The 144,179-nt window shown below is 24.6% G+C and overlaps 2 protein-coding genes across 2 annotated transcripts; one reads left to right on the forward strand and one right to left on the reverse strand.

The window, feature by feature from the left end:
• The first annotated feature begins 4,291 nt into the window (after positions 1 to 4,291).
• Positions 4,292 to 7,927, forward strand: LOC129607567 (uncharacterized). Its single transcript, XM_055518635.1, has 12 exons — positions 4,292 to 4,336; positions 4,440 to 4,616; positions 4,676 to 4,829; positions 4,895 to 4,914; positions 5,203 to 5,335; positions 5,414 to 5,566; positions 5,647 to 5,674; positions 5,840 to 6,097; positions 6,146 to 6,509; positions 6,571 to 6,702; positions 6,771 to 6,953; positions 7,889 to 7,927. The coding sequence occupies exons 1-12, from the start codon at positions 4,292 to 4,294 to the stop codon at positions 7,925 to 7,927; spliced, it is 1,686 nt and encodes a 561-aa protein (XP_055374610.1).
• An 840-nt stretch (positions 7,928 to 8,767) lies between these two features.
• Positions 8,768 to 107,324, reverse strand: LOC129607572 (uncharacterized). The gene is made up of 14 exons (XM_055518650.1): positions 107,297 to 107,324; positions 92,782 to 92,929; positions 88,286 to 88,515; positions 75,410 to 75,523; positions 73,546 to 73,683; positions 72,108 to 72,245; positions 70,501 to 70,601; positions 68,891 to 69,018; positions 42,566 to 42,685; positions 38,694 to 38,839; positions 21,425 to 21,710; positions 14,800 to 15,848; positions 11,229 to 11,429; positions 8,768 to 10,076 (listed from the first exon to the last, which is right to left on the reverse strand). Exons 1-14 carry the CDS (start codon positions 107,322 to 107,324, stop codon positions 9,964 to 9,966), a joined length of 2,940 nt encoding a protein of 979 aa, XP_055374625.1. The 3' UTR covers positions 8,768 to 9,963.
• Between the last annotated feature and the right edge of the window lie 36,855 nt (positions 107,325 to 144,179).

Here is a 144,179-nt window from a genome sequence, read left to right on the forward strand (position 1 = left end):
GAAAACCCAGTCAATCAAAATTAAAAGAAAGTTTTTTTTACCAGTTTTAAAGGGTTATTCGGTGTGATTATTCAATTTTGGAGCAGGGTGCTGATAATTTGAAGTACTGATTAGGGGCATATTTTCAAAATTGACTCAGCTTTTGTACAACATCTTTTCGAGTATAGCATTTTACTTTCAAATTTAGAATCACTTTAGCAAATCCTTATTAAATATGATTAAAATGTTTTACTTTTTCTTTTACTGGAAGTGCCTAATATAATTTCAAAAATATACATATATAAAAAAATTAATTGTAAATAGTTAAAAAATATTATTAAAGTTGTGTAAAAAATTTAAAACTATTTTAAACTGAAAAAAAAAATAAAAAATTTAACTAAAAGTATCAAATTTACTGTGTCAAATTTAAAACTACTATATTAAAAATATAAATATAAATTAAGAGATCGAATAAAGGAATTTAGTTAATTATTATTTTACTTTAAATTAAATATTTAAATATATAGAAAATCAAACTATTGAGATTTATATTTTACTAACAAACTCACAAATTTCCTTTATTAAATGAAATCATGAAAAAAAATAAAAACTAAATGATCAAAATAGCCCAATTTTACAAGAAAAAAAAGTGGTTAATTTTTTTTAAATCTTAATAAACAAAAATAATAATAACAATATAAAATTGAATTTGTTTTAATTATATTATGCGGTTCTAATTTTCAATTTAAATACTGCATTTACAAAAGTTAACACTAAAAGTTAAAACGAAATCGAACAATATTATAGTTTGTAATCTCTTAAGGCGGTTTTCGTTTATCTAGTTCTAGAATTGTTCTAGCTTGTAGTACGTTCGAAAATTCACGCTACATACACTGAAAATATAGACCGTTCGTCTATATTCCGTCCGTTGTTCGGAACTTCAATCTGCAACAAAAAAATGCTAGAAATGTAGTGCAGACATGAAATTTCTGCTTCTTTTTAAATTTAATGAAATTTCTCTTTCTTTTTAAATTTAAAATTCAAAATAAATTTTAAATTTCAAAATGGCAGATTGGGATACAATTTTATAAAGAATGTCATTTCTGTTATTTTCGAACGATTGATTATTTAGAAGTTCTAGAATTTGTAGACTGCGGAAACCAAAAAAAACTTAGCTAAAGTTATTGCATACTGTTTAACGCTGCGACTTAGAAATTTTAGTTTTAATGTAGAACTTTTAGCGCAGCGTGCATAAACGAAAACCCCCTAAGTTTAACAAATACTAAATCAATTTTGAAATGTAACTACCGCAAAGCAAATCTTTATAACAGAAATTTTGGTAAATGGAAAAACAGATAACGTGACAAGGGAGTTGTAGTAAAAGCAAGAATTTCGTCAAAAAGTGTTCTGATATCTCTCGAACGGAAGGATAACGGGACATTGTGCCATTGTCGAATTGGCGAGGTCGCCTTGGAAGAGTCCCGTCTACCTAAACTAAGCTAATATAAAAATTAATTAAATACTGAAAGAAATCAAATTGTGTTGGAAAGAATTTAATATAACTCTGTTATTTTGCAATAATTGTCTTCGAATCTAGGGTTTTTATTGTGTATAATTTATGGCGTCAAGGCTATTAAATCTATATTTAAAGAAATTATGTAATATTAATATATGTACGTGTAAACAGATTAAATATAATTACATCAGAAAATGTTATAGCCACTATCTTAATTTTCGGAATGAGTTTTTGTTTATAAGCCAAATAATTTAAATTAATAATCTAAAAATAACGCATGTTCTTTAATTATTCATTAAATTATTTTCTTAAAAACCTCAATATTTGAAATTAAAAATTATACAATCACGCAAATATCGACAGTAGGACAATAAGAATGAAAAAGCCACTACCCATTCATACATATTATGATTTGATATGATATTATGATTTGAAATTCAACAGTTTAACAATATAGTTGGTTTATAATATTTTTATTGATTTTAAAATAAATATTTGCTCTTCAATTTAAATTCATTTTACAAAAATATGAAATCAAACAAAAAAATCTGATGTGGTCAGCACATAACCGACCGCATTGTGTATTGTCTAGTTAAATGAAAGTGTTACAGAATATTATAAAAATGTCTGTTAAATACTTCTTTCCAATTTTTAGGACATTAGTAAGCTTATAGTTAACATACTTAGAAAAATGTAAATTTGGCTCTTAGTAGAGTTTCGCTTTGTGCTACCCGGATTCCCTGAAATGCTCGCCAGTTAGTTTCGGTTACAACCAGAACTCAAATATCAAATTTCAAGAAATTCCATCAATTCGTTCCGTAGATATGGTGTAAAATGTAAAATCGACACGCAGATCAGTTCTAGAGCCCTGATCTTTCCAAAAAATTTATATGTTCATTGTTTTAATACGAGGAATTCATATATTAAATTTCAATGAAATCGGTTGATTATTTCTCTTTATATACACAAAAATGTATATTTCGCCCGTAGTAAACGCCCAGTTGCTGATGCCTGATTTCTTCCAAAAGTTAGGAATTTTTGCGTATGATCGAGCAAAGCTTATATATGAAATTTCAAGTAAATCGGTTGAATACTTTCTTCAAAATGGTGAAAAATGTAAAATCGGCCCGCAAATCCGTTTTCGAGTCCTGATCTTTGCAAAAAATTTATATGTTCATTGTTTTAATAGGAGGAATTCATATATTAAATTTCAATGAAATCGGTTGATTATTTCTCTTTATATACACAAAAATGTATATTTGGCCCGTAGTAAACGTACGAATTTTTGCGGACGGTCGAGCTGAGCTTATATATAAAATTTCAAGTAAATCGGTTGAATATTTTCTTCAAAATGTTCAAAAATGTAAAACAGGCCCGCTAAAAAGTGCAGTTACCGAGGCCTGATATATACCAAAAGTTGATCGATCCGTGCCATGGTGGAAACAAACTTACATATAAAATTTCATCACAATCGGTTCAGCCGAACTTGAGATACACGCGTGCACACACAGACCGACAGACCGACAGACGGACAAACCGACAGACCGACAGACCGACAGGTTGCTAAAAATAGTTTATTTACACTTCCGTACTATGGAGAAGTACGTTCCCACCGAAAACTCGATATGCAAAATTTGTTGCCATCACATAACCTACCTATTGTTTACACAATACGGTCGGTAAAAATAATTAACCGAAAGCAATGAATGCATAATATTATCATTTCAACAAGCATAATGTACGAGTAGGTATTTGAAAATTTTGTGAAAGACTTCTTTATGTAGCATACTGTATATATATATAAGTGTTGTGAAATACGTAACATTTAGCTAAAGTTAGAACGTAGAACTAATAATATGAAAAATTTGATAGCAGCAGCACATAATCGTCTTAAAAGTAGACCTATTGTGTACCTATTTCTTTATTGACATTTAGAAATTCCAATAAATTTATTTTATTACTCGTAGTTTTAGAAAATTCTTATTAGTTTATCGAAAAACTGGTAATCTTAAAATTACTTCCTAAATTATGAACTTAATTCTTAGTTTTGGTTCGCTTTCTGAAATTCTATGTTTTAATTCTTTTGTTTCAATTATTGTCAAACAGAACTCAATATATTTGAAAAATTATTTAATTAATAAAAAATTGTTAATTATAGTGTCTTAGGTATCTATTTTCAAATATTTGAAATTGAATATTTAATATAACAAGACTTACACATGTATACACAAAAATTAAAAAAAAACGATGAAAAATGTAAAATCATCTGAAATTTGTTCGCTCAAAATTTAAGAGAGTCTGGCATTTCAATTAAAAATAATTTATGTTTTTCTAAGACAGAGCAAATATTTTTCTATTAAAAATTTGACATTCGTGAAATTTGGTGTGAGCACAATACCGCAATTGTAAGTTTACAAAAGGAAGTTCAATGAAAAAATGAAAAAGAAACAGAAATATTTCTTTGGTCAGCGAAGACAGTTTCTTGGTCTTTTTCAAAGACATTTTTTATTTCGAGCATATTAGTGCTAAGAAACTTCAATTGCTAAATAAATAAACGCAAAAAAATAGGAAAAAATTAGACCGCAGAGCAAGGAATTGATTTTCAGTGAAAATTTACAAAAATTGCGTGAAGAAAAATAATTCAATGTAATTTTAAGAATATTTACAAAATAAATATTTGCAATTTAAAATTTATTAGTCAATAATTGAAATCGTTTTGTAGAAATTCAAATTAAATTGAAAACATATAAATAAAATGGTTAAAGTTTTTAAAAAACATTTGAAATATCTAATAAAATGCTGTTGAGATCACATTTCAACGCAATTGCTGCTAAGTGGCTTGTAAAATATTTAAGTACATTATTTAACAATTGAAATTTTAATACAGCTTTTAATTTTTATTCTTATAATTATTCTAGTTCAAATTTACTTTCTAAACCTAAAGAGTACAATTATTTTGTATGATTCACAAAATCCCAATGAATTACAAAGCGATTATCTGGAAGGAATCAGTGAATTTCAACGGGAAACTGGAATTGTAACACAAGTTATAGACGCAAAGGGAATGAATCAATCCATATTAAATGAAAAATTGCTGGCGTATGTGGAACTTGCGGCTGATGTATTGTTTTTTTTTTTTATATTACTAAAAAGTGATTTTAAATAAAAAAAATTTTAAAGGGATTTATTAGCATTCTACCAGAACCAAGTAGGTTTCTGGCAGCCCGCACATATGCAGCACAAAAATCAATTCAAAGAATCAAAGACAAATATCATTTGTATCTTCAAGATGAAGCAAATGTAGAAGATTTCTTTGAATCTGAAGATTTAGATTGTAAGTTTCTTTTTTACTTTGTGTTATCAAACTTATTTCATAAATTTTTAATTCAATTTCGGAAGTGTTTCCGTGGCATATTATGGTCTGTTACAAAAATAATACTTTTGTATTATGGACTCAAAAATTTGTTGGGCCACACAATTATAGAAAACCTTTGCTATTAGAAAAATTTCTGGCAGATAAAATAATATTTGAAAATAATATAACCAATTTCTACGAGGATAAAATGAAAAATATGATGGGAAGACCAGTAAAATTGGGATCGCACAATTATAAACCTTATTCTATTTTTTCACATTCTGTAGGACTTCAACAAAAATAATGGCAATCAGTGTAATTCATACATCTATTTATGATTAAATTTTTTTAGGAGCCAGGAAAGGGAAATACTGACTCTTTAAATACAGTTTTATTTAAGAAAGATCTTAATTTTTTTGGAAGTGAAGCAAATATATGTATAGAACTTTGTTTGATATGGAATTGTACTTTAAAAGTCAAAAATTGTAAGTTATAATGCATTTTCTACTTTTTAGAAAAATTTATGTCGTTTAATATAAAAATAAAAACAAGCATAAATTTAGATGGGCAAGACGCTTGGGGTGAATTATATGAAAACGGAACGTCATCCGGTATTGTTGGAGGTGTTTGGAAAAAAGAAGTTGAATTTGGAATTGGAAGCATTTATAATTGGTATAATTACGAGTTTGAAGTTGCAAATGGAATAGCAAAATCAGGTTTTCAAATTACTAATAACAATTGGAATTATTTTATAATTTTATAATTTAACATTATTATTAATTAAAAATTTAAGCAGCAGTTCATATTATGGGACCTGCACCCAAGTAAGTGATTTGTATTTTATTTAAGATTCGGAAATGAAAACGTGTGAACTTTACGTCATTCTATTTAAATCACTTGATTTTCAATTTATTTAATTACCAGATGTTTTAAATTGCTTTGTAAAAAGTAATTATTTTTTTATTTCTCTTCATTCACGAAAATTTTAGACGACTTCCACAATACTTAACACCAATATTACCATTATCTTTCATTTCCTGGATTATTCTGATTATAACAATTGGAATTTGCTCAATTACTTTAAACAATCTTAGATATTCAGCAATGCGTTTGAAAAATCCCAAACAATCTTCATATAAAGTTGAAGTTTTACTATTATCATTTTTGGATATTTTTGCAATGTTTGTACAACAAAGTTATTCTAAAGTTAAGTATGGAATTGTTATTACATTAATATTTATAGTAATATTAATTTAATCTATTATAACAATGAACTGAACAATTAGTTCAAACAGTTTTGGTGCTCGGCTCCTGATTGGTGCTACATTATTTACGGCACTTACGATGGAAAATATTTACAGTGGTCAATTGAAATCGTTACTAACAATTCCCTTATTTGAAAATCCAATTGATACAACAGAAAAATTTGCAAAAATGAATTGGAAATGGGGTGCTCCAGCTGTTGCTTGGGAGGATACAATTGAAGAATCGGAAATACCAAAAGAAAAAATTTTGGCAAAAAATTTTGAAGTTCATAGCGTTGATGAACTAAAAAAATTAACATACACAGGTGTTTGGGGATTCGCAGTTGAAAAATTACACAGCGGTGGCTACACTTTTAATGATTATATTGTAGTTGATGATAAAGTTAATTTGATAGTAAAAAATTTTGTAATTATATTGTTTTTGAATATATTTTACTGACGTGCATTATTTTTAGCTAGTGCAAGATTACGTCTTCTACGAATTTACTCGATTTATTGCAATAAGAGGTTGGCCTTTAAAAGAACGTTTGAATTTTTTAGTTCTTTGGGTTTTTGAATCTGGCATATACATACATTGGGAGACATCGGTAAATCTCTTTTATTCGATTTTGACAATTCTTTTTAAAAGTAAATATAAAAACTTATTTTATTTTAGTACACACGAAAATATATTGATCCGGATGTTTTACATTACATGGTCCAATTAGAACATAAGTTTGTACCAAAACCAGAACAAGAACCATTAAATATTTCACATGTATCGGGACCAATATTTGCTTTAATTCTCGGTTACATTTTATCCGTATTAGTATTTGTATGCGAAATACTGGCAGTGAAAGTGAATCGCATTAAAGTTTTAATTTAAAAACCTCTTTTTCCATTGTAAAGTAATTTTTTCAAAATTTATGTTTGTCAAATTAGAATTTGCTTATATATAGAAGATATGATATTGCTTTTCTTCGGGATTATGCATATATGTAGTTTATAATTGTGTGAATCATTTCAGTGCAGCAAGATGTTGTAACAACCAATTTAATATATGAAAATTAACAATTTAGTATATAAATATGTTGAAAAAGTTGTTACTAATTGTAAATTTACTTTTAAATTAATTTGTTAATGAATATTAATAGAAATTATAATCCTAAATTTATATCAAGTTCTTTCACTTTTCATTATTCAGAATTAGCTCTTAAAACGATATTTAGTGTAATTTACAGCCATTTTTTGTTGAGTTAGTTTCTATGAACATTTCTATTAGTACATGCTCCTTTGAAAATAGTATACATTATAGTATCAACATTTGCTTATTACTAACTACAACTTTTATTTTCTAATTTTGAACTATAATAATTACTTGTAAACAACATATTAGAACATAGTTTTGTGTTCCTTTTACTATAAATGATTTTTTAATTTATTTTAATTTATGGGTCGTTATAGTTAGTTTAAGGGGACCCTGAAACAAGTTAATAAAAGAGAACAGCTAAGAGTACAGTTCTTACTTTTATAAAGTAAAGTGATCAACAAAAGACAAATTTAATACAATTTATAACATAATTAGTTAATTAAAACAGAACACGTCGTAAGTGTTATTTGTGTTTTTACTTGCATTCATTTTATCATAAAATAAATTTAATCGAATTATATTATATTTTTTAAGTAACTTTTAATAAGAAACAGTTTTATTCCAGCAATCGGGTTTTACTTCATGTTGTCAGCAAGTTTTTTATGAATAAATGTTTGATATAAATCGATACTTTGTATCTTTAGGTGTACTCAAGTGGTTTATCTATTAGTATGCTCAGCTAATTGAAATGGCGAAAAAATTTTGGATTTTAATAAGAAGTAAAAGCGTTTCTTATTAAAAATTATTTAAAAATTATATTATATGTGCAAGAAAACATAGTGAAAACAAAATTTTACGACGGTTATGTTAAGTACTTAAATCTAAAAATACTAACTTGTTTTAAGCATTAACAAGCAATTTGTATGCAACTAAGTGATAGTTCTTTCTTCTTCCTAAAAAATTTACACTTTGTACTGAATTACTAATATAACGTGTAGTTGTTTAATTAATAAGTATTGTGCTTATTACACTAATAATATTAACTCAATGGAAATTTCTTCGTACAATTGCTGAACAGATGGAACAGGTCACTGGTTCGGGTCCAATTCGAAGAGAAAAGTTTTTTAATTTTTCTGTCTATAACTCGTTCCTTCGATTACGCCATCCATCTGCAGTTGTATGAATAAATTTCCATTGAGTTTATATTACATTTTGTACTTGTATCGTATTTCTTTCAACAACCACCAGAGAGATGTTGAATAAACGAGACTCAAAGAAATTTTTATTTTACAATAACTGTAGATATTTGAGAGAAAATACGAAGTGATACGAGTAAGGTGGACACATCAGTCTAACAAATTTGCAAAAGTTAAGTTAGAAAGAAAGTTACAAATTTCAACATTTTCAGTAGCTAGCTGAGCATTTCAATTTATGAAATTTAAAAAAACAAAATAACATTAGTTATGAGTTTTTTTCTTCCAAACTTTTTATTTTAAATGTTTAAAAATTAATCAAAAGAAAATATACATATATATATATATATATCCATATATATACATCCATATTTTTTGATATATGCATACATATATTAAATATTATTTATAGTCTAAACTTACATAATAATAAGTATAATTTATATAAGTATTAAAAAAATATTTAAAAAATTTAAATTATGTTTTTTAAATTAATTTAAATATATTAAAAATAACATACAAAATCGAAAAAAAAATTTTTTTAGTTTTATTAAAACTTTCATTTTTAATTTTTTTCTTTTTATACAAAACAAAAAAAATATTTGACTTAGAGTCCATTTATTGGTATAACCGAAAGTGTATATAAAATGTTATTTTTGCATATACAAAATGACAAAAACCAAAAATGCATTATGATTTTTTGTTTAACGCCTTACGTTAACATTTTTCCCCGCCCTTAAAACTGAATAGAAATTATTTATAACTTGTGTTTTTTTTTAATTTTTTTTTTTTTGTCAATGTTTTTTAAATTATTATCGCCTTCATTCTTATTTGATTTATAATTATTTTTTTATACCTAATCTCGTTTCATCTTTTACACAATTAATTTAAATTCTATTTACAATTTTTTCAATTAAAACATTTTGTTTTTCTTTTTTGTATTTAAAAAAATATTTTCTTATAATCTTTTGTTTTGTTTTTTGTTTCTAATTTTTTTATAGATTTCATCTTATATTTTCATCAATATTAAATTTATAATTTTTGTATGGGTGTTATGAACTTAAAAACTAAAATTTTTCACAATTCGTTTTCCATTTATTACATGATAATTTTATAATTTTTCTTTAGTTATAATTAATAAAATATTTACAAATAATTAATAATTCTTTTTTTTTAATGTTTAATTAATTAACTGTTTTTCCCTTTTTTATTTTAATTTGCTTATTTGTTTTTTTTTACAATGATTGCATATTTTACAGCGGTAGGTTTTGTTTCCTTCTTTTCAAAATTACTTTTAAAAGCTTTAAATTTTTTTGTGTACGGGTATAATAATTTAATTTTTATTATTTATACGCTAATAATTTACATAATATTACATAATAATCCACATATACATTATATTTATATATATATAAACATAATTTTTTTAACTAAATTGTTATTGTAAGTTTTGTTTATTTAAATTTTTTATAATTAAATTTATAAGAGAAATTTAAACAAAATAAAATTAATTATAGGGTTATTTTTCTTAGATGGGGGTTTTTAACTTTGGTTGGATTTTAAATAATGTATTATATCAGTAAAAATCATCTAATGTTATGTAATAAATGTATTGATATAATTAATATTATTGGTAAAAAGTAATTCATAATTGGTTGAATTTTAAATTTGTCAGCAGTACTTGAATCACCACATTGACCTAAAAGTATGCAATATTTTAAAAAAGATATATAAATTATATTTTATTTTTATTAATTTTTTATAGCTATTATATAAATTGTTTTAAAAAATTTTCAGCTTTTATTCATTTAATCCCTTACCATGATCGGCGAAGCGAATAAAATTTTTGGCGAATATAAATTTGTGGTATTATGATTATAGCGAATCTTTCTAAATTTTAGGTGAATATTCAATCTGTTTGTGTGATGAGCTTGGCGAATGAAAACAAAAATCAATATAATACATAAGTGTTTTTTTTTATTTGATATGATACAGTGATAAAATGGAAGAACCTAAACTATCTGGAAAGTAAGTTCATAAAACTCTACAAATTATTGTAAAAAATATTGATTCTCTAATATTAATTTAAGCGTGAAAAAAACGAATCAAAAACAATTCGAGCATTAATTAAATTAATGAAGACCAAGCCCGACATTGTTAAAGGGATAGGAAAATTAATTTTTTAGGAAAATTTTGCAAAAAAAAAACAAAAATTATATACATATGTGTGGTGTTAACCTCATTATTCGATTCGCCTAGTCCATTTGACTCACCTAACCATTCGCTTTGCGTATCAAAATAAGAGTATTAATAAAAAAGATACTTGGAATAATATTGTAATAATACCTACTCTAATTAGCAGACTGTTATTTGCTGTACACAATAATTATAATTTGATTAAAACCATAATCATTTTTTTGATTTCACTGGCTTTTTAAATGATTAAACGCGGAAAACGATACGTGACACAAAAATTATATCAAACAATTTGTGTTCTTTTTCAACTAGAAATTTTGAATAAAAAGTTTATAAAATTTTATATATATCATTACAATTTCGAAATTCTTGGTAATTCGGAACAATTTGTCAAAATATAATAAATGATTTTGAGTTATTTTGAATTTTTGAATTTTTTAATCCAGAAATAGATGAAACAGTCAATAAAATAAATTTTAATTTAACTGTGACGACAAAAACATTTTTCTAAAATTTTATTACATGTCTAGAAATTACAGTACCTAATTTTTTAAAACAATTATTCTTATTTATAAAATAAAAGCACTACAGATGAATAAAGTATGTAAAAGAAGAATAATTAGTGTGAATTTAACCGAAATTTATTGATTCTTACCAAATTTCGTAATATTTGTTGCTATCAAATGATCAGATTGTTTTTCATGAGAATGATGATAGCATTCATCACCTATAACTAGTTTCGCTTCATTTCCTATAAATGGAATGTAAGTTAAACATACAAGATGTTGTGTAGCAAGATTCCTCGCTATGATATATATGTTCATATTTTCTGTCCATGATCCATAGCAAATATAAACTAAAAATATTAAAAGAAAAAATTATATTTAGTATTCATAAGTATATTAAAGCATCTAAGTACATACATACTTATTTTATTTTAATTTGTTGTTATAATAAAAAAAAATTTTTGTTTAAATTTAAAAAGAGAAGTAAGAGAAATCGACAATCATCACCTCGTTAAGGTGACATATCTAGGTGCTATATATCTTTTGGATAGTTCTTAAAAATTTATTTATCTTAATTTAATTGTTGTAGTTTATCTAACAATAACTCAAAAGCGCATTAAAATTTTACATGTAGTTTGCGACAGCAAATTCTAAGAACTTTATTGAATTTCACTGACCTAATTAAATGCGATCAAGACAATTGTTATACCAATGTGATACAAATCTTTAACAAAAATCTTGTATTAACATATAAATAAAATATAGACTTTTTTCACATTTTCATAATCTTTTGATTATCTTTAAATTGCTCCGTAATTAAATACAACAAATTTAAAATTTTAGTTTGAGACCCATGCTTCAGAAGAATCTAAGATAATTACTTATTGAATAAAGTATTTTTAATGTCTTTGGTAGAATGTAATGTAATTTAGTAATTGCTCATAATTTTCATTTAAAACTTTCGCAAACATCTCAAATAATTCCTCGTCTTGAATAATTGTGTTTTCGCTCATTTATCCATCTATAAGCGCCAGACATCCATCCATTAAATCCATTTACCTTTAAGCGCTTGAATAATTAAATATTGGCTTTTACGTGTCATTTTTCAAAATATAAGGAAAATTACTTTTCAACAGCATTGCGTTTAAACACACTACGCCTTAAATCTTTTAATTTAAAAATCAATGGTCTCATCAAAATTTAGTGCAAAAAAAATTAGAAATTTTAATTTCGTTTCCTATTATTTTTAGTTGTCATTTTATATCTAAATTTGACAAATCACAATTCAACATTAAATTAATAATTGAAAAAAAAAACTTTTTCTCTCTAAAATTTATCATTTCAACTTTTACAAATCATCTTCATTATAATTTCACTATAAATAATATTTTTTGGAAAAAAAAACAAATTATGTAGAATAATTGAAAATTGGAAACTACTCGAAAGCGCCCATTAACGAGATAATCAAAATTTTTCAAATTATTTTATCATAATTACGAAATGAAATCTGAAAATATGTAATTAAAATCTTCGAGACCCAATAAATCAAATTTTGCATAATTGAAAGCAAAAAAAAAAAAAACATCAAATTTCTAAACTATTTTTTGAATTATATTTAAAAAAAAAGTGCGAGTACCGGGTGAAACATAAAAATTTGAAATTTCAGTAATTTTTGCCAATAATTTACGGAATAATCTGGAATAACTTAATCAGTTTTACTCTAATGTATAATGATAACGTACAAGCAAGAAAGACTAACAGAAATTAATTTGTTAAATATTTATTTCTTAATTTTATTCTTCCGAAAATAAACTAATTAATAACTAGTTTATTTTCGGAATTATTCACATTAAAATTTTTTTTTCCTTTTTAGAATTGAATCAAATAATTAATATCATTTTGCTTTAAATTGAATTCCCTATACCATACAATTTGTCATTTCAAATTCGAAATAAAAATTTTGTTTAAAAAAAACTCTCTATTAATCCCTTGCGCTACAATGACGAGTTGAAATCGTCATAAATTTTTAATGTCTATCTGCCCAGTGACAAGCTGTACTCGTCATGAAAATAAAAATATATATAAAATAAAAAATATATTCCTTATAATTAATGATAGCAGTGATTGGAGTAATAATGAAAAATCCGACAAAGAGGACATAAGTGTATCTGATAATGATAACGGAATAAATAGTGACTGTAGTGAATTTACTCAAAGATATCCAAAACGCGTAAGACGTCTCATAAGTGACTATTGCAAAATTTTTTCCAATTAAATCGAAGCTCAAGGGCTTAAATTATAAAAACAACAAACACACTGTGCAAAAAAATATTGAGTGCATTTCGTTTATTTCTCATTTTCCCCATAATGATTTTGGTTTGGTCAATTTAAGCCAATTCCGATGTTCTTTTTGTTTTACTATAAACTTTTTTAATTAAATTAAAATTATAATCTTTCAATCAAGTTAATGGTAATCTCTTGTTATCCTTTTACAAATAGATTCAAAATAAAATTGGTGTTATGAAGAAGAAAAAAAAATGATTTGACTATATGAGTAATTTCTGAATTGCACAACGTTATTGTTGTGGAATAATTCGTAGGACGTTTTGAAAATTTAATTAATAGAAAATAGTTTCCCGCAATCAAAATTATTAATAAATAAAATTTTTCTTAAAATTTTTTGCACATCCAAATGCAACATAAATTCTTTGGTAAAGAAAATTCAAGTATTAATAGGTTTTTTAACAAAACTACCATTTGTTTTTCAGTAAAAAATTGAGTGTATCATTCTATTATTTATGGACTTATTGTTGTGCTTTTCGTTGTAGTTTATGAAAAATTTGTCATTCTACTTGGCAATTTTAAAATCTAGTAAGGAGATGTTTTTTTACAAATTTTGTATTTAAACTTCCAGAATACCTTACATTTTTTATAAATTAATGTGCTTTGCAACCAGGTATTTAGTAATGCCATCAATCTTATACTGAAAACAGAATAATTAATTTGATTAATTTCGGAACTATTTCAAATTTATTTTAATAGAAATCTGTCATAAATATTTTCTAATTTCAATTTCAGTATTTTTTTCTTTGAATTAATTAAATAGGTTCCACCATAGTTTATGCAATATAAAACCTTTGCAGCATTTTTCATTCCAATTCAGAATACTAAAATCGGAAACTCAGATTATAATGGAGAAATATTCAGGTTTAATCTCAAGTTTAAAATCTACTTAAAAATTAAATTTCTTTATGATAAGAAACTTAAAGACCTTTAAGAATTCCAAACACACTTTGAATTCAACATCTGTTCGTTAGTAAAAATCTTAATTTTTTTCTGATCGTAAAAGAAGGTATCGTAAAAGCGATCTTCAATAAGATTAAGTTTCTCGTTCTCTTATTTAATACTGTTTAAATTGTATATGTTCGTGAGCTTGGGAATAAATTCTAAAAACGTAGTTCACGTTTAGTCATGCAAGCAACTTTGGCTGTGAAGCAAAAAAAAAGTAGTTTCCTCTCTTAATTTTCTTTCAATATTAAATTTTTATAAAGAATCCTATGTAAGAAAAATATGTACGAGTACCTATATTTAAAAAAAAAAACCAACAAAATAAAAAATTCAAATTAGGTGCACATAGTAAATGTCTAAGAGCACATTATTACATATATAACCCAAGTTGAATAATAAAAATAAATGAGTAAAAAGAAATTTCTTAAATACCTTCACTTTCATCGTTACATTGTGGTCTAACATCAATTTGATTTAAATCAGTACAACCAATTCGAAGTTGCCTTTGGGTTTTATAATTGACAGTGCAGCCAGGTGCATCACGACGATTACGTTGTGGTTTTTGTTTTTTCTCTTGTTTTTCATTATAAATTTCAATTGATTTTCTTTCATTCACTGACTGTTGATAATTTGAATCTCCATAATGAGTGTACAAATGCTCTTCAACATCACTACTTTTCTCAATGTGTGGATGATGATGATGATGATGATGATTTTGTTTATATTGATTATAATTTTTTTGATGTTTCAATTCACGATTATGATGGTGATTATTATGTTGCTTATGATGATGATGATGATGATTATGATGATGATGTTGCGAAGGAGAATGTTGGTGATGATATTGACTACGAATATCGTGATTTTCGTATTGTTCCCCTTTTTGCATATCAATAGAATCTTCCGTTTTCATTAGGTTATTTGATGTACTCAATTCAGTAAAAAATACAATATCGTTATTAAATCCATGAGAAGTATTACTGTTACTTTTTATAAAATTTCCATTTGGTAACGATACCGAATTCAATGTCATTTGATTTCTAATTTTAATGAAACCATGTATTGAAGTAGGTGAATCGTTAATGTTGGTATCATAATTAGAACTATAAGAATTTTCTTTTAATCGTTGTAATTCATTATTGTTTGTTGTAGTTTTTTCATTGTACAGAGTTTTGTCATCATTAAAATTGTTATTAGGTAAACTTGATTTAACATTGTCAATATTATCCTTAATGTTACTGTTATTATTACTGCCACCGATGTCATCAATATTAGGGGTAGAATTGTGGAGTGGTAAGTTGTTATTTGAAATATGTGTTGAATTATTTCGAATTATATAACGACGATTACGTATTGCAGTATTAAAGGTATGCTTGGATTCTGTGATTGTTGATTCTTCTTTCAAGTGATTTCCAATTTCACTTATGTTGTCCGTAATAATATTAGCAGAATCATTAACTTGTTCATTATTTATATCATGCCTAGAAAATAAAAATACAATGTGTTTATATAGCATTTTATGATATGTTGCTAAGGTATTTTTTTTATTAAGAATTTTTGTTGTACTTATAGGATTTTTTCAGGTTTATTTAAATTTTGTGTTTGCTAATAGATTTTTGAGAGAAATGACAAAGGAAAAATAGTTAAGAATTTGACACACAGTTAAATAGATTCAGAAAGCATTCCAGAATAAAAAATATTATGTTGATGTCGCTAGAGTCATCTTTTTAGATCACTGAAATCTTTCGATTAACTGTACGCATATTCAATCATACGAGATTATAGATTAAAATTAATTTCCTATTCCCTTCCCTCTACCAGTAAAATAGCTGTATGCGCTGTGCTAAATTCATATAGAATACTGCATTTTATATTCAGTTTTGTTGAAAGAATCAGATTTATGGTTTATTTTCGGCACATTATAAAATATTTTGAAAATAATTTTTGGCACCATTGAATATCTTTATTCACATTTTGAAGTATACTACATATATGCCCCAAATTATATAATATGCGGATAACTATATTGCTAGTGTCTAATTATTAGTCTAATTACATAACAATATTAAACGATGTTCAATTATAAATTATTGTTTTGCAGCTTTATCATAGTATAAGTGAATGACAGAACAAATTGATATTATAATATTAACATTAAGGATGTTGTTAGGTTACAATGCATTAAACATTGTGATAACACATAATATTATTGTTGAAGAATGTAAATATTAACGTTAAACATAGTATGTTGTCTAGTACATGCACCATTGAATTAAAAACAGTGAAATGAGAGCAAAAAAACATGCATTCTAACAATAATTTGTAAGTTATTTTGGGAAATATTTAGAATTTAGAAGCACACATGTACTTGTAGCACACCAATATTTTAATAAAGAAACTTTATGCACAGGATTTTTTCAACAATAAATTAATTACGAACTATCTATGTATTGAAAAAATGTGATAGGACTATGGTGATTATTATGAAATTTGGATAAAGTTTCGTTAAATCAGAGTTGGACAATATTGTTGTTAATACTAATAAGAAGGTATCGTGAAGCCGCTAGTAAAAACCATTGATAATAATTCATTCTAAAATTTTATTGTTAAATAAAATTCCTAAAGTACTCGTATAGAATTTCAAAATTACTTACATACATACATACATGCACATAATATTAGTAAGAGAAAAATTTATAAAATTAATTCTGAATGTTTTGAAAAAAGTTTCAAAATTCGTCTTATGGATTATTGCTATGCAATAAAAAATATTTTCGAAAGTCTAAATGCGTAATAATACCATTTAGGTAACTACATCTACAGGCTGATTCAGAAAGTTATACAACAACATATAGCATTGGTTAGAAGATCGAAAATGGGTAAAACTTTTGTTCCAGACTGGGTGCCAAATCTCAAAGGTTTCCGAGTTTCAGATATTTTAACGAATTTTCACGAAATTTTTACTTATCTAAATTTTTTTGATTATAACTTCGGTGCTGAAGAAGATAGGAACTTCAAACAAACAGTTTCTCAAAGGCCTAGTATAAAGGACTTAAAATAGACTGGCTGCTTGATTCTGCATTTGAAGTACCTTCGGAATACCAAGCATTCACACTTTGAGGAAAATCAAATTTCGTTGTTTTTATTAAAATGTTTTAGTTTCGTAAGAATAAAATTTCGTAAGAAATTTTTCGAAACCTTGAAATTCTTTTTTATAGAATTTTTCCCAACTGCTTAAACTTTAATTTAAGACCTCAAACATTTAAAAAAATTTTATGGTACAGAAGATACAGACACAAAAACCACAAATTTTTTGAAATAAAAAATTTAATTAAAATCAAACCAAATTAAATTCAATTAAAAAATTCAATCAAATTAAATTCAAACCAAATTAAATTAAAACTAAAATTAAATTCAATTTACTGTTCCTTAATCCAAAAATTTTACAAATTTCTCAAAACAAACACGAAATTCTTCTGTGAAATTTAGCTAGTTCGGAAAAAATTTATGTTTTTCTTCTTTCAAATCTAAGTATTTCTATTCAATTGCATATTTTAAATCAATTGCTTCACTAGAACACCTCTTCAGTTGCATTAATCGTATAACAATTTCGTTTTTGTAGAAATATCTTTGAAATTTAATAATCCCATTAAATTATTTATTAATTATTTATTAGCTTCATAATGTTAATACCATATCATTTACAAACTCCATTTTGTTCAAAAAAATTAAATTTTCCTATTAAAAATTTTTTTTTTCTAATAAAATAAACGCCAAAATTTATATGGCATGTCTTTAAAAATTCGCTCCAGGTGGATAATTTTAATAATCTCAGATGCCAAATAGTGTCTAGATTCCGAAAATATTTTTGTCAAATTTTTAAATTGCACCCAATCTGAGAAAAATGCATTTAAAAATTTCAAACCATATAGGTACCATTTCTTACAAAAACTGGCAAAATAAAAAACCTATCAATTTTCGAAAAAAAATTTTTGATTACTAGATTTTTTTTTTAGTTTTTCCAAAATGAAAATTTTTAGTTTTTCTTTTCAAAAATTTCAAATTTTTTAAATTCAATTTTTTTTCTTTCAATTAAAAAGTTTGTATAAAATTTCGTTTCAATTTTATTCTTATTTGCTACATTTCAATAAAAACATTAAAATTTGGATTTTTTATCAAAATAACGGCTCTTCAAAATGTCAACTGTTTTTCGACTGACTATTGTCACCAAAAATTAATGACACTTGATAATTACAACGCTTAAAATCCTTGTCTTTAAGGGTCTTTAAATTATGTGACAAAGCATGTACAGTAGAACCTGAATTTGACGTATCTGGGTAATAGGAAAACCTCTTTAAATGAAATTAGTTATCCAGTCCCTTTAGTTTTTTCATGTACTAATTCAGTACATTTCTACATCCAGAGGAGGAATACTTTTTGTGATTACCTCAATAAGGTAAATTTTTGTTTTTATTTTAGTTTATTATACTGTTTGGTTAAAAATTTCTTTTAGAAAATGTTCGTGAGTATTCGTGTGAGTTTTATTTTTTTCAGCAAATTTCAAACAAAATTAGCTGACTAAAGAATAATTTTGTTATAAATAATTTATCTTAATAATTAAAGCACAGAAAATGATACAAAAATCGTACATTAAAAAATTTATAATTAAAATGTAAGTTATAAAATTTTGAAAAACCTGGATAAATGGAAAACTTGTTAAGCGAGAAACGTCTATAAGTGGAACAAAATGTTCAACCTCTAGAAACTTCCCCTATCAGGTTCAATTGTAGCAATGTTCCGATGGAGTGTGTTGATATAATATGATTCAGTATAAGATTCTTACATTTTTGCACAAAATATTGGTTATTTTTATTATGACTCAACATTTAAATAATTGAAACATTTTGAAAATGTCAAATATCGTTACCTAATCTTCATAATCATATATACAAGCATTATCTAATACCTATTTTAACTGTATCAACAACGTATTTGCCAAAAATTTAACAATATTAAAAAAGTTCACGGTCTAGTTCTTTAAAATTAACCTTGTTATAATTCCACAATAAAAAACAAAATTAAAAATTTTAAATTAATTTATTTAATATTAATTAATTTGTAAATTTGAAAATTTTTGCCGAAAATTTAATAAAAATTTTAATAGAATTAAATTTAATTAGAATTTCTTCAAAAGAAAGGTCTTTCAACTTAATCCTTTTTTGGAAAATTTTCACCTATTATTTTCTTCTTTTTTCCTCATTTTCTTTATGATCATTACATTTGTGCATTATTATTCGTCCCAGACGCCCATCATCATTACCTTAATATAAAATTAACGTTTACAGTCTGTATATTTGTTTTTTCTCAATTTCTTATATAGAAAGTATACAAGTTTTTATTACAATTTCATCAAAATCCTTGTTGTGCATTCTATTATTACGGAATGGACAATAATAGAATTAAGACGAAAATGAGAATTTTTTATTTTTTCTTTTTTTTCTCTAATTCATGTTGATTTAAATTCTTTTTTCCGTCCATTTTGTAAATCTCATATATACGAGTAGCTATATACAAATGAAAAGATTTGTTTTCTTTTTATAAAAGAAAGGAATTTCGTGTACACAATTGAAAGTTTCAGAAAAATAAGAACCTAGACTAATTTGGATGTAGTTATGGTTGTACCTTTAATGTTCATAAAATTTCAATTAACAAAATAATTTTGTACACATAACGTAATAATTGAAAGCTACATATAGACAATAAATTTGCAAGTAAAATAATTTTCATGTATGTACACATGTATGTATATTTATTTTAAAGCAATGTCCCAACAGAATACTAATATAATAAAATATTATGCTTTTAGAAGGGGTGTCATCAGATTTAAGTTTTGGTAACCTTTTTAAATTTCAATGATAAGTCGGAAAATCGAATTTGGTAGGGAAGTCAAATTGTATTTTACTATACTTTATATGCATTCTAGTATAACAGTTATTAAAATCACATTAAATTTTTAGTATTCTGAAATTACACATAATTCCTTTATTTATAAGTTTTGTTATTAAAATTTTGTTGCGATTCTTTAAGAAGGAGACAGGGCGATCCTTCAAAAAGGAAAAAAAATTATATAAAGCTAATTTTTATTACTATGTCAGAAGATTGATGATAAAATACTATTTATCATATTTTCAAGGATATATATCTATAGATTACACATAAATATGTTGAATTTGTCACGATGCAACGTAATACAAAAATCAATTCTTAGTCAATTCTTAGTCAATTCTTAATAAACACTTAGACTGATGTCGAGCTTATTTGAGAACGCAAACAGCTAAACAATGGTCATGCGGCATATCATTGGTATGGTATCAGAAATCTTTTTACTTTTTATTTTAGTATCATTATTTCTTTTATAATCAGTTTATATCTCGCCTTTCTTAAGTTTAAAATAAAGATTTTATTAAACTTAAGAAAGGCGAGTATTTAATTCTGATAAGACCAAAATGAAGTTTTTCAATAGAGATTACATGTTCGAAAAAAGTGCTTATGCTAGGCTAATTTTCTAACAATGTGTTTCTTTGCTGAAATTTGGTTCTTTTCTCAAAAAACGATTTTCTGTACGGCTGCTCTACGGATATGAGCAAAAGAACTATGAATTTTACAATTTCAACGCATCCTGAAGAAATTTGAACCACAAATTTTTTTTGTATGCTTTATTCTAATAGACTTTGAGAATTTCAAAAATCTGTGCTATAAACTGAAATTGTATGTGTTTTCATGTGTCAAATCTTCAACAAAATTATATTATTCTTTCATACATTCAACACATACATATATGTATGTACATAATAATATTGTACAATCTACCTACATTTTGCAATATATAAATTATAATTGTGTTCATAGATGACATTTCTCCTAATATAAAAATATATGTACATACTCGTATAATGCATGTGTTTGTATTTTACATAAATATTTTATGTTCGAAAGAAAATTCGTATACTTACACATATATTATACATACATACGTATGTTTACAATTTTTAGTTACCTTTTATGTCCTTTCAGCTTCTGATTATTATGATAATAATAATGTTGATGTTGATGATGATGTTGTTGATTCTGATGATGGTTATAATGATGATGATGGCCATGTTGTTGTTGTTGGTGCTCCTTACCATTGTGACCATAATTTTTGTTATATACATCATTCGAGTAATGATTATTATTGTTATTATGATTACGTTTATGTCTTGATACGACATTAGGTGGACCAATTGCTCCAAGTAAATGATATAAACCATCTGTCGGGCATTTACTCGATTCTGAATTACTTGCTATAAATTATTTAATAAGAAAAAAGAAAAAGAAATATAGAAAAAATTAAAATTAAATAATAAAAGGATAATATAATATATGTCCTTTTTCCTATGTACACTTAAATATAAAAAGTGAAAATAATAAAACAAAAAACAAAACACAAAAAGAAGAAATCATTTTAACTTTGTAAGCATTTTGATTAATGCGTGGCAATATTGAAAGAATAAGACATTATGTTTTTTTTAAATAAAAGAGCAGGAAGAAAATTATTATAGGAAACGTGGAAAATAATGTTTTCTTAAGGAACTGAAGGCCATTTATTTCATTCCTCTTACTCAAGAATAATGACTGCTTTTATTCTTATTTTCCATTTTTATTTTTCTTTCTTTTACAATTGCTACCATTTAATGTAATATTAAGAAAAAAGAAAAAGGAAAATTGAAAATTTAAGATTTAAAATAAAATTTATGACTGCAATTGAATAACAACAGTGACCTTATAATTTTCATACAGAACACTAACATCTTCAATAGTGAGTCTAAAAGCACAGCTATTTATTGGAGTTTAATGTTATTAACAAAATTTATGCTCAAACTTTCAAAATTTACAAACAGATTTGAAAGGGTAGTCACGGGAGCAAACTTCGGTCATAAAATGCTGTACAAATCAATTGCAATATTTTTTCTTATGGCCAAGTTGGCACACCAAAAATAGTATTTGCATTTTAACAACTAAAAAGTTTTCCTTCAACAAGAGAAAGCACTCGTACTTTTTTTAACGATATTCGTTACAATACGATATTACATAATATTACGAAAATATTTCTTATTTCTTTTGTAAAGCGAATTACAACGTTAAATAAATATTTTTTGCATAGTTTTAGGATAAGAACAAAAATTTAAAAAATATTAACATAGTAACGGTCTAAATTGTCGGTTAATTTATTGATCAAAGCCTAAGATTACATTCCTTGATGAGAAGACGAAAGATAGAGTTCAGCTCTAATTTAAAATATGTATACTTTCAAGTGTAAGTAACTACATTAGGAAGTAGACAAATCTAAATTTTTAAAATTAATTAATTTGAGTGAGTGTAGAAAATCTTCAAAAATTTTGGTTTTTTATGAAATTCTTATGACCAAAAAAAGGTTTCAGTGACTTATTACATATCGTACTAACGTACAATGTTCGAAGGGTATACTAAATTTGCCTTACTGTTTCTAACACTAAGAAATAATGGTCTGAGATATAAAATTCTTTTTTGATTTCTGAGATATAGATTCAGAAACCTATATATCAGAGGTTTTTGATCAGCGTCAAATTCTAAGTCAATTTAGTTTTGTCTGTCCGTCCGTCCTAACTATAACTCAAAAATCAATTGACCTAAGTTCACCAAATTTTCACAAAGGATTTATTATAGTAAATGCCACAACCCTATTTAAATTGCTTATGATTGTGGTGCTGGTTCGGGTACCTGCCATTCATCTTCCAAATTTATTTGGCTTGACCTCAGAAACTATAAAAGTTATAATATTGAAATTTCACGCAAATGAGTATATTACTAAAGCCAGTGAGTTTGATAAAATTCGTTGAAATTACTTAGCTTTTTCTGGTAGCTACCATACAACTTCAATAGTAATGTAGCCTTATCTTAGAAAATATTGAAAGATACTGAAATTTTGCATACAAAAAGTGCCCAGTACTGAAATTTTGCATAAATTAATATGGTAATATGGCAACCTAAAGTCATAGTCAGTCTCATAGTCGACTATGAGATATTCATAACTCGCATATAGGATAACAAATTCGTACGGATATCACAGAGTTAACACGATCGATTCTATTTTTTCTCATTGTTTTAAAAATTTGTTTTATGTTTCAAAATTTTTCCGATGGTTTGTTGAACGATTGCATTTTAATCCATCGTAATATTTTTATTCAATTGATTATTTAAATTTTAATAAACTTGATATTTGTATAAAATTTACACTTAGCTTGTTTGAATTAATATTTTTGCAATAAAATTTAATTACAAAGTATTTTAAAACTTTTCAAAGTTTTAAATTATAGTTTAACTTTAACGTGAAAAAAAAAAAACAAAATTATGAAATGCAAGAGAAAACTTAAGCTTTTTCGCTTTTTATTTTTTTTGAAATAAAAAATTTAAATTTTTTTTTAAAAAAAACGTGACTAAATTACTGAAAACTGAACTCTTTTTCAATTAAATTTCAGTCAAGAGTAGAGAAATAATTGCAGTGTGCATTTTCATTTAGAACTTTAAAGGTTTTTTGTTAAGTATAGTTTTCTTTCCAATTTGCCTCTATAAATTTTACAAAAATTTATTAAAATTTGTCGCAAATTTAATTACTATAGTGACAAAAAAAGAAAAAAATTAAATAAAATTATATTTTTGTTTTAAAAAACGACAAACAAAAAGAAAACAATTTATATATAATTTAAATTTAAGCAGATTCCAAAGATTTAATATTCTTTCTATATAGTGCATAGGTACACAAATGAACAAAAGGATCCAAAATTTTAATTTCAATTCACGTTGTTCTTAGAAAGAAACACAGTTTTTTATTTGGATTTTGTATACATTGCGCACTTGAAATTACAAAATTCCTAGAGAAGTCTTTGTTGTTCCATACAGGAACAAAAAAAAAAAAGAAAAAAATTCTTAAAGCACAAAAAGGATTTTTATAGTGTTAAAACAAATTGCATTTGTAAAATATAAAATTAAATATTTTTCTTTAATTATAAATTCTTAATTTAAAATAAACAGTAAATGCAATTAAAAATATAAAAAATGATTCTAGAAAATTCTTTGTACTGACTCTAATTCTGAAAAAATTTAATAATCTTCATATTGTTATAGAAATTTCAACTTGAAAAATTTGAAGTGTTAAATAGTAAGTCACAATAATATGAAGATGAAAAATACAATGCATGAATGTAATGCTATAAGCAAAGGACCCATGACCTTTTCAAAAATTCAACCACAATTCAATAAAACTTACGTTTTTTTCTTTAAAATTTGAATTGCTTTTTTAGTTAGCAATTATTAGCAAGTACCTTTCATATATTATTTTGCAAAAAACATATCAATAACAAGAGAAAAGTGAAAAGTAAATTTAAAAAAAAAAAAATTGGTCACTTGCAGCTGTTTATTAAAATATGAACTCAAAATATTATCTGTTTAGAAAAAATGTTACTCTTTGATTTTAGTTCTTATTAATGTTAATACCAATTTAATGTTATTAATTAATGTTATTAAATTGGTATTAATTATGATAATATGGTATTCTGTATTTGCTGCCGCATGTCTTAGAAAATCATCTATGAAATGTTGAAAATTATCCACAAAATGCAATTGAAAATGCTATACGAATATGCTTAATTTGGATATCATTCTATTTCGGTAACTTTGTAGACTTTTTCATAAAATTTACAATAAGAACATTGTTTTCTATTAATATTGCATAATTTAAATTTTATCCTTTATTATTAATCCTGTTTGTATAACCATATTTGGTAATATTTTCTTTCTGTGACTTTTATTTTATTTAAAAATATCAATAGTATCTAAGTTTAATAAATTGATTGATTCACAAATATTAAATATAAAATTTGTATTTTAGATGAAATCAAATTCGTTACAAGTTGATTACGTACCAAACCCATGTAGAAATAAAAATTAATTTTCGCGGCTCTCAAAGTACTCTTTTTTATCAATGTGCAAATAATTATATTTTTAGCTTTAACAAATTATTAAATTACTGAAATATTACAATCATTGCATAAAACAACTATACCTAGAACACCTAGAAATTGTACCATCTAGATTATATGTTGAAGTGATCTTACATCATATAGGTGAAATCTTTTTATTCATTATCCTTTTATGTAAGTTAATTGTAACAAAAATTAAAAGTAAATAACAAAAAAAACATGAAATAAAATAAAATACAAGACATTTTATGAAAAATTATAGAGCACATAGAAATGAAAAATAAGTGGAGAATAGAAAATATAACACATTAAAAATAAGGGGGGACTTTTTTTATTTTATTTATAATAACCTTCACTATACTTGAATTAAAAGATCACGTAAAACCCGTGTCTTAAAAATTTTTTTTCTCGTGTATTTCATCACAAAAAATTTATATAATATGTAAATTCGGAATTTTTTCAAAAATTTAATTAACATTACTTTTCATTTGTGGCTGTCTGTCCAATAAATGTTCTCATAAAAAATCTAATTTAAAAATTAGAATTTTCTTTAAGTGTTCCAGGAAAATATGTATCTGCTGAATTTGCACAAAATAAAAATAATGAAAAATTTTCAGAATTACGAGTAACCTATTTTTATACACAAAACAAAGTGTTATCGAATTCAAAACTCTTCTTCCTCACTAATAACCACGAATAACACAATAAAAACTGTGATTTCTATGAAATTGAAATGAAAATCACAATTTAATTTTATTTTAAAGAGACATCATATTGGAATAGCTGCTTTTGTAAGAAAAATGGAAATTCTGAAAGTTACTCTACTCATAAGTGGTAGTATCTCTTAAAACATTGATGTTTCTAAGTTGAATTAAAGGTGATAATTAAAAGTTTATGTTTCAAATGAATTTTAAAATATTATTTAACGTGACATCATGCTTGAAATCACTTGCATTATTTTTGAATATTTAATTTGCGTAATAGTGCTAATTTTTTTAAAAAAAATTGTCATCAAGTTGCTCTTATTTATAGGATTACGTAATTTCACATTTTCATATAATTCTTATAATATATATCTTAATTTCTCACGGTTTCAATTACATAGGAATTTTTTTATTTCACTAGAAATAGAAAAAATTTTTGACAAAAATATCAAACTTTCCTTTAAAAATTAGAAGCTCCCCTTTTTAATGGGATCAGAAATCTTAATACGATAATAAAAAAAAATTTGTGTTTTACTCTTTTCAGCCTTAATCGTAAAAATTTAAATATCGTTTCACAATTTTTTTTGGGAATTTCAAGAATTATATTCGTTAACTAGTTACACATCTGTTGGTAATTATAACTGTAAAAAATTTGGTTGAATTTAATTTTAGAATATTTATATTGCATGAATTTAGGCGCAAATTTTTGTAAAACACTTTTTTCTCTAAAATGTAAAAAAAGGCAATAAAATTCAATATAAAGCTACTAAATTTACGATAAAACAACTGTACCCATTTTAAAATTTTCTTTTTTTTTCTATTTTCTTTAATGTCTTGTGTTATTTTCTTGAATAACATAACAGAATGTGTAAATAGGAAAAACATAGAATATTATTGTTTCCTACCATATAAAATAGATCGCAAATGACAGTAAAGAAATATGACAGCTACACAACATTAAAACATGAAAAAATATTATTTATGTTTTCTTGCTTTTTCGTTTTTTGCCCTTCTAACATTATTAAATCATACGATACATACAATTGTATACAATATCCTTCTTCATTTTCATTACATGTAAACCAAAATACATTTGATTATACATACATATATAGAATATACACAACGTCGTGGTACCATACCTACATCTACACATTTAACAAATATTTTTATGTTAAGAAAAAAATTATGTTGTGTTGTGACACAGTTTTTTTTCAGTTCTTTTTAAAATTCAAAGGGCAATTAAAAATGATAATTATTTTAAGGCAAAATTAAGGAGCTGAACGCATACTTGAATATATATTACATTATTTAGCATAATCATATACCCACGTAAGTATATATGTACATACATATGTATTTATAGAATTATAATAATAATTGTATGCAGGTATAACATTAGATACATAAATGATAAGGATGTAAAATTATATGAAAAAAAAAACCAAAAAAAAAAAATTCATTTAATAATAGAATGTCATTGTCTTATCATTAATAATTTTATTTTATTAGAATTAATTAAATTAAATATGAAATTTAATTAAAAATAGATAATTTAAGATATAAAAGCAAAAAAATTCATATTCTCCTTCTTCAATATGCCCAATATAATAAAAGGATGTCATTAGACATAATTTTTTTTTTCGTTTTAGCAATATTTTTTTAAAGGAAAAACTTTAATAATGGAAATGGTTAAATAATTTATTCATTCTTATTAAAGTATCAGCTTTCAAAATGTGTTATACACAATTAAGATTTAATTATCGGTTTGTTTTATAAGGTTCTTAAAACATAATTTTTACTAAAATTAAAACATGATATTTAAGTATATTTCTTCTTTTAAATTATCAAATCGGATAGTGAAGTATGTATTGGAATCTAATGTATTAAATGGATTGTATATTTACACGTATATTTTACGACTGTTATATAGGGTGTTCGCATAAGGTAGCAAATAATTTCACAATAATTCTTTGATTAATTTCCAGAAAAAGCTGTTTGAGGGGGGGGGGGGGGGGGTTGGTGCAGATATACTGTTTTCGAGTTTTTTTTTTGAAAGTTTTTTTAAAAAACTCGAACTTTCTCAAAAAATTTATTTTATTTTTTCTTGTTGATGATTTTTTCAATAATGAGATCTAACAGTTAACCCAAGTAAAATGTCTTAAATATTTTTAAAAAACATGCATAAAATGCATATATTTCATACACATAAACTGGATGAAACTCTCATGTTGCATTTTATTTTTCTTACTTCTTATTATATTTTCTACTCTCGTCACCATTACATTTCTCTATAATATTAAAACATGATTAATATTTTATTAAAAATTTGCCTGTACTTAATATAATTACATTAATTATATAATGTTAAATCAAATTGGAAATGACCTTCTCCTTTTTAGAATTAAACTGCTTATAGTGAGCATAGATTACCATCAAGTACATAGTGTTTGACGTATGTTCAAGCAGTCGAAAAATGAGGCACAAATATGACATTTCGAATTATAATACAATATAAAATCAATATTTTTTTTTCTTTATTTATTTTTCGACAATTTTTCCTAACACGTTTCAAGAATTTTTGAAAAATCATTGAAAAATCAAATTCAATTTTTTTGTTTTTCGCGACTGTTTCGAAAAATGTTCGTTGAAAACCAACCTTTAATCATTTTCAACTGAACTTTAATTTCGAACGAAGTTCCCATATAAAATATAATTGATATTGTATGCATTTTGAGGTAATTAAATTAGACAGAATGTGATTAAAACAAAAATAACGTATATTGCATTACTAATAATTTTATAACATCTACCTTTAAATTTTCCACATTATATCACCTTACTCTATAGAAATATTTTTTAGAGACTTATGAATAAATTAATAAATTCTTTATTAATTTCTCCAAAATAAAAAGGAAAACCATTTTATTTTTGGCTCCTAAGTGGCTCTTTTCAAGAATCAAAAATATAAAGGAAAATCAAAGACCATTCAAATATTATTAGAAATACCTATATACCGAATATCAAATAATACTCACTAAAAATTCATAAATTAAACTCGATTAATAAATTATTTATGCTTTCTCGTACAAAAAAAAAAAAACATAAAACTAAAAATTATTTATAAACCATTCTGAAATTATATTTTCCATAACATAATGTCAGTCAAAAAAAACAGCCCTTTAAAAAGAAAAAATCCACAACTTTATTGAAAACCAATACCGTTTCCAAAGCATATAACATTTATTATATCCTAACATAATATTTTTGTTTATCTAAAATAGTTTTCATGTAATTAACAAATTAATTTACAAGATTATAATAAAATTATCTATCTTTATATACTTCTATATTCACATTCATATTTACAAACATATATACATAAACAATGAGAAGAAAATGAAAAGCACACAAAAATTAATTTTATACACTAATAATTTCCTTTTATTCAATTTATTTTAATTTTTATTTGTTTCTATTCTTCTCCTTTTATTTTTCTGTATGTTTTAACTTATAGAGATAAGTAAAATGTGCGTACGTTTTAATTTACAATCCCTAGTCGGCAGCATACACTTATGAATCCTTTAACAACATCATCAGAAAAAAAAATTCAAGAAACAAAAAAAAATAAAATCAAAAAAGTTAAAATTCGTTTTGTTTTGTGTTCCCCAACAAAACAAATAAAAAAAAAGAAAAAAAAAAGAATATTTTAACCAAAAATTTCCCATTTTGGTTATACCAAAATATACCCACCCATATAACAAGGGATTAGAAAATTATACCCTATGAATAATCCTTCGAAAAAGATGGGCAATACAAAAACAAAAATGTCCGTATATCTTTATGTTTACATTATTCTGTTATCACCATGAAATAATGAAAAACAGAAAAAAAAGAGTGAAAAGAAAATGAGAACGAGAGCAGAAGGAGGATTGAAAATGTTATCAGAAAAATGAAAATACAACAAGAGATCATATCTTTGCGTATATCCGTTTACAAATCTTATTTAAAGCTAATTTTAACTATATACTACAAACAAAAATACAAAATATTTATTTAATGATTGTGTTATGAATTTGTATTAGAGTTGCCGTTTAAACAAAAAATATGTTTAGTAACTATATATTAGTATGTACAAGATCAAATAAATTTATATTTATAAATAATATCTCCTATCAAAATTTCTAAAATAAATAATCATAATTTTCAATTTAAAATGCCATGTTTTATTCCCGTAAATTTCAAATTTGACCAAAACCATTTCATTTAGGCAATAGATTTAAGCAGCATGTAAAATGCGTTTATAATAATGACCTCAAATTAATTATAAGGTAGAAGAATATTGTTCCTCTGCAAAAAACCTTCATATATTTCATAGTTTTAGTTCACAATTTTGAAATATTAAAACCGTAAAATTGTAATTAAGTTCGCAGCAATATCAGTTTACTAGTTGAAAACACTCGTGAACTGAAAAGTGACAAAAACTCAAGTTAATTTAAGAAGTTCAATATATTTCAGAATTTTCTCTTACTCATGTATTCAAATAAATTCCACATACAATCTTATGATTGATGATGATTCTTAGCAAGTTTACTTTTTAAATGGAAACGGCATCACTATCGTAAATATAATTTATTTCGAACATTAACACACGCACTTATAGTTATATGTGCTGTATGTATATATGTATGTAATATTTATTCACACACATTCATGCCATTCTATATAAACAACATATTTAATGTTTTATTGTGGTTTATTTATTTTTTCTCTTTTAATTCTCGTGTATTTCTTTTTCTATTTACACTGTTTGTTATTAAAATTATTCTCGATACGCTTTCCCGAATTTCATTTGTTTCATTTACTGTTACTTTAGATTTTCTTTTTCCTGTTTGCTCCAATTTCAGCTGTATACAATGAATTTTTTTTTGTTTTTAGATTTTGTTGTTTTACTTGTGTTTTATATTACTAATTTTTTCTCGTGATCAAACTTCTATATGCTTTTTAATAGAAGTTTTAATCTCTTTAGGATTTCGTCCTTTTTTTTTTGCTTTTCTCCTCGTAATGTTTGTTTTGTTTTCTGCCTTTTGTTTCTAATACTTTTATAAAATGTTACCAGAAATAATATGGAGGATCACATCAAAGTTTTTATCATGATATGGTCATCATAAAACAAGCCACAATTTGTTTTTATGTCTTCTTTTCACTGTTTTTGAATTGTTTTCATTTTGTTCCTTCTCTTTTAGTTTTCTGTTTATTTTATGTGATTTCCGAGGATAACAACGAAAATACAAAGAAATATCTATACACACATATATATACATATAAATATAATTTCTCATTGTATACACAGTGGATAGTCTGAATTCACTGAGAAAGAATTAAAACAACGAAAAACCATTATGAGAAATCTTTAAGTCATTTAAAATAAAAACAAAATTATGCCTAAAGAGTGAGAAATTAATGAATATATTGGGAAGGGGATGAGAAAAGGAAACCCTTCCTGATATTATTAAAATTTTGCTTGGATATTGTTATACGTGCGATTGTATGTATGTAAATCTAGAAATAATTTTTTTTATTCTGATTTAACATTAAAAGAATTTTAAATTTTTTCTATATCCTTACATCGAACGCATTGCATACAGCCAAGGAGGTTATGTTATGGCACCAAATTCCGCCAGTGAAATTTTCGGCTCAATTTCCCTTCTTCGACAAATTACAGATAAACTGGATTTGGAAACTGAACTTTGACCAGGAACCGATTTTAAAGCAATATAGTATATCTAAGGAAACAATTGACCGAATTTTTTGAAATTTTCACGTTGACAGCGAAACTACAAAATTTTTCTTAGGAAAAACCGATCTTACAAAAAAAAACTCTGGAAACAAATTAATATTTTTGGAATTTTATTAACTAAAGTGTGCTTTTTCATATCCATATGCAATTCTTTCGTCCAACTTAATAAGAATTAATTAGAAGAGATTTTCCAAAATTATTCAGAAATAACAAATTACAGTCGATTATGTACTGTACACCTCACTTTTTTTTTGAGGTAATACTTGTTTGGCTTTTCTATATGGAGCCATCTTTTTTATGGAATATTTAACACAGGCAATAGAATCTGAGAGAAATAAAGAAAATGCTTTAATTGCTAAAAAAAAAAATTATTCTTGTTGTTTAACGCTTTTATTGGATAAATTTTATTTTTTGGAAGTCCATAGATAACTGTAAATTTTTTTTTGTAAAAACAAAAGGCGAAAAAAAGGAAAGATTTAAATAAAAATTTAAGTTTATATGGTCGCTAACACAATGATATTTTTGACGGATTTGGGAATGAGAATTTAATGTGACTAAAGTAATATTTTTGGCACAAGACGGCAATCTAAGAAAATGAATTGCAATAAAATGAAAAATATAAATAAATATATAGAAAAGTATGGAATAATGCTTTAGATGATGAAGACAATTGAAGTAAGAAACAAACTTGATTTTCTAAGGAAGTACTTAATGGAAGAAGGATGGTCCTTTATAAGTCAAACATGTGTTACGACCCAGCTTTGAATCCACTTTTTTCAAACCAGTTTGTTTATGACTTGAAGTAGTTTCGTAAACCTAATATTTCAGAAATATAGAATTCAAATTTTTACACGTACATTAAATTAAAAATGCACATTTTATGAGTAAGTTTGTATATAGCCAGAAGTCCAGAATCAAAATTAAGCTCATTTCTGAATTTAATACTGCAGCCTTGGTATATCCGTAATCATAAAATTTGAGGATTGAAAATATTGTACCAAAACATCCTTGAAACTCAATAATTAAACTGGAAAATAATTTTTAAATTTAATTACATTTTTTTTTTATATGCTTTAAACAAAGATGGTATTTTTGCGTTCAATACACACACACAATTTAATGCGGTTTTCCCTAAAACGCAGAGAGCAAAAAAAGCACTTTTGCTCCAGAATAGAAAATAATTTTTTTTTGATTCTGGTACTTTTTTTCTACCATTTTTAATGGTTTTTATGGTTTATCTTAATCATTAAAATGGTTTCTTTTATATTTTCCTATATACCCATGATTTAATAGCGAACATGTTGATTTTTCTTTTTATTGCTTTGAGATTAATTTAAACGATTGCGAATTATAATATTAAAACATAATGTTTATGCAGAAAAAAAAATTAATAGAGAAAAAAAGGACATCCGGAGTCTAGATTCAATTTTTTTTTTGCCTCATAATTAAAAGCAGGATTTTAAGCTTCACTTAATTAAAACGAATTTTGATTACTTAAAATTTTTCTATGTACAAAAATTTGTTGGAAAAAAATTTTTGCTTTTTAAAAATTTAGATAAAAAAAATTGTGTACATTTTTATTTTGTAATTTTTTTCATAATTTTGTAGTATGAGTAAAAAAGCCAGAAAATTGTTGAAAGGATTAAATAATAAGTGTTCTACCAGTTCAAATTCAGTTCTTTAATAAACTACCGGTCGTCTAAAAATTGTCAATGGTGAAATAACGCAACGCTCAATAAGTTCTTATGATGACATATAGATGGCGATACAAATACCGAATCCGTATGGTTTTTAGAAAATACCAAACTTCAAACGACATCTGTCAAAGTTTCATGACATTTGGATCATTATTTACCAAGTTAGTGTTTGAATGATTGAATCAACTTTTGTGAATTGAAAAAAATGGAAAAATCAGAATTTCGTGTACTCATTAAGCATCGCTTTTTGATGAGAAAAAACACGGTGCAGTCCAAGCAATGGCTTGATAAGTGTTATTCGGACTCCGCTCCATCGAGGAAAATTATTGAAAATTGGTTTGCTGACTTTAAACGTGGTTGTACAAATACTGATGATGCCGCACGCACCGGTAGCAGTAATTCGGCAGTTACTGAAGAAAACATCAAAAAAATTCATAAAATCGTCTTATTCGTCCGCAAATTGAAATTGAAGGAGATTGTCGAGGTCGTTAAGATATCAGAAGATAGTGTGTTTACTATATTACACAAACATTTGGGTATGATAAAGCTTTGTTCGAAATGGGTGCCGCGTTTGCTAACTCCGGACCAAAAACAATAACGAATTGATGATTCTGAGGCATGTCTGCCTCTTTTCACAATCGATGAAGCATGGATCCACCATTTCACTCCTAAGTCAAATCTACAGTCGGTTGAGTGGACACCAGCGGGTGAAAGCCGCCTAAAGCGATCAACAGCGAAAATTACATGGAGTTATTGGAATGATTGAAGGCTGTAATCTACGAAAAGCGTGCGCACATGAAGAAGAAATTGTATTTGAACTACTGAATAAGTAACAGGTGAAATATTCAGAATTTTTGACATTGGAAGTATGTAATTAAAAAAAAAATAAATTTTGATAAATAATGGAATTTGATGTATTCACCATTACGGCCTTTTTATTTGAACGTAATTTCTTAATTAATATTTAAAACAACTTTGCTTTTTTATTTAGAAATTCCATTCCACTTAATATTATAAATAAGTATAAGATTAAGTACTGCCAAGAATAATGAAAGTGAAAAAAAAAGTATAGGGTATATTGAGTGTATCTATAAAACTTAAGGAAATCAAATAAAAGAAAACTTTAAAATTTTCCGTAAAACTTAAGAATGTTGAACTTAACTGGTCTGTAATAGAAGAGAATGGTTTTTAAAATTCGAATCCTCTTCTTACAGTTAAATAAATGTCAGAAGTATATGCTACTTTAATCAACGTTCCTTCCTCATTAAAAAATTAACTTTCTTATATGCAGGAAATTATACAATATTGCATAATTCAATAACATATAAGAAGAGGTCAAAATTTTAATCTAGAAAAAAATTTGAGGCTTTTCATATTATCAGTTCAAAAATTACAACATCACTCTTATAAAATGTGCGATTATAGAAAATTTTCCATTTTGATTTACAAGTGATTTTGTGTCATTATTTTTTACGATATTTGAAATTTATATAAAATTTTGTAATTTGTTTTCGTATTGCGATTACTAAAATAACTTTTAAAATAGCCTTTACAGCTTACGATATTTAAAAAAAAGAAAAAAAAAACCAAAAGAAAATTTCCATTTCTAAATTTAAACATTTTCCTTAATTCCCTATTGAAAAATTTTTTGTTTTTTTTTTTTCTTTGTTGGAAATAGAATTTTTTACACAAAAATTAAAAAAGGCGTCATTATCTGAATTTCTTATGACCACCATTTGATAATTTTTGTTTATTTCAATTTTTTTTTTTGTTTTATTTTTGTTTTCATGGGTACATGCTCTCTCTCTGTATATAAGGGGGACTTGCTCCTCATACTGTCAAACTTATTTATTTCTTTTATTTATTTCGACATTAATTTGTTATTGTTGTTTTAAGATTCTTAACATTCCCTTCACACATTTCAGCATGATTGCTTTCAAAATATTTTTCAATTCGAATTTCCTCAATTTCTGAACAAAACAAATATTATGCTGGGGTAAGAAATATAAAAAAAAATGAAAAAAAAAAAACAGAAATTAAATTTATTGTCCTTATTAATGATCTTCTAAGGTGACAATGGTATTCTTAAGAAAAAATAAAATTAAGGAATAAGAAAAACAAATAAAAAAAAAGAACAGAAATAATCCTTGGAAATTTTAAAGTGTAACACTTTGTTCCTTCGTTTCGGCTTTCTCTTCTTTCACTGTTTTTTATCATTTTAGAAGTATATAACAGTTCTTTAAAGCTTTAAAAATACTTTAAAATTAATTTTGTCTTTATTTCGTAAAAATTCGATCATAATTAAAATTGCCAATAATCTATTTTAACACGATACGTAAACCATTGACTAATTGTTTAAATTTTTCATAATCAAATACATCTAAGTTTGAATTGAACGTAGTAAATTAAATCATATAATGCAGCAATTGACTATATGGCAGTCTCCTATAAATGCTTTTAAAAATAATTGAGAATAATAGAAAAAAAAATTCAGATTGTTGGTTTCTTAGAAATTGATACAAAAAAAAAAAAGGAATTGTTGCCCTTCTGTTAAGCAATTGATTTTTTGTGTATAGTATAAGTTTCGATGAAATATTGTTACTACGCTTAATGATTGTAATGGTCTGTTTTAAATTATTTGGTAGAATTAAGTAGAATACGATAAATGTACCTGGAGACAGGATTCACTTTATGTTAAGAAAATGGAACTCTTACATATCATAATTAATTCCAACGCATCAATCAATTTCTTAATGTATTTGAAAAATTTGAATAGTATAATATACAAGTTTTAAATTGACAAAATTAAAATATTATTGAAAAATTTAAAAATGCAAAATTTCAGGTTTGTTACGAGTATATGGAACTGTTCTAATTTCAACTAGTATTACTTATATTAAAACTTTGGTAACATCTTCCTTTACCTTTGCATCGACTCTATTTTTTATTAACAGTGTTTTATAACCCCTTAGGTATTCTTAATTAGACCAAATAAAATCAATACTCTATTATTCTCTTCTATATACTTAACTATGTACACTTTATCATTCTGTGTCTCAAGTAGTTAAACTTTAAAAGAAGAACTTAGTTTTTCCTTTTTCTTAAAATAATTTTTGACATTATTGTTGAAATTTTCTGTTAGTTATTAAACTTTATTTAAAATTAAATTTTACTAGACGAAAAATATCAAAATTTTAACTTTAGTTTATTTCAACAAGTTTAAATAAAAATTAAAAAACACAATAAGAAAAAAAAAATAAACAAGAAAAACTTTAAGAAGAAATTTTAAAAATTCTTTTTCGAACCGATCCTGTTTTCTGACCAAATTGAATAAAAGAAGTCGAAAAGTAATAAAAATTCTTTTTTAAAATGTTAAAATAATACAAAAGAATAACAACAACAAAAAAAAAATAAAATCAAAGCAAAATTTATTTGGAAAGGAAAAAAAATCATGTAAATTGTTAAGAAAAATAAAATGAAAAAAAAAAACAACAAGGAAGGAGAAAACTTTTTTGTCCTTTTACATTAACAACAACAACAACAAATAACGATAAACTCAATAAGAAAATACACAAGTTATAACTCAAAGGACAAACAATTTTGGAAAAGCCAAAAAACTGAAACCAAAAAAAAAAAATAAAAATTCTTAAAAGTAATTTAAAGCTTTTTATTATCCTTATGAAGAATGAATAAATGTACGGTTTGGGGGAAGAACGATCCCCTATTCGACTATAAATTCTTTAGTTTCGAAATTTTTGTTTGTTTTCTTCACAAAGTTGTTTTTGTTTTTTTCATTATTTTTATTTTATTTTCTGGGGGTTCTTTTTCTTTTTGTTTTTTAATGTTTTTTTTTATTATTTTTATTTATGAGATCCCAATGAATGTTCGAGGTAAATTTTTCAGTCATATTTTAATAAAAAATTAAGTGTATAAGAGCAAAATATCTAATCAATATGCATTAAAAAAAAAATAATGCAAATTTGAAATAAATTTTGGTTTGTTCCGCGGTCTATGAATCAAAATTAAGAAAAACAGCAAAAAGGTATTATGATTAATAAGGGATTAAGGGAATGGTTTCTTTATATAAACTCTTCCAAATACAACACGAACTTTGTATTTTATATATAATATTTATATTCGTAATTAAATATGTTAATTTTTGAGAATTAATTGAAATATTAATTATTGATAACCTAACAATAATAATTTATAGTATTATTTAAAACAAAAGTACAGGATTCGGTATATGCAAAGCCGAATGAATACTTTCTTACAAATAGTGCCACTTCAATATAGGCTTAGTAGATTAAATTGGAATTCATTCTAATTATATACAACAATGTGAATTCGTAAAAAAAAGAGAAATTTGACATATTTGAAACGTGACATATTTCGAGGTCACCAAATGATGACTGAAAAATATTTTTACCGACGTGTGAGCTTCAGTCAATGAAGTAGAACTTTTGATTAGATGAAAATGTAAAATATGTTCACTTATAACTCAAGTTCTGAGATGCAGATTATCAAGAAACTCCTTCATTTAGCTTTAAGTGTTTCAAAAAATTAGGATGCTAAACCCACAATTTCTCAAAAACCCAAATCTACCTTATTTTCTATCTGTGTATATCCCTAACATCTTAACAAATTCATAAAAATTTTAATTGCACCAAAATTTTGTTTCATAACAGCCTTACGCCAATATAAAGTATTATGATAAGTACAAATAAAACTATTAATAACAACGGATGGGAAATCTTACCATAACCACATACATATTAATTAATATTACAATATTTTTGTGAAAAAAATTTTAAGATCTACTTTAATCTTCTTTGGAATTCTTTAAAATTTGAAATTTTTTCTTTCTATGCCTCTTCTTTTTTGACTGACTAAAAGTCAAGTTTATTGCCATAAATTAACAAAAATAATAAATAATAAAAAAAGAAGAACAAAAATTCTGTAAATGTACATTTCCACCAAACTATTTCATCCAAAATAAAAAAAATTAAAGAGGAATTTAAAATAAACTCATATGATTCATATGATAAAGGATAATAAAGCAACTTACCTAACAGTGTTACATATAACATCTTAGTAACATCAAAATGGTCTGGCAAACATGCATCTTCTAGTCTAGACGCTGGTTGTCCCATCTGTATTTCAGCTATATGAATATCACGCCGATAGAATGACATACACATAAATCCTTTTTTGCTATATTGTAGAGGAGTATGAAAAAAGGATATTAAATGAAATGACAAGATTTTTTTTTGTTTTTTTTTTGTTTTCCAAAATATATTCTATTTTCTTTTTCAGTTTTGATTTTTCATGTTTATTTTCTGTGTTTTTTTTTAGTTACAAAAACTGAAAAACTTTTTATAGATAAAAAAAAAAAAATAATAATTTATAAATGTTTGTTTTATGTGTGTGTATATATATTTCACATTTTTTTGTAAATAATTTTTAGTAGGCAAAGTTATAATGGTAATTACTGTCATAATAGTCTATAATTATAATAATGTTAAAAGTTAATGAAATATGCTTTTAAAGAAAAATATCTTCAATAAAATATTATGTATGCACATGTGTATGTACTCGTATAAGGAAATATACCACTAAGCAAACTAACAAGAATAACAATGAATTGAACATGAACAAAATTCATTGATAAATTTTATACAATTTACATACAATGAGAACAAGAGGGAATTGGAGTAACGAAAGCAAAATATAATTTTAATGGTTCATTAGATTTTATCCATAAGGCAATAGTAAAAATCACGCAAAATATTGTCTAGTTGTACCTACATGAAAAATTACAATTAATGGAACGAAAGAGAAAGGCAATTGAATATACATACATAGTATGTATTTACTAAATAGAAAACAATTTCTCGAAAATTGGTAGATTAAGAAGGTTGCCCTATGTATATTGCTCAAATGCATCCCATGTTTTACAGTCATATGCATATTAAAAGAGCATAACGCAACATGATTATTTTCATAAATTTCATCTAAACCTGTTTTTAAATGAAGCAGTAGGCGCCCATCTATCAAATATTTTGATTTTTTTTTTAGTATCATTATAGAAGCTAGCAACATATTAAAACGAAAAAATAGGTAACATTTGATATTGTTCCGATTATCTGAAATCTGATATATTCTAAGTCATTTTCACTGAAATGTCGGAAAACAAGTTTTAAATAATTTAAAACCTTTTGAAAGGATATTTCTTTACTGCCTTGTTAATAAAGTGAATAAACTGTCGAAGAAAGGAATCATACCTTTTTTCAAAATAATTGCTCAAATTCATCAAATTCAAATATAAAAAATGAGACCAAAAGTATGTATTTTGTTATTCAACGCAATGAAAATTGCTATTACATATTTGTCTTTCTATTATTTTTAAAATAATATTGAAATTTTTTTTTTTATTATTATTATGTTTCATGAATTTATTTTTTTTATTACATTGTTGTTTAATTAGAGCGATCGAATTGCACCATTAAACATTAACTAAATTTTTGTGTTCTTCAAAAAAATTTTTGTGAAGAATTACTTACTAGTTTCATTCTGTTTGTCCGACCGTCCGTCCGTGGACATGTTTACAAAAATTTTACACCCTTTAAGATAGGAAGCTAAAATTCACTAGAATTCACTATATCATAGATCTTCACTAGAAACTAAATTTCGTAGAAGTAAATTTTCCCCCCTTTCTCCCTCCTCTGTAAATGTTATAGCCCATCAAAACCATAAAAATGCCATTTTTCGATTATTTATTGTAACGAAATCACAAACATTCCCTACATTCTTTAGATACCTACATTCAACATTGTTTTGTTGAGCTTTAAAAAACAAAATAGACGTTGATATTAATCGTTATCTTAAATCTATTTTTCATTAAAATTTTTGATACCGCTTGTTTTCTATACGATAACTAACCAAACTAAGAGTTTGAAATTTGAACAGCTTTTGTATTATTAATAGACATTTTATTTTAGTGGAAGAAAGATTTTTTTCTACCTCTTTCCTTTATTAATTTATTGCCTCTTCAAAGGAGTAGCTTTTGCAAATTTATATAGCTAAAGAATGGTAATGGTAAATGTCAAGAAAATATGAATATTTTAGTTAACTCACATGTCAAGTCGGTCAATTAAATCGTTATACTAATGCTTCGTTCCTAATTTTTTTTGCTCATCCTTAATGTATGCAATAGTTTTATATATATAGATATAATGAATGAAACTATTTACATACTCATTTAAATAGTGTAGATTGCTCTTCAAAGCAATACTTTCACTTACTTTGTTTCATGGAGGGAAAAGTGTTTCTTTACAAACCATTGGTTTAACCAACTTTATTTTGTTTCACTTGAAATTCTTTAAGTAATTATTTTTCTAGCATTTCATTTCTGGTCTATATTGCATAGCACTCAATTAGATTTCAATAACAATTATTGGAAAAAAGGGAAAGCAAGCATGAAAAAATAAAAGCAAAACTATTTTGGGAACAATAAAATTTTTTTTTATATTAAAATTCATGAATTTAAAATTGTTTTAATAAATTTTTTAATTGAAAATTATTATAATAATAATAAAATGTTAAATAAATTAAGCTTTCAGACACGTTAAGTGAAATATTACAAAAAAAACCAATAGGATAACAGAAGTTAATCAATCGAAAAACTTTTAAACTAAATAAGGTTTTAGGCCAATTCTAATGAATATTTTGTAATTTAAACTTCATAACTTAATTAACACTATTACAAAAATTTTTTTAAATTTCTTAACCCTTTCTTAACGTAACGGGGATTATAAAATTTTTGCTGTAAAATCTTGTTTAAAAGCAACCGATTCTAGCCCTTTAATATTTTAGATCACGTTTATTTATATTTTAATTGTTCAACTTAGGTTTCGTGCATGCTGGAATAAGATTTCAACAATGCATTAAAAACAATGTTTCATGTTGTATTAAATGCAACGAGTTTGAACGAAAATTTAAATTATAATGTTCGAAAAAAAATTTTGTTTTGTTTTAAAGCAATCTAATTTTTTTTAGAGACCTTGGAGAATAAAATTTATGCAACTAACTCTATACATATTTATACTTTGCGTATTTGAAAAAAAACAATTACTTTTTTTTCGAACAATACTTTTACTTTTATTGTAAACGTGTTCCGATACTAAAATCTTATGATTTAAAGAGGACTAAGATTCTGAAAATTTCTATTAAATGTTTTACTTTTACTTTTGAACTGGTAACTTTATATTTAAACAAGTAAATAGTTTAATTTTAAAAATAAAAATGAAACAAAGGGACGGTAGCCTTAAGTTAAACCCCATAATCGTTATCATCGGTACATTGGTATAACCATCGGTAGACTAAGATGAGGGAAGTCTTACCAATACATTTCAATTTTTGAGTAGAATTTGGCTAACCTTTCTCATAGAAATGCCACAATATAATTTAAAACAGACTGATAACGGAATACATAAAAAAATGTGAAATTTAATAGATTCTATACTTAATGAGAACAACAACTTATGTCAAGTGGAAAGTATTCAAATGTTAAAATTTTTGTGCGGTCACGATTGCTACTAAAATATTTAAAAAATTTATTTTTTTTATTTTAATTTAGACTTTTTTTTGTTGCATTTTGCATATTATATTGCCTAAAATGCATATAACCTCAATAAAAAAATTTTTTTATACACACATACATTTATACATACGTATTTAATAAAAATAAATAAATTTTTGTGTTTTTATAATTTTACAAGAATTAATTTAATTTGTTTTTATACATGCATTCATACTTATACATGTTGTGTGAACAAAACGTACATTGACATGCACTTGTACTCACAGATGTATTATATGTATGTATATATTTGCATATATGTATGTCTATAGATATGAATAATTAATTAAATTGCTTACCATCCTGATGTAAAGTGAACAACGGCTGTCATTTCATTTGATGTTTGTTTATTGATTTGTTCACAAAATGCTCTCGTATCGGTGTAACCATTCGGTCTGGTGATGTGCATTGATCCGTCACTATTTTTATGCAGTGGTAGCACAACATAGTCCAATAAAAATGTTTGTGTTTTGAAAATAAGAAAAGAGAAAACAAAATTGCTTTTTTTATTAAAAATATTTTTTTTTTGTTTTTTATTATATTTTCTCTCTATCTCTTTTTGCCTTTCATAAAGCGGCCTTTTTTAGTTTAAACACATATTTTTTTTTTGTTTCAATCCTGTAGTTGTCCTTCGGTATTTATAATAAAAAATGTACAATTATTTGCATATCTAGAATTTGTTTTTTTATTTTAAATATTGGAGTAAAAATGTCAGTTTTTTTTTTTGTTTTAATTTTTTTTTTTCTGAAAGGAAAAACTCATTTGTGTGGAAAAGTTTCCCAGAATACTGGAACATTAATTTAAACATATTTTCATTTCATTTAAAAACAACAAAAAAAAATTTTGTTTTTTTCATTTTTTTTAAATTCTCATTTAAATTCAAAATGCAATAATAATTTTTTTTGTTAATTTGTATTTTTTTTTTATTATTATTTGACCCAATAGCAGTTATGAGATGAAAATTACTAAAGCGTAATGAATCTAATAAAAAATAACCTAAAAGCATAATACCTACAAACCTTTTAGACTTTCACAACTTTTTATAAATATATTTTCATCACACGAAACTAAATCTCATGGTACATAAATGGACTAAATGGAAATGGTTTTGAAATTTTTATTATTTGAATTTTTTTTCTTTCGTTTTCGAAAATCACCCACAATCCTGAAATTTTATAATATTACATAAGGTTATATATAAAATTAAAGTTTTTAAAATATATTAAAGATGGGTACGCGAACATCGTATTTTAAGATATAATAGGCATTTATGAAATTAATTCTCAGATTATATTCTTACATTAACTACATTCAGGATTTTAGTTGAGAGTCTCTGAAAGGACATTTTACACTACACACTAATAAAATAATAACAGAATTTAAAACACATCAAGAATTTTAGTTAAAGGTCTTAAAATCAAGAACGTCTTAGTAAAATATTTGTTTTCCTATTTTTTTTAATTAAAAATAATTCTAATGGTAAAATTTTTTATTTAGAAATTTCAACTTATTGTTTAAAAATCTGAAATTCAAAGGTTTGTTTTAGAAGTACATTTTTCTGAATTCAGGCGTCCTTTGAATATGGTTTGTTTAAGTTTCATTTTTTTTTTATTAGTCCGTTTTCTGTAAACTAATTGAAATTTAGAGTAACGTATGTCGAGAGCATCAAATTATAATTGCTAAACCTGCTGTGTCCGAGTGGACTAGAAAGAAGTTTATTATTACCACTACTTTTCTTACACCAATACTCACAAATATTTTTTGTTAATTATTTTACTGTATATTAAAATACAAATGGAGACAATGAAATCAATTTGTACTATTCGAGCCTAAATCAATTAAAATGGAGAAAAATGGAATTGTTAAAAAAACCCAAAGAAACTCTTAAACACACAAAAAACATATTTTTATATTACACTCGCATATTGAATTAAGAGTGCCACAATACTTTACTTAAAAATCAAAATAACTTGGAATTTCCAAAGACATTTAAACCTTAATTTTAAGTTTTGCCTAAATTTATGCAATTTAATTCAACTCATACATATTTAAATTTTACATATTTAAAATGGGTTATGACATAATTTTCGAAAATATTAAAATATTCTTGCAAGAATACAAAAAAAAATTTAATATTTTTTTTTGTTGTTCATAAAACTTTAATATAACCTTAAAGATTATCCTTGCATAGTTAGATACCATTTTAAAAGAATTATTACTTCTTATCCTTAAAATACACTACTCTATTGAGTGTGACATTTGTAACCCCATTAAAAGGTTATTATTCTCCAATTTAAAAATGAAAAAGAAAATTGTATTTGCTTTTTCTATTGAGAATCCTTTTTTTTTTTTAAATACTTTAACATTGTTATTGAGTTGTGTTCTATTCAATTTAACTGTATCATAAATAAATAAAGTTTAACCATTTTAACAATAAATATACAATTGAAATATAAAATATTAAAAAGTATTGTAATGAAATAAAATAGAGAGAAAAATTGAATGGAAGCATCAACATGGAACTATTTTTTTTTTCCAGATAATCCATTGATAAAGCTGTTAAACTCACCATGAAATATATTAAGTACTTGAATACGTTTCATTCATATACAAACATATATATGTATATAGAACCAGTATATGTTCATACGTTCTGTATTCATATATATGTATACAGAATATGGTATAAAGTGTATGAATGGAAAGCTTCTTAAATAAATCACAGGAAAAAAATATACTTTATATAAATGCATAAATCTATATTCCTACATATGAATTTATATATTGGAATAAAGGATGAGTAGGTTAAATCTTAGGTTTAAGTTAAAAGTGAAAAAGGAAATGGAATGTATTATAACATTATCTGGGACGGAATTCATAAATATAAATCCATAAAATTTACTGCGTTTACTTTTCATTTTTGTATTTATGTAAATAGGGATATGCACAATGAAAATATAGTTATATAACACAAAGGATCTTAACTTATTATATATGGGACCGATAAAATAAAAATACGTATAAAATAATGTATATAAACATTACAAAAAAAATATTAATATATAAATATGAAGTTCATTGATTTTTCTTTCACACATTTGCGAAATTCTCATTTTATTTTCAATTGGCTGGTAATGGTCAGTCGCCTTTTAGCCGTCATATTAAATTTTCTATTATTTCTTAAATTTATTTTATTTGAATATTTTTTTCTAATATTTCGAAGTATATTTCCAGTTAAATTGAAAGCCAAATTCTGCTTGCTGTATTATAGTTTTACTTTGATTGACCGTGTATGTATTTGTAAAATTTGTTTGCATCTTCAAAGATAAAAAACATTTAATTTAGAAATTCAATTTTTCTAGAACAAAATTTTTATTTAGTTTTTGTCCCTTTAACTACAAAATGTCTTAAATTTTAACTACTAAATGCTTTAAAGATTTGTTGTACATAATACATAACGACTTTTTAATTTCTTTAAAAACAAAACCTTAAAGCCAAACCTCCGATTGTAAAGAATTTGAAGGATATATTCCAACTGATTTGCTACAGTTTTTGCCTTAATATATTATTCAAGTTAAATATTCTACTTTACAAACCCATCCGGCTTGACGAAAATTTACTTTACACAACTAGATTTCCATATACTCACTTCAATTCCTTATGTGCATTCAACACATTAGGATTGATGACCTTCACGTAACAAAAAAAGATTAAGACATTTTTTTTTTATTACCCAGGATGTTTTTATATTATATAATTTGTTGAATTTTTCATCCCTTCTTGTTCATTTTACGAGTCAAAGTATTATAAAATTGAATTTTAATTTATCATTCTTAAAGAAAGTTGTCAAGAAAAAATGAAGTCCCAAAGTATACTGCAGCGGGATGATATGAAATAATAAAAATTTTTTATTCGAGATAAGTTTTCGAGTCACTCTTAAATTCCCTGGCAAATTCAACCTATAAAGCTTTTCATTTTATTATTAGTTTTAAATAGAAACTACCAAAAATGTAGAAAGGAAGTTTTACGTAGTTTTTTTTTTAACCTGACTTTGGAAAATTATGGGAAAACTCCCCATTGCAGTTGGAATTTTACACGTAAGCTATGTAAGTATTGTTTGGTATTAGTAACAGGTATAGTTTGGTATTTTGTTGTAAATAAGTTGCGTAAATACTATAAAGTTTATGCAATACCTTATTTAAAGAATTTTAATACAAATGTGAGAAAATATAAGAAATAAGACTTTTAACTCAATAATATTGGAACTCAATAAATCATAATAATAAATTCAAGAAAAAAATAGGTATATATATTATTCAAGCTGCTCGCGGATTCCAGAAGCGAAAAAAGCTGAACGAATTAAATATATGGAGTTTGCATGGCCAAAACGCTAGCCTCCAGAGAGAGTGGGTGAGAGGACAGCAGTGGGAATTTAAGCAGTCAAGGAATTTTCGGTTAGTTATTTTGCTAGCAGTCTCCCTGAAAAAGTTTATTTGTACAGAAAAGTTCCAAAAAAAAATCGAAAATAGGGATTTTTTTCCTAAAATTTATTGCATTTCACTAAAAATCCTAAATTCAATTTAAAAATTTGGTTTTTAAAAGTACCAACTGCTGAAGTGAATTGCGGACTGAAGAAATCCATTTATATAAATGGTAACTTCACGACTTACCAGAAAAAGAAAAAAATTTCCAATGGCATGAATTGTAGTGAGCACTCTAAAACGATGAAATGAGCAATCAAAAAGGAAAAATTTATAGAATTTTTCAAAATTTTTCAATGAGCTGTTAAAAGATTTGATAAAAAATAATGATACCCAATACAAAGTTTAATCTATAATTGACTTTGGAAATATTAACAGTATTTTGCAGGAACAACTAGCTCCTCCTCAAAAAAATTATTATAGTATTTCTCTTAAGAACTTATTTCAGTTCTTGACAAAGTTAAGATTAATTTAAAAAAATAACTGGTAATGAATTAAAAGAAATATTAAAAGACATCAATAACAAAAAGGATATAAAATTTGCAAATGTTAATATGATTAAAGATTCTTTTGACTGTATTGGAGAAAACTTAGTGTCAATAATAAATAGTTCAATGGAGACTGGCGTATTTCCTAAAATATGGAAAGAATCAGTTGTTGTGCCGATAGAAAAAGTTAAAAACACTAAGAAAGCTGGGGAATTTCGTCCGGTGAACATGATCTCGATTGAAGCCAAGATTTTTGAAAAAATTGTGCATAATCAATTAGGAAAATATCTGGAAAATAAAAACATAATTTCAAAGCATCAATCAGGTTTTCGCAAAAATCATGGCTGTGAATCCTTATTAAATTTGGTTATAACAAACTGGAAAATGGCGGTCCATGACAAGAAAGTAATTGTTGCAGTATTTATTGATCTACAAAGAGCATTTGAAACGGTTGATCAGGAAATTCTACAAAATAAACTTAATGCATATGGTATAAAAGGCACAGAACTTAAATGGTTTCAGTCATATCTTACTGGAAGAAAGCAAAGAACGAAAATAAATTCCAGTTTTTCTGATTTAATTAAGGTTCCACTAGGTGTTCCACAAGGAAGTATTCTAGGAGTTTTATTGTTTTTAATTTATATAAATGATATGGAATTAGTATTAAATTATTGCAACTTAGAGCTTTTCGCCGATGGTCTTATGTATTATATAGGGCTAAACTCTACTGAGTGATGCAGAAAAATTAATGAAGACTTACAAGAATTAACAAGATATTGTAGAATGAATAGATTAAAGTTGAATATTAAAAAAACTAAATGTATATTAATAAATGATGTTGTAGGAATAATTAGTATAAAAATTGAAAATGAAAGTATGGAATTTGTAAATGAAATTAAATGATAATGGTTTAAATTTTAGAAGTCACATTGATTTTATTTGTAAAAAAATTTCAAAAAAGCTACATTTTTTTTAAATATTAAGAAAAAATTTATCAGTTTTGACTGCTATAAAAATGTTTAACGTAATAATAAAACACATTTTGAATACTGTTCATCAATTCTCTTTATGAGCAGTACTGAAATGTTGAACAGACTTCAGAAACTAATGAATAGAGGTATGAGAATCATATTGAAATTTAACAGATATGGTTCAATAAAAATTATGTTGGATACCTTACAGTGGTTGAGTGTGCGACAGAGAGTAAACATGAATGTCCTTATAATGATTTTTAAAATAAAGCATGGAATGATGCCATCTTATCTGACCGAGCGATTGGTTTACTCTGGGGAGATTCATAGTTATTCTTTGCGCAACAACCAAGACTTTAGATTAAATTTTTTTTGTAATTCTAGAGTCCAAAATATGTTTTTATACAATGGGTTGAAATTATTTAATGAATTGCTTAACAATATTAAATGCGAAAATAATTTAAAGAAATTTAAAAGAAGCATAGTGCAATATGTAAAAAATAAATTTTAAAATGTATTTTAATTTGTACCTTAATATGAATTTTATTATGTAAAGGAAAAGAATATGTTGTAACTTAAATAGTAATTATGATACTAAATAAATATACAAACAAACAAAGTGCCAATAATAATTACGTAACTAAGTTGGAATGAATTTTTTGAAATCACTTATCTTGTTCACTGAAGATATTGATGCCCGCTCATAAGATATTGGAATACACATTTAATTATGTTTATTTGTCTATTATTATCATATAATTATGATGCCATACAAATAAATCCCGTAATTTCTAAACATACTATAATGTTAGGATTAAAAATCAACAATTTTCATACTAATTTAATTTTTGTAGCTTTTATACAGTCGAAAATATTTGTGAAATTTATTTAATATAAGAAAATATAAATAATAAAATATATTCTTCTAAATAATAGGAATTATTGAAATGAATCTTCAAAATTTAGAAGGAAACAAATTCTTGCTGAATGCTTTGTCCAGACCAGGATATGGAATTTAAATAAATCACATTGAATTTATAATTATAACTTAAGAAAATAAAATATACTCGAATTCAGAATAAAATCAGTCGTATAGATTAAATGCAATTATTATAATGTTACAATTGAACACATACCTTAATACATTAAAAATTTTAATTGTTAAAAATTTTTAAGTAGAATTTGAAAGTACAAGCAAAAATGTATGAGTGTATGCACAAATTCTACAAACAATAATTAATTTTAATTTGGAAAATAAAAGGTAAAAAGAAAAAATAGCTTTAAGTTAAAAAATAGCTTAGAATTAAAATTTTTATAAAATAATACACAACTAATTAAAAAAAAAAAAACCTTTTTGCTTAAATTCCTTGTATCCTTTCTCTCTGCAATACTAATTTACTATATTAATATATATATATATATATAGTAAATTAGTATTGCAATTTTTATGTATATATACATATATGTATACATAAAAATTTCGAATAAATTTCTCTTTATGTTTTTGAGTTTTAATTAACAGCGTTTTCTTTTGTTTTTTTGTTTTCCTTTTTAATTTTTTGCTTTTTAAATTTCTGTGTAGTGCAAGTAAATTTAAAAGCTCATGCTGTCTGTATGTGAATTTGTTTTTTCTTGTGTACATTTTTGTTCTTATACTACAAGAAATTCTTCTACCAATTTGGAAAATCTTCACTTTTAATCCCAATAAGGAAAATAACAACAAAAATATGCTTACTCTATCAGGTCTGTGTTTAACTTTCATAGAAAAATGTTCTCTGTTTTTTTTTTTGCTTCTACTTTCCTTCTTGTTTTTTTTTTACGTTCATTTAAACTTAACAAAATTAAAAACTTTTTGCATCCTGTTTACTTTTTGTTTTGTTTTCTTTCTTTCTCTTATATACAATCAACAGTAAATAAACGGAAATAATAGTGTATATACATTATAAGAGAAGACGAGTTATGGAATTCATTATAGGAAAAGAAAGAGTAAGAAAATGTTAAAGAATGAAAAAGGATAAGTTATAAGCAGGATGACCTTAACTCAGGGTAAGTATAAAATGTAGAAGTGAAAAACAAAAAAATATTCTTAAAATCCTTATAACGAAAAAAAAAATTAAACAAAATTGCAAACGAATATAAGAATGCATTCATATAATAATAAAGACCTTCGAGTATAAAATTAATGACTGGGCGAAGGGAAAAGTATTAAAGTCAAATTTACCGTTTCGTAAAATTTTTATTTTTTTTTATAAATACATTTTAACAAAAAAAAATTTTTTTATATCCGTAAACGAGAATGAAAAAAACTTTAAGCATGATACTCGTATTACGATATTGAATTTCACTTTAGAAGGCATGACAAAATCAACATCAAGGGTGTATTATAATTAAGTTAGTGTAAATTCATACTCCAATTTCAATTTTCAATCAAACTTGTTTTACTTGGCCTTAATTCTAAAATAGTAATATTATGTTAATTGCTAATCACAATTTTATTATTTACCATATTTCTTTAATTTGAATATTGTATAGGTAAATTGGGGTTCCGAGAGTTCGGACATACTATACATCAATTTTTTCTGATTAAATATAGAAGAAGAAAAAAATATAAAATAAATTTTCACTTAAGTTTTCATTTTATTTTTTTTTTATTTAATTTTTTTTTCTTGCACATTGCATTAAGAAAATTTCATAGAACATTCAATATTATTTTTTGCTCTTGATTAATAAATGCTTGTTTAAATGGAAATTTCCTTAAAATTAATTAAATAGTTTTGAATTAAAAAATAAACGTGAATATTATACTTTAAAAAGGGAAGTGTACGGAACTCGTTATTCTTTAAAACAAATTTGAAATGCTGCAGAATATTTATAAAAAAAGAAAAACAAAATATAATTGAAAATTTGAGTTTCTTAATAATTATTCAAAAAACTAAAACTTTTGAAGACTAATAGTTCATTTTGACTTCCAAGTTAATATTATTTACAGTTTCTTTTATTGACTAAATCTGATCAAAATTTATACTTAATTTAATTAACTTAATAAAAATTTTAATAATTAATGTATTTTGTTCTTCAATACATGTGTAACTCTTCTAGCAAACAAACTATTTAGTAACAAAGAAAAAGAAGAATAAAAATTTCACATAGATACTTGAGTATTAATATTTAATATTATCGTATGTAATAGAATTTTTGAATTTTCTAAAAGTCCTAGAATAATCTAATACAATTTTTATTTCGCCAAGATTAAATAATCTGCAATTACTTTATATTACAAAACAATTAATTTTTTATTTGTATGCCTTCTTATATGTACTTAATAAGTACGACGTGATATGACAAAAATACAATTTCGTAATCGTAAGATTTTTCTGAATAGTTTTATACACGGAATTTTAGCAGCTATCCCATGGAAAAATTTCGGAGCCGTCTTTCCAAAAATTTTTTCAAACAAAAATTTTAAGACCTTTTCAATTTAAATCTATGCCATATACGTGATCTAACTTCTAAAGTTTTCTTGGAATCTATAAACCCTTCTTGGGGTAATTTTATTAGGAAAAGTAACTTTTACACCACTTTTTTTTTTTTTGATTATTCTATATGTATTTATTTCAACTGTAACCAAAGTGGACAATGCGATCCGCAAACAAGAGAGCTTGTAGGTCTAACCAATAAATTTTGGAAAATATGTATTAGAAACTATAATATATTTTGAACGATTTATATTATTTTTCTCTAATTTTATTTTTTATAGCTACATGACAATGCAACTTTTACTAAATGTCTTTATTTTTAAGTGGAATGTGTATGCATACCCATTCATTGTTCTATAAAACATAAAACAAATGAAATTACAATGACTCTAGAAGTACTTTAATATTTGATTGGTTTATTGGTTCAAATTTGGTGTAAAAAAAAGAAAGGATAAAAAAGTGTGAAAAAGAGAGTAGAATATAAATTTCTCGATATACCTTCAAATTCATTATCAAACAGGAATTAACCTAAATAAGAAGAAATTCTTCAAGCTTATATACAAAACTGTGCAATACCTACACCTATTATTTTTCAACTTTTAATATTTCACATCGCATTCCACGATTCTTAAGATTCTGAAAACATTTTAAACCTGTTACATTTTTGAACGTGAACTTTTTTAATTATGCTGAATGCAATTTTTAGAATAAAATTTTTTCTAAAAGAACGGGACTCATTTATATTCTGAATCAAGTTAGTTGCATTATTTTTATTTTTTTTATATGTTTCTATTGTTAATGCTTAAAAATTTTTTCTTGAGTTTTTTACCTATTTAAAATTTCTTAAAGTTGTTTTTCCATTTACAATTACAAGTAAAGAATGAAAGGATATACTAGCTATGTATAGGGTATATACAAAAGCTATACTTGCACATAATATTTAAAATACACGCTTATTATATATATTGTTTATTATGAATATAAAATTAGAAAAATATGAAGTATGCGCGATATTTAGCCTTGAATATAAATAATACTTAAAAAATAAAAATTTTAAATGAATATTAACTTTCTTATTTAATTTTATGATAACATACATATATACAAAATCATTCATATACCTATGCAAGGAAATGTTAAAATAGAGAAAAGATGATTTTATTTAAATTTTTAAAAAGAAGATACAAAAGTACTTATTATACAATTATACTTGTGTGTATATGTATGTATACATGTTATTTTAGAAGTTTTTCTTATCTAATTTACATATGAGTGCTTTTATTAATTTTTCATAACAAATTTTCTACTAAATTTTTTTTTTACTATAAAACAGAATATATATCTACGTGTGCATATGTGTACCTGAATAAGATGAGAAACTGCCTTAATGTAAATAGCAATACTAATGATTTGATGAGGTTAAAATTATTGTCCTTGACTTCACATATAAAAATTTATGCAATATAATATTAAAGGTAAAATTTATAATATAGAGGAGAACGACTGATTATAAGAGAAAGAAAATCATATAGGAATATGAGATAGTAATTTTGTATGTATTTAGTTTACTCATGTATGAATCACTTTTAAAGGATGAAATTTGTGGAGCAAGCACACTTGAATATTGTATTGTAAAATTATTTGTTTAAGAAGCATTTTACATAAATGGGTATTTTATATTATATAAGTGTGTATTGTATTCTATAAAATAAGTAACCAATTGAAATTTTTAATATTCAATGAAAATAAAGAATCTTATTCAAATTGCAAAATAAAAAGTGATTTTTAATATTCTTCTTGCTAATGCTTTTAAATCTTATATACTATATGAATATATAGAAAAAATTTTGATTACTAGAGAGTTCATTTCAAACTTTTTTCGTATATGCACTCAAAAGAGATCTTGAATGCAAATAATGCTGTAATGTTTTACAAATTCTTCAGAATTTTCTATTAATAGAATAATTATATTAAATAAATTGTTGGGAGACAGAATTTGGCACTTAATTTTTAATAACACTCAAATAGAAAAAATTTTTTTTTCCTTTTTCAAATACATTATTTACTTAAGTGAATTTAATTAATTAATTCCGTTGAAATATAATTATGAATTGACAAAAATAAATTAGATTCACGATTATGTAACACTATATATAGCGCAAAAATACACATATATATGAAATATATTTATATTGTAAATTAAGAGCCTTATAATTATATATTAGGAACATGTAAATGTTTAATTTTATGTGGTCAGAATTTGAATTTACTTAAAGAAATAAAAAAAATTTATTTGTCCTTCTAAAATTTTACTTTTCAATTTTCCAGTCTAATAATTTTTTTTATATTTTGTACTTTTTATCTAATGGACTACTTTTACATTCATGTAACCTTAAATCTTAAAGCAATTAAGTTCAAACTTTTATAATTTTAATAACAAAATTAAAATGAGTATTTTTAATTTTGAAAATGAGGTCTTTAATAAAATAAAGTTGGGTCAAACCAATGGTTTGTATTGTAGCACTTTTCCCTTCAACAAGTGAAAATTCTGCTTTTAAATACAGTCTATGTATACCTATCACACTATTAAAATTATTTTCATTCATATACAAAACTCTTTCTAGGATTGCATATATTTAGGATGAACGATTTATGCAGTCTTTGAAATAAAGCAAAAATTAATATAAAAAGGGGTTAACATAATGCTCGATTTTAAGGGTTAATTGTGTGAGTTAAGGAAAATAATTATATTTTTTAATGTCATGGAATTTACCGTTAGCTTTTTGCGTTTATAGAAATTTGAAAAAACGTACGATTTCGGAAATATAAGGTGTCAAAAATTCAAATTTTACAAATTTCAAGGGGCGATAACTTGAAAGGGGGTGGAGATGGAAAAAAATTTTCTTCTAACGAAATAAACTATTTTTTAATGTTTATAAGCCACTAAAATTTCAAGCTTCTACAGGCTGGGGTCTAGAAGAAAAATGACATCAAAAATTTGGAAAAAAAGGACTTTAGATAACGGTAAATTTGAACGGCCATTTTGTTTTTCTAAATTTTGACTATAGCATACCGCGCTAGGGGAAGCAAGCCACTGCCTTTCTGCGTTTGCAAGATTTCAAAAATGCTTATGGTTTCATTGCAACAAAAAGTTAAAAAAGGCCATTTTTAAGGTTTTGGGGGGGTATAACTTCTAGAGGGGGGGAGATAGGTAAAAATTTTGTTCTACGGAAGTAAGTTTCTAGTAAAGATCTATGTACATATAAAATTTCAGCTTTCTATCTTCAAGGGTGTAGAAGTTTTGTAAACAAAAAAAGTGTCCACGGACGGACGGACGGACGGACGGACAGAGTGAAACTAATAAGCACTTTTTTCAAAATTTTTTTTGGAAAAGTGCTAAAAAGTAGCTATATTTATTTGATATAAAACGTTTAAATAAATTTGATATTTTAAATTAAAAGTAATTCTCTAGGCAAAATGCTGTAAGTCGCTTAACAATTAATTATTTAACTGTTATAAATATTATTCATGGGTAGTTCTGTGATAATTTATGGTAGCAATTTTAAAATAAAAATTTAATATTTTTACATTTTTAATTAAGCACAGCAATTCGAAAATGCTCAAATCAAAATTAGTGTTTTATTAAATTCGCAAAATTATTTTAAAGTTTTAGACTTTCATAGATTTTGAAAATTATACCTGCATTAATGAAAGGTATAATGCTCACCAACAAATCTGGGGTAAGTTTTTCTATAATGTTATAGAAATGCTCGAATTGGTCCAAAATTTTTTCGGAATCTGTAGTTGTCAAATATGTAGAATTTGTATACAATATACTTTTATTATATTTAGTATGCAAGAAATTTTTTCGCCTAAATAGAAAGAAATAAAGAAAACTTAAGTGGCAATATTAGTGTAAATACATGAAATATTCAACTATTACTGAAAAATATTGTCAACGGTATTTCAGTATGTGACAACTTAAATTCCTAAATTTTTTTCATATATGTATAGATTTGAAACCATTGGAAAATATATTTTCACAATAAGCAAGACCCGATAATATGAGAAACTAATTCCATACAATATTGTTGCCTACAAATTTATATTTTACAATATAAATATAATTTTCAAAAAATCTTCTCCATCTTCTCAATTTTGTCATTAAATGTAGACGAACACAGTAATTTAACAATTCAAACTGTGCACTTGTATAAGAGTTGTAGTCTCTGTTGACTCTTTTCTGTAAACTGATCCATAAAAATCATTATTAATTTAAAAGATAGACCAATATTTGAAACAAAATTATAAAAGTTTACTAAGATTAAACAAATTTAAAAGCACTTAAGTGATTTAGTGTTGCAATTTTTAAAAAAAAAAAAAAAATTTTTTTTAAAACATAAAGAGAAAATTATAAAAATTTATTAAAAATAAAATCATAATTTTTATTTTCTTATTATTTTTTATCGTTATAAATTTTACAAGTTTTGTATTTTATACTTGAGTTATTGTATTTAATGCTTCAACTATTTTATTAGGATGTATTTTATAACGAAGGAAATCAGGTCATATTAACCAGGAGTATTATCCTTATATAATATATAAATCTATTATATTTTAAAAAGTATAAGTAGTTAGTTATAGACGTTTTATATTATAAATATTTTTATATTTTAGTTTATTTTTTATTAAATAACCATTTTCGTATTCAATATGATTTAGTTTTATTTCCATTTAATGCATCAAATTGTTCAAGAACCATTTTATATTAAAATCTATGTGAAATTGTGTGATAGTTTATAACTATATTTTAGATTTAATTTGTTTTTTATTGTTTAATCTATATTTAATATAATTTTCTAATTTAAAAATTGGTTTAAAATCTTTTAGAGGAATTTCTGATTAATTTTTTGTGCGGGATTTTTTTTTAATCAATAATATAAATTTTTCGAACAATAACAAAATTTTTCTGAGCTGAGGAAATGGGTTTAAGTCCGACTAAAATTTTAAATTATTTTTAAATAAGCTTCAATAAAGTTGTATTAATTTATATAAATTAAATAAATTTCAGGATTATATTATAAAGAGTATTGCGAATACATACGAATTGTGCTTGAAGCTATACATGAATAAACAATGTTGTAATAGAAACTCCAATATAATATTGTATAATAACAAATTTTACTCTTCTTCAATATATATATTCCATAAAACCCTGACAATTATACTGAGTAGCTCGTAATTAAATGCTCAAGCATATACCAATGTATGCATTGTAGCTTAAGTTTATGAGAAGGTAAAATTTTAGGATGAAGAAACTGCTGACAGCACAACAGGTCACGAATTGCAGAAACTCAAAGTCAATCTTCAGTTCTTGCTGAAAATTGTAGATTTTTGTTCATTTGGACCACGTATAAGAATTTATTGTGCCGCCTTTCTCTATCCCCCCTTCTGAGCACGGGACATGCCCACCTTTCTAATGAACTTAAGCAGTGAGGGCCGGAAGATCGTAGCCCCACCGCTATGAGGGCAAAATACCCCAATATTTCCTTTCTCATAGTGGCGAGAATATCACTTCTCCTTCAATTTTGAATTTTCAAATTTTCATTTTTAAAAAGCGTTAATTTTTTGTGTGACGTAACTTTGTGTGCTAATTGAACTTTAATTTGAACTTATTTCCTACCCCTACAATACCTACCTGCCAAATTTCTACCTGTTATGATAAATAGAATGAACAACCTGTTATATAAATAGAATGAAGGCACCGCAAAGGTTTTTATACCAATTTTTTTCCTGCAAAACATTTATCGATAATTCAGCAAAAACGACAGTCCGAAATCAGTTTAAGTGTGAATCTTGTCTTCTTTTAAAAGTTTTTCCTAATCATGAGGGTGTTAGATGCCAGATATAAGTATTTAGTCTGTACACTTATCAAGATATAAGACACCCTATATATACGTTTAAATTATACATATTATAATAAAAATAACATTATATCCGTCGTTTTATTTTCAAAATGAAGGATCTCCAAAACTAATTGCTTTATGAACGGAAAATTTAATAATTGTAAGAATATGATCGCACGATAACACAAAAATGAACAATGCAATCCAACCAAACTTTCACTTTCTGTTTCTTTTCTGACTATTGTAATTGGACCTTGGCTTAGCACGAAACATGTGCCCAATTCAGGTTAGATAATATTCTTAAAGTTTTGGTGGAATTACTTGATAGGTTCGGTTAGCTGCTATAAAACTCCCTGCCATAGATTAGATTGCCAAACTTGGCAATCGTGTGTCCAATTATATGTCATCGAGTAATTACTGTACAATAATGAAAGCGCAATTCAATCTGTTTATACGAGTACCGACTGAAACGTTTCTACTTGTTTATTTTATTTTAGTTCAACGGATAAATAAAAATGGATAAGAAAATTGGAAATAAATTGGGGTTAAAAGAGTTTATTAGTGAATAGTTGAAAATCAAAAATAATTAGAATAATAATATTATAGGCTTTCCAATTAGTTCAATATTATTTCTAGCCAAATTATAAAAAGTTGTAATTATAAGCTGGCACAGCTGACTAGTTGCTTAATATTTCATAATTCAAATAATTATATTAATGATTTTAGAAAAGTCTTGGTATTTCAGAGCAGTACTACCTAAATTTTGATTTTCATCTTATTTTGCATAAATAAAATAAAAACTTCATTTCATAATTAATCCTATTGTTTTTTTTTTGGCAATCATAAGGATGAGTTTTGGAGATTCACTCAAAATTATCATTAAAATTTAAAAAAATTATTTTGCCCTTCTCTTCACTTTTATATTGGAAATGACCTTATTATAAGTTTTAGGGCCCTGTCCACCTTTCCTGAATTGCTGCACATAATTATGTATTAGCTTTATCAAGATAATAATGTACTTCATTAACTTTCTGTTAAAAAAATAAAAAACGTTCAACATATTTTTTTAATTCTTCAAGATAAAACCAAAATTTTTTTTTTAAATTCAACGATGAAAATTAACATGAGCATTAGTAGCAAAAATTCAAACCATTTATGTAAGTTAAAAAGCAAATTTTTTTTTTACTTTTAATGGGTCTACAATTTAAATGGCCCCATTGAAATGCGAGTTTTTAAATAATCTTCTTTTTTTCGCTATTCATACTTCTGTAACTTTCCTTAAGGGCTTAAGTTAAGTGGGTAAAAAAGAAAATAATTAAGAAAAAAAAAAAACAATTTTATTCGGGATCCTGGTGATTCTTTTTTCGACAAAGAAAAATAATATAAAAACAAAAGATTTAGATTGTCGAAAAAAGATAAGGTTTTTTCATATTTTAATGCAAGCGATTAAAATTTATTTTTTCATTCTTTTAAACAATAAATGTCATACATAAGCATTATATTGGGTTTTGTTTTTCTCTTTTACATTGCGTTTTTTTTTATTCCTCCAGAATTGCCAGGAAGCTAAATAATCTCAATCGTTTTTAAGGTATATGGTGTAATACGAGCACGAAAGCAACAATAACAAAAACGAAAGAAATTAAAAAACGAGACGAAGAATAAAAACAATAATTAATTATCAAAATTCTTAAATCTTCCCTCATTATGAATTAAGCGCCATCATCGTTTAAATTCTTTACAGTTAACTTTTAACTTTTTTGTTATTTTTTGGAAAATTCTTGGTGAATGCAAAAAAAAAACACAAAAAGAAGTAGAAGAAGAAGAAAAAATTTTCTTTTCTTTCGAATTTATAGAGGATTTTTAAAGATGGCATAAATTGCGTGCAAGTTGACACTTTTGATAAAATGAGATCAAGGTAAAGACTTTATGATTCGAATGGGAAAAAAATGAATAATGTGCAAGTAGCAAATGAAGAATTTCAAATAAAGTGAAAGAATTTTAACACTTTTGAAAATTATTTTTTTTTTCTCTTATTTTTTTTGAAGCCCTAATGATTAATGAACGAAAAAAATGAATTATTGTAAAAGTAATCAGTTTTAGATTTTAAGATTTAATTTGAAAATAAAAATAAAAATTTTTATTATAGCTAATGCTGTTCAATTGAAATTAAATGATAAAGTAGTACGTGAAAGTAAATGGTGCCTCAAAATTAACGCAAAAAGTAATTTTGATGGAAAATATAATTAAACTCCAGGTTTATAATTAAACATTGTAAATTTCTTATTGATTTATATAGTATAAAGTATAGGATTATGTATGGAATAAAATATCGGGCAAATAGTCTCCACGACTTTGATGACACATACGCACTCATTTGTTGAAATTTTCCATAATTGTTTTGCATAAATATGACTGAATTTCATTGATACAGCGCTGAAATTGCTCATTCAAGGCGTGGGCTTGTTGACATAAACATGAGACTTCAAAAAACCTCAAAGCAAAAAGTCCAACAGCGTCAATCCAATTCTGATCAACAAAACAGGAAATTACATGACCATGAAATGACTCATGCAGAAATTGAATTGTTTCTCAGGTTGTGTGACATGTGGCACCGTCTTGTTGAAATGCACATGCCGTTCCCATCCATATTTTTTTCCTTTGGCGTGAATTTTGGGACACCCTATATATTATACCAATTTTTTAAATATATAATGGAAGAGTGACATTCATGAGATTTTGTCATTGACTGAAGAGATTTTTTCCTAATGCCGCTTTTGACACTTTTCTACTTCAACAAAATGAATATTAAACTGGTAATGTTAAAAATTCGAAAATTTAGTCATTGGTTTTTAAAATGGAGCACTTTTAACAATTTAAGTCAGTAGCGTAGAGATGTGTATAGCTTTAGATTTGAATAATGAAAAATATGTTATGTTGTTGTTATGATATTTGAAATTTGTTCAATTTTTTCACAGGTTCGTCACCTACCTAGTAAACTCAATGATGCCTGAAACTGGTTCATGGTTATTTACAATAATCATGCACCAGACCTATGCCCCCGTTACAGCAAAGTAGAATAAAAAAAATGTTTTCTGATATTTTTTTTATAGTTTTTATGATAGAATTCAAACCCTTTTATGTTTACTGCAGAATTAAAAAAAAATACTTTTCGGTTTTAACATAGTATCCGTTGGAAACCTTTCATTTTCAATAAATAAACTTATATTGTAGATTTTACAAAATATTAGGTTGAAAGTTTACTTTATATAAATTTTTATGATTAATCTAGCATTCGGCGCACTTAGATTACAACAAAACAACTTGTTAAGAGCAAGTATAATTAGTATTACACGTCTATGTGGGATGACTTTATAACAAGACATGTCATTGTGTTTTTTTGTTACTTATGAGACGTCCTCTCCTAAAATAGCATGGGACGCCGAAACACCTTTATTCTGGTCTGATTATATTAAATTGAATTTGTAATGGAACATAAAATTTCAGTACTCATAGTAAAAGCAGCTCAAAATTATTTCTTTATAAGCCAGCCTCCACTATAATTATATGTTGTTCGTACTTTTCAATTCATATCGTTTGTATTACCTCCACTATAATTCATATGTTCTCTATGATTTTGGTTTGAAAGAAAATTGAGTATACTCAATTAATTTTTCATTAATTTTTTAGCAAAATTCTTTAATTTCCTTTTTGAATAATAAAAATTTTTAATTTCATTCATAAAATGTTGAGTTACTCCCATATTTTTAAAATTGCACGAATTTGAAAATTTCTAAAATTCCATTAAATTCCATCTTTCATTATATGAAGTTAATTTCGTTTTTTCATCTATATAAAATGCCCCATTTTATATTAGACTTTGCATGATAGTTTCAATAAAAAATAATAATAAGCATTTTATATTTTATTTTATTAAAATGTAAATTTCTAAAAGAAGAGTTCTTTCTTTTTAGATTCAAAATCTCCACAACAACAAAACAATTTGAAAAAAATCCTGATATTTCTTTCATTCAACTATCTAAAAATATCCATAAATCTAAAAAAAAAAGAAAAATGAAGTAAAATAAAAGGAATGGAAGTGAATGAGTTTTAACGGTATACCAGGTAAAAATAAAACGTTCATAGTGTATTTTTGTCCTTATGTATAAAATCTTTCCATAAGTAAAAAAAGAAAAACAGCAAGCACTTCATTATAATATTATATGAAAATAAAATGCTTAATAAAAAGAACCCCCACCAGGAGGTAAGATAAGGATCTCATATTATTTTTTTTATTTCTTATATTTTGAAAAGAGAAACATTTTGTCCTATATATTTGAAAACACGCTACAAGAGCTCTTTAACTTTAACATACACATTTTTATTTATTTATTTTTTTTTTGTATAAAGGGATGTAGAGCTTTTACGTTTTATGAGGCAAGAATATAAGGTTGGGGCAGTTTTGAAATCATAAAACGTTTTTAATACCAATTATGGTTACACTAATATTTTCATATTTTGAAATTTAAGCAAAATCTATTGCTGTTCAATATCAGTAATTTTAAAAGAACCTTGAATCCATATATCATTTACTATGTTAAAATTTTTACGATAAAAAAGGTTTTCTTTCTTATTTTAAAATTTGTAGGTACAGAGATTTCAATGCTATATTTTTGGATTGACACAAAATTTTTGAATAAAATCAATTTTTATACAAAATGTCTGTACTCTATCTTAAAAGGCGTAATAGTGGGACTTATTCTGAATGTCAACTCATTAAGTAATACTGTTAATTATCGTAAAATGTTTTATTATTATTATTGAACGCGCAAACCAATTCATACAAATGATTCGTGTCTAAAATAAAATTTTTACGAAACTTTTACGATATATATCACAATTATTTAACGATTCGATGCTCGGAGTAGGCCCCATTGTGTGCTTAAATAAATATACAAATACATGTTTTCATTTAATTGATGATGTACATTTAAATGCACTTTTATAATATTGAGCTCTACAAAGTACCAGAAAATTTAATTTGTAAACTTAATAAAATAAAAGTTAATGGTTTATTGCTGCAAAATATGTGACTTACTTTTGTCATGAACTTTTTTCAAAAATTTTTTTTTATATTTGCACTATTGAACTACGAACAAAATTTAATGGTTTTAAGAAGAAATTATGCGAAAACTGAATATTTCGAATTATCGAGAATTATAAGAAATCTGTTTAGCTTACCAATTCAAGCAAAAACATTTTGCTATTTTCAAAAGCCTTTATGCAATCGAAAAATATCCTATAGAGCTTCCTTTCAAAATTTCCCTCTTATTTTCTAATTTATTTTTATTTATTTATTTTTGCTTTTTTTTTTTGCAAACTGAGTCAAATCATAACGCATAATAAAATTGTTATCAAGATTTATAAAGAAAAAAATTATACATATATAAACGGGATGTAATACTCGTATATGCTATACTAAGTTATTTCTAAAAACAATGCCATATACAAAAGAAAATCATAAGGCAAAAGTAATAGAAAAATTGAAGAGAAGAACACAAGAAAAAAAAGAAACAAAATAGGGCGTGCAGATATACACGACATTTCATATTTTTGAAATACAAGTTTTCTTATATATTAAAAATTTAATGTATGAGTGTTAAAGGACATATAAGGACATGCCTCAACTTATATATTCATAATATTTTATTTTTTGTTATTTTTCACTTATATTTATAATAAAATATAATAAGTTAGAATTTTATTAAAAGTTGAATTGAAAACTTGTGAAAACAACTAGAATTTAATCTACATAGGTATGTTGTGTATATTCATCCTTGAATACATTATACAAAAAAAAACTGAAAAACCATATTTCAGGGTGAGTTCTTATGAATATAATATGAAAATTGGTAATAATATATTTAAAATATAAAACCATTAATTAAGCAAATAATAAGTATGAAGAAATTCAAATGAATCAACAGCAAATATAAAGCAAAAAAATTCCAATAGAATGAACACTAACAACTAAACTATAAAAGTATTTTCATTTTTATAAAAAAAAAAGTTCAATTATATTAAAAATGTAATCTAAGTTGAATGATCATAATTAAAAAAAAAATAAAGACTAAAGTATTTTAGGTTGACGACTATCCAAAATTAAATTTTAATAGGTTCTTACAGTTTATTGCAACTTACTAAAATTCAGAAATGATTAATTCACAATTGTATAAGAAATGCTTAATGAAATAATAGTGAATTCCTCTCTATAATGAGAATAAAAAAAGCGGCTTGGTTCAAATAAAATGGCTACGATGATAAAAAGTTCAGAAATTATCAGAGGCAATTTAAAAATCTTTGTTTAATAAAACAGAAAATTTAAAAAATAAATTTTTATTTCTAAAATTTTTATTTTAATGCATTTTTTATTCCCGTTCAAGTCTTATTTTGACAAAAACTTTTAGTTTGCACCCTTAAAAGTTGAGTCTTCTAAGTAAAATTAATCGCCGACATTAATTACTATTATGGTAACTTTAAAATTGCTTCGTTTTTGCGACAGTTTTTTTTTTTTGGTTATCCCGAATTCACAGATTTTGCAATATCTGCGACAGAAAATATGTCGGAGTATCAAGGCGTTTTTTTTAGGAAAGTGGTAACCCTAGTCGAAATTTACCATTATGTAATTTTCTTTTAATATAATGTGGAAACAATTTTATGAAATCCAATACTACGTGGAATTTATTAACCAATGTTGCAATATAATTAATTGTGCCGTCAATTCGAATTTTTACGAGTATTTTGTTCTGGGATATTTCAAAGGCAAAATGCTTTTCAGTTAGAAAAGATTCCAATGATATAAGGGGCAATTTTAAATGAAAATTCTAGAAAAATTATATTTGTAAGATGCACCATCTTAGATTGATTCAACAAATTCTAGTTATTTTATTTATATCATAAAGTTAATTCTTCTTGGGTATATTTTCAATACCCACCAAATTCACAAATTTCTGAGTAACATTTAATTCTAAAGACTTCTATGAAATTATTACACTGAGTACTTTTAATAAGAAAGTGGTAAACTACATACTGACATACATATATGAATATAGAAATTGATTTCTAAAATAAATCTTATAAAAATAGAAAATACAATTTCAGATTTAATTTAAAACGAGAAAAAAAATAGAGTTGACCTTGTCAACTCTGTGATACCCGTACGAATTTGTTATCCTATGTGCAAATAAAGATGCCATAACTGACTAAGGGACACATTAATTTATGCAAAATTTCAATACTGTCTGTTTTTCAAAATACTGTGTGTGCCAAACTACTATTTAAGTTGCATGGCAGCTACCAGAAAAAGCTAAGAAATTTTAACAAATTTTATCAAAAACATTGGCCCTAGTAATATATTCGCTTGTGTGAAATTTCAATACCACAGCTTTTACAGTTTCTGAGATATAGCCAAATAACTTTTGAAGTTGTATCGCAGGTACCAGAAGGAGCCAAGTAATTTCAACGGCTTTTATCATACACATTGGCCCTACTAATATATTCGTTTGTGTGAAATTTCAATACCACAACTTTTATAGTTTCTGAGATATAGCCAAATAAATTTTGAAGTTGTATGGCAGCTACCCGAACCGGTACCCCGATCATGTCCAATTTAAATAGGGTTCTGGCACTTAATACAATAAATCATTTGTGAAAATTTGGTGAACTTAGCTCAATTAGTTTTTGAGTTATCGTGGGGACGGACGGACGGACGGACGGACAGACAAAGCTAAATCAACTCAGAATTTGACGCTGATCAAAAACATACACTTGAGTCTATATCCAAGACCGTTATTTCTTAGCGTTACAAACGGTAAGGCAAATTTAGTATACCCTTCGAACATACGTTCGTACGGGTATAAATATAATGTTGCGTATATGAAAAATTAAATTGTTTTTAAAATTCAGAAATCATGTAGCAAAATTCTTGCATTATAACCAAAATAATATTAAATCTCATTGAAAATGCAATCGTATTTAGTTCAAGGCTATTATACGTGCACCATTATAATATTTTAATGATGCAATAAAAAATTATTTTCTATTTATTTTATAAATAAATATAAAAAAAAATTAATTTATGAATACAATTTTTTTTCTATATTTCAATGGATTCTAGTTAATACGAAATTAAAAATATCATATTTAACCTTGAATTTCATTTGACTAAAAAATATTTTATAAGTTTTTTGAATTCAATAAAAATTTTTTTTTTTTGCATTTTCTAAATACAGGATAATGTGGAAAACACTCACATATTTGCCTGTAATTTTAAAATTTTCACAATTATAAAATAATTTTATTGAATTTGTTCGATTGTTTTTTTGAAATCTAAATTTTAAATATTTTTTTATTATTTTATTAATTTTATAGAAATCTAAGTATTGTTTGCCAATTAATTTAGTTCACTAGATCCTACTTGTTTATCTACCACAAAAATGCAATAGGATTTGAAATTGAAAATTTATTGATTTTTTGTAAGTAAAAAGTTTTAAAAAAATTTTTAAACACTTTAAGTACAATCCGGTCTTCGGTTCGTTAAAATGTTAAAAAATATTAATTCTGACAATCATTCAGTTAATCTGTGTAATTACTAAAAATATAATCAAAAATTCCATGATACGTTTATATATATATATGAAAATACGTACTAAGTAACCATGTGTGTTAAGCTTGAGATCGATAAAAATTAAAACTTTTATAAATTTCTGACTACATTCTAGATTCCACAATCAAAAGACATGGATTCTATGCTCTTGCACTAAACTTATAACATAAATATTTAAAATGGATGGTTTTCACTAATGTATTGTTATAAAATGATTCAAAGACAAACCAATTTCATAAGTTAACCATAATTTAGCTCTTAAAAAGTTAAGGACATTTTGCATTTCTAGATGCTTACATCTAAGCACAAATTTATGACATTTAATCATTTACTGACAAAATGTCTTTACTTTTTTGTCAATAAGCCTATTAGCACAATTTGTCACTTTTCAATGTCGCTTTAATTCTTCAATTAAAAATTTTCAAAAAAAAATTTTACTACAATTTTATTCTTCTAAAATTAGTCAAATTTTTGAATTTTATACAAAATAATCAAAATTTATTTTGTGTATACAACAAAAAATCCTTACGTTACATTTTATATAGCTTTATTTTAATTAGATTAATAACATTTGAACAGTTTCGAAAGCCCTACTGTTATTCAGAAAAATGTGCCCGAAACTATTAGCAAAATTTCTCGTCTAAGAGAAATTTTGAGTCACATAGACTCAAAGTTGTTTTATGTAACAAAAATAACCAACGTCTTAACTCTTAAAAATTAATTTATTTTGTTTATTTTTGTATTTAATTTTTCGTCCCCTTTATTCATTTAAGCATAAATTATGACTCTTATCTACTTATCGCATAAATTTCAATCAATTGGCCTAGTTTTCCTTTAAAACAAAAGTAAAAATACATACATACATGACAATGAAAAACAAAATTGGGCAAAAATTGAAAAAATGTAAAAAAAAAATATTTTACTGATGTGTGACATACGCATATTCAGCATATATTCACATACATTATTATATTGTGACTATAAAAAGCAATCTACTGTGATTCGTATATGAAAATATTACATAGCCTGTTTTATATCCTTAAAATAAATTCCTTAGAGAGTAATTATTAGCACGCAAACAGTTTTTCTTTCATTTAATTTTTTATTTTCTCTTTTAATTTTCTTTTTTTATTTTGTATAAACAATTTAGCTTAAAAGAAAACTAGCCTTTAGAGGTTACAACCTTTTCTATATTATAAGTGACGTCTACTGGGACGAAATTATACAACATCAATATATGTGAAAATGAGGAAGTTCGTGAAAAAACAACGGATTTCAAAAAATCACATTTATTAACAACAATTCGCAACAAATCAGTATTTCGTTGAAATACTTTGAGTTGTTTTGTAAACATTTCTCAAAGTAGAGAAATTATGTTTAGTATAGGAAAAGATGCTTTTTACTGTTAAGATACTTTTTACGTTAAGTGCTGCTCATTTGACATTTATATATCTTGACATTTTAGTAAATTATGGGAGAAATAACTTTCTTTTTATCAACAAATGTTCTTAAATATGACAGACAAATGTTCTTAAACATGACAGACAAATGTCCTTAAATGACAGACAATAAAATGTTTTAAAACATGCGAAAAATTCATTTTTCGTACATTTTTTATACAAACAACATTCAGAAAATTTTTTTTTTTGGTTTAGTATGTATAATTTGGAATTTGTACGAAGTGTGTGGAATATGCACTTTTGGCAAGAATCATCCCTGAAAATATTTGCCACCTTATGAGATGCCTTACCCTGTATATGGTACAATATGTAAAATCGGCCCCAGTTTGATTTCCGAGCTCTGATGTTTCCAAAAAATTACAAGTTAAATTTTTTGGAATTCGGGGTGTTAGGATTTACATTTAACTTCCGAAAAACGTGAATTTTAACGCCCCGAATTTAATTATTAAATTTCAAAGAAATTGGTTGAATATTTATCTTTATACGAGTATGCTCAAAAATTTAACATCGGCTTGCAAAATGGTCCAGTTTTCGAGGTCTGATATATCCCAAATGTTGATCAATCCGTACCATGGCTAAAATATACTCACAATATACACGCGTTCACACACAAGTCGACAGATCGACACCTCTCTAAAAAGAGTTTATTTACGTTTATCTACAATGGAGAAAACTCAACATCCGAAATTTGGTGTCATCACATGATCTCCCCAATCGCATGCAATGCAGTTGATAATAAATGCTAGTGACAAATCACATCTGACATTAATATAATTACAATATTCATATTAAAATGTGTGGTACTGCATTGCAATCATTTTGTTTAAAAAAAATAAATAGTTTCGTTACTATTATTTGTCAAAATGTTGAAGTTCCATACAAATTTCTTCCCTTACATATTTTGAACACCTAGCATTTTTCTATAGGAGTGCAATAAATAAATTACTACAACTATTTCACTATAACATTTTATTAACCGAAAATTGAAATCGAAGAAACCAACAAATGTAAAAATATCTTTTTACGCCATTTCTTTCTTATTTTTTTAATAAAAATGAAAAATAAGTAAAAGGCAGAAGAAATAGAGAGAGAGAACAAAAAACTTTCCTACTCAAGTTCAATAAAAAGTAAATGAAAAAAAAAAAATTTTTAAAGAAAATTTTTTTTATATTAAACTCACCTTGAATGAAATTGGTAGGCAAAATTTCCTTTTAACGAATACCAATGTCGAGGACCCTTTAACCATACTGGGAAATCACATCTTTCAGCTGGTGGAGGCTTCCGAAGTGTCATTATACGTGATCCAACCTGGAAATTATTTCAGATTTTTTATTTGGATATTTTTTTGTTTTTGTTTTTTTTTAATTTATTTTTTACAAGTTTGATTGTGACGTCTTTTTTTGTTAATAATTTAGAGTGCGTATAAATATTTTAGGACCAAAATATTTTTACTTCAATTTAAAATTGAAAATAGGAACAAATATGTACACATGTATGTACCTACTATAAAAATTGAAAAGTTATGTTGGAAAATTTTTGGGATAAAAAGGAAAATTTTATAGGTTGTTCCATTTTCATTTCATATCAATGGGAACAACTAAATAGTACTCGTACATATAAAAATTAGTTGAGTTGTTTATGAGTTTTAATATATTATTTTACAAAATAAGATTAAATAATGAGAAATTTTAAGCCCGAAAGTAATTTGGTATTTGTTTTTCTTAATTAATAAAGTACCCGTTGATTATAAGACGGATTGCAAGTGAACCCGTTAATGATATATACACCGTTTTGATTGCAAATGGAATAATGATCACTAATAAAAATTATTGTCTTATATGAAAAATTTTTAATGCTTTTAATCTTCTTCACGTTCTGTAGCTCACAGGATTAAAATTTTAGCATAAACTCCACTTAATAATATAAATAAAATTTTTGAGGATCCAAGTTTTAAAGCGGTCTTCTAGGAAAACTTACTCTCAATATGTTTTACTAAAAATATAACAAAAAATTGAATGCAAATCCGTTAATTTCGAATAATTTTAGTGAATAGCATTTTTCATTATTCTGGTTTATTTTTACTATGCTCTGGAATCTGCTGTGCTATAAAAATCGAATGCATTACAATATTTTGAAACGTAACGCAAATTACGTAATTTACAATGAAATTTTTTACTTCAATTACAAAAGTTTTAAAATTTTTTTTTATCTTTTATTTTTGTTACGTAAATTAAAAGCTATTTTAAAAACCCACATTGAAAAAGCATTTTCAAGTCTTGTATGCTGCCCCTAAACAATTTTTAAATTACAGATTTTATTTTCGTTTGAAATTTTTTTCTCATGAAATCAACAATTGAATTATTTTAGGTAAAAAAAAAAATTCTTTCGGTTTTCTTTTTTTAGAATATTTTCTATTTTCATTTATAAATTAGTCCAGGGATTTAATAAAACAATAAAACTAAAACAAAAAAAAAACAAAAACTCCTTGTATAATGCAATTTGGTCGGTCATTCCCCAGCATCCATTTAGATTGAATAAAAGTGAATGGAATGAAAAATAAAATGAAAAAGGAGAAGAAATATTTAAGGAAAGGAAAACATTGCATAACTAATTTGCATTTACCATTTAATTTTAATGGCTTTTTCAAGTTTTCAGACAAAAATTGAATTTCTTTTAATTTATTTTTATCTTTTTCTTTGTTTTATTTTTAATTTTTAATTTATCTACAAGAATGAAAAAACGAAAGCTATAACAAAATGCATGCGATTAAAAAAAACATATAAAACTTACCTCAGCACTATCCAAACCATTACAAGTTGCATCACCAGATTGTGCCAATTTATATTCGGCATCTTTTAAATTGGGATTATTTAATTGACTCGAAAATGCACCTAAATGGGAGAAGCCCATAATATGAAAAGAAAAACAAAATTTTTTATTCAATATTTTAAGTTTCAAATGCATTTTTTTTCATTTCTGAATATTTTGATATTTAAGAGTTTTTTGAACATTTTGTACCTATTTAAAAAAAAACCATTCTCCTATAATCTTGAACATATTTTAATTTATAATTTGCTAACAAGATTGGTGTCGGAAGATAGGGTATGTAGGATACATTTGTGTTATTTATGCACAAATATTCTTACATAAAATTTATTGTGCTCTTTCAAATCGTTGATTTTGAAGTAGATATAAGAAGATCTACGACACTAACAATTTATTCGTATATTAAAATTAATTTGCTGAAATTAAATGTAAGACAAAATCTTGAACCAACTACGAAAAATTTAAGATTCATGAATTAAAAACTTTTTAAAATTGTTTTTACAATTAAGTTTTAAAATTAAGTAAAGATTTAGATGAGGAATATAACAGCTTGAGTACAATAAAAAAATTTCGAAGTTTCAAACTATAAATTCTGTAAATGTTAAAAACAATTCTCAGTTTCCGCGCAGGGAATTTTTGAATTTTATATTTAAATTTAAGATTTGTACTAGATAAATGGTTTACTTTTGAAAAAAGAATTGTCATTACAATTCATTATTATGAATAAATTCAAACCATAGTTTTTAAATTTGATGTAAAGGTTGAAGCTGCGAAATTCATCTCTCACTCACGACTTTTCATAATATTGAGTTGATTAAATTTCCGTGTATTTAAGTTTCTCGCGTATTAAATTTTATTATTGAGTGAAATATGTCAAATCAAATATATTTTAGAATATTTAAAATTTAGCGAATTCTCCAATGCCATAATATAATGCTCATTTAGCGCAACCGTCAACAAAGTGCGACCCATGGGCAACATGCGGTCCATTCAACTTCAAAATGTGGCCCATCATACTGCTCCCAAGAGAAGAATATATTCGATTGCGAATACTAAAATTTTTCAAAAAACAATTTTGAGATATCAATCATAGATTATAGGTGTAGGAACATAAAATTCTATACAAATTTATCATTAGTGTCAAAACAAAACCATCAATAAAGTCAGTTAAAAATGTCATTTTTCTTGTATGTAGATAATGTAAGAAACTCGAGTGGCACATACTCATGCTCACATATTTGCCCATAACCCACAAAAATTTGCCAGTTGCTGATTGTAGCATCGAATCGTCTAATTGGATTAAAAGTATATTTTCACATACTAAACAAAGACGTAACTAGACTCTAAAAGTAAATATATTAAATTAGTAAATAATTACTATACAAATTTTGCAAAATAGCTCAACTAAACATAGCATTTTAATTGACTACATAATTTTAATTCAAAAAAAATTTTCAAGGTTTAAGTAATTCGACATTAATTTACTTCTTTTTCAAAAATAAAAAAAAATAGAAAATATTTCAAATACCTATGAGTACAATAAAAAAATGAAATTTATTGTATAGACTTACCAACCATCGTTAAAATTTTCTCATATACAAAACATCTAAAACGATCTTCATTTGAAATGGCATGATGATGTGAAACAAGTCCAACTAAATAACGTGAATTTCCATCTTTCCATGTTGCTAAACAAGTCAGTTCTTCAACTATTTGAATTAGAGTTATTTTTAATAGTAAATTACTGCATCGTTTTTTCTTATTTTATAAAATTTTATATAAAGAATAAAAAGTCCATTTTTAAGTTCATTTTCAACGTATACGAAATAAAAGTATAACATAAATTCATTGGGGCATTACCATAGAGAAGAAAATGCAACGTGATCATAAAAATACAATGTAAAAGAATAAAATTATATAAAAAGTATAAAATTATAAAATAAATGGAAAACAAAGAGTAAACGTTTAGAGAAAAACATTAAAGAAAAAAGTATAAAGGAAGAATTTTTAAGAAGTTGTAACAACTTGTTAAAAGTTTTTCGTCAAAAAAAAAAAAAGTGAAAAAAACTTTTCTATTTTTAAACATCTACATTTTCTTTTTTCTTTAATTTTCATTAAACTACAGTAGAAAATTTTTTGTTTTTTAATTTTAAGATCAAAATCTGAAAACCTTGAAGTAATTACAATGTTGAACTAAACGTTAAACTAATATTTATTTAATAAATAAATATACCATTATAAAATTATTAAAATGAAATTACGATATGCGTGGTCTTAATTTCGGAACGCAATTTAGAAATGCGTGCTTCTGTTTGTCTTTTAGTTTTGAACTTCAAAACTGAAAATATTTTAAAATTAAAAATCCCGAACAAAATCTTAAAACTTTAGGAATTGTGTTTGCAATTTTAATATGATTTAAACAAAATTAATAATAATCTGAGGTCTAAATGTTTGTTATAATTATTGAATAGAAGCGATTGAATCAGCTCTATATTCATGAATATTCATTAAAAACTATATTCTGCCTTTGGAAAACACACGAAAGAGACAAAAGTCAGTAATATAACAAGTTCCAAAGCTTTTATTCGACAGCAAATATATTTCATTACAGGAGAATCTACTCCAATAGATTTCTTTAAGATAAATAAGAAAACAGCAGCCACTACTCATCCATGTAGTTACTATAATTTTAATCACATAGCTCTCATTAACAACCACGGTACAGGGAATTAAAGATATGTTAAAGATTAAACTTATGCATTTGCAACTCGTAAGACTTACTTTAGAACACAATTCCACAATGTAATAATTTAAAATTATAAAGTTATTATATACACATAAATTTAATATCAACATTAAAACTTCGTCCTTTTACCTTAACATTGAAAATACGCTCAAGTTAAAAAAGAAAAATAAAATAGTGAAAACTATAGCTTTTAGTATGAAAAAAGAAAATTCTATTCCTTTATAAATATCTTAATTTTTTATTTTTAGTATATTTGAACTTACCTGTACTTTCAGTTCCTTGAACATCTGGACATGCTTGAAAACTTAATAAAAGTCTGCTTTCTTCTGTACAACTATCAATATTTGATACAGGATTCCTACATTCACCATGTCCTCGATTATACGTGAATGTATATGGTCCTTTTTAATGAATGTATGTATATAGAGTAACAGTTATATGCATCCAGTTTTTATATATGAAATGTTGAAAATTTGATGTGAAAACAGATGAAAAAATTTGAAAAAGAAATGAAAAAAAAAAATATAAATAAATATTCTATAAGAGAGAGAAAGATCTAACAAATAAAATATTTTTATGGAAAGCAATCAAAAGATATGAAACTCTTTTCATTTCGTTTCTCTTTACTGATTTTTGATTTTAGATCTCGAATAGTAGTTGAGCTTTTCTTTTATTATAAATACCTAGCTATACATTCATTTTTCATTACAATAAAATAGAATTTTACTAACTTTATGTAACGATAAAAAATTGTAAAAGAAATATAAAAAAAAACTTATAATGTGCCTGTAAATGAAGATAGGAATGGTGAATGCTTGAGGGAAGAAAAATTATTTCAAAAAAAAATTATATTCGGTTAAATTTTTTATGACTTTGAATAAGTTTTTTTAAGGAAATAACTCTGTTGTGTAACATGGTTTGTAGTATGACCAAAATATTATTTAACATTTTAAGTTTTTGCCTTTAATATTTTGTAAGTTGTCACCAGTAATTATCAATTACTTTTAAATTATAGGTAAATATTTTGACCCATAATTGTTTTATAAATTCCTATTGCAAAAAATACTCAAAAATTACATAATTTAAAGTAATTGAAACAAATAAGGAGATTATTTAATTGATTTGCGAAGATATTGATTAAGTTTAAATAGTTAATTTCAACTAAACTGATCAGTAACTCAGACTAGCAAAAATTCACTTTACACTTATTGAAAATGAAAACGTAGCAAAAGTGTTGCAGCACCTTAAATACCATTGTATATATTTCTATATTATTATATTATTGGCTTTCCATACGTATAATACTAAGTGTAAGTGCCATTATAACTATGTATAGTAAAAAAAAGGAAATCATACAGAAAAAACTCGTCCGTTTCAAGTTCCCGCACATGTACCATATATGACAATAAAGAACGATTCGTTCACCTATCCTGGATAAGTACCACAGAGATCCTGATTTCCAATATAAGACAAGTTCGGATAGGTTTTTGGGCCTCTTCTCGAGCCACTGCGATTTGAACTATAATATGCACAAATTACGACTATCAGTAAACAAGCTTTGTTCAATTTTCGCAAGGCGGAGAATACGGCTGAATAAATCTTGTATAGGTGTAAAGCGTTGTTAAAGGAAAAAAAGCATTCACAGCGGGAGGTTAAACAACACTTGGACTCGTAAACATTATAGGATTCGTAAACATTATTGATCTTATGGAAGTTTTCTTATTCTAAGTGAGACGTCAAAATAAGACTTAATGCCTTCAGTGGTCTCGCCAACAGGATGTAACATTTGTACTTTTGTTACGTTTTCACAATAAATTGTGACCAATAGCTTTCCCTGTATTCCTGTGCCAAAAATAATAAAATGCATTGAGTGATAATAAAATTTTGGGCAAACTTAGCTGGTTTTGGTAATAAAATGAAGGTAAAATGAAATACTAGACCTAAACAATTTAATAATTGCAATATCACAGCTATATCATTACAAACAGAATAAAAAAAAATTTATTTCCCTTATAAAATAACGATAAAATTAATTTTTATTGCAACTATTTTTTCTTTATTTAAAAGGTTTTCATTTCATTAATATTTTCTTTCGTCTATACTTTCATAAAATTAAAAATTACTTACCTTTTAAAGGGCACTTAACAGGTTCCGCTTGCTCTCTAAATAAACTATATAGTAAAGCATCGCCAGGTATTTGATCACAAAGATTTTGTAAAATTTCTCGTCCTTTACAGTATGCTAAATTGAATATTTATAGTAAAATAAATAAAAAAAGTGAGACAAAAAATATAGAAAGAGTAGCACGTATATGTTATATATTTTTGTATATGTATGTGTTATAATTTTTTTATGGAACATATTCAATCAACAACTTCATTTTATCAATTAATAATTAAGTAATACGGGAAAAAAAAATATAAATCAATTTTTTTTTTTATTTTTAGTAATAACATTTTTTATTTTACAAATTTAAGGCTTCAATCAAGCATAAAAAAAAACGGAAGGAATTTAATTGATAAGTTGTTGAGATCCTTTTATTAATTTATGGTGTTTTTTTATAATTTTTTAGAAATTCTCATTATAATTTCTACATAATTTATTGGCTTGATAAGGATGTTAGTATTTAATTAAATTTATACATATAATATAAAAATTAAATTTAATAATTGCATTACAATTCTTTCGTAAAAAAAAAACATATTATTTATTTTAACTAATTATTTACAAAAGTAATTTAATCACTCATTTTAAAGCTGATCTTAATTTTAGTATGATGTAAATGAAATAGAAAATAATAAGCTATAGCACAATCCCTACATGTTACATAGTTATATAATAGTATGGAATATCGATATTTACATATGAACGATATGAGTATACATAATAGTATTCTTATAATGAGCGACTAAAATTTTACAAAATTTTTATTTATTAAATTAGATAAAAGTTTATAAAATTAAATATTGTTTATTAGAATTTTTCAAGAGTAATAATTGTTAATAAACATTACAATAATGATGATAAATGAGAGTATATTACGTATAATGATGATAAATTACTAAGTACTACTGACTACCGCATGGAAATGTGATCGAAAACAAGGTATAAGAAACTCAAAATTGCTATATCGATGGTAACATCTTTCAACTATTTCCTTACAAGTTTCATAATTTAAATATATTTTGAGTTTAGAATTTTTTAAATACGATAAGGTGCAACATTCATGGTTCAAATGCTTGATTATTGCGTGAATTCCATTATTTATTTTCTGATGGCAGATTGTTTTCTTTGATGGATTTCTTTGATTTTATGACTAAATATATTTAGTTTATGGTGCAGATTAGTTCTTGGCACCGAAAAAAAATTGCTGTTATTAAAAATATTGCCATCTTCTTGTATTTTTTCGCGAATAGCTTTGTAAATAATTGAAGAGGTAAGTGGACAAAGGGGACTAACATTTTGATGGCAAGTGGGCTAACATTTTGATGAAAATCGAGCTGCTTCGATAGAACATCATTAAATTTCATATATTTTCAACTGTGATTACTTTTATAGCTAGAAATTTAATAGAAAACGAGATTGACAGTGCACGTAGGAGATAAGTAACAAAAAAATTAATAGTTTTACAATTTGTTAATGAAAAAATTAGTCACGATGCAAATGTAAGTGAACCCCTTTGTCCACTTATCGCATCAATTATTATGTAAATATTCTGTATTTTGACAAACTAATAAATAATATGGAACTGTATGTACTTAAGTTAAATAATACACAAAAATGTGATTGAAAATAAATGATTGACATTTAGTTTTTAATTTAAATAAAGTTGGGTCAAACCAATGGTTTGTATTGTAGCACTTTTCCCTTCAACAAGTGAAAATTCTGCTTTTAAATACAGTCTATGTATACCTATCAAACTATTAAAATTATTTTCATTCATATACAAAACTATTTCTAGAATTGCATATATTTAGGATGACGCATATATGCAGTGTTTGAAATAAAGCAAAAATTAATATAAAAAGGGGTTAACATAATGCTCGATTTTAAGGGTTAATTGTGTGAGTTAAGAGAAATAATTATATTTTTTAATTTCATGGAATTTACCGTTAGCTTTTTGCGTTTATAAAAATTTGGAAAAGCTTGCGGTTTTGGAAATATAAGGTGTCAAAAATTCAAATTTTACAAATTTCAAGAGGTGATAACTTGAGATGGGGTGGAGATGGAAAAAAATTTTCTTCTAACGAAATGAACTATTTGTTAATGTCTAAAAGTTCCTAAAATTTCAAGCTTCTACAGGCTGGGGTCTAGAAGAAAAATGACATCAAAAATTTGGCAAAAAAGGACTTTAGATAACGGTAAATTTGAACGGCCATTTTGTTTTTCTAAAGTTTAACTATAGTATAACGCGATAGGGGAAGCAAGCCACTGCCTTTCTGCGTTTGCAAAATTTCAAAAATGCTTATGGTTTCATTGCAACAAATATTTAAAAAAGGCCATTTTTAGGGTTTTGGGGGGGTATAATTTCTAGAGGGGGGGAGATAGGTAAAAATTTTGTTCTACGGAAATAAGTTTCTAGTAAAGATCTATGTACGTATGAAATTTCAGCTTTCTATCTTAAAGGGTGTAGAAGTTTTGTAAACAAAAAAAGTGTCCACGGACGGACGGACAGACGGACAGAGTGAAACTAATAAGCACTTTTTTCAAAAAATTTTTTGGAAAAGTGCTAAAAACGAGAATTTTCATGTTAAATTTAAATTTCTACAAAGCTCATTTAACCCTTTGCGCTCCGTGCATTTTTTGCGCATGTTGGTAGTCAACTCCAAGGACTTTTAGGAAATATTTTGAAATCGCAATACTTTGAAAAAAATGCTGCAGTTTTTGGAAAAATTATTTTTTATTAACGATAATTAACTTAAGAATTTAACTTGAATGTATCTAAAAATGAATTCAAATTTAAAATATTTAATTTGGTTAACATTTTTTACAGACCGTATTGTGTAAACAATAGGTAGGCTATGTGATGGCAACAAATTTTGCATATCGAGTTTTGGGTGGGAACATACTTCTCCATAGTAGGGAAGTGTAAATAAACTATTTTTAGCACGCGTGTCTGTGTGTGCACGCGTGTATCTCAAGTTCGGCACAACCGATTTTGATGAAATTTTATATGTAAGTTTATTTCCACCATGGCACGGTTTGATCAACTTTTGGTATATATCAGGCCTCGGGAACTGCACTTTTTAGTGGGCCTGTTTTACATTTTTGAACATTTTAAAGAAAATATTCAACCGATTTACTTGAAATTTTATATATAAGCTTAGCTCGACCGTCCGCGAAAATTTCTATTGTTTGGAAGAAATCAGGCATCGGCAACTAGACGTTTACTACGGAACAAATATACATTTTTGTGTATATAAAGAGAAATAATCAACCGATTTCATTGAAATTTAATATTTGAATTCCTCGTATTAAAACAATGAACATATAAATTTTTTGGAAAGATCAGGGCTCGAAAACTGATCTGCGGGCCGATTTTACATTTTGCACCATATCTACGGAACGAATTGATGGAATTTCTTGAAATTTGATATTTGAGTTCTGGTTAAACTAACTGACGAGCATTTCAGGGAATTCGGGTAGCACAAAGCGAAACTCTACTAAGAGCCAAATTTACATTTTTCTAGATATGTTAGCTATAAGCTTACTAATGTCCTAAAAATTGGAAAGAAGTATTTAACAGTCATTTTTATAATATTCTGTAACACTTTCATTTAACTAGACAATACACAATGCGGTCGGTTATGTGCTGACCACATCAGATTTTTTATAATATAAACGGAAAAAAAAACATTTTGATGAAGTTTTTGTAGAAGCGTATTAAACATCTCTAAATTATTTAAATATTGATTAATAATATAAAAATTTATTTGTATACATATTACGGTAAATTAATTTAGCAAAATAAAAATTTATTTCTTATAAACTTTTCTAGTGTGATATTTCATGAAACAGTCGCGACATGTAGACCGGGTTTTCTTGTACATGTATCACAATGCATTCAACTAAACCCAAATTGTGAAATAATTAGCCGTTAAGATCGCAAATGCATACAAAACAGCAAAGAACAGAGAGAACAAACATGTCTCGTGTTAAAAAGTAACGGTATCAGCTTTAAACTTATGTTTTAGCTAGAAATAATTACTAAATAAAATGTTACCATTAGAACTGGTAGTTGGAGTAGATCGTCTTTACTGGTTATGCCAGCCAGACTGGTTTCGGCTTAATCAGAACAAATAAGATAATAGGTATAAAAATAAATATAAAAATCAAATTTTCCACCTACTTCCTAATAAATTTAATTATAAAAATCGTATTGGCTCTCAATACCGTCAATACCCTCAAATTATATTTTTGAAAAGTTCAAAGTTTTTATAACAAAAAAATAATTTTAAACTTTATCAAAGAAATTTAATCAATTCATTAAAATTATATTTAAATAATAAAGCATCAAAATTCAAAACAATTTTTCATAAAATGACTATTTCCTAAATAAAATTGTAATAATTAGAATAAAATAGTGTGGGATAAGGCAAATAACGTTTCGTAGAAAACATCATAGAAATGTGCATGTAGGAAGGACAAAATGTACAAAAGGAAGGTGAATAACAGACATTTCTTAATTTATACTTTTCGCTATTAAAGGGAGACACTGATCGCAAATACGTAAAAAATGGCAATGTTTTTATACCTTACTAGTTTGACGAAATTGTAACACAATATTGTGAAAATGTCCTTTAAACAAAAATTCAATTTAAACACAATTTTAAGAAAGCTAGTACAAAATTCCAGTTAATTCTACATAAATGTGAATTTAAATTTTACTAGACGTTCGCTTTCTAGCATATTTTTCATTCTTCGACTATTTTCTTAAATATGAATAAAAAAGAAAATTTGCTTCGTAGTAGAGGCCCAGTTCCTGGTGTGTAAAAATTACTGTCATTGACAATATATTAACTTATTCAATTGTTAGCAAGAGCTTATAAAATTTTAAGAAAATCTGTTAATTATTAAATTTTGTTAAAGTATATAAAGATATAAATTGGTCTCGGGGCAGTGGCTTTCAGTTGAAAAAAAGATAAACGCGTATACACAGACAATATCGCGTGACATAATCTGTTTACATTTCTCTACTACGAAGAAATGCATTTCCGTTGACAACTCGGGAATTTCAAAATAACATTTGGAGCTATTACAAATTTTGAGCTCATCACCACAATGCTCATTCAATTGTATACAATACAGAACTTTTGGATTCTCTAATTGAATAGTTTCAAAATTTTTTAATTTTGTTTAGAATTTACAACACAAATCAAAATTTGAAAAAATCAAGATTCTTCACTGAAAATTTCAAGAAGTTAATTAATTACATTGGAAATGTAGACGGTAAATTTATACAACTTCTGAATTATTCAAAAAGAGCAATTTCAGTAACGCATTCTGTCATTAAAATCACTTGTCAGACCTTAGTTTAATTGAGATCTTAATTTTGAAGAAATAACTAAATACACTAAAATAGAAGCAAGAGAAGCCTTAAGAAAGAAATTTAACTTCTTTATATATCAGTTTCGTCTAATCGTAAGATTTCCCAATATTATACAGATCTTAACACCACATACAGATTAATACAATACTTATTCTAAACTATTAGAGTAAAGGAAAACGTGAATGTTCTTTAAAAATTCCTATTTTATTAAATACAATACCAATTCTTCCTTTACCCTTACTAAATTTACGCGAAAATATAGTGAAAGCACAAGTGTTTAATATATGGATTCAATGTGTGTAGTTTGTTTCCTTTGCGACTGAGTATAAATTTAATATTGAAAAGGAATAATACGATTTAATGCAGTTATATGCTTGCATGTACTTATTTATAAGCACTGTAAAGCTAACCATATATAATACCACATTTTGTATACAGAGTGCTGCGATTTTGAATGAAATTATTTCGTCTAAGGAATTGGAAATTTCCTTTTTAATTTATATTTCTAGAATGTGTTCAATATCGCTATCTTGTTTAAAATCCAGTTTTAAGTCGATCTAAGCCAAGTTTGTGGCTTGATCCAGCCTTGCTTATATAGTTTTATAAGAACAAATCTAGCCTTTTGAAATTTTCAACTATATTTATGACATTTAGTAAAAACATTTATAATTCATTAATTTTAAAAATCAATATTCACCCTATACTTTGTAAATCTTCAGAGTATTTTAAAAAACTGATGACATTTTTACAAAATTAAAAAAATTACTATTAAAATAGCAAAGGAAAAAATATTTTCTTTCATTTTAATAAATTTTTCTACATTTTGTTTCTACTATATAACATTTTACCTGATATTCTTAATTTTTTTGTTTTGAGTAGAATATAAGGAAGGATATTTTTAAGGATACTTTTATGCAGAAACATTTACGTTTTGAGTAGCAAAAGAACAAGAGTATAATAGAAAATATGTATGTATATAAAATTTATGTGAAGCCTGAAAAACCACATTTTAAGAGGAAATAGTACTTAGAAATCCATATGTGCACTTATGTATAAGTAAATACATTTTCAACTTAGAGTAAGTGAAAATATGAAAGCTTTTTTATTTATTTCTTTCTCATATAATGTGCAATAAATTAATAGCAGAATTTTTTTATATAAAATCTGATTTGTGCAGTATAGCTTACAAATGGGTTTTCATTCTTATAGATTCACCTGAATTATGAGTGTTTTTCAATATCATGGTAAAATTACAGAAATACAATTGGTCTTTACAATTTTGTGATACGTTTTAGAAGAATTGTTTTGGGAGACATGTGAACGTTACTATACGGAAGTTTTCATCTCAAGAAACTTTGTTCGGAAAACTTGATTGCATATTCTTAAATTTATTCCAACGGAATTTCTATAAAATAGTTTGCGCTAAATGGTTTCGGAGATTGCAGTTTTTTTTTTTTTTTTTTTGAAAGTTTCACACAAAATTAATTCTACTCAAATTTCATTGAGTCAACAATGAAATTTGAGTAGAATTCAAAAATCAACAAAATTGATATTCAAATTTTATTACTATGACTGCATTATAAACGACATTGCAAATTTTTAGCATCCTTTGAACAAACCTATAAATATATTTTTATAAAATTCAATTTATTTTTAAAGTTTCTCTTTGAAGAAATCAAATACAAAATATGTTCAAATTATACTTTAAGGTTTCGAACATTTGTAATATCTTAAGATACAATCTTTGTAATACCTTACCTACAAGGCATGTCTATACATACAATTTTATAAAAAAATACAATATAGAACAGATAAAAATAAAATGTGTTTTTGATCGGCGTAGATATCGTAAGCATTTGATAAAAATTTGCTGCAAATTAAAAATGAAATCTATTAAACTTCTGAATGACAATAACAATTTATATTTCAATTTGGTTTTAAAATGCAAACCTTAGTGAACAAATTTCAATAGGTCGCGAATCTTTTACATTAATAATTTTCAAACACTAATCTAACAATAGTTTATTTACTTGAATTAATTTTGAGATGTAAATGAAGCATTTAAGGATTTTCGTTTCTAATTTCTAAGAAATCTTAATGCAGCGTAGAATTCGAGAAAAAATGGAAAAGAAAAATTTTATTACAAAAAATTATTTTCAATAATTAATGATAAGCAAGTTTTCAACAATAGCTATGTAAAATATATTGTTTTAAGAACTTTGTTTTCCAAACCTTGAATAAAATTATTATTAAAATAAATATTTTTTTCTTAATTTAAATATAATTTTATATCTTACAAACTAATTATTTTTAAAATTTGAATAAAAAAATAACAAACTACAAATTCTTAAAAATAAATTTTATAAAATATATTTATATTTATAAAATACAAGAAAAACATAATAAATAATTTTATATAAAACAACAAAAAAAATCTCTACACTAAAGGGTATGGACTAAAGGGCTAATTAATAAAATTTAAAATATTTTAAGACACACAATAAATTTTCTTTTTGTTTTTATCAAGCCAACAAACACAAACACGAAATGCAAATTATTCTTAATTAATTATAAACATTTTTATTTTAAACATTCTAAAATAATTTTATTTCATTAAAAAATTAATTAAAAAATATTTAAATATTTTATTTATTTTCAAAAGTTTACATGAATTTTTTATTAATTTAAATGTACAAGTACTGTTAAATTATATTCTACAGTGAAATAGTCATTAAAATTTCGCAGTTCTTTAGATTTCTCTTTAAAAAAGAAAGTATATAAATTGAAGGGCCTTAACTTAAATAGGAAATCTAATACTATTTGAATGAAAATGGAATTTTGAATTTGTGGATAATAAAGTTTGCTTACAACAAACTTAAAACCTAGTATACCGTAAGTATATTTACGATATATTCAAGGTTACTAAATAATTCAAGTATATTGAGTAAAAATTATAATTAGAACAAAGTTTTTTAAAAGATCGCTTGACTTAAATATAAATATCAGACAATTACAAAATTTAATTAAAAGCGATTTATGAGTCTGAATCAATCTTTTAGATCAGCCGTCGTCAAACTTTCATGGGTTATGGGCAAATGTGAGTATGTGAGTATGAGTACGGGCCACTCAAGTTATTTTGTTTTGACAAATAGTGAATTTGTATGAAATTTTATGTTCCTATATCTATGATTGAACTCTCAAAATTTTTTTGAAAAATTTTAATAATCGCACTCGAATTAATTTTTCTCTTGCAAGCAGTATGACGGATCACATTTTAAAGTTAAGTGAGCCCCAGTTTAAAATATTAAAAATGTAGAAATGAAATTATTCTTAAATATTTAATTATAGTTCGAAATTTAGTCAATGAGGCGAGAAATAATCGCTGAAATATTAAGTATCCACAATTAAATAATTTCATTTAACATATGTATAATATTTATCACATAAACTTGCATAAATTAATTAATTTATTGTGATGGTTTGATAAAATTATAGTGACTCGTGCACAGTTCTGAAATATTTCGAAATTATTTTTGCATAGCACTTTTTCGCATAAAACATCTATTGTTATATTGAATTTCAATTAAAATATAAAATAAAATTTTCAATTTTTAATACAAGAAGTAATATTTAAAAAAAAAAACATACATTTATACTGTTATAATTTAAATTTATATAATATATACACACATACTTATACATACATTTAGGATATTTATAAATATTTAAGGTAAAAAAAACAAAAAGAAATATAAATACGAGTATATTTAATTGTAATATATAGTTATTAAAAATTATGTATATTAACTATTATATAAACTATTATAATTATATATAATATAAATATAAATAGATTTAAATTTAATATTTAAAAAAGTTCTTAATATTAACAACAGCAATAGATTAAAAGAGCAGCCCTTCCCAAATCGTGTTTGAAAAAAAACACAAAATATATGATTTTTTTTTTGTTAATAAATTATTAATATTTTTTTTTCTTGTTGTTATATAATTATAATTAAATGATGAAATACAAACAAAATTTAAAACACATACAAAAATAACAAAACAAAATCAAAAATAAATTTAAGAACAAACAAAATTTAATTCAAAAAATGTTAAACATTATTATAAAATCAAATATTAAAAATCATACACAATTAGAAGAATGAATAAAGGAAATGAGAAAATATTATGATAAAATAATAATCAAAATTTAATAAAAATTTTGTTTTTTCTTAATGGTTTAAATTTATTAAACATTTAAGAATTGATATTTTACAAAAAAGTGTCAACAAGTTTTATATACAAAATTTTGCTTCCTAACAAAAAAAAAACTTAAAAATATTTTACTAGAACGTGGTTTAGTTCTTCACTAAAATTTTAAAAATTATGCTAGACGACGTGAAGAACTTCGAATCATAGTTTAAAGTTTTCAATTCATTTTTATGCAACTTTTCTTATTTTAAATTAATTATTTTTAATGAATGAATTATAAATTTTAAAAAAGATAACGAAGGAATTTTGTAACAGCTAAGTTTATGATATTTTTTAAACTAGTTTAGCCCTCTGAATATTTAGAATTTAGATAAATGCATCAAATTATTACGGGTCAATATGAAGTTTCCCTAACTTCCAATATGTGTATTAATAAACGACATTACTGTGTACTAAAAGTCAAGGTTTGGGTAAAGGTATCATAATTTTCAAATCAATAATTTTTATTTTCATTTGGAATTTTTTTTTCGAACATATAAAATTTATATACAACAAATACTTTCATGTCTCTCCTTTTGTGAATAATCATACAAATAATTACAAGTGTTTTTCTTGTATAATATAATTTTACAGTAGTGTTCAAAAGTATAGGACATAAAGATTTTTTTTCAAAACAAGGGGAATTTTGTTACTTAATACTTGTGGTCATAACAGATAGTTCTCTTGAAAATTCCGTCTGATTAAATTCCCAAGTTGAAATTTATAAATCAATACGAATGTACCATATGACAAAAACTGCTTTTGTTGGTTCTAACCTTTTTCAAATTTAAAAAAATTTTTCTCAATTCAATTCATTTAATGCATCCTATAATATTCTATTTTAAACGATTTCAAAGATCAAAAGTTACATAGTTACATAAACGAATATCTTGTCGTTTGTGTAATTGTTATGTAAATATTATTTACAGTTATTTTGGAATTATTTAAAATTATTTAATGGTAAAATTTCATTGCTGTCACAATTATTTTACTAGTTTTTTTTTCATTATTTTTTCGACAAACAACAAAAAAATAAATAAATTATGAATTTAATAATTAAATTGTGCATATATAATAATTTAATTTAAAATATAGACATTAATTAATAAACAAATAAAATATGTATTTTTTGTTTTTTAAATAATTATTATTATTATTAATAAATGTGTTTCTTTTTTTTTCGTATAATTTTATTTACAAAATATTTTAATGTTCAGCAAAATCAAGCTTCTCCTGGACTGATTATTATTATTATTTTTTAATTATTTAAATTTTGTATTATTTAAAAAAAAAAATAGAAAACTTATACATTTTGTATAATAAATTTTATTGTTGTATTTACATAAGCGTGCAACAGCAATAATTTACATGAATATTATTTACAGTAATAATAATTAAAAAAACATAAGAATTTAATAAAAATGAAATATAATTTTAAATATTTACAATATTTAAATAAAAATTATTTTTCATTTGAAATTTTATTGTTTTAATATTTACAAGAAATTCAATAAAATGGTATATGGATATTTACAGATGTTTTGTTATTTTATAATTAATGTATGGTACTTACAAATATTATTTTGTTTTATTTAAAAAAAAAAACAAAGTATATTAATGGATCATTTTGGTTTTAAGAATATTGTTGACTTAAATTAAACTATTTATAATAGTTGTAGACCATAATTAAAGAAGATAATTTAAAAATTTCTCATAATTCAAATAAATTTTCTATTTTCCCTTACAGCAAAGAATTCGTCATCGAAATTTTAAATCTCTAAATTTTTTTAGAATTATAATTATATTTTCAGTAAGAATATTAAGTGAAAAATTGTTATTCGATTCATTTTAAAAAGATGTCACAAAACTTATCAAGATTTTAAAAAAATTTTCAAATTGTCACCTCTATGCTAGTTTAAAAATTATGTTTAATACGAAAAATTAATTAAGAGATTTTATCAAAACTAACAGTTTACGAATTAATTCGGAATCAATTTGATAATATTTTCCTTATTTTTTAAATAAATGTTGACATTTAGAGCAATATTGGTTTAAGTAAATTGAGATAGAAAATTCTGTTTAAATTAAACAAATTAAACTAAAGGTGATTTAAAAAAAAATTAATTTTGAAATATTGAAATTTAATCAAAAAAAAATCTTCTTCCCTATTCAATTTAAAAATTAAATCCAGTCACCTTATTTTTATTATACAGGTACTTAATTAGACTTTTATATTAATTTAAATTTTCGGAAAAAAAAAGCTAAATGAAAAAATTGAGACAAATTGTCGTAAGACCATTATAAATATTAAAATATTTGGTTTCTTAACATTCTATTTGAAAAACAAATAAAATTATGCCCAAATTATTGAAATAATTTGAAAATAGAAGTTTAATGAGAAGGCGAGCCAGCCATACAAGTAGGGAAATTATAGCATAGAATTAATATTAACATTACGATAATGTAGTAAATGTTATTTGAAATTACAATTTCAAAATAATAATTAATATTCCAAATTATAGGATTTTCAAGCCGAAGCTATATCTATTCTTTTTGTTTTCGCAATTGATTCTATGTGAATTTCTAAAAAAAAAACTAATAATTTAAATTAAAAAATTTATGAGAATAAATAAAATAGAATGTAATTAATTTTCATCTCTTAATACTGATTAATTACACACTTTAAGCAATTTGAATTTCTCTTGTAAACACGAGAATGGTATTTCGACTTTATTTGAGCAAAAAAAAGTATAGAGAAAAATTCTAAATTCTGTGTTCCAAATACAAACGCAATAATTTTCTAACTTAATAAATAAAATGTTTCCATTAAAAGGAAATTTGTAGTAAAATATCAAAACTTTTATGTTTGTTTTTTCCTTCTTTTTTTTAGTTAATATCATTTAAAACTTATCAAACCAATATTTTTAATATATTAAAATAAATAAAAAAAACAAATTTCGTATATAAAAAAAATCTTAATAAACAACGTGTTTAATTAATAAATATAAATATATATATATATATATACAAATATATTTTATGTATATGGTTGTATGTATATAAGAAAACAAAATTAAAATATATGAATTGAAAATAATATTAAAAAAAAGAAATTTTAAATGAAAATATTAAAATTATATAGGAAAGAAAACAAACAAAACAAACAAACAAAAAATGAAAAGAAAATATAAAATGCTTACAAGGATCGTCATATGATCCCATACAAGGATCCAATGAAGAAAAACGTGAATTAGGATGAGCAGCTCCCCCAACTCTATCGCTATTTATAATACTACGTATTGGCATAGCAGCTGGATTATTAATACTAGATTGATCCATATATAAACTATCACCATCACACTCACTTTCTTTATATTGTAGAACATTTGTATGCTTTTCATATATAACTAGGCACCGATGACATCCTCTTCTAAATGATATTTTCAATTTAATTTTTTTTTAGTGTACGCATACGATCCAAATCATCAATATTAATCAATCATTATGGTATCCAAAGAGAGAAAATATTTGAAGGCATTAAAGAAATAAATAAAAAAGAAAAAAATTGTATAAAAATAAAATTTTTAAGAAGTGATTTTTTTTTTGTTTTGTTCATTTTATTGCATATTTGAAAAATTAATTGCCAAAAGAAAACCAAAAGTTAGAAAATAAAAAATTATGTAAAAAATTTTGTATTACTTTCTATCCTACATAATTAACAACAATAAATATACTAAACATGTATACATACACACATACTTTATTTATAAATTTTATATAAATTATAATTTATTATATAAATTTTTAATACAAAATTTTATAATTATTGATTTCAAAATTTAAAAAAATTGTGCAAATTGTTTATTCAAATGATTCCCATGTTATACTGTTCGAGAATCCTTTGCAAATTTTATTCAATGCAAATTTTTACTTACTCCATTTCAATTTTTATTCCAAGAATCTTAGTTTTTAAAATCTAATGCTTATTAAAGTTGCTAACTTTGTGATTAACACAAAAGTGGTTTCAGCTTATAATTTTAAATATTAATAATTAGCTACTGTAGCTGAATAAATTTTAAATTTGAAATTGCAATTACAGACTCTCTACGGAAATTCAAATACAAATTTGAATATACTTGGCCTTATTTACGTAAGATTTAAATAATATCTTGTAGATTTTTAAAGATTTGCTTTTATTTTTATTAAATTGAAATACTCGTATATTAAAATGATTTGTGAAATATTTTTCAAAATTTGAATTCTTAACATGTAAAATATCAACTATTTTAATTATCTTACATAATTATTATGTAAAGGTATACTTTCCGTTGGGTTATGAAAAACTTATGTGATAATGTATAATACGGGTTGTATCTCTGTTTTTGCTAAAACAAATTATAGTTGTCTAAGTGGATTGAACATCTAATCAAAAAATAATTAAACCAAATTTTCATTGCCAAAAATATATTTGAGTAAAAACAGATAAAACTACTTTATTTAGCCATTTGATATAAAATCAGTTAGCGTAAACTTTATATTTAATAAAACTTGAAGTAATTTTAAAACAATTCTACGGCTCCAGGGTAGAAGTATTTAAGTTATTTTTAGTAGTTTTTCAGGAAACAGGTTTTTCTTTATAATTTCCATATTATTGATTTTACACGGATATTTTCTTTTAGGATGTTGTTTTAAATATTACTTCAGTATATTAAAAAACAAAGAGTGCGAGGTCATTAATTATGATTTTAAGTTGAATTTAAGTCGATTTTTTTTTTTTTTTAACATTAAAACTTATGTCAATTGAGTTGTTTTTGCGCAAAGTCAAACATGTAAGTTTTAAGAAGTTTATATTGTTCACTTCCACTTACAAGGTATTTATCACAGGAACTGGCTAAAGTGACAATATAGGTTAACAGGGAATAAAAAACCAATGACATTGCTAAAAAAAACAAAAAATTTAATTTTTGACTTAAGTACCGGGAAAGAGCCCAGAAACCTTAGAATTTATAACTTAATTTTATAAAAATTGCAAAAACTAACTTGTATTAATAGGAATTGCTCAAAATTTTACGTAATTTAAATTAAAATAATGTTGAATATTATAGCTAAATTTGAATTTAAATTTAAAAATTTTCAATTTTATTCATAATATTAAAGATATTTTTATTTTTTAAATTTCCTATTTAAAATTACGTAACCTACATACAAAACCAAAAAAGACTACTTTTTCTTTTAAAATCCTTTTTTTTTGAACAATTTCAAGAATACTTTAACAAACAACCTTACAATCCCGTATACATACATATATACATACATTCTTATTTTCTGCTAAATAGACACACAATCACCTTTATTATTTGACCAAAATCACAATTTTAATACAAAAGAAGAAAAAACAAGTAGTATAAAATAAAAAAATAAAAAATTCTAATTAAAATTTCAAAAGCATTCAATTAACATGTAAACTAATATTTATACTTTACTTTAAAATTATTATATATATACATAAATGTGTATGTATATAAGTGAATTATACAAAAAATAAATGTATAAAGAATACATAATAGAAATTATATAACCTTTTTTAATTGAAATGCAAAATATACAATATAAAACAATAAAAAAATTAAAGAAAATAGAAAAAAAAAATAAAGCAAAATAAAATAATAAAGTAAATATCAAAGTAAATATTAAAAATACAATATTTTTGAAATAATTCCAAATAAAATATCAAAACTAATACTAAAAACAAAACTATATACTCATAGATATAAAGTATATGTATAGGAAAAGGAAAAAAGGATTCAAGGTTTTTAAATTTACTATTCTAAAAATATCGAATAATTTATTTAAAAATCAAATATCATGCCCAATTAAAAATTTCTAATATTCAAATAGAAAAATTAATGTTATTTTTGTTATTATTATTGTATACATATATTATATACATAAAAATATACATAAATTCAGATCCATGTAAAAGCACTTATTCATCTATACATTTAAAATATTTTAAAATATGTATATAATTTAATTTATACTCGTAATTTCATTTAAAAACAAAAAGCAAAAAATACTTGAAATTAGTATCACCAGTGCTCCTTTAACAATTCAAAAATCCCTTATGGTCATGTAAATTTAAAATTTTAAAATTTTTTTATAGCATAGGAAAATTGGATCCAAAATGTCTATACTAATGCAGCTATTTTGATTTACGTACTGACATTTTCTTATTAATATAAAATTTTGCATAAATTTAGGAGAAATCTTATGAAATAATTTTCATAAATATATATTAATATTAATGTTGTGTTGTTTTGATTATCAATTTATTTGCGGTATTAGGACCGACTTTAATAAAAGAATGTGTTTGGGCTGTTATACCTAATAACTCAGGGTGAACAGAAATTACAAAAAAAAATTTGTTCCAATAAAATTAATATTTTTACCAATATCTTATAAACTTATTTATTTTGATACCTACATTTATACGTTTAAGTATGAATTTTGTTCTATGTTTTTAAAATAATCTCGTACAAAAATTTCTTTTTTTTACCTTAATCGGATAAGCCGAAGAGAACGATTTTGGAAATGTTAATGAATTCGGGAGAATCGGAACAAATTTCAACTTAAATTTTTAAAATTAAAATTTTTTAGTTTTTTAATATATTTGATAAGGTAAAAGTTGACACTATAATCCGTTATGAAAATCCACTTCAGAAAAGTTTAAATAACTTTACTGAAGTTTTTCATATAAAGTGTTTTACTTGTTAACTTAATTTAAATATTTTTGAACCCTACGCTCACACAAAAACTATGTACACTAAAACTATGTGTACTTGTATATACGAGGGTTGTTTATTTTGACAGTTACCTAAATTTGCTAGTTCATTTGCAAATTCAAAACACTTTTGTATGCAAAGCATAATAATAATATCAGTAGTTGAAATTGAAACTTATAAAATATGTTATTGGAAAGCTAAATAATTATAATTAAAAAAAAAATAACCAGTTTACCAAATATTTTAGTTACTTTAAACTAAAAAGATACAATATTTAAATTTTAATTAAATTGGACTTAGGCCATTCTTAAAATAAAGCATATTCCTATGTCAATACTATTTATTCGTATAACAACTAAAATAAAATTAAATATTTAAAATATTAAATCTGTTATTGTTTAACATCATCACCACTTAAATTTTATACTGTATCCTTTAGCATTTGTACGTGTTTAGATATTCTGATAACGATTTCATATAAATTATTGCATATAATGTAAGTCGGTTATTCAACAAACAATTATACGATAAAAATATAGGTTAAGGTATAATATTTACCAATTTATTTAATTATAAATATTAAAACTACTGAATGTAATCGGGCTATTTTTAATAAATTTTAATTTATGAATTTGTAAAACATTATCGGTGTGGAGCACTGGATTTTTTTTTGTTTTTTAATTCCCAAATTATTTCAATAATATCTACAATTTACGTCAACAAACAATAAACTGATAACACACGCAGTATAACACTTTAAATAAATACTAGTTATACCATATGTACAATGTACATAAAATGTACATATAAAATTACATAAAAAAAATTTAAGAATATTATCTACTTTATATATAAAATTTTTTTTTGTTTTTTTTTTTTAATATTATTTTTCTTATATTTATTTTATTACTCACTCGTCAACAATTAAATATTTGTTACCATCCGCTGCTGTACATTTACCCCTATAACTAAATAGTGAACCCTTAATATGTATTGATTGCTGATATCCAGATAAAAACCATGATCCTTCCCATTTTTGCGGAAATGTACAATTTGTTGGAACTGAAAATGAAATCCAAAAAAAACAGAACAGAAAAAAAAAATTATTTCAGTAAAAAGATACAAAAATATAAATTAAAATTAACAGTTTTGTAAAGATTACATATACATACATATAAATATATACAAATATATAATAGATATTATAAAGTTGTATAACAATTTTTTTTTTATTTTATATACCAACGTTTTTTTCTCTGCTTTATTATCATTCAGGGAGTAATAATAATTACGGTTACGGCTATTATAAAAATTATAACAAAACTATTAAAAATACACGGGTCCTTTACTTATAACATGCTTTTTATATATTATTATGTACAGTAAATATATTGTACATTTTTATGGTTATTGGCACTTTATGTAAGTATATAAAACATATTTACATACTATATATTTTACAATATTTGTGAAGATTTGTTATATAGAATTGAAAAATGAACAAAAAAAAATTAAATGAAGAATTATGTATGTGTGTATGGAAGTGAATTGTGCGTACAAAAGCGAATTACAGATCTAGGTTAATATATACGAATACCTAATGTGTACATACATTTATATATATATATATAGACATATTTTATTAAAAGTTATCGTAATCAATAAAAAACTAACAACTAAATAAATTAACAAACACTTTTAAATATTAAGATACATAATCATTCTGTTATAATTTTTATCAACACGAACACGCTGCTCACAAATAAAAATGTCTGATGCGATCAGCACATAATCGACCGCAATGTGTATTGTCTAGTTAATTGAAATTGTTACAGAATATTATAAAAATATCGTTTAAACACTTCTCTCCAATTTTTAGGGCGCAAGTGGGCTTTTACTTAACATAACTAGAAAAATGTAAATTTGGTTTTTAGTAGAGTTTCGTTTTATGCTATCAAAATTTCCTTAAATACTCGCCAGTTAGTTTCTGTAACAACATAAACTGAAATGTAGAATTTCGAGAAATTCCATCAATTTGTTCCATAGATATGGTAAAAATTGTAAATTTGGCCCCATACTGACACACACGTGTACACACAGACTGACCGACAGATTTCTAAAAGTAATTCGTTTATACTTCCCCACCATGGAGAAAGATTTGGAAGATTGAAAATTTGGTTGGAAGATTGAAAATTTGTAAAACTTTTGCTCCGAACTGGGTGTCAAATGCATGGGTTTTTGAGTTCCAGGGATTTTAACGAATTTTCACGAAATTTTTACTTATCCAAGTTTTTTTTGATTATAACTTCCGTTCTGAAAAAGATGGGGACTTCAAACAAACAATTTCTGAAAACTTTAGTAAAGGGCTTTAAATAGAAATTTACAAATTTTTTAAAGAAAATAAAATTTTTCCCTTGATTTTTTACTAGCTAGAAGATAATTTTGTAAAAAATTTTTTATAACCTTGAAATTTTTTTTATGGAATTTTTCCTACCTGCTTAAGCTTTAATTTAAGTACTCGAACACTAAAAAATGTAGCACAAAAACCATTTCTGTGTCAAGATTTTAAAGACCCTTCAAGGCAAGGATTTTCAGCGTTGTAATTATCAACCATCATTAAATTTTGATTACAAAAGTTACTCGAAAAAGCAGTTGAGATTTTTATGAGCCGCTATTGTGATAAAAAATCTGAATTTTAGTGTTTTTATTGAAATGCAACAAATAAAAATAAAATTGAAACGAAATTTTATAAACTTTTTAATTGAAAAAAAAAAATTGAATTTAAAAAATTTTAAATTTTGAAGGAAAACTACAAATTTTCCTTTTTCTAAAAACTAAAAAAAATCTAGTAATCAAAAAATTTTTTTCAAAACTTTTCTTGGTAAGAAAAATTGATAGGTTTTTTATTTTGCCAGTTTTTGTAAGAAATGTTACCTATATGGTTTAAGATTTTTAAATGCTTTTTTCTCACATTGGGTGTAATTTAAAAATTTGAAAAAATAATTTTCGGAATTTAGACACCATTTGGCATCTGAAGTTATTAAAATTATTCTGCTGAAACGAATTTTCAAAGGCATGCCATATAAATTTTGATATTTATTTTATTAGAAAAAAATTTTTAATACGAAAATTTAATTTTTTATACAAAGTGGAGTTTGTAAATGTTATGGTATTAACATTATGAAGCTAATAAATAATTAATAAATAATTTAAGGGAATTAATAGATTTTCAACAAATTTTTCAAAAACTAAAATTGGTGTATGGCTGATGCAACTAAAGAGGTGTTCCATTAAAGCAAATAATTTCAAATATGCGAATGAATAAAAATGGATTTCATAGAAGAAAAACATTAATTTTTGCCGAATTAGGTGAATTTCATAAGAAAATTTGGTGTTTGTTTTGAGAAATTTGTAAAATTTTTCGAGAAAGATTTCGTATTTTTTCTAAATTTTAAGAAATATTAAATTGAATTTAATTTTAGTTTTAGCAACATCTGGTTTGATTTTAATTAAATTTCTGTCTTACAATATTTGTGGCTGTTGTGCTATATCTTCTGTACCATAAAATTTTTTTTAATGTTTAAGGAATTAAAGCTTAAATGGCTGGGCAAAATTCTATAAGAAAGGTTTTCAAGGTTTTTTAAAAATTTCTTACGAAATTTTCAGAAGTTCATATCTTTTTCAGGATGGAACTTATAATCTAAAAATTTTGAATAAGTAAAAATTCGTTAAAATCCCTAGAACTCAGAAGCCCTTGAGATTTGGCACCCAGTTCGGAATAAAAGTTTGACCTATTTTCGATCTTCTAACCAATGATAATATGTTGTTGTATACCTTTCTTAATCACCCTGTATATGAAAATATTCTGGCATTAATATTATATTTTAAATTTTTAAAATCTCAGTTCGGTTTTCTCATTGTATTAATTAACTATTAGAAACTTAATAATATTTACTCTGATTTTTCTTGCTTTTCCTTGGAAAACTACAAAGCCCACAGTTCTACAACGTTCTTAATTTGTTATTCATATTCGGGAGAAATTTTGGGGAAGAAATGTACAATTGAAAATGTATAATTGGATAAAAACAAAATAATTCAATATTATTAATTTTGAATAATTTTTAAAAGGCGTGAAAAAACTAATTGCAATAAAATATACTTTTTTAATAAAAACGGCATTTAGTATTTTATTTATTTTAATTAAAAAAAATTTAATTTTAATACAAGACAGAAACCCTGATTTTATTTAATTATTAAAAATCAAATAATTTCAAACTCAACATTAGAAAAAAACTAAAAATTTCGTTAATCAAGTATAATTAACAATCTGAAATTCATCGATAAATTATTTATACATGAAATAAAGAAAAATAAAAAGGTGCAGAGTTTATATAGTCCAATATTGTATGTCCGATTTAACTATTATGCCAAATTACTTATTCATATTTCGACTTTGCATACTGTATACTAAAAGAACATTTAAATTTCCAGAACATTCCCAAAATTTTGTGACAATCATTATACGAGTAGTATATGATTGTTTATTTCATAAAATTTTCAAGTTTGAAGCAAGTTTAATTGAATTTAATCATATAGAATGCATCAGTGTTATGGGGGGTATTCGACAATTAGATTTAAAATAATTTCCATGGATTATTTAAATAGATTCCATGGATTATTTATTACAAATTTTATTACGAACAATAATAAATTTACCCTCAAAACAAAATTTTCTTATTTACATGACATAAATATTTCAATTAAAGCCAGTATTTTATAGTATCTTTGTTAAATGTTCAAATACTTAATTAAAAACAATGAAATTACTTCTTAAAGATGAGTTCATACAAGTTGTTTCAGTTTTCGTTTCAATATCCTTTTGTATTATAAAATTTTTGAATAGTTTTCTATCGTATAAGTACCAAATTAATTTTAAGAGTCTATGTACTCTTTCTTTTACATAATTCTATTATAATGTTCGATAAAAATAATTGAATAATCATCTTTGCATACACAACATTAAAACCAGAAATAATAAATCTTATTGTTATCGATTTCAATAATAAAGCAAAATTGCCAAAAAAAAAAAAATCCACATAATTTTATACGATAACGTTGAAAAATTGAAAATTAAATCAAATCAACTGTAGCTAAATAATTATGTTGAATTTTTATATTTTGTGTTTTTATGACAGAAAAATTGTATTAAATTATTTTTTTATTTTACATCGCTATACAGTGACCATCTGTACTTTATTTTCATGTTCTTCGCTCATATACTTTAGCTATTTTCTGCAAAAATTTTTCTCTCCTATATTAAGTTTACAAGACTTTATTTCTCTAGAAATATATGTATTTACTGAATTTTTATAATTATAATAGAATATTTTTAAAAACTCCATGCCTTTTTCTCTTAACATATTTCATTACCATTGTCATTGATTCACAGTATTTACAATTTAAAAAAAAACCCATTGTGAATTAAGTAAATGTTTGTGTATTACCTTTTAATGACTAAGATTCAATTTAACTAATTTTATGTTTCGCTGACTCTGCAAAAAACGAGATTTGTTGTAAGTCTGGCATAAATCGTATATTTAGACACCTTTTGACATTATGTAAACATCAGACTTTGTCTAACGGCAAATAATAGAAATTACTAAATTTTCATCAGATTTTACTTTCACATTGCTAAATTTGACAACTGCAAAATACAATATAACTTCTGGGTTGTTAAATGGAATTGCACACAATAATATTACAACCGCAAACTTTTTTATTCTCATTTTTGCAGTTGCCGTCTGTTATATTTTAGTGATTTTGACAGTAATCATTTTTTAAATGACGGTTCAATGAAAAACGTCTTTCATTTTTAAAAAGCCTTATTGGGTTTTGTAAAACGTTGTAGCTGACATTTTTGCAATTGTCAAATTTTTCAGTTTGAAAATGCGAACCCATTATACTTAAAACATCAGATGTATTACTTTCAACTGCTTACTCTTGTGGTTATAATTTTCGCAGCAAATTGTTAAGAGTTGACATAAATTTTTAAACTCGGACTTTATCTTAAGTTTAATTTGTCGTATATTTAAACAGTGCGTTAGAGTTAAAAAAATTTAGATGCATTTTTAGTATATTATATCAATAGCTTATTTTTTCAGCAATAGTAAAGAGAAAAGTAAAATACAATTTACTATAGAATTTGTCTTTGTTTAAAAATAAAATTGTCCTATATTTTGCACTCCAAAATAATGGTCACTAAATATTGTAAATATGGTAAATTTATTCAATAAAATTTCTATGTCTAGTAATATACATTGAACATTTTAATTAATTGAAATGGCAATACGAGAATCAATACCGTAATCAATTAAATTGCTTTGACAACAATAACAATTATTAATAATAATTTTCGATAGTTATACGTTCAATTTCTCAAAAAAACTTTTTTCATTTAATTGACTTTGCATTAAAATCAAAATTTATTAATAATTTTTCCATTTTATTTTCTATTCGAAAATATAACAATGATATTGAATTTAATTACATTGTAATTGATAATATGGAAATTTCATTTTTATACAAAGTTGCATTCACAATTCAAAGCTTTTTAAAAAATTTTAATAAACTCAGACTTTGAAATTGTGTTAAGGTAGTAAAAATGTACTTAAAAATACTGTTAATAAGGAATGCAATTTTAGAAAAGGAGTGTGTACTTAAAAAATTTTTATGTATACAAAATGTTTGCGTTCTAACAAAGCTTTTAATGCGAATCTTATGCCACTCTTTTGAATTACACAAATGTATGAATAGATTATACAGAATGCAGCACGAAATATTACTAAAACGAATTTCTCGGTAAATATTTTTTTGTGAAATTTATCTGTGTGGATTTTACGATAATAATTTGTCGATTTTAAAAAATAATGTGTCCAACCAGTTTACATAATGTTGAAGGCTATTATACACTTATAATATTTTTATACATTAGAAAGTTCAGCTAAAGTGTAACCAAATGGTAAAACAATCTGAAATAAGAAGTAAAAGTTTGAATAAGTTGTGTTGAGTAGTTAAGAACAACTGCAAACTAAAAGGAAGCATTGACTTGTTAAATTTTAAAAAAATACATTTCAATAGGTGCAAAAGACCAAGAAGTTCGCACTTGTTAAAGATTAAACGTTAAGGAAAGAAAATTTTGCAAAAATTTCGAAAAGAATTTTTTTTTATTTGCAAAAAGATATTTGGCTTCGAATTTTATGCGTTTTTAAATTTCACTCTTTCGAATTACAAAAATCCATAGAATCTTCTTCTATCTTAGTATACTACTAACAAAGAAGCTTTAAAGCTTTTGGTAATTTGAATATTGGTTATAAGTGACTGAAGTAGTGGGTCTTAATTTGGCTACAAACTCGCAAATGTAAATTAATCAATCAAAACAAACCTGATCAAAGGAGAAATATAATAAGCATATTTCTGTATTTTCAAAAAAAAGATATTCTGTATTTTCAAAAAATCGAAAACTCAATTGCATCTAGAACTAATAACAATTTTCATAGGTGTAAAAAATATAAAAATCTTAATCTTATGAAAACAAAATTCATCAATGAAAAATTGCTTTAAATAAACTTAGATGAACAAAAATATTGCGAAATAGGAGATCAAAAGTATAAAAGCAGTCATCTTAACCACATAATAGTTGCAATTTAAAAAAAAATAACTTAACATTTCAATTATTTCCTTAAAAGGAGCCACTGACTTTTAATAATTGGATTCAAAATTGATGCAATTTAATTCGATTTCATGACAAAAAAATTTCATTAATTTTATGATTTTTCTCTCCATTTAAATTATTTTAAAAACTTTTGTTCTTAAATATTGTAATTTTGTTTCTGTTTCAGACATACTTACATATGTGACCTGTTTCATAAACCGTAAAAAGAAAAATTCTTGATTATAATTCATTAATCATGCTCATACTTGGAACACATCAAGCATATTTTGTATGTTACTTTGTTTATACATTCATAAAATATATTCCTTTTTACATGGTCTAGACACCATCAAGCTTTGCATTTTAAATAGATTTCAAAATCAGAGTAACAAAAAATGGAAGAAAAAAAGGTAAAAAATAATGATACAGAAAAAAAAAATATCGAGTGACAAAAAATTAAAAAAAGGCCACTAAAAATCTTATAAAATTTACAACTTTAAATTCTTACACAATATTCTTCTAGACCTTCGTACTTCTTTAAATTTTAATGTAGAATTTTAATATAGAATATATAGAACTTAAAGACACAAAACATTGGTCAGATATGTTTGAATTTATATGAACGAAATCCTATTAATAATAAGATTCAATTGTAAGGGATTCAATTTTTTCATTGCATTGATGGAAAATTCGTGAACTTCAGCTGTAAAGAGGATTTTAGAAAGAATTTTATCATTCAAAATATTGGCCTGTATTAAAGGCTATAGGATTAAAATAAAGTATTAAACACGATTTAGTTCTTTAAAGAGATATTCTAAAATTTCATTTGCTCCCTTTTTAAGTAGGGAATTATTAAGCCCTAAGTAGAGGTTTTGCCACGAAGTTTAAAATTTGAATTTTTTTAATTAAAAAATAATAAATTTTAGAGGGTACTAACTAAAGTTCCGTAAGCATTTGAATTTTATTTAAGCCAACCGATAAAGTACAGGATCTTAAGAAAATTATATAAAGAACCGAATTTTTGTATTGCTAAAATATTTTTTATTGCAAATCTTGAACATAGTCGTAAACCAAATATGGCAAAACACTGTTCTACCTATAGTCGTTTAAGATGTTAAGCGGCTACAAAATCTTCCCATGTTATTACTATAAAATAATATGTCAAGATTCCCTACGTACATACATTTTTTAATATAATAACTGTACAACGGATAATTAAAATAGTAAAAATTCCTCTATTAAAAAATCATGAGAAGTCAATTAATAAAAAAACCCTCTACAAACCAAATTACAATTCTATTTCATCTATAAATCATTGTAAATAAATTTAAATTAATTTAATGGTTAAAATGTTAAACAATACATTTCTATTAAACTAATACGTTTCGTAAAAAATTAATTTTCGACTTAAATTTTTTATTCTCTTTAATATAACAATAATTATGGCACGCTTTTACGAGGAAAATAAAAACTACAAGAACTTTAAACTTAATTGGCTAAATTCGATCGCTATTTTGCACAAGTAACGGCATTAATGGCAATACGTTTACCATTAGTTTATTGATCTAATATAGCAGCATTAATACAGGATTTTAGATTTCAAAGCGTGCAGAAGTTCTGTAAGCGGAGCACCACACTTACGGATAATCGGACGGAAATAGAGGGAAAGTAGCAAGTACAGTTTTTTTAATGCAATTCCTATACAAAATCTGCTTATGTAAGTTTCACTAGATTATTAGCGAAAGTAATTTAAAAGAGGTACCTACTGTGGAATAAATAACCACATATTTCGGCAACACAATATACGTTCATTTATTTTGTTAGTGTACTGTAATTGATAAAAAGATTTATAATAAAATTTGATTTTGGAAAATTCATTTTTCAGCAAAATGAAATTCTTTTAAGCTATCCACATATTTATAGCTTTGCTTTGTCTTTACCACTTTTTTTTCCCTTTTCATATTTTTATTTTCAACTTTATATTTCTAAAAGTATAAATTATTACCATTTTCCATTACTCGTATATTTGCTTCTGGGTATTTTTTCTTATTTCATTGTGATTCCTTTTCATTTCAAACTCTTAGAGTAGATATGCTTCTATATCAGAGAGAGAGGGAAAAAAAGTGCAAAATACTATTTTTATTTTTTTTGCTACTTTCATTTTCGTAATTTATTTGCCCTGTATTTGGGAGCAAAAAAAAAAAAAAAGCAAATCAAGAAAATTCTAATGGCAATTTTTCTTTTATATTTCAATCCATTTTCAAATATTTTCATTTTTATTGTCTTGCAATATACAAACACACATATTTATTATATATTTATGTACATTTTTTTTATTTGAAAAGAGAGCATTTAGCTTTTAGGTTTGACATATTGTAGCATAATGTCTTTCTAAAATATTCAATTTTATTGATTTATGATTTTTGGTTCCTTTTTTTGTCGATATTCACTCCCAATTTTAGGCTTTTATTTGATCTTGTTTCTGTTACTGTTTTTCTTTTTCCAAAAAATTCTCATTTAATACGGTTGTATATAGAATTTTGAAATTTTGTTTATTTAGTGTATTTATGTTTATATTTAGAAATGAAAAAAAAATAATTTGATGTGGTCAGTATATGACCGACCACGTTGTATTTGTATTTCCAAATGGATGTTTGCATAGAAATCTATTAAGAGCAAACTTACATGAATTAATGAAATTAATTAGTACACGAAATAATGAAATTATTTTCTATTAAAATTTTCTTTGAAATTATATACACAATAGTTTATGGTATACATTGCATAAGGCAGAAAAGAGATATAGTTTATGAGAAGTTGAGAAATCAACATGTTTACCCATCTAGTACTATTACAATACCTATTATATGAAATGCCATTGTAATCAAATAATTCATGCATGTATGTATACACACGTTAATACATTTATTATAATGATAAAAGTATAACACAATATGTAAGACAAGAGTTATTATAGCATTACAATAGAGTAATAACATTGACAGAGAAATATCCTGAAGAAAAGTTCAAAATTTTATTACAATATGTAATTTATACATATTTTATTATTTTATATGAACCAAAGGAAAAAATCCAACCTGTAGTATGAAAATGTGTGCACAGAATTGAATAATATTTTTTTTCTTTTAGAAACATGTATATTTCCCGATTTTTGAAAATTCATCATCAAAAAGGATCAATGATGTGATGATATTTTTGTTACTCTCCCACTCTATCAATGAAAACTGCCAAGGAATGTGAGTAAATTTGTATATACGCAATAAATTTTAATATTCTCACTTAAACTTGTGTTAAATTGCTGATAAAAAATTTTTAAAATATGAAATTTGTGTCAATAAGAATCACAAACATTTAACAATTCTGTGTATGAAAAAATGAAGCATTAAAAATTAAATAACCTTAAATAAAAACTCAAAATTTTATTAAATTAAAAATATTGTGGTTTTTTAAATAGTCGCCAGCAGAAACTAAGGCCGATGTGGTAATTTTTAGTTTAATTACATTGTCATATAATATTGTAATTCAACTGAGTTGTAAATATTAAGAAAAAGAAATAGAAAAACAAAATGCATAATGAGATTTTGAAAATTTGACATTAGTAATTAATTCTAAAAATCTACTGAGTCAAATTTTTAAAATATCGCAAAGAAATTCTTTTGAAATTTCACAATTCTAAACAAGGAATGAAGCAAATTTTTTACTTCATTTATTAAAATTTTAAATCAAATCCTAAATCAAATTTTTTTAATTATTGGATTCTCACAGATTTCAGCATAGAAAAATGTTGAAGATAAAATAAATGTACATCTTCAACATTTGTAAACCAATACTTTTAAAGAATGTTGTGCACAAATTCGAATATTGTTCATTGACCAGTTCAATTCAATTCTATACTTGTATGATGTGGTTATCAGATATACATACTTGCATTTATTCACATACTTACAATAAAATTTCATTTTCATAATTATTTTTACAAATCCAACCATAAATTTCACTGTAAATTAAAATAAAATATACGTTTCATTTTTATATTGATTCGGCTCGAATCAAACGAAATTGGAACTGCAACCAGTTGCAAAAACTCTTAAGGTAAGGTATCCACAAAAAAACAATTTTCATGTAGAACGTTACCAAAAAGAAAATATATTACTTGATCTGTTAAAAATTCATATACTGCCGAGCTTCTAACTCTATATATATATTCCTACCTATACAAATTTAATTCCAAAATTCTTATTTCTCAAACAAACGCCCATTTTCTACTCTAAATTGTTGCGTTCTTCAAGAAATGGTAAGTATGCATACTCTGCGACTCGTTCCAGAGGGATTTAAACATGTAATCAAATCTATTGAAAAGAATTTGGAGCATTCGCGAACTTTGAATTGTAATAAAATCTATATAACAGAAATTATATAACAGATTCAAATAGAGAAAAATCTAATTAATGAAAATTTAAAATATAGTTTATAAGTTATACTAACAAAACAATTACAAAAATCTTCGATATACTTTTAAGTGTTCATCAAATTACAAAATTTAAAACTAACCGAATTAAAGTAATTCTAAATATACGCACAAAGTTCTTTTTACGGCCAGTGTCTTTAGTCGTTAGAGTTGAAAAATTATGAAATTTCGAAAACATTCGCACGTACTTATTTAACAAAACTTTCTTTGTCACAAAAGTAATGCAATATCTTTTATGCTGTACAATTGATTGTCGACAAATGAATTTTCCCATTATATAAATAAAATATTGAAAAAAAAACAAACAAATTGAACAATAAAAATTTAATTGAAAAACAATTATTAATATTTTTCTTTACAGTTTTCTTTTTGCCCGTTTTCAATCTCATTCTCAGCCATGGAAATTGTCAATACGGCCTCTTATTATTAATGATAGTTTGTGATAAAATTAAAATGTCAAAGTCAAAATTATTTTTTTTTTTCATTTTTCGTATATGCTGTTGACAAGTTCAAGTTAAATCAACCTGCATAAACCAATACGTCATTTTTTATGGACATTTAATTTTTTTTCCTTTATAACAAATTTCTTTGTTTGTTTTTGAATAAAATTGATTTCAATATTAACGATATTTTCTCTCTTTAGTCTTCAATTTCCCCCAATAGCAATTTTATATGGCTACATAGCACATGCATAATAAGTATATTATGTGTCAGATATTGTTGAGAAATTCAACAAAACTATTTTTATAGCAACAAACTATAGTTGTCATGTATATGCATACAATACAACATACGTACGAACAAATAAGAATATTTATTAACAAGCTACTTAATATTGTTTTATACGTTATTTGTTGGTATGTGACAAGTTGCATTCCCTCGTATAATTTTAACTTCCTTACATAATAGTAATAATTGCATAACGTTGACAATTTGTGAAATAAAAATGTTCAAATCAGAAGAATCATAAATCAATAAAAATTTAATTAAATTAAAAAACGAAAATAAAGTGTACATTCGATGTTCAGTCAAGCCTGCAGAATTGTAGAGTTTGGTTATGTAATAAGTAGATTTTTATTAAATGAAAAAGCAAGAAATAAAAATTTTAAGTTTACCCCATACACAGTTTTATGGGAATATTATGGGAATCAAAATTAAAAGAAAAATGAATTTTGTGTTCAACTGCCCAGCTTCAAAAATAAATCATTAATGAAAATTATAAAAATTTTCTACGAATGTGTAATTTGTAAGTGAATATCTCAAATTTCCAAAATTACATGATGGGTGATCCTTCTTTATATAATATACAAATGTAAACCCAAACTGCACTATAATAATTGCGTTTGGATTTACGCATGGGTTTTACAGTGGGTTAAAGTAATTATTTTAGCAAAATAGTTTGGACAAATTCTTTAACTACTATGAAAGTTTTCAATTTACTTATTTTGTAGATAGTGGGTGACATTATTTCGTTTCAAAAGTTCGCATATTATATTAAAATTAGCTGTGTAGTAAACAAACTAAGCAAATGCGGATCTTAAAATCAGCTTAAATTGTGGAAATAATTAATAATTAAATAACAAAATTAGCACGACTGGAACATATTTTTATTGATTTACAATTTACATAGTTGTATACATAGTATTTTCATTATGAATATGTTTTTTCCGATTGAATTGCGATGTGCGGAACTAACATATTATATTGGTTCGGATTCTTAACATATCAGTCATTTTGGTCTACTATAGTATGCGCATAGCATGGTAAATTCCGAGTACATCAGTAAAAATGAAACGACTATTCTGAAAGTGAATTTTAAAAATTTATGTCAGTAGGTACTATGACAGATAACCATTTTGGGAAAATAAATGCTAAATCTATGTGAAAAACTTCTAACTTCTTTCAGAAGATCCTATAGTCAAATAAATATTATGGGACCCTTTAAAAACTAAAATAAATGACCTTATTTTTGTGAAAAGAACCAGTTCAGAAATCAAAAGCTAAACATTTAAATGAAAGTTTATTTATTTTGAATTTGTGCCTCTTATACTGGCAAATCCTTTTACATTATTCTTTAAAAAAAAAATAATTCTTGCATTGTTCGGCATCAAGTCAATCCATTTACTACAAATACTATTATTTAACGTATACTTTCATTTAGAATATTAATAGCCCGTTCAGTGCCTTCGCATTTCACTGTAAAAATTAAAATTAATTTTAAAAATAACATTTTAAAAACACTTAAATAAATTTTCTAAATACAAAATTTATTTTGAATATTAAAAACTTAAGTGATTTACAAAACGTATTTTACCCTAAATTACAAACCACAAAATAAAATTATAAATATTTTAATAGACTAATTAAATTGGCAATCGAAAATAGTCATAGGAAAAATAAAATCATCAATATTTAATTTATAAAATAAAAACCACAACTTAATTAACAAAAATGTTTCAATTTTAGTAAAAACTTAAAAATGGGAAATTATTATGTTTACAGCAATTTTAGAAATTTATTTTAGAAAATTAATAATTATTATTATTAGATTTTCTAAAAAAAAAATAATCGAAAGTTTTTGGGCAAAATTAATTTTTCTTTCGGAAATTTTCAAATACAGGTTTTCCTTATAAAATATTGCTTTATATGTTCATAAAAACTATACAGGAAAGAGGATGATAAGGGCCATAACATTAGTCTTATTTACATAAGAATATTATAAGTACCTTATCGGGATTTTTACATTAAGGAACATAAAGGATTTAAAATATTATTTTAACATCAGATCCAATGTATAGATTTTGTTTCATGGCAAAGGTTAATTATCTCAATAAATTAAAATATGGAATACTCTTAATCAAAAAATTAGATTCATTCATACTGGATGCATATTCGTTTTGTTTATTATTTTCGTTCTTCACACTCTTAAATAAAATGCAAAATGACCTTAATATGAAATAAAAAGAAATGAGTTAAATAAACACTCTGCCTTACACGTGGGCATTAATTACAATTTAATTTGTATAAAATTTATTTGAATTTTAATTTTTAAAAGTACGTAGTAAAACAACTATAGTAGTAAACTGTTAAAACACAGATATTAATGTATAACAAATAGAGTAAGTATAAGACATTTAGAATTTCAAATGCATAAATAATATACACTTGACTTTGATTAACTTAATGTACATTTATTCAAATTTTTATTCCAATTACATAAAGTACATACCTTGGCATTCATTTTGAATATTTCGCATTTTGTTAAGGTGCAAATTTGTCAGTTTTGAGAATTTTAATTGAAAAATTTAAATTTTATAGTATCATTATTAACGAATCTTTATAAAATATTTAATCACATCGACTAATTATTAATGGATGGCATTTAATTTTAATATATAATTTTATATTATATTAAACCTTTTTAAGTTAAAGTAAGCTGTGATATTTTAAGTATTATTGGTTCTTAAAATGCCTTTCCTTTATGTGCCCGCGAAAAATATATTTTTAACTATTCATTTTGTTCATCTTTGGAGTTAAAAAAATTTAGTTTTTGACTGAAGCCAATTTAGATTACTTTGTTAGATTACGTTATTTTTATATACGAATTGAATTTAGTGTCAGGTATCAGTCAAATATCAGTCCTTCGATACATAAGAGGAAATCGAAAATTTTTCTTATTACAAACAAATTGTAAGTAGAACATAGAGTAAAAATTATTTTATTCGGATTTTCGGACAGTGAGAGGAAACCCTCTGTAATGATACAAATTCGGATTACCTACTATAACATTTACATTTTATTTTTGAAAAAAAAATGTAATTTCAAAATGCAAAACTAAAACATTTTCAATATAAAAATCAATTATAAAAGGATCACTAATTTTCTTCGTAAATATTTATGATTAATTATTAGTAAGCGGGAATGTTCACTTATAATAGAATTCTTAAAATGTATTACGCGTATGAAAACATGATTGCATTATGAATTAATTTATTTATAACTCACAAATTTAAAGTATATAGAAAAATTTAGTTGGATTAGATAATATAATTCTTATTTAGTTTTTAGATTAAATTGAATACTACATTCTTGAAATCTTTACTTATGCTTATTAATATTATAAGGCTACCTAGATACGTTCTTACTATTTAATTTACTTTGATTATTATTCTATTGAGAATGAATTACACGCATTGCATTATTATTAACATGTCACTCATAAATTTGTAGTATAAGAGGTAGAGAACAAAAAAATATTGCCTATAAATTGTATACGAAATTTGAATCCAATATAAATACATATATATGTATAATAACTAATTAATTTTTTTTCTCATTGGACTCTCCAAAAATTTCATTTTCAACTTCAGTTAATTTTTTTAGAAAAAAAAACCACATTAATGTAAATCAAAAAAAAAAAAATAATAAATATTTTTATTTTTTCTTATTGAGCTTATCGAAATGAAAATTGTACATGTATATAAACTCTCAGATTTCATTACAAAACTTAAGATAATCAAAATCTAATTATTTATGCTATACACGTTTATTCATTATATATTTGAAATCCAACACGGTAATTACAATATCTTTAAATATAAATACCCATATTAAATACAAATAAAATAATCTTATATCTCAGCTACATCCTTATAACAATAATAAAAAAAAAAGCATCAATAATAAAAATAAAAATCATAAAACAAAATAAAATATACAAAAAAAAATAAAAATAAACTCGTAAGGATCTAATTACACGTATGTAGAATATTGGGTAGAATAAATACAGAATCTCAGATTTTATACGTTCAATTAGAATCCTTGAAGGATTAATTGAAATTTAATTTTTTTTTTCTTTTTTTGAATATTTTGTGTTTCCCTTAATTCTAATTTGATTTTTTTGTCGATTTAAAAGAAAAAAATTTAACTAGCGGGTAAAATGTACTCATGTAGGTGTATATGAGTTCATATGTACAGGTACATGTATATGAATAATATGACTATATTTTTGTATATGTGTATGTATTTTTCCCAGTCATTATAAAGAAAGATACGATTTAATGGTTAGTAAAATTGCACATTTTGTTAAACGAGAATTTTGTTTAAGGTTAGAACTTGTACTTTTGTAGCTCAAAGTTATAATAAGAATGAAAATGATGTTTAATTAAAATTATATTATTATTTTCAAAAAATATTACATAAGTTAGTGAGGAATTTTTGATTATTTTTTCATATAAAATAGGGTTTCTTAAACGAAAGTCTAGGATATTTCTGTTCCACGTTAAATATTTCGGATTATTTCAGTTTGTTTCTATGAAAAACGTAAAGGAAAACTTTGTTTAAATTCTTATAAACCGTTTTAAAACCGTTAATAAATATTGCTAGTTTGAATGCATATAAAGTATTAATTACAGTTTGTATACTTGATGAGCCAACCTATAGCGGTACCCTTAAATAAGACATGTAAAATTTATTATAAAGAGTCCAATTTGCGAAATTTAATTATTATAATTAAAAATTTGTGTTTTTACAGTATTTATTACGAAAAATTGTTAAAACAAAAATATTCTAATCTTCTAGCAAAATACATTTTATATGCTACTTATCCGAAATTTAATCAGCTACATATATGCATACATACATACAATTATGTTAAAACAAAAGAATAAATTCATTAAATGCTTCCTGCTATACAAATTAATTTGCTTTTATAATTAAATTTTATAAATAGATTTTAATTCTAAGAATTGTTAGACTGAGGGGCATTGACACTTGAAATAATATCCATTGTTTGAATAGTTATTTCAGTTCCATACACACATTTTGTGTATACAGTTATTAAGATTTTGTATGCAAATATTAATGATGTTAAAAGGTAAATATGTAAATAGAATATGGCAACTATAGGTATTTCATGTTATGAATTTTAATTTGCTCCATTATTGTATGTTTAAGTATTTTAAGTTTTAGTCAATACTCTCAGTTTAAATTAGTTTAAAGTAATACACTTCAATATCATAGTCAAATAAAAGTGCATCAGGTAGAAATTATGTACAATTTGATTTGTACTTTAAATTTTTTAAACTTTGGAAATTTTACTTAAAGAACTAATTTTTGAAATGCTTACATTATTTTCACAAATTTCTACAATATAACAAATAAAAATTATTTTGAATTTAAATGCAAAATAAACAGATTTTAATAATTAAAATTTTTAAATTTATTTATCAAAATTTCAGTTATAAACGTAAATTCAACAAAATATTAATTTTTAAATGTGTATATATATATATATTTGTATATCATAATATATACACATATACACTTGATTTTAATGATAAGTAAAGCAGATTATAAATTCTAATGCATACACATCATATGAAGTCAGAAAGATAAAAGGATTTTCTCATTTCTATCACATATACATACTTATATAATGTACATAAATATTTAAAACATAAGTGAATATTCCATTGCTTAAATTTGAAAAATTTTGCAAATTATGTATAAGAATATGCATAATTCTTCATATTATTATATAAAGAAAAAGCTTCTATCTAGATTTCTATATTCACAAAATACAAAATTTATGTACTTGGATAATGAAATCCAATATGTATAGGATGTGTAAAATCACAAAATAAAATTATAAATGAAAAATAACAAAGTTGGATCAAATAAAATTCTTCCTTAGGCCTACGAATTATGACTGTATACGATAATAACGGTGATACTGATTTTGCTGATAAAAATTATGATGTTGACATTGATAATAAAAATAGAAAGGATTCATCGTTTGTCCTTTATCTACATTGTGGGTTTAGCAAATTTAATGCCAAAAAAAAAATCGAAACTGAGCAAAAATAAAATAAAAAAATTAAATGTATTATATAATACTAACGAACAAACACGAATAAATCGCAAACATATGTACATATACGCATCTTACCTACTCGTTTGTCTATAATTTGAAAATATAAGGATACAGCGAAATTCGGTTTTAATTAATTGGGATAATTTCATAAATTCACTTATTTCCAAAAAAAAAAAAGTTGCATGAGAAAAAACATTTTTAAACATTTTATTATTTTGTATGTACTATATTTTAATTCGAACAGCTCCATTAATTCCGCAACTCGTCTAAAGTTATTCATTTACATTTAAAAAGAAAAATCAATACATCAAGTGCGCCTCGGTTTAAAATGTATTTCAAAAAATTTGTGTTAACGTAAATAAAGATGATTGAATTGTATCTATGCCCATAAACTGTAACGTAAAATAAAAATAATAATTGCAAAAGAACAGTTCGAATTCTCCTATTTATGGGTTTAAAAGTGGAGTTAGTATTTATAAATTTATAATTTACATTTATCAATTCCAACAAAATATATTTAGAGATTCACAAAATGTAGAATTAAAGTAATCTTCTTTCATTTTAAAATTCTCAGCCACTTGAATGAATTTTGTAGAGATGTGTGTAGAGTGGGGATTCTACTGTATAACAAGAAGTTAAGCACATATCAACACTTTTATAAATTGTTCTTATTTTAGGGTATGTAATTCTTCTTCCGTGTTTCTTGATATTGCCTATATCTCCTTACATAATATGTATATATGTATGTATAACTAACTGAAACGATGTTCTTTTGATTTCATAATTATAATAATGTGTGAGTTGTTATTAAAGATCTTATTATGTCGAATAATAAGAAGTAATCCTAGCGATTTCAAAATTGATATTACAAAATAAGTAAAATATTTTCTGTTCTTAATTGTGTTTTTTTTTTTATTTTTAACTTTTTTTCTCTTTCTATGCTATTAATATTGATTTAATTATCGTTGCTAGGATTTAAATATCCTTAATTATTATTATTGTTAAAAGTATATTAAAAGAAGGAAAAAATAGAGCAAAACACAGAAAAAAAAACTTCATTACGTAACAGGATTAATTAAATGTATAAAGGTGAGAATATTAAGCAATATTAATTATAATATATTATGTAAGAATGGGAGCAAAAAAAAAACAAAGAAAAACAAAGGCGATTAGTGATTTAATACAAGAAAAAATTTTATTCCTCACAAAAAAAAAAAAAATAATTTAAGGAAAAATTAAACATTTTTCTTAAAAACTTAAGATCCAAGATTATGTATAAAATATATTTAGTTGTTCAAATTTCTTGCTTACTTAGTTAGAGCTAGATATTTATAATTATAACACTAGATATGTAACTATGTAACTTTGTACTTACTCATAGTTAATTATTTACGACAAAAATTCATTCGTGAATCATTTCTCTATTGTAAACTACAAGCAAGAGAAGTTGCTTGATTCGGCATTATATTTTTATATTTTTATTAGGCTAATATAGACTTAAGTGAATATAAGAAAATTGAACTGTTCTTGTGGTAGATAATAAAAGTATAGCAATAAAAAATGAGACTTAGACTTATTAGACTCTAATTAGAGAAATCCTATTTGCTTAAGGCAAAAATATTCAAATAGCGACATTCGTTATAATCTTCCATGTTAAGTACTTTCTATCTTAATGCACTCATTTATATATGTATCAGTTTCTCAGTTTGATCCAAGTCTGCAAGAAGTTTGCAAATTAAGAATATTAAGGTGCTTCTTTTTTTGCAGGAGGGAGTGTCTCGCAACCTAATTTTAATATGAAAATTAATTTAAAAAAAAATATACATATAAGATACATTAGACCGCCATTCATCAAACTACAATTATGTTCCGAATTATTCCGAAGAATGCTTAGCGATTGTTGCAAAAACAATGCTTAGCGATTAATATTCCGAAATATTTGTTCCGTTTCGATTGAAATATTTTTATCTTTTGTTTTGTTAAATTTTTTGAGTATTCTCAATTCTACCAACCCCGCATTGCATACAATAAAGGAGGTTATGTGATGGCTCGAGTTTACGATGGGAACCCACTTCTTCATAGTAAGGAAACGCAAATAAACTATTTTTCGCTTTCTTACTATCGAGAATTCTTGAAATTTAGTATATGAATTCAGAGTGTTATCAGGACTGGAAAACCGAACTATGGATCGATTTTACGTTTTTTGCCGTACATACAGAACTAATTAGTGAAATTCCTCAAAAACTGATATTTGAATTCTGGTTGTTACCGAAACTTAATAATGGACTTTTCAGGTAATTCAGTAATGCACAAAACGAAACTCTACTAGAAGCCAAATTTACATTTTTTGAAGAATGTTAACTAAAAGCTTACTATAGTGTAATCAAAATTTTAAAGAAGTGTTTAAGACGCATTTCCCTAATCTTATGCAACTTTTTTACTAAATTAAACAATACACCTCGTGGGTCGGTTATATACTAACCACATCAAATTTATTTTTAATGTTTTCAAACGCGTTCTTGAAATATTTTAATTACTTTTTCTTATTTTTCCTAATTAGAAGAAATAATAATTGAAGCTTTGAATTTTTTTGAAATTTGCAATAGCAGTACCCTAGAAACGTTACATTTGTAAAGCAGGAATGGTCTGAAACGCTCAAATTTTCAATTAATTTTTTTTTAATTGCCCATTTCCAACGAAATTACAAACAGATTTTTTTTTTTAATTTGAATATTAATTATTTAAATAATATGTAGAATCAGTATACCTAAAAATATTAGTCACTTTCCTTCACACAAATAATTTTGAACAACCAGATTACGATTTTCATATTTTAAAATTTCTTTCTAAACTTTGAACATTTTTTCTCAATTACTCTCTGAGCTATAGCATTAATTTTCAATATAAATAAAATAAATACACATTTGAAATTAAAACCTGCGATACTTTGAAAAAGTTCGAACTTTACATTGAATATTTAGAACGGTTATATTGAATATATTATATAGGTTCTTTTGAGTACGAAGATTAGCAATAAAAAAAGTCATGATAACAGCAAGGATTTTAACAAGAAATCGATACATTTTTTTAGTACTCGTACATATAGTTTTCTAATTAAAATTCTTATCGTCAATTTATCATTTTTCGATCCCCCTTTTTTAAATAAATGTTAAAAAATAAAATCACTTGACATACTGCATTTTTAATATATGTACGTACGTACAATGTATTGCAAAAATATAAACTTATATGTACTTCTCATGTGTATGTTACCAGACGACGTGTTATATGCACATTTTACAAACATTTACACATGATAATCCTTAACCATTATTCATTTTCGCTCATTATTCTTATATCATCTTTCTCTTTCTATCCTATATAAAATCATTCTTATATATGTATCTCATAAATAACAACCTTTGAACTTCCTAAACAACATAATTTTTTTCATATTTTATTAATATTTTTGCATCATAAAAACTCAATAAAAAATTATAAAATCACGTATAATCATTTTTATTGAATAATGATCGTTTTTTTTTATTTCCAACCAGAAATAAAACAAAAATAACAAGAAATAAAATAAAAAGTAACACAAATAATAAAAAAAAAATTCTTTTTTTTTTTTTTTTTGTTAATCAATAATGATAATCATTAATTCCCTTCTTATCTTCCTGCAGGGGAATCAAAAGAAATAAGAATGTTACAACTTCCCTTACATACGTCGTACATTGTAGCATAATATAATAAATTGTCTTTTACAGAATAAATTGTACACCCTTAAATTACTGTTTTTATGTTATGATATCGCGGTTATAATATTCGATATTGAATATCATTATCATAATCAACATCAATTTTATCATTATCGTCGTCATCGGAATCAGCAATCATCTTCATTTTCATATTTTTTCATTTATTTATATTAAAATTTATGTATAGAGAACATAAATTATATTGCTAGGATGTTTAAGGAGTTTGTTTTTTTTCTTGTTTTTTTTTGTTATTTTAATTTAATAATTTCTGAAATTAAACCGCGGGAATTTTATTTTGTTAAACAGTTATTTTTTAAACTCAAGACTTAAAAGAGAGAAATACAGAACTTGTACTTCATTTTATGGAAAATTTATCTATCTTAAATGCAAAAGCTAATTTATCATACTCTCAAACAATTAAATTTTATCTCATATAATTTTAATCCTAAGTGATAAGAGCAATTTTAAATTCAATTAAATTAATTTTAAACATAATTTAGAAAACATTTGTCCACATCAGCAACATGTTTGATTAACCATTGTGTTATATATTTCATTATAACAATAATGTTTTATTAAAAAATTTAAAATTATAATTTTTACGAAATTTTATAAAATTTAGAAAATTTTCTAATTGAAGATAAAATACGTAGTAAATTCCTACTGATTATTATGTTTGATTTGTGTTCAAACATTATCAGTTATTGAAAAATATTGAATTTGAAAAAAATGTATACGTATCAAAGAAATTATTCTTATATTCAAACCCTATAACTGTGCTGAGTTCAGTAACTTATTAAACCACCTATAAAATTTATAATGTGTAAATGTTTTTATTACTTATATTGCATATCAAACAGTTGTGTGTTTGCTTACAAACAATCATACATGACTGCTATACCACTTTATACATACATGAATGAACATAACGTAATATAGGAATGACATATTTGAATGAGTCATAAATTTAACTTTCTAATATTATTCAAAATCATTTATCCACTTTGTCAAAATCAGTCTCTTAACATTATCTTTATTTATGAGTTCACCCTCAACAATATAATATATTTACTTTCTCTTTTTCTTTAAATATACATACGTTTAAAGAGTATTGTATGTTAAAAAGTGTTTGTTATGCACAATTCTACATACTTATACATACATAAAAAATGGAGATGTGTGTACGCGTATATATTCGTTTTCTGGAAAATTTTCATTATTCAGGGGTTTTTCTTTACTTTTGATTTTCTTTTTCTACTATACTCCATTTGTGTACATTATAATCCACTTCTTTTATTTCTTTTTCTTCCTATTTGCAGAGGAAAAGCTACAAAAAAAAAAACTCTTTACTTTGCAATTTTTCTTTCTTTTTTTATATTTTTACTCTTATACTCTCATTCATATTGAACACATTTACGAGAATAAATATAAGAAAAATAATCAAAAGAAAATATTTTTCCCGTTATTTGTGTATAGTTGCTATTTTATTTCTCCCTATATCCTCTTACTTTTCTTTCTCGTTTTGTTATTTTTTCGAATTCATCAAAAATTTCGCATCATTTATTATTCTTTTAACGCGCACTGGCTTGCTTCCTGCTTCATCAGAAATCAAGAAAAAATATTGTTGTAGATAAGCATAAATTTGAGGGGTTGAATTTTGAATGCATATTTATATATGTATGATGTATGTGAATAGTAAGCGTATTTATGTAAGCCTAAGCATAGCAACTTTCTCTAACTCTTTTAAAAAGTTTTTCTTTGATTTCTTTTATTGCACATTAGATTTTAAATAACATTTTGAATAAGACATATATTATATGAAATATAATTATAAGAATTTAAAAATATTATTCCTTATGCGTTCTTATTGGTTACTACAAAACAAGCCCATATACATATGTATACGTACATGTATAGAAAAGTAAATTTTTTCTTGGCGCTGTTGTTAAACCATGGTAAAAGAACAGATTTTACATGTTTTGCAAAATATGTCGATTAGACTGCACAATGCTATTTAAATTGGTATTTGTGGATAAGATTCCAAGCCATATATTATAGACATGGTTGTTACTACACTGACCGGTGAAGATATTGTTCCTTTTTTCCCTTGATTTTTGTATTTAAAATTTTTATCTAAATTGGTTGTACATCTGACGCACAATTGTTTTTTTCTAATCAATACACTACATTTTTCTAAATTTTTATTTAGTTAGTAGGCAGTCTTTCAGTTAGCAAGCAACTAAATATAGAAAAATAACTAAAAATTTAAAAAGAATAAAAAAAACAAAAGTTAGGAAGTAGGAAATAGGAAAATTGAGAAAGTAGAACGTTCAAATAAACGTTCTCTTAATTCTCTTACAAACGTTCACTGGTTCTATTTCCTGCACGATGATGATGACGTTCAAATTAAACAAGAAAGAGAGAGAAAAATATATTCAAACAGAAATTAGATATACAATTAATTTTATGTACGAATTTAATATAATGTCCCAGGCTAGGGTTAAATATTGAATTTTGATGCTATATACACGCACGACGTAGTAGTTATGTGATTGTAATTTTCATCAATTATTATGTAATATTTAAACAATAATTATTCTTAGGTTAGGAATTTCTTTTATAATTTTCCTATTTTAAAAGATGCACAATAATATTATAAAAATTAAAAAAAACATTATAAGGGCTAAATAATATTTCATAACATGTCCACATGTAATTCAGAAAATATAAAATAAAAGAAATCGCAAATGATTTTTCTTTTTTTTTTGTTTCTCCAAAGAAAATGTGAGCATAAAATTTCTTATTTTTATTATTTTATCCTGCATTACTGCATCTCTTATTATTAAATAGGGTAATACTTGTATTCATTAAGAAGCACAAATAAATACTATAATAAATATTAAGCGTGAATATGATATATATCTAAATATTATTAAATACATATGTGTGTATGTACTACATGTATGGACGTGTGTATATGAAAGTATATTATTTCTTAACAATATTATCAGCATTGTTACCATGTTCCTTAAAATTTCCAGCCTATTAAAAATTTTCTACACAAAAGTCAAAGTAAGAAATCAAAAATTAGCGTTATGTCATTTTATTAATATTAATTAACGTATGTACTGCTTGCTTTCGCCACAATTTTAGAAAACGCATCAAGAATTTTTTGAATGCACGATTTGCTTTTCTCTACGTTTCGATATCGCATGGCATAAAATTCGGCACGCGTATTATTGTAAAAATTTTTTTCAAACTCAATACGGAACGTGATAAATCGTCAAAATTTTCCTTTTTTTACAATTCGGAACACTGCCTACATGCGTACGTATACATTCATATTATGTACATACGAGTACATATGCATACATATGTAAAATTTTAAAACGTGAGTAAAGTATGTAATAAAACCTCGTTATACAATATTGTATTAATTTTTCAGATTTTTTTTATTTTCTTATTTAAATTACAAAATTTTTGAAATAAAAAAATTTTTTTTTTTTATACAAGGGAAAAAAAAAAAGAAAGTCTGCAATAGGAAGCGAAATAAAACTTAAAAAAAAATATTTTTTTTTTTATTGTTTGCGATTTCGAATAAGCGAAAAGCAAAAAAAAAGAATAACTGAATAAAAATTATATCCGTTATATTGCTGACTTTTTTCATTTGCTGTTCGTTTTTTTCTTTTTATTGTTCTGGTTTTACTTTTCTATATAAAAATATGATGAATGAATATAATCAGGTTTTTTATGTTTAATATTATAATTTTTCATTAGAAATTATACAAAATCTGAAATTTGCTAGAGTAATTCCAAAAATAAACAAAAATTTTTAACATACATATGTACGTAATATGTTCATATGTATGTATGTATGTACGCAATTCTGACATTAAGAATTCACAAATGATCATTTCCAAGGTTTCATTTAAAATTAACGTTTTCCATTACGTATACACTCTTGTGTACTTACATACATATATGAATACCAAATATTTATAATAATTACAAATTTAATGATAAGATTACTGAATTGTAGAATAAATTACGGATTTATTCATAGTTCCGTTAAAAATATGCTACAATACAATTAGAAAAATTTAAATATAATACATTTGACATTTACATTTTGGTTGAGATTGAAATCAATTAATTTTAAAAGAAAACTTTTTACACAACGTTCAAATCAATAAGCAAAATATTTCATGACCTCAGTGCTGCCGTGATGATCAAATACTTTAATGAATTTTATGTAGATGAGCAACATTCCTATTTATACATACATATATGTTTTTGCATTTAACACATTTTAATTGTTTAATACAACCAAAATGGTGAATACAATAAAATTTAGCCTACAATAGTTAGCTTAGTTATGTAGAAAACAACTTCAACACAAAATAGATTAATGGAAAATCTTAGTTTGAGTCTATCAGATTATCAAAGAATGTAAAAATTATCGAAATTCTTAAATTTTAAATATCAAAGATTTTTTGAAAAATTTGTAATTGATTTTTCTTTAAGATTTTATAACAACTTTAATGACTTTTTTTTATAACGTTGTAAAACCTACTTATTTGAAAAAGAAATATCAACAATCGTAAAGTTAAAACTGTTGTAAAGCTATTTTTCAGCAACAATAATTAGAAATTATTTGTCGAACATTAGGTTAAATTAATTTTGGAGAGAGAACGACCCTATAATCATTTTCTTAAAATAAAAACCGATAAGGCAATAAACAATATTACTATCGCAAATAAAATTTTAAACAATAAAAAGTTGAACAAAACAAATTTTTACAATTTAAAATAAAGTGAATTCTGTTTTTTTTTCATGTCCTCCATAATTTTATGAGAAATAAACACATAATTTTTATATTCTTAAAAACGTAAATGAAAAAAAAAAAAAAAACAAATCTTGTATTTTAAATTTTTTAATGGAAAATTTGAACTTTAAAAATACTTTTGTTTTTTTTGTTTATCAAAATCATTAAAGACGATTATTATTATTATTTTTTTGTTTTACTAAAAATATCCTTAAAGGATACACTATCTCATAAACATATACGCTTTTTATTTTTTATATCTCTGACATATTTAGCTTTTATTATCATTGCTAGAATTATAATTTTTCTGTCGATTGTTTTTATTCATTGTATTTCATATTTTCGATTCAATAGTGTTGTTTATATCTCCCTATAATAACTATGTACATAAAAGGATATTATATTATTTCAGAAAATGATTTTAATGTTGAGAAAATACAAAAAGTTTCAAAACTTTAACATTGTATATATAGTTTTTTATATAAATAGAGACAGAGTGTACACCGTGTTTTAAGTCATTTTATATAATAGGTACAGAACGAATTTTTCATTATGATGAATTAAGTCGAACATGTTTGGTACTTTAAATAAAAGTTAAGATTTTAAAATTCAATGGAATGAGAGAAGATTGTTACTGCGAAAATTTTTTGCATTACTTGAGGACCCCAAATTAACTTATTGCAGTGTTTACAGCAAAATTATTTGCAAGTACAGAGGGAAAAAAAATTTTTATTAAGAGATGGATCAGATATTTTTACATTTTGACAATTTCTTTGTTCCGTAATCTAAGGTTGTTTATTAAAAATATTGAAATCAATAAGAAAATTAAGAAAAATATCATAATATTTTGTTTTAAAACCGCTATGATAAACGAGACTTAATATTTAACGATAAAATGGTACACCTTATATAATATATTATATAAAAATAAAAAAAAATAAATTGCATCCAAATTTCTTTGTTCTCCAAGTTATTATCCCTTTTTTATATTGTTATCTTAAAACTTTAGAATCCGTATATGTACATACATATACCAGATATACAAGAAAATATTCAATTTATGCAACAATGTAAGTTTCTGCATTCATACAACACACAACCATCCTTTTTAGCACTTTTCCAAAAATTTTTTGGAAAAAAGCGCTTATTAGTTTCACTCTGTCCGTCCGTCCATCTGTCCGTGTGTCTGTTTACAAAACTTCTACACCCTTGAAGATAGAAAGCTGAAATTTCATATGTACATAGATCTTTGCTAGAAACTTATTTTCGTAGAACAAAATTTTTACCTATTTCTCCCCCTCTAGAAGTTATTCCCCTCCAAAGCCCTAAAAATGGCCTTTTTAATTACTTGTTGCAATGAAACCATAAGCATTTTTGAAATTTTGCAAACGCAGAAAGGCAACGGCTTGTTTCCCCTAGCGCGGTATACTATAGTTAAACTTTAGAAAAACTTCAAATTTACCGTTATCTAAAATCCTTTTTTTCCAAATTTTTGATGTCGTTTTTCTTCTAGACCCCAGCCTGTAGAAGCTTGAAATTTTAGAGGCTTTCAGACATTAAAAAATAGTTAATTTCGTTAAAAGAAATTTTTTTTTCATCTCCACCCCCTCTTAAGTTATCGCGTCTTGAAATTTGTAAAATTTGAATTTTTGACACTTTATATTTCCGAAATCGCAAGCTTTTTCAAATATCTATAAACGCAAAAAGCTAACGGTAAATTCCATGACATTAAAAAATGTAATTATTTTTCTTAATTCACACAATTAACCCTTAAAATCGAGCATTATGTTAACCCCTCTTTAAATTAATTTTTGCTTTATTTTAAAGACTGCATAAATCGTTCATCCGAAATATATGCAATCCTAGAAATAGTTTTGTAAATTAATGAAAAAATGAAAATAATTTTAATAGTGTGGTAAGTATACATAGACTGCATTTAAAAGCAGAATTTTCACTTGTTGAAGGGAAAAGTGCTACAATACAAACCATTGGTTTGGTCCAACTTTATATATAATATGCATTTATGTCAGCATATGTGTATATGTATATTATCTATACACTGACTAGTATATAATATGTACACAATATACACAAGAGTGTACACAAGTATATGAATATTTTATACATATTTAAATAAGTAAGATTTATAAAAATTTTTGAAATAATAGAAATAATCAAGAAAAATTTTTTTTTGAAATGCTTAAAGGGATATTTAAATACAATATTCCAAAAAAAAAACAACAACAACTATTTGTTAAAAATTGAAGAAAAAAGCAATTCTTTATGACTTTTCAATCTTAAAAAATTTCAAGATTTTATCATATATTTTATGGAGAATTTTTGATTCATATTCAAAATTTCGATTATTTTTTGATTTATAAAAAAATTGATTAATATAAAATTATAAAATCGTTATTTTTTCTATTATTTTCTTAATTAAATTAATTTGATTTTAAAATAATAAAACTTGAATAGTCTGAAGATGCTCTTAATATTTTATTATAAAAAAAAATTTTGAAATCTTTCTATGATACTTTGTACTTCTAATTATTAATAACAGAACCTTAAACAAGTTTCTATAAGTATTATGTATATGAAATTATGCATTACTTTTTCTTAGTTTGGTTGAATGCATATAATTTTTTCAATTGTTTTATATTATTATTTTGATAATTCGTAAAATTTGAAGTGGCCCACAACCTGGGGGTTTATGTGGAGATCTTGTTTTGTGGAAAATAAATTAAAATTAAAAAAAATATTCTAAATAAAATTAATAATGAATCGCATAGGAACAAAATTTTAATAAATATTTATTTATTTAATTTTTTTTCAAAATAAATTTATAGGTCTTCAAATTGATTTAAAATTTCACTTAATCTAATTGATGTAATTTATTTGTGAAAATAGTGCCCTAATGTTATGCAATGAGGCAGTCACACAAACTGACTAGAATGTATTATAGTTTAAATATATTAATAAAATGAATAATTTAATTGAAAATGTTGTACAAAATGAAAAGTCAAAACCGTGTTATTGTTCCTTTGCTCTTTAAGACTATTAAAATTACATTCAGAATTGCAGAAAAACCAGAAATTTCTGACTATTGCTGCCATATAGTCAATCCAAATGCATTTTAAATGAAAACAAATTTTTTCCTATACCTTTTAGTTGAAATTTGTTTTCAATAAAAAAAAATGGAAAAACTAAATTTTAAAAATTTTGAACTTTTATGTTTTCTAATAATTGTGTTAAATAAGCTGATTCAGTTTTTCGGTTTATGAAAACTTATAATTGATTTTAAAGGATATGAATTGAATAAAAATTTCAATTAAAAGTTTTCTTATTGTTTTTCCAGAAAAAAAAAAATAAAAATATTTTTCTTTGTTTTTTTTGAAAATTTTTCAATTTATAAAACTTTTTTTATATGTGTAATTGGTAATCGTATTTTGTTCCTTTTTATTCTATAAAGATAAGACCTTATCATTATCATTAATTTTATTGTTTATTTTATTTATAGTAAATCCTTCTTTTTTTGGCATGAAAAACCAAATCCATTAAACTTTTTATTATTTTATATGGAAATTGAAATGAAAATATTCGTTATATGATTGCAAAACGTGAGAATTTTTAAAATTTAGAAACTTCATATTGATGAACATCAATTTCAATTACTTTTCCTAAAATGTTAAGGAAATTTTTATAGAGGTGAAATTATACAAAATTGAAATTCCAAACTACTCATATGTAGTCAAACTAGATGTGAAATGGTAGCCTTTAAAATGTGAAATAACCGAATATCTTCGTATTCTTTACAAAATTTACAAAATCATAATTCTAAAAATAAATTTCAATAAATATTTTAAAAATTTTGAAAAAAAAAAATCAACGTAACAACGACGCATTAATAAATTGTTGGAATTCAGTGCACGGGTATAACTTAGATAAAGTGTTTGTTTAACAACGATTTATACACATTCAAATATACAAAATATTTAACAATTCATTCAAAATATTTAACTATTCAGCCGCTTACCGACTTAAGTCCTGACCTCTACCACTCCATCCCACAATTAACTACTAAAGTAAGTGACATAAAATTTAGTAACAAAAAAACTACTGCAGATATTATATTTTTTTATGAAATAATTACTGCATATTATATTTTATTGAAACACCAGAATAGAAAAATGATAATTTTTGGTTTAGGCTCGTCATAGTTCCCACAACTGATTTCTAATGCGTTTATCACTTGCCAGATGATGTCGCAAACATAATTTTACGTATGGTGTAGCATCAAAATCTTCCATTGATTTACTCCTTAAAAATTAATGTCATTAGTTGACTAGTTGTTTCGATTGATAAGGAATTCGTCTTAACGTAAATTATATTATTCACCGCACTGAATTCCCTTTCGGCTTTAGTTGAGTTAACAGTAATTACATTTAAAATTCTTTTAGCTGTCAAAATTGAGCAAACATAATATTGCTCAATTTTGAGAGCAATATTATATTTATGGTTATTTTAGCAATATGTTATATAATATGTATTGTTTTAATTTTTTTTTCTATATTAAAAAAGAGGCGAAACAAAATAGAAAATATAAAAACCTAACATATAATAATAAAATTGCAAGGCTAACAAAAATATTTAAAATTTTAACGAAGGGTACGGAGGACTCTGAAATTTTTAAGCCCCCTAAATGGATACCACTGTTTATACATAATTACAAAATTACAAACAAAAACACTGTTCCTTTAAAAGCGTTGAAAGCTCTTTAAAATTAAATCCATCAACTATATTGAAAAATTCATTCAGCTAGAATTGGGAATGTTTTTAAACTCTTATACGAAAATCATTTAATAGTCCTGTGAATCTTTTATATATGTGTATGTATATGTATATAAATTGTGCATGTAACAAAACGTTAGCTTCATGAATAAAATATTTTTATTGTATTTGAAGTTTATTAGATGCGTTTTTATATTACATTTACTTTAAATAGACTAAGTATTCAATTTAGGCAAATTTTACCCATCATCTCTTATAAAAACCATGATAGAAGAAAGCACTGTCTTTTATTTGTTTAACATACTGTTTATTTTTTCCTGTTACATCAATGTTTTTGCTTCTTTTACATTAATGTTTTTTCTAGCAAGATATCAAATAAAAATGTTGATGTAAATGTAAAGGGGGATTGTAATAAGATTGTGCTCTCTAGTTCGAAGGAAATATTTTTAATATTGCTCAAAATATCAATAAAAATTATTAGTTATTCCTGTAAAATTTATTTTGTACAAGATAACAAAAGAACTGATCTCTATTAAATGGTATGAAATTTCACTCATTAAGTCGATGCTTAAATATTTCGAATGTTTACACGTTGAATAATAATATTGCCTAAGTAATTTACATTCTACCTAAAATTAAAAATGTTGCTTAAGTTTACAAAAGTTTTTTGTTTAATTTCCGTAGGTAAATGATTAGATGTTTCATAGAGACATTCAATTACCACTCATATACAAATTTAAATACTAAGAAATAGCAATTACTGTGTCTACTCATATGAATAAGATTTTTGAAATTTGAAATTAAAAAGTTTTAACTATTAAAAATTTATTACAAGATTTTTACTTACCAATAAGTAAATTTAATATTAACTTATCCTTAAGGCCCAAGCCTTTTTAATTTCTAACACAATCGTTATTTTTTTTTAACTGTGCGATAGAATAAACAAAAGTAAAATTACAAAAATATTACACTTAAATGCTATCAAAAAGTGAAAAATATTCAAGTACCCTCAAAAATAACATTTTAATTTTTAATAAATCAATTTTCCATCCAAAATTTAAGAGATAACTAGAACCACTACCGAAATACATGGAAAATATTTAAGGTAAATTGAAAAAAATAAACAAAACACAAAATGAGTTAAGTTGAATAATGTGTTAGAAAAATACAATTGAATATCCTTTCAATAAAAAGAAAATAATTAAGAACAATTTTTTTACACAGTTACAGGATGTCTACAATTTATTTTGCAAATTGTTACCATCGGGGTAAATAATTAAAGTTACGGGCCTTATTAAATAAAATCTGAATGAAATTTGATATTTTGCGTGCTTAATAATCAATGTAGAAAATTGATTTTCTATTTGAAACATTTAGTATTTTAAAATTTGTTCTTAAGAGACATTCAATAAGAATTGGAAGCTGTTAAGCAAATACAAAAAAAATACTATTTATATTCTTACTAACCGTATTTTTGAAAATTCAATTCTAAGTTTCCTAGTAGCAAATACTTACATATGAAGCGCGTTAATTTAATAAGAATTTTCAAGAAAGTATTTTTGAACTGACTTAGTAGTATTTTTTGAAAATGAGTTAGGACTGATAACACATTTTTCAAATGTTACTGACACATTGACAAATGTTAACACATTATTCAAAATATTAAATATAGGCAACCACCCGCAAAAAGTTTGAAATGACTTAATTGTTAAATTTTATTTTACATTAGACATATGAGCATTCTATGAAAACAATTTAGTTTTTAAAAAAATTTAATTTCTACCTTAATATATAATGTGTTTGAATGTTAAATTCAAAATGCGCTGGTTCAATTTAAAATAAAAATTATTATTTTTGTCCTTAGCGCGATAAAATATATTTTTGTCAGCAACTCTTAAATATATTTCGAAAATGATTTTTCGAAATAATTTTTAAAATCTTACTTTTCCATAATGTACTTCTTACTAATTCTCATACATACTAATACTCAAACTTACATAAATGATATAAAATACAATGTATTTGCGATGTATTTGTGTTTACAGCCCATTGCAATTAAGTGAATAAATATGAAAACATTTGCTTACATTTTGAACTTTGACATATTATGAAAATTAATTTCAATTCAAAATCTTATCGCACTCCAATTTAAGGAAATAAACTAAACTACAATTGAAACACACTTTACTTAGCAAACCCTGTATTTTTATACCCAATAAAAATGTTATTCAATTGTTTCTGGTTTTATTAGACATTTCCCTTTCTCTTTCTTTTTTTTTACTTTGTTTATTGTTTTATAATATTTTGTATTCAGAAAGTTGGAAAAAAAACATTTACAATAATAAAAATAAGAACAATGAACAAAAATTAGTTGTAATAAACAGGGAGGAAAAAACAAAAAAAAAATATTCCTTTTATTTTTTGGCATTGAACAAACTTTTTACAATAAAAATTATAAAACAAAAAAAAGAAACAGAAAAAATAAAATATAAACTGACAGCACTTCTGACATGTTGGTAAAAACAATATAAATCAAACATACCTTCAAACATAGTACATGAATGAATGAAAAATATGAAGCATAATGTAACATACGTGTATGCATGAATATGTGCACTTCTTTTATTATTATTTAATCGCCACAATATTCCCCAATTTAATATACGTTATGGTTACGTTGCTTCTTAAGGACAAGACCGTGCAATTGTATTCATCCTATATTTACATTGAATCCCTTTTCAAATTTATAATGTTTGTAAGTAAGTTTGCATTTTTACTTAAATATATCTACATACATACAGTGTATATATAAAATTTTATATATAAGTATGTATGTACGTACATTTATTTAGTTTAAAAGAGCGTATTATTATTGATCTTGACCCTCTTTTTATGTCTTCACTGACATTAAGTACTTTATTATTATTGTGCGGTTTCTATTTTATTACAAACATTTTGCTTTGTTGTTGCTTTTTTTTGCTCACTTATTTTATTCTCATACTTAGTCTCTGTATACTACTATTGTAATTGTACCATTGTTATGTACAATAATATCCATGTGAAAGTCTGTTATTTTTTTACTCAAAAAAAAAAAACCAAAAATAAATAAAATTTAAAAATGCAATAAAATGTTGTTATTTTTCATACCTTTGAATTCGTACAATTAAAATCACAAAATGCGAATTTTGTGAAATAATTCGGTGAAATTTGGAATTGTGTTACACAGTGCTAAATTACACTCTGATAATTAATATATAAAAGATGGCAGTGTATTTATTTATATTGCTATGCAATTGAAACTGTTGCTTATATCCAGCGGAACGAGATAAAAGCCAGTAATTGTATTATGAAATTTACAAAAAAAAAGGCTTTTTAAATTCTAATTTCAATTTGTGGTTTCAAGGCAACATTAAATAAGCTATATATGAATAAATATTATGTAGGCTAAATATAAAATTTAAAATTGAATAATAAAATCAGATGAGACCCAAATATTTTTTCAACTTCTTTTGTAAAGGAATCATGCGTAATGGTAATGTAGATACAAACTTATTTAAGTACAAAGAACTTATTGGGTTTCAGTTAGAAGATTATGGTTGTATGCCAATTCAATTTCAATTATCTAATTTAACTGATGGGAATGAATACTTGAACGGTATAAAATGTAAGATATTGTTGCCAAATAATGGCTTTTAACTTACTAGTTTTCGAAACAATGAATTTAACTAAATATCGAACTGACACCACAACAAGTACTACAAATAAAGGAGATTTTGCAAGTTAAAGCAATGACATTTAACTAAACATTAAACTGACATTACAGAAGAGAAATTTCAAATATTGTTGATTTCATCAAAGCTCTACAAATTAAGCAAAGTGATTCCAATAATTTTTGTAATTGGTAAAATTTTTTTTAAAGACTTTACCCAAAGTGAAATGATATGTACACAAAATTCAGTATTCATATATTATGTATGTATGTATATAATTAAAATCAATTTGAAAGTTTTTACATAAATCCAGAAATTTAGAACATATACAGCTAATTTTTTAATTGTTTTAAGATGCATAAAAAAGTATGGTCAAAGAATAATTTTGGAAGAGTTTTTCCTCTTAAAGATGAAGAGATTCTTATGCTTGCTTAAATCTTGCTGTTGCTTACATACATGCAAAATAAGATTTTAGCAATTAAATCAACATTAAAATTTGTATTAAATTATAAAAACATACTAAAACTCGAATTTTTATATCTTGCGCCATCGTGAAGGGTATATTAACTTTGGCATGGAGTTTGTAACCACTTGATGTCAAAACTCCATGCCAAAGTTTGACATTGAGAGTAGTCGTTTCCGGTATGGACATATATATACATTTTGCTCAGCGTAAAATTCTGCGTTGATGTCCGTCCGATCGATGGTTGTTAATGTAATTGGACCAATTAGGACAACGGGTTTGGGTAACTGCCATAAAATTCAATGAGGTTTTATATTAAATTTTGTAAAGGTGTGTCAAATTACGTTCTACATATATTCTGATAATTTTAATGAAATGGCAGCACTGGTTCGAGTAGCTCCCATACAACTCCGAGAATTAATTTTAAATATTCAAAAAAATAATAAAGTTATAGATACATTAAACTTGGGAGTCGTATATCCAATTATAGGGCAGACATGTCCGTGAAGTTTCTATACTTAGAATAGTTTCATAAGTCAATCGGTTTATACCGCCTGAAACGTTTTTATTTGTTGTTACTCAATTTGTTGAATTTTATTTTAGTTTTTTAATTAATTTCAATTAAAAATTAAATTAATTTAGTAGTTATTTAATTTCAAAAACAATAGATAGAATGATTGACGCTGAATGTTTCTAAAACTATTATACCGAAACTATTATAAAAATCATTTTACGTACAATATTTAATTTGAAAACAAAAAATTTTATTAAGAATAAAATGTTGAAGATAAATTCATTCTGCATTACTAATAAACATTTTGTTAACCACACCTAAAAATTTAAGTCAGAACATTAATTTTATAAATTAAGAAAGTAATTTAACACTCCATTGCAATTATAAAGTTCTTCAGTTTTTTGTCATCTGCCGTTAACAAAAAACAATAATGAATATTCATAAAATAACTTTTATATGGGCATACATACATATGGTACAACGTTATGCTAAATGGTCCATTCGAAAATTTAAAAAAAAAAACAAATAGTTTTATTTCTCGCAAAATATCAAATTTCACGCTATAAAATACAACAAGCCTTTACCAATATTTTTTATTGCTTAAATTTTCTGTTTCTCCAAATAAAGACTGACACCCAGGTATTGTTTTTCAACAACAAGATTTGATTATAAAATATTCTGCGAGATAATTAAAATATTTTTTATAAAAAAGACTTTTGTTTATATTTTCATATAAAATGGTTAAATTATGGTAAATCAAGAATTTTTAACAATAAAAATTATTAAAAAATATTTACAAGTTGGAATTTTTTTACACGACATTTTGATATGATCAAAATTGTTAATGAGTTTGATTATAAAATTTTTGCATTAAGCTATCTTAGGCATATATGTATATACGTATGTATATGCAAGTCAATAAAGTTAAGAATTTAAGCAAGATCAAATTCATAAAAATGTCACTTCAGCTGACAATTCTTAGATTCTAAGAATATTATGCAGTAACACTTATCAACTAAATTTATTGATTTTTCAGCCAATAGCTTTCACCGAACTTATAATTTTTGAAAGAAATACGCAATTTTGTTTATAATTTTCGAAATTGCAGAGTTTATAATTTATATATCTATGTAATTTACAAAAAGTTATTTATATCTATTATAAATTCGAACTAAAATATTCGGCTACGCAAACGGACTTGATTGAGTTTCAATATTTAATTTTTAACAATTAATTCTTAACAATTTTTTACATATTTATTAATCTCGTATAATTAAAAAAATAAAAATACCTGTTTTTTGAATTGAGAACAATAATCGTGAAAACTTTTCGGATTACATGTTTTCCAAAAACCGAGTTGAAACTTACCTGAAAAGATCAATAAAAATTTTTTTTTAAATCATTTGAAAGTAAATTGGAAGAAATTGTTAAATACCAAACAGTTTTAATAAATTAATGACAATCAGGTATTTCCGAAAATCCAGTTCTTTAAAGTAAATGCATTATGTACAAATTAAAAGCACAGCTTCTAAAACTATACAGTTCTAACCTTGAAAACTGCATTTTCAGAAATGCCCATTATATGCAATAATTAAAACGATAAATTTCAAATACTGTTGTGAAACTTCACTAAAATAATTCACTTAGCAGATTTTAAATCAACGATATTATTACAACGAAGGTTGAAGAGAAACTTCTTCAGTTCCCTGCTTGCATGAGCATTCATGCTATTTTAGTAATGACAAGCATATAAAACATAGATAAATGTGTAATACATATTATATAAGGTTACGAATGTTTAAGTTATAATCCTTAAAAACAGAAGTCCCCATTTTAAGTTTAATTCCTTAAAAAAAACATTGTTCATAGTCGTACATGAGGTAAAATAATTCCCAAAAATATTCCTGTGGAAAATTTATTTTAAACAAAATATACTTATATAACATATTTTTTATTTTAAATTACATTTATTGGACTTAAAATTGAGAATAAATCTGAGAAACCTAGCAAAAAATGTCTATGAAAATTGAAGTGAAAGTGATTTTAAATGATTTTTATTTTCATAAAATTTCATTCATTTTTCACATTTTAAAGTCCCATGGGAACATAAACCGTCCTATAGATACTTTGATCTTGAATAACCATTTTTAGCTTCCTTTGCCAAAAATATTTAATAAAAACGAAAAAAAAAAGAAAAAAATTAAAATCTGCTATTCTTACAAAAATATTGTATTCAAACCATTTTGTAGGTATTGTGTACATTTCGTTGATCTATAAGGAAGAAATAAGTGATATCTTAAATAAAACCAAAGAATTTTCAAAGAAAATATTGAAAAATTATGAAAAAGATTCCCATTCTATATTATTTTCGAATGGAATTCCTGTTCATCATTATTGTTCATCATAATACAATACAAACATGTATATACAGGGTGATTCAGAAAGATATACGACAACATATACCATTGGTTAGAGGGCCGAAAATTTGTAAAACTTTTGTTCCCAATTGGGTCCCAGAACTCAAGGGTTTCCGAGCTCCAGGGATTTTAAAAAATTTTCACGAAAGTTTTACTTATCCAAGTTTAAAGGGCTTAAAATAAACATGTTGCTTGATTCTGTATTTTATGTACCTCTGGAATGCCAAGCATTTGAATTTTAGACAAAATCAAATTTTTCCCTCGTTTTATTTTTTCAGTTTTTTCTAACTAGATAATTTCGTAAGAAATTTTTCAAAACCTTGAAAATTTTTTTATAGAATTTTGCCCAGCTTCTTAAGCTTTAATTTAAGTGCTCAAACATTAAAAAAATTTTTATGGTACAGAAAATTTAGCACAAAAACCATTTCTGTGTCAAGATTTTAAAGACCCTTAAAGGCAAGGATTTTAAACGCTGTAATTATCAACTATCATTAATTTTGGATGACGAGAGTGTTGTTTTGAATAAACATTGCGTTATTTTGTAAAAAACCTAAATTTTAATGTTTTTATTGAAATGTAACAAATAATAACAAAATTGAAACGAAATTTTATACAAATTTTTTAATTGAAAAACAAAAATTGATTTAAAAAAATTTGAAATTTTTGAAAAGAAAAACTAGAATTTTGTATTGGGAAAAACTAAAAAAAAAATCTAGTAATCAAAAATTTTTTTTCGAAACTTTTCTTGGTAAAAAAAATTGATAGGTTTTTTATTTTTAGGAGATAGGAAATGGTACCTATATGGTACAAGATTTTTAAATGCATTTTTCTCTCGTTGGGTGCAATTTAAAAATTTGAAAAAATAATTTTCAGAATCTAGACACTATTTGGCATCGGAAATAATTAAAATTATCCAGCTGGAGCGAGTTTTTAAAGACATGCCATATAAATTTTGACATTTATTTTATTAGAAAAAAATTTTTTTTAATTTGTGGTATTTCAATTATGAAGATAATAAATAATTAATAAATTAATAAATTTCAAAAATATTCCAACAAAAACTAAATTGATATACGATTGATGCAACTAAAAAGCTGTTCCAGTAAAGCAATCAATTTAAAATATGCAATTGAATAGAAAAAGATTTGAAAGAAGAAAAACATAAATTTTTAGTTTTATCAACATCTGGTTTGACTTTAATTGAATTTGTGACTCACATTATTTGTGCTGTTTGTACTTCATATATCTTCTGTAACAAATTTTTTTTAATGTTTGAGGACCGAAATTAAAATTTAAGCAGCTGTAAAAAATTCTATAAACAAAAATCTCAAGAATTTAATAAATTTCTTACGAAATTGTTCTAGTTAGAAAAAACTGTAAAAATAAAACAAGGGAAAAATTGGATTATGCTTAGTATTCCGAGTGCTTAGTATTCCGAAAGTACATAAAATACATAATCAAATAACATGTTTATTTTAAGACCTTTACTAGGCCTTTTAGAAACTGTTTGTTTGAAGCCCCTATCTTTTTCGGAACGGAAGGTATAATCAAAAAAACTTGGATAAGTAGAAGTTTCTTATATTATTCTTATAAGTAGAAAAGTTTTACCCATTTTCGGCCCTCAACCAATAGTATAAATTGTTGTTTACCTTTCTGAATAACCCTGTATATGTATCAACATACAAACATTGTTAATATTAAGGTAAATGTATTCATAAAATCTGTAAATTTAACTGGAGTCTCTTATGAAAGTACACAAAATTTAACAAAATAAATATCTAAGAAAAAAATTAAAGCTTCTCTCAATACTTAAATTATATGGTATTAAAGCGGAATGGACGCAATGCTGTTCTTTAAGGTAATTCAGAAATGTAATTCTTTTTTAATTATTTTCTAATATCATCCCAGTAGTATCAACGACTTCTAATAAAAATTCGACTATAGATTTGTGATTTTAATTAATGTTTATTATTAATTTTATCAGAGATCAATTCATATAGTTCAGAAAGAGAAAACCGAAAATATTTTTCTTAAAGTGAATTGTTTTCAAAGTGAATTGTAAATTTCGAAAAATAATTTTAGCTTGCTTGCTAGATATATTCGAAATTATTTATTATTTTCATATACTTAATCTGACTAAAGGCTGGAATGCTATAAGGAACGTTTGTTTTAACAGATTTGGCGATTGTTATTTAATTCTTGCAAAACGAAACAATTGAAATACACAAAAATACTTGAAGAAGACGTAAGTTGTCATAAATTAATTATTTTTCGTTATTTTTGCATTAAACTAATTTATTTGACTTCTTTAATTATTTTAAAGAAATATTGATTTTTTTAACTGTTTTTAAAAAAATACTCTAGCAAAAGATAAGAGTAATTCAAATTGAGGGCCACTATTTCCAATTTTTTTTTTGTTTTCTAGAATAGGGAAAATCTTGAGTCTATCTTAATTTAGCAAATTTTAATGAAAGCTTTGCAATCCGAGCTACGTTTTCTCACTTTAATTTCACAACACTTCCAATTTCATCATATTTTAAAATCAAATATTTGGTTCAATTCTTGGGAATTGAGTTTTAAACTGTTTATATAATGGTATATTTTAAACAGACATAAAGCAGGATCATAAGATTAAACTAAAACTACGAAATTTTTTCACAATATTTATTTTAATGCACAAGAACTAGAATTTCCAAAATTATGCATACATTTTAAATGACTAGATTCGGTCACCTTATACATGAGCTTAATTTTTTTTTCGAACTTTTCTAAATATCTTACTATCTTTTCTTAAGATATGCAGAACAAACAACATTTTGTGATTCCTTCAACATAATAACCGGTACGGCAACTATATTTTTTAATTTTCTTTAAATTCATAACAGTTAACAAGCATATTTGTGCAAAGAAAATCTGCTTTAATAATTTTTTTTCAACGGTATCTTTAACCTTAATGATTTTACAATTTTGTATAACTGTATAATAAAATTAATTAAAAGTCAAATATTAAATAAGTATTGAAAACTTATTATTTCGTTGAATCTTATATACACCAACTCCCATACGAATCGAAAATCGTAAATAAAAGTTCAAAAAATCAATAAACCATAACATTCTTAATTCAAAATACTTTGGAAACTTTGACTACCTTTTAATAATAAAAACATAACAATAGACACAAACTATGTATATCTGAGTTGACTTCTTGTATGATTGTTACAATTTTCATCATTATTATATTTTTCATATTTATATTTTATCAGCTCCCGTCTTATTCTTCTTTTGTTACATTGAGTTTCTCTATCAATTTTTCTTCCTTAATAATTTATTAAGAAAATGAAAAAAAACAACACAACACCCATTCCGACCACCCAAAAAAAAAATAAAAAAGATTTTTTTTCAACCATCATACGAGCCATTCAATAATGACAAAAGTAAAACAATTTCTTTCTTGTATATGTGTAGGATTATAGTACCATGACGACGATGATGACGACGACGGCAATATTAGATACAGTATGTGATACAAAGGCGTGAATAGATAAATGACTGGAGGATGAGAAAAAAAAATATTTATCTACACTTCAAGATTATTTTATTATGAAACAGATTAATCCATATATTCATGTTTATGCGATTGTATATTAAAATTCGATTATTATCAGAAGTTTCATATGTAATGCGTGATATTTTCTGGGTGTTTTTAAGTAAATTTTAAAATTCAATTTAAAATAAAGCACATTACACTAAATGTTGTTATGGTGTGCAGTTAAAATTTGGCATATAATACAAAAGCTTAGTTCAAAATTAACACTACTTGGCTCCATATTATAATGTACTCGTACCAGTTTAATTCCCGAAAAATATTGCTGCCTTTCTAAACTTTTAAATATTTTCGATATCGAACTAGCACCTGCGCTTTGCCTCCCTTTCTTTCTGATAAATATGAACACTATTAAGAAAATGAATTGTCGGGCACGAACATTTCACAAATTTATTTGATATAAAATGTCCTTTTTTGTAAAACTTCATTTTAATAATATCTAGTTTCGTATCAAAATATTAAAGATTTTTATCTTATACTACATTATTAGTGATTCGTACAAAGTTTCATAACATTGAACTATAAAAACTATGCAATATTTATGAGTTATTGTTGATATGATGAAAAATATTTTAAAGGTCTTCTACCTTTACTCAATTTTGAATACATAATATTATAGATATATACAGGAAGTCTGAAGAGTTCCCGTACTTTTTTAAATATTTTTACAGCTTAGAACTGTTACATGGATAAAGAAGTTAACATTGTTAACTGGTCAGCGACGTTTATTAGAGTAGTAACAATAATTTGCAACAAATTTACAAAAAATGCTCAAAATTAGCTCCATTTGCAGTAATACATGCACGGAGGCGGCCTGTTCGATGGTAATTTCATCATATAGTTCGATCATATTGCGATGTTCTCTCCAACTCCTGATAACGTTTTATGGCATCATAGACAATCATTTTTTTGTAACCAGGCGTCCTTACAATCCCAGCTGTTTGCATACCTGACCTGTGTAATTCTATAATAGTAATGCGCTTGTTATCGCGATTCATTTCTAATCAAACAAAAAATAAAGATACAGTTAACAGGTACTAATTGGAATAAAATTGCACCACGAATGACAATAATGAAACCAAATTGAAAAAAAAAAAAACAGAATTATAACGAGAAAAATTAATATTTCCAAAAGTACGGGAACTTTTCAGACACCCTGTATATGTACATATCCTATATATTAAAAGATTTTATAGTTTATTATATTAGTAACAATGTTACAATTTATAAATAGAATTTGTTTATACGATAATATTGTAAGAATTTTTCATATATAATAAGAAATTGTCAAATTAGTATCATGTCATCATAAACTAGTTTGTATGGAAAATTTTTTCTAATCTTAAAATATTTAATATTTTGTATATGAAGAAATATTAAATGAATTATTCTTGTTCTAAACAATATTTTATTATTCTTTAAATATAAAAAAATAATGGAAATTTTATGCTTAATAAAGACAATACATTGGGAATTTTTCACCGGATAGGACATATACGTTATATCATTAATGTTAAATTTTAGGGATTTAACATAACACCTTAAAATAACTGATTATTCTGAATTGATGTGTAATTTTGTCTGCCAGTAAAGAATTTAAAGTAGCGTGCATTTGTGAGTCTGTTACATTTTATTATTTTTGGCTGAATTATTTGTGAAAAGATGTGTCTTAAGACCTAAGCGGTTAAAATATTTCAAGTTATGATAAAATTGGTGCACGAAGTGTGATATCTCGGGGTCACATAATAAAGAAAATCAAACCGACTTCGTAGCGTACCAATGCTGAACTGCAATTTTTAAGATGGGATTTAAACATACTTAAGAAATTTGAAATATAGTTGCTCTTTGTTCTACGATATGACTTACTAAAGGGAATGTGAAACTCAAAAGGAGTGTGAAGAAAATGATAAGGGAAAAGTTATTATAATCTAAATAAATATGTTGGTAAACACTCATAGTTTTCTTAGCATTTTTAAACAAATTTTAGTTCTCCTCAACAAAATACGTAAACAATTTGAAAAGAACCATTTGTGTTTTTTTTAACACATTTAATAATGGAGATTTTTGTGAGAGTATTTAATTATTTGCAAAAATTCGGACATAAAAAGGTATTATAAATAGCAATTGTAATTTATAACAAATCCTCAAAATTGTATTTTAGATTAAGGATAAACAAGAACATCAATTAGAGTACGGTCTATTGTCATTCATGGTGACAAAAACAAGTTATTTTTAACTATTATTTACAGTTTATATAAAATGTAACTATATACTTATGTACGTATTCATATTATTTGTTCAAAAACACTAACACCATACTTCATAAATAACTTATAAATCGCTATAAATATAATAATAACGATTTATTATTGTACCTACAGTATGAAATATTTATACTCTTTGATAATAAGAAAAAAATTGCAATTTCAAACTTATTTTTGAATTATTTTCTTTCAATTCAAAATAAAAGTTCATATTTCATAATTTTTTTTTTTTAATAAAAAAATTAATCTTCAAATAAAAAATGTTAGAGTGTTAAAATAACAAATTTCAAAAGCATTTTATAACAATAGATTTTTCTATTAGAAAAAAAATATTAAAATTTTTTTTTGATTTCAACAGTTCAGCTTTGAAACGGCTTCCTTTAAATTTATATAGAACAATATAACGCTTTAGAAACAAGATTTTTAATTAAAATTTGACCTAAATAGAATAAACACAAATAACAAGAAGGCTTTCTAGTTTAAATATATTTAAAATAATGTCTAATTTCTTGTATAGTTTTTGATAAACTAGAATTATAATTTATGTTGGAACAGGATTTGACATCCTTACATTAATCTCTTATAGTTTGTTTTTATAATTTGCAATTGTAGCTGATTTTTAACTTTGTATACAGTTTATGCTTGGTCTAGTTACAATTTTTAAGAAAAATTACTGTATTTGAGCCGAATTATATTGCATGGACTTTTTGCTACGTCTTGTTTAATTTTATTTTGGATATAGCACTACAAGAATTTCTATTTCAAATACTAACAAATTAACACAATATGGCGAACCATTCTCCATCTCTTGTTTTTAAAATTTGGTGTTTTGCAATTACATATTAACAAGTTGAAATTACATATTAATTAAGTTTATTTGCAATTCAGAAATTGCAAATAAACTTAACAGATTTTATGTATCGAGTATTGTGGAAATAAATAATAGTATACCTAATACAACATATGTAAATGCTATAAATAATTGCGAACACGCATTTAAATTTAAATTATTTAACATAGATGACTTGCAACTTGTTATTAAAAATATGAACAACAAAAAAGATGCTAATTGAGTTTGCGCAAAAATGTTTTTAAACTGTTTAGACATAATTGGAAACAATTATGTGCATCTTATAAACCAATCTTTACAAGATGGCGTTTATCCTGAAATATGGAAAGAATCTTTAGTAATTCCTATAGAAAAAGTAAAAAACACGAACAAATGCACAAAATTCAGACCAGTTAACACAATCATTAATAATGAACCAAAAATTATGGAAAAAATTGTCTACAATCAATTAGAAAAGTATTTGGATACACATGATTTAATTTTTGAGTATCAATCAGGCTTTCGAAAGAAACATAGCTGCGAATTATTGCTTAACCTCGTCGTAGAAAATTGGAAAATTGCTGTAAGTAAAAAAAAAGTAATTTTGGCTGCGTTTCTAGACTTACGCAGAATATTTGAAACAATTGATCGTGACATTTTGCTATCTAAACTTAACGCATATGGTATTCGTAGCATTTATCATTCATAAGAAAATTTGCTTCGTGCAAATTTCATTTCAGAAAAAGTGCATATTTTTTAAATGTGCATATATTGCAGGAGTATTTAAATTTTTTCAAAAAAAAAAATCGTATATTAAAAGAAACAAATTAGAACATTATTTCTGCGAAGCTGATTACGGCTGCAAGAACTGGGTTTTGCAGAGGATTTTCCCACGCGCGCAATATTTATGTTTCCACACGTACGAATCAATCTAATTATTTTTATGCTAATGATACTTCAGAAAACAAATAAAAATTTATTATACAAGTTTATGCAACTTTTTTAGCTAACAGTAACTCGAATTATTTTTTAAACATTTTAATTTAGACTCGATTTTTGAATCCAATCTCCTGAATCTTGATGATATAGTTCGGTATACTTCCAAAATTTTGCTTACGCTGATTATAGAATAAAAAATGTAAGGTAATTTAAATAAAATTATTGAATTTATTTAAAAGATCTCATTTATTAATATTTGCCTCCGTTTTCTTTTTTTCATTTAATTTTTGAACAATTTATTAAATAGAATAATTTGCAGAAATGGAAAATAAACAAAATATTAAAAAAGAAAGCCAATTATTTTTTAATAAAATAAAATTCATGCAATTGTAGCAGAATTGTAGATTGTTCAGTATTTTCCATTTTCGCAATAATTAAAATTTTTTAAGAAATCAAAATTCAAACTTAAGCATTTTGAAAATACGACGTTCGGACTAAATATTTAAATATTTTTTCATCAAGAAAAATTTTCAGAAACTTACTAGGTTGTGTTAGGACCATTAGTACAAAAAATCCATAAATTTTATTTTGCTGTCGAAAAAAATTTTTACATATTATGTAAAATTCTGTAACGAAATAAATGTAAAATCTCTAACATAAATAGTTGTATTGTTCGGTACACCTTTCAGTCAAAATCCTAACTAGCGACTAAATAAATAAAAATTGGAAAGACGTGCACACACATAGAAAGAAATGCAGGTGGCTGGATACACACAAATCGATAGACCTTTATGTCTTGCAATACGACTGAAGAGAATTTTTTTGCATTTTTTCGATAGAGAAATGCATTTCTTCTGAAAATAATAAATGCGAAATTTTGTGACATAAACGAAATACATTGCAAAATTGATATGAAGCAAACATTTTCATTTTATTTTCATCAGCATATTTAGTAGAATTATATAAAGTATTTTCGAAGTATGAGAACATTTTCCACAAGAACTTCGGTATGTTGGTATACAACATATGTTCCTTAAAATTCTACTCTGCAGAAATGTTAGTGTTCAAAACTTACAAAGAACAAAAAAAAAAATACAGGAATTATTTTCAGTTTCAATATAATTGGTATTTTAAAGTTAAAATGGTAATGCAAACAAATGTAATATAGGAAAAAGCGGAAAATTACTTAGTAATGAATTTTAACGCTGTCTGTACGAACGGGTAATTATTTCATAAAAAGAAAATTTATTTTTTTCCTTCGGTTTTGATATTTTTCCTTTTCTTTTCTTGTTTTGTTAAGTGAATAAGTGAAATAAGTGATACTTTTTAATTTTCTTTAAACCGTAATAATTTTGGTAATTTCCAAAAAATTTAAAAGAGGATCTTTCTGAATTGATAAAGAATAATCCTTAATATTTTTGATGAATAACATTTCAGGGAAATCAAGGCCTTGAAAAATTTTATTCTAAAAAAAACTTTTTGATTTAAACAAAGAAATTGAGTATTTCTTAAGGTAGAAATTTTTACTTTTACTATGGAAAAGGGAAAAAATTTTCAGTAACATTATTGATTTTCTGATAAAGTAGAAAAAAACACAAAAAAATATCCTTAATTACAAGTAAAGTGAAAATATTTTGTGCCATAAATTAACTAGAAAATTGTTCAAAATCTTAAAACTTCTTTGGTAAAAGGAAAAAAAGCAAAAACATGGAATTTATATCATAAGTTTCAGCTGCTACCTTCTAAAAGCAATTATTAAAGAAACAAAGAAATATTAATATACAGGAATGGCACGATTATTACGTAGATAGGGAAATATTTTTTAGAAGATTCAACAATTCAAATAGAATATTTTTAAACTAAGCTCTCTATATACTCTTACACAATATAAAGAGTGGCAAAATTTTTAATAGTGATTGAAAACTTGTATTTGAAAAATGTGGGGATAAGAAAGTATTTTAGAATAAATGTAAGCGTTGCATGTTCGAAGAAATCATAACATAAAGGGTTACAAATGTTTTATAAATTTATTTTCCAATAGAAAAATTCTTAAAACTTTAAATGAAAGATACCGAAACAACGTTTTTCAAGCTCAGATAAATTAATCTTGCTAAAACTGCCGATACTTATAAAGAATCTCGATGATTATTTAGGAAAGTGGGGTTTTTTAAAGAATCAGAATATATTCTATATTTTCATTTTCAAAATTAATTTCAATATTTTTCTATATATTTACCGTTTGGTCAAAGGATTTTACTTAAATTAAAGCAACTCACTGTAAAATTCTTATATGTAATCTTGTATTAAATTATTTTAAAAATAGTAATCATCAGTTCTCTCAACATTTCACTTGATGTTGATTATTATAATGAATAAGGCTTATTATTAATTTTTCTTTTATTTTTTTTTTGTGATCACTGTAGAAATATTGAGAAAATTTTAAATGAACAATTTGCTACGAAAAAAGAAATTGTAAAAAGTAAGGGCTAAAACTTTTTTTTTAAGGATGCGACGTATAATTTATGGGTATGTAAACAATCTTTTAATCTTTTATAGCACACAATCTATTGCAAAATTCCATTATATTATATTCTCTTATTTCCACATAAGATCTAACGATTATCGTTATCATTATTATAAAATCCATAGCTTGTGTACAATAAGGCAACGGAATTGTACAATCAAAGTAATGTACAACGATTCAAAGGGAGTGCAAATGTGAAGTATAAAGAAAAATTTTATAAGCTTAATGGTATAAATTAGAAAAAACTTCCGTTTTCATATCATATGTGTTACATTTTGTTTCTGTTTTTGTGAGAGGAAGCCAATTTTAAATTGAAAGGAGGTCATAAAAAAAAAGTCATATTTACATATTTTTCTAAGTTGTATGAAAAACATGGTTATGTATGTATGATTCATGCAACATGTTGAAATGATTTTAATATTGTGTTAAGGTTAAAAATATTTTTCGATTATGACTTACTTTGGTATAATATTTGCAAAACTTTCTTCATTTATTTGTTAAAAGCAAAATTTTTATAAAACGTAAAGTTCAGGAGTAGTGTAACGATTTATATAGTTTAAGGCTTTTCAGTTAAACAAAGTGTTTGAAATTGATTTTGTATAGTCATATGAATTTGTTCTCATATTTTAAACTCTCATTTACTTGATTAAAAATTCTTATCAAAATGTTATTAAAAAAAAATTTTGGTCGATATTTCATTCAAAGCTTTTCTTTTTTTTAATTTTTGAAAATATGAACATTTTGCAGTCGAATTGCGCTAAAAATTCAATCAATATAAAATTGTCTCCGCACTCCTAAACTATTTTTCACTACATCTGATAAAAAAACATAAATGTGAATAAAACTTACTCAAAATAATACTCATACTCATTCGTTTAAATTTTCGTTTCGTTTCTTATTCAACTGACAAAATTTCCATAACAGTCTAAATTCTCGAAAATATTTTCTAAAAAGTCTAAATTTATAAGCTGGGTACTTGTTAATTATGTAATAATTTCATTTAAAATATTTTTTGTTTTTATGTTGCATGGTCTAAATTTCGATAAGATTAAGTGAGTTAAGTTAGAACTTATGCCGTTTCAAAATTCAAATAATTGAGGACTATGATTTACAACTCCATATTCGACGACATCCCAAATCTGTTACAGTTCTATGTATTAAATAAGGTAAGTTACAATGTTTCAATGTTTAAGAATAAAATTTTATTAAGATCGTCTAAGAGCCAACTTTATGTACTTAATTTGTTAACTTTTCAAAACTAATATTCTAATAAAAATAAAACAAAAATTTAATTTTGAAATTGTAAAAAATTTTTAATTTAGGGCTAATATTCTATACGTGAATATAAAACTGAAAATTTTATGTATCTTGAAAGCATTAATATTAACATGATAAAAGGAAAAACTAATTTAAATTTTATAAATCTTTTTAATTGAATATATAAAATAAATTAAGTGAAATATAAAATATTTATTTAAATAAGAAAATTTTATTTAATTAATTTCATATCTAAAAATTTCAGTTTTTATTTACAAGCAGTAGAAAAAAGCATTATGAAAAAAAAAATAAAATTAAACTTTTAGCCCATTCTTCAATCTATGCAACAATAATAATATGCTATGTATTGGAACACTCTTATTAGTTTACACAAATGAACATTTAATATTACTATATACTTTATACATAAACCTACGCACAGTTTTGTATGTATACATTTAGTAATAAATGTAAAAAAAGTATAGAAAAAATTTACTTATGAAATTTTCATAAACAGATGTCACTCTAGTTAAACCATGTTGAGAAAAAATAAAAGTATTTTTTCTTTAATTTTAACTTAACTTTTACTCTGTTCAAAAAATGTTACCAATTTCGATAGATTTTTAGCGAAATTATTATGGCGGTATTTTACTCGAAGTCTTATATCTTCCTAGTTTGAATTTCTAACAAAATAGGTCCTTAAAAATATATAGGACCTTAATAGTGCAATATAGACTGCAGCAGGAAATATGCACTTAAGTTATCCTAAACACAATATAGCCAACTAACATATAATTTGTAACATAAAACTAGAAATTATTTTGTTAAATTTCTGTCGATATGTGAAATTCAATTTGAATTTTAACACCCTGTTAATAAAGTTTAAATAGAAGCATTTCCCAATCTATATTGCAATCTATAACACACCGGGGTATCTGGTGACTGATGCTCTAACCAGTGGCGGATGACATGCCCTATCAAGTCGTCCTCATCATCATCACGCAAATAATTCATAACAAATTAACAAAATCACATTCATAATTTATCAACAATTAACAGAAAGAATTTATTCATAAGAACAAATAATACGGCATGTAATTTACTCGAACTATTCGCTAATGTATGTGTTAGAGAGTCAAACGGCAGGAGATTGAATATGTCCTCGACATCTATCAGATTTACGATGAATTTACAACCTGATTAAGTTCAATTAATTTACTTTAAGAATTAATTTCCAATCTAATCAAGTTAACTCAATTTACTTTAATAATTAATTTCGTACACTATGATTCAGCGCTAGCAACATTAATAAAAATATAATTCTGGCAACTCTTTCTTTAATTTTT

This window comes from Condylostylus longicornis, unplaced genomic scaffold (genome assembly GCF_029603195.1).
Source record: "Condylostylus longicornis isolate FDR11 unplaced genomic scaffold, ASM2960319v2 ptg000004l, whole genome shotgun sequence".
Taxonomy (NCBI): Eukaryota; Metazoa; Arthropoda; class Insecta; order Diptera; family Dolichopodidae; genus Condylostylus; species Condylostylus longicornis.

What these genes read in the sequence shown, in the direction of transcription:
- LOC129607572 (XM_055518650.1), bottom strand. Translation starts at nt 107,324, where the DNA reads ATGCGAAATATTCAAAATGAATGCCAAG. An exon ending in GCCTACCAATTTCATTCAAG is followed by an intron (nt 42,686 to 68,890) that starts GTGAGTTTAATA and finishes GCATAAAAATAG; the next exon opens with TGACGGATCAATGCACATCA. An exon ending in GTTCACTTTACATCAGGATG is followed by an intron (nt 38,840 to 42,565) that starts GTAAGCAATTTA and finishes TCTACAATATAG; the next exon opens with CAAAAAAGGATTTATGTGTA.
- LOC129607567 (XM_055518635.1), top strand. Translation starts at nt 4,292, where the DNA reads ATGCTGTTGAGATCACATTTCAACGCAATTGCTGCTAAGTGGCTT. An exon ending in ATGTGGAACTTGCGGCTGAT is followed by an intron (nt 4,617 to 4,675) that starts GTATTGTTTTTT and finishes AAAATTTTAAAG; the next exon opens with GGATTTATTAGCATTCTACC. An exon ending in ACATTAATATTTATAGTAAT is followed by an intron (nt 6,098 to 6,145) that starts ATTAATTTAATC and finishes TAGTTCAAACAG; the next exon opens with TTTTGGTGCTCGGCTCCTGA.